This window comes from Diadema antillarum, unplaced genomic scaffold (genome assembly GCF_040938485.1).
Source record: "Diadema antillarum isolate AM-2024a unplaced genomic scaffold, OU_Dant_1.0 scf00000057, whole genome shotgun sequence".
Classification (NCBI taxonomy): Eukaryota; Metazoa; Echinodermata; class Echinoidea; order Diadematoida; family Diadematidae; genus Diadema; species Diadema antillarum.
The window spans coordinates 1,925,918-2,070,096 of record NW_027270946.1 but is presented as its reverse complement, the minus strand read 5'-3'; the positions used below and the strand labels follow the sequence as shown (position 1 = coordinate 2,070,096).

The 144,179-nt window shown below is 39.3% G+C and overlaps 3 protein-coding genes across 3 annotated transcripts in view; 2 read left to right on the top strand and 1 right to left on the bottom strand.

Moving 5' to 3' along the window:
• Window positions 1–3,666, top strand: part of LOC139715856 (gastric triacylglycerol lipase-like) — a 12,729-nt gene extending 9,063 nt beyond the window's left edge. The window contains exons 6-8 of the mRNA XM_071627390.1: window positions 1,116–1,187; window positions 1,880–1,948; window positions 3,157–3,666. Coding sequence (XP_071483491.1) covers window positions 1,116–1,187; window positions 1,880–1,948; window positions 3,157–3,405 — 390 coding nt within the window. The 3' untranslated portion in view covers window positions 3,406–3,666. The remainder of the gene's footprint in view (window positions 1–1,115; window positions 1,188–1,879; window positions 1,949–3,156) is intronic.
• Window positions 3,667–23,630: 19,964 nt separating this feature from the next.
• Window positions 23,631–30,380, top strand: LOC139715854 (uncharacterized). Its single transcript, XM_071627389.1, has 6 exons — window positions 23,631–23,984; window positions 25,502–25,777; window positions 26,835–26,917; window positions 27,478–27,502; window positions 29,517–29,620; window positions 30,202–30,380. The coding sequence occupies exons 2-6, from the start codon at window positions 25,530–25,532 to the stop codon at window positions 30,378–30,380; spliced, it is 639 nt and encodes a 212-aa protein (XP_071483490.1). The 5' UTR covers window positions 23,631–23,984; window positions 25,502–25,529.
• A 4,978-nt stretch (window positions 30,381–35,358) lies between these two features.
• On the bottom strand, window positions 35,359–143,455 carry LOC139715921 (43 kDa receptor-associated protein of the synapse-like). Its single transcript, XM_071627473.1, has 6 exons — window positions 142,606–143,455; window positions 55,235–55,333; window positions 38,948–39,070; window positions 38,317–38,370; window positions 36,805–37,004; window positions 35,359–35,443 (listed from the first exon to the last, which is right to left on the bottom strand). Exons 1-6 carry the CDS (start codon window positions 143,287–143,289, stop codon window positions 35,359–35,361), a joined length of 1,245 nt encoding a protein of 414 aa, XP_071483574.1. The 5' UTR covers window positions 143,290–143,455.
• Between the last annotated feature and the right edge of the window lie 724 nt (window positions 143,456–144,179).

The window sequence follows — 144,179 nt, the reverse complement described above, 5'->3', positions numbered from 1 at the left end:
GGTGAGGGGGAAAAAGAAAACAGCACCGACATGACAAATGCCTGTCAAACAACCTGTGGTATACTTCAAAAGCAAGACCACAAAGTGCTGAAAATAAATTGTGACTCCCCTTTGCTTGCTTTTATCCAGAATTTCAATAGAAACTTTTTTTTTTTGGTGGCATTTGTGCCACTTCCCCCCCCCCCCCCACGACATGCTTATGAATGAGTTGCAATACCAATATGCTGGATATTTATGGCATATATGGAATTGTAAAATTTCATAGCTGTCTGGTATTTTTGTCTACTGTGAATGAAATGTTGTCAGATGCAATGTTTGACTAAAATGATATTAAAAATCCAAGTTCCACTGAATAAGGATTAAAGTTGATTATTTCCCTTTAAGTGAGTTATGCACGAAAACGTGAATGAAGGAAAAGTAAGGGCAAGTGCAAATGTCTTTCCCTTTTCAAGCCCCTTGTATTCCCCCCTCCCCCCCCCCCCCCCCTTTCTAGCATACTATCTTTCTCCTCTTGCTGTCTGCTTATCATGTCTGCTAGTCAGCAGTGAAGTGATAACCAAAGTTGATGACCATTGATTATCAGAAACCACCACCACTACCATCACCTCTGGTTGCAGGGAGATTAAATCAGTAAATGGCTATCTCGCTCCCCTCCCCCAATCCCCCCCCCCCCCCAAAAAAAAAAAAAAAAAAAAAAAAATCTATTCATTTCATCATGTTCAGACCAAGCCGTATGCAGAAATATGCAGGTACTATCTGGTGTTGAGGTGTTTTTGGGGGTTCTTTTTTTTTGGTTTTTTTGTATCAGTAGTGAATTTATCATGGTCGGCTGATTTGACAAATTCATGATCAAATCAGATTTCAAGTTTATCTTCCTGAAAAACAAAACAAAACAAACAAGCAAGAAAAAAAATTACAACAACAACAACAACAACCCCGCATGACCTTCTTTGGCTGTCAGGAATTCATCAATTCTCAAGCAAACTCTTTGTGCATCCTGAGAATTTCCTTTGATGAATGAAAGAGCTCATTAAAGGAATAATATAGTTTTTGGTTGAGATGGGCAATCAAACTCTTATGTACAATATTTTTTTTTCTCACTCTCTTTCTGTTAGACACGTCTTCCAGTGTATTTCAGCCATGACCCAGATGGGACTTCTGTCATGGATGTTGTACATTATGCCCAGGTAAGCTCAGAAATAAATCATTTTATTAGTGTCAATGACTGAACAACATGAAGAAATTATCCACACATTAGTATTGTTGTTTTTTTCAGAGTCTTTGACCAGCAATCAGGAAACTATAAAGAAAGTTTGGATGACAGAAAAAAGAAAAATCAGACTAGATCCACAAACAAATAGATACATAAATCTGTTTTATAATTCTTTGAATTGTGGATCTCTCATTTTGTTGAAATGTATTTGTAGGGATCAACTTTATGGAGGGGAGACACATTTTGCTTCTCAAGAATGATTTCACCTCCACAATTTGAATTTATCTTGATTCATCTTTCTTTCCCAATGGAGAGAGATACTGTACATTCTGAAGGAAGAAAATCATGCCTGTCTATTAATGATGTTAGATTGCTGCAAATTTTAGAGGTGTAATTCTCTATTTTCACAGCATCACACACGAGCAAGTTAGAAATATTTTTTTTTGAATGTCTTGTGCACATGTGTACATTTATTTATTTTTTTCATTCAGCAAAATGCTAAAATCAGGACATAAATGGTTTCATATACTTTTGCTTCATCAAGTTTTTCCCAGAAACATGAAATTTAGGATAATTTGAAGATGCTGTCAATGATTCTGGATGAATCATTGTCTAGATAAACCAACATGTGTAAATTGATGCTTTGATTTTCATTTCTATTCGCAGATGGTTGAATCTGGCACTTTTCAGATGTACGACTATGGCTATGCAGGCAATATGAAGGTTTATAACCAGGTGAGGCATATTAACAATCTGATTACATCTGCCCTGTGGACTACGAAAACAATCAAGGGAATGCTTATGTTAGCTGTAGTCTTGCTTTCACCAACAGACACGTGAATGGAAGTTCATAAATATAGTTTGTGTGTATTCTGTAAGATTCATACCAGTTGTACATCAAATCCTGTCGAGGTACTGTAATTACGTGGTGTTAATTTGATGAGACCCTTAAATTCCATGTGATGTGTGTAGCCTTCTGTTTTCATTGTTGATGGTAGGCGTGATGAATATGTTGTCTATTCCTGCTCAAACATGCTGGTACAATTTAAGCCACACTAAAGAAAAAGTGTTGCATCGCATTGAGTCATTAAAGATGAAGACAACCAATATTGTAGTTTTAATCTGTGGAAGCCTCCCCACCCCCCCCCCCCCCCAAAAAAAAATAAGTAAATAGATAAATGGAAGTATACTGGAGGTGGCATCAAATTTCACTTTTGTGCAGTGTAGTTGACACTTCGTCAGGTTTTTCCAAGGTTTAGATGTGTGACAGGTTGATATAGTTAAAGATGGCTGTGTGAACTAATATGACTTTGTATCTAATTTTTTTCATACTGTCTGGAGCCTTTTATACCAGTAGTTATGTTTGAAATTGAATTCAAAAGTCACATTTTAGATACTGAGTGATACTCGGTTTAAAACAATCAGCTCATAAAAAGTTGGTGGAAATACAATCTTTCACACAATAGGATGTCCCTATTAGATTGAAATTCACTGGAAAAGGTAATCATAGTTCTATCTAATCTTCCTCCGTTATGAAACACACGCATTGAAGTTCAGAATTGCCAATAAAATGATAACAAGATGATTCTTACTTTGCCAAATTTCCTCTAGAACTCGATAGGTTAATTGCTGTCTAAACTTGATTTTTATACTAAAAAACACCATTTTGATAAGCTTGCCACGACCATCAATTTTGCCTCATTAAAACTGGTACCTTGTTTTAAACTTGCTAAAAGAGAGACCAGCTAAATAGGAATGGATAATCCGAACTACTGATTTCGCCTCATCAAAAGCAGTGATTTGATTTGATTTCGCCTCATCAAAAGCAAGCTTGTTACAGCTGAGTTTCCCTGTATCTGGCTTATAATCAGTATAGAGTGGCAATAAAAATGTACACATGGAAATTTCCTTTTCATTTGTATTTCTCTCTTTCTTTCCTTCAGTCCACCCCACCACTGTACCACCCCGAGGCAATGCGCACCCCTGTCTCCCTCTACTGGGGAGTTAATGACTGGCTAGCTGACCCCAAGGATGTGCACTGGCTGATTCCCTTACTGAACAAGACGCTGCAAGCTAATGTGATGCTCAGTGACTACGACCATCTAGACTTCATCTGGGGTATGGACGCTGCAACGAGGGTCTACCAACCGATTATCAGTGATTTAAGGAAGCGATCCAGTGTGATGCCTTAACATCGTAACTATCAAGCATGGTAATGCATGTACTTGCCCTTCATTGACCACACTTGTGCACCAAATATGTGTAGGTTGCATCTTTAATCTTGATCATGAGGTGAATCACGTTTTTCTTGCTGATGTGACTTTTGAGATCTTCTATGTTTTTTGCTACAGTAGCTGCAATTCAGCTGATTAGCAAATTTGTGCAAGGATTACTAGCACTGGTCACAGTTTGATTGTTGCCAGCTAAGTCCATTTAAGAGTAATCTGTGTAATTTTTAACTCTGGTTTCTTCAGATTAAGATGCTCCCATTCATAGTTTCAAAGCCCTGGTTATCACTGACATCGAGCACTCACTTATCACTTTTCCCCCATATTAAAAAAAAAAAACAAAAAACAAAAACACACACACACAAAGATAGTTCTGCATGTACCAGTACAAAATTGAAAAATAAAAGGCAGGTATATGTTCACAAACGGAGATATTCAAACAGTGTTATTTGGTCGTGGGGATAGAATGATACAAATGTACCTCTTAGTGCATGGAATATAAATATAGTGAATAAATGTATCCCATTTCTATAGATTTTACAAATCAGAAAGAGATGAATGAATATAAAAATGGTTGTGCATTTCTATGTGGAGTTCTTTCTATTGATGAATGGGTTTATAGAAACAATGAACTCTTTTCGAATGCTGTTTGAAGGGCTTCCAGTTATATTGCCATGTAGTGGTTTTTTATTGTGAAACTACACCTCCCTGCAATGATGCTTAAGAGTGTAAACATGAAGTATGGCAGATCAGATACTGAAAAGTACCAAAATCTAAAAACAAACAAACAACAAAACTAGTAAGTATTCGACTTGTCACTAGCATGCATGTATGACAGAGAGGTATGTGCTGCAATAATGAATTTAATCTATCATTCTTTCCTGCCATCCTCTCTTGATATCAAGCCAGTGTTAACTCAAAAATTGAGGTAGAATTCATCCTCTTATTGACTCAGATTCAGATTAGTCATAATGTGTATTCATGCCAAAAGTTTTATCATGTACATAAAATGTTCTTGTAATGATTGATTGATAAGAGTAATGTTACCGTTTTTTATGAGTAAATTGAATAGTGAAATCTTGAATGAAGACTGTATTTGACAAACCAAGTATCAATTGATGGTAACCTTTTTAACTTTTAAAAGAAAGTGTATTTTGTAGTTGTAAAACATAAAGCATTAATTTTTGGAGAACTGTCAAAATATATATATCACATACATTGTATACTGAATTTAACAGTGAACAATGTATTTTTACGAGAGTGCATGTGTATACAATCCTCTGATTGCCATATTCTGATTTTTATCACTAGCGTAATCTTTTATACAGTAGTTCTAATTCCTTCCCCTTTTGTCGTGACTCTGTAGAAGAGTGAAATTTGTGAGGACTTCAGTGATGTCTATGAATACATATTTATGGTGCATGGCACCATATCTTTGATATTGTGATGTTTTTGGAAAAAAAAAAATCATGATGAATCTGTGAACAGTAAGACCTCACGAAGTGGCTGCACAACACATGATGTGTTTTGGAAGGAAGAATTCCTTTCTGTTTCCCAATGTGTGCTGCAAGGATGCACAAAGTGCTAAAAATGGCAGAAGCAATCTCAGGCTGAATTCTGCTGTCTCTCTCCTCAAGGATTCCTGAATTCATTTCTCGTCAGCTGTGTGATACAAACCTACATCCCCATTTGCCTGGGGCAACTGAAAATTCACAGTTGGTCAAGAACAATCAGTGGATGCTAGCCTGTCAAAAGTATGATGCCATTGGCCTAAATATCCATTTGTGTCAAATGGAAAAAAAAAACAAACTTTTGTAGTGCCTAGTTGGCAGTCCATATTCTTTGCATTTAGCATTGTTTAAGCACAAAAACCACCCGGAGAAAATGTTATACAGATGTACACAGCGCTGGTTTTGATATTTGTCGATTTTTGTGTGTCTATGTGTGTCTGACATGTGGTTTTGAAGTTCTGTGTCATTTCATCGTCAATACTGTCAGTTTGTAGTATTGCTGTGTGGAGACCTGGTTTGGATAATTTACTTTCCTCAAATTACAATGTATCTCCACAAAGTCATCTACCCTGTAGCTGTGCACAAATCATGCTTTCTTAAGTCATTCTCCACAAAATGTGGACGGCTGACTTGCTTATTCAAGCTGAAGAAATGTAGACTATGACCTGTGTGTTCAAACTGAAGAAATGTAGACTATGACCTGTGTGTTCAAACTGAAGAAATTAAGACGATTTACTGTATGTATATACTTGTGTTTTGATTATCTTAACTGGTAATGCACATACACTGTACCTCAGAGATATATTTGAGTCAGGAAGATATCGCATAGGCATTGGAGTATGTCCAACAGCAATTACACTGATTGGAAAAGGTATGACTTCAGATTTGTAAATCACGTGTCTGATTCCTCCTCTTGATGAATTGCATACATGTATTATACTTCTTGTCTTTAAAAAAAGCACACTAAGTAATCGAACCATTTCATCAACCCCAAAGAAGGTCTGTGCCGACTCCACTTCACAAAGCACAGTGGGCCATTGCAATGTAGCATAAAGACCCACTTCAGTTTGACTTGGTGAATTTTTTTATTCATTGTTGTAAAGGAAAAACAATTGAAACCACATAAAGCACTATTACAGGCATGAACGGGAATTCAGAAGCCACTCTGCAGTCATCAAAAGAGAAGACTTAGGGTTATCATCTCAGTAGATTCTGAAAAGTGTGACTGCATGTCTAGTTTTGGTTTCAGAGTCTACCAGTTTGGTAATGGAAGAGGGATTTAATAGATATTCAATGCCTTTGTCTTTTTCTTCTTCTTTGGGGGAGGTAAATGCTGATTGCCATTTTGAGATGATTATTTTCTTTCTTATTCGACTCGGCTTGATGTAATCTCACAGCCGTTTCCACCAGTCAAGAATGTTTGTACCATTAGTCCATGTTTATGCTGCGGAGGAATACTCTAGTATTATGATTGATGATGATTGTGTGTGTGTGTGTGTGTGTGTGCGTGTGTGCGTGCACGCATGGAGATTTTTATGATTGGTATCTCATTCTCTCCCCTGTAAACAAATCTGCCTTGCTGCACATAATTGGTGAATATCTACTGATAAACTGTTAATGCGTGAATTTGTTTTTCAAGAAATTGTCAACATTTTCCATGATACTGTGTATATGCAGTTGTTACGTGTATAGTCTATTGAATAACTGTCTGTGTGTGGAATCAATGTTGATACTGACATTAACTTGAAGAGTTGAAAAACTTCGTGTCAAGTGATTGTATGTACTCGTAATTTTTTGCGTACATGTACCACCAAAGTGGTAATGTATTCATGCGGTGAGCGATATTATGTTGTCACCGAGTTTTACCATCACGTAGCAATGCAATTTACACTCAAGTTATGAACGATTGTAAATATTACTGAAGACTAATAAACTATATACATGTATACAGTAATCATTTTGCGTATTATTCTTTACCACTTTCTTGTATGTGTGTGTGTGTGTATGTGTGTATGTGTGTAATTGTAGATTAGATTTGACTTGAATTGCAGCCGCAGTAATCATCCCACCATAGTTCAAACTCTGCCTATGTCTTTACTAAATGTATGCTCATACACACACCCACAGATTCAGTACAACGAATTCACGCTACGCACATTCTGCACAACTGTGCATTGTACAAGCTTGTACGTCTTTAAAGGAACATCTCAATACTTATCAAAGTCATTTTGTTGCAGTCTTGAAAATAAATGGAAGATGAGCTGCATGTTGCACACTGAGTGGTAATGCAAGGTTTATATGAAGTTAATGAAAAAAGAAGAGAAGGGAAAACAAAAACAACGAGACATGAAAACTCGTCACATTGAGGACGAGTTAGGTGATACGCTTGTGGTCATCAGATGACAGTCATCTGTGATCGACAAAGAAAAGAATGTGATATAGGCACCTTGAAGTTATATTGAGCGTGCATGCGAAACCGTTTCTGTAACCACTCGGCCACGGGTCATCCACGGAAATGGTAAGACAGAAAAACAACAACAATGTATAGATATAACGGGGGGAAAGTCAATGCCCACTCAACTAACGCGGCCGTGTGAACATCTATTGCATTGCTAGACGGAAAAGCGGCCTTGTAACGACTGAGGTCGCTATACCATTTCTGGCAACTTGGGAAAAATACGTCCCGCAGACATAAAACCTATAATCGGCTGGTTTTGATACCTTGCCTTTAATCACAATTTTCAGTGTAATGACGTCATCAAATTACAAAACAATGACATGGTCTTGAAAGAAAATTGTTCAAAGTACAACACCTCAGTCGTCGTCATTACATACTATGATCGGTTTGACAAAGTCAACCTGCAAAATTTTGCTGCAGTCGAAGCAATGTGGTCTCCAACACACAAAAAAGAGGGATATGGCGTGTGTGTGTGTCTGTGTGTGTGTATAGGTGCGTTTATATACGAACGTGATTTCTACATGGACGAATATGTAATACAAAATTGAAGAAAAAAAAACAGTAAAGTAGCTAAGTATTTTGTTTCGTGATCTTGTGAGGTTCGAACCCGCAACCTCACGTCTCTGAGACGTCGCCTTTAACCACTCGGCGACACGTCTCGACGGGAAAATATGGGGAACGTTATGGACTTGAAAGACAGTTGTTCAATATATAACACATTCATCATACGTTGTCAGTTTGCTATTGACATGACGATCTATCACATGAATATGAGGGAGGCATTAGTACCTGTATGAAATTATTATAGGCATGGTTATCAAATTGCCCTAAAATATCCTTATAATTGCCTTATTTTTACACACAGTTACGCTATCCCTTTAAACTCGTCACAGTTTAATTAGAATCATTAACATCATACATTAGTACCATATTCAGTTCCATAGCTGATCACGTTTGCTAATCAATTAAGAGTAATTGTCTAGAATGTGTCATATGGCCAACCTGTATACACACGTATATACACACACACAATGCTAAATGTATGTATCAAACATCTGTAACACAGCTTTGAACTAACTATAGGAATTATCGCTGCACTTATCATCCATACTTTTTATCACTATCTGAAACTCCACAAAAACCACTAATTGACAAATAATCATCAATACAGAAGACTGAATACCTTTTTTACAATGTATAGCTTGTTACATGTATAAATCAGCACAAAGTAACCACGACTACATTGTGTTACTGAATTGATATGAACAAATTTCATTTTGTTACAGTATACTGTATCAGTTTGAAAAGCCCAACCTGCAAAACTATAATTTTGCAGCAGACGAAGTAATGCAGTCTCCAACGCAAAACAAAGGTATACTGTGTGAGTGTGTGCGTATAGGTGTGTTTACATGCAAACGTGATTTCTACATGGACGAAGGTGTAGTACTCCATTGAAGAAAAAAAGTTAAAAAAAAATTATTATTTTCTTTCGTGCTCTTGTGAGGATCGAACCCGTACGTGTGCAACCTCACGTTTCTAAGACGACGCCTCTAACCACTCGGCCATACGTCTCGACGAGAAAATTAGAGGAACGTAAGCTTATGTACGTGAAAGATGAATCACGAATCGTTTGGTCCGCATTCCATTCTCATTTTCAGTTTTAAATTGCAAAATTGTCAACCTCATGAGGAGATTTCAAAGAATAAAATGCATGATTACTGCAGCTTATTGTCACATCTACAACATAAATAAGTTTCAGAGGAAATGAAGCAAAATCAGCTGAGATAAAGGTGCTTAAACGTTGTCAAGTCAATGCATGGTTTCTAAAAAAATCACCTCCCATAGACAATACACGTAAACTTGTCCGATTTTGCGTCTTTACCTTTAAACACAATTTAAAGCATGATGACGTCATCAAATTTCAAAACCATGACATGGACTTGAAAGGCAAATGTTCAAAGTACAACATATCTGAATTTGGGATAATATTGAGCTTAAACAACAGAGATACGAGCAAATGAATGTCAGAAACAGTACCTCAAAAAAATTAATTCCACTTTTTTGATTTCAGATGACGATATGATGACGTCATAATGTAATTATGGAAATAATGATACTTGAAACGTCAAGTCCAATTTATATGCTTTTGTAATATGCAATAAAAACATAGGGTCACCTGACGTTTTAAAGAGCTATGGCGAAATAAACAAAGACATGTTTTTTCACTATATTTGCACATAGACGCGCAGGCGAAATTTGAACTTTGACGCAAGTGCATTGCTTTGTTATTTGTAGGAATCGATTAGAAATCAATGGATATTGTTGCTCAAAGTATCAGGAATCCAAATCTGTCAAAAAAAAGTGTATTTTCATGTTGCTGACGCGCTGTGCGCGCGAAAATGCGCGGACGGACGCGCACGCGCAAAATTGTTTGAAACGCATAAAATTGTCTGAAACTTCGAGATTTCCCATTGGAAAGTTGTTTTGAGCCTTTTAAAATTTTGACGCGCGCTTACGCGCACTTAATGATGTCCTAGGTAATTAGCATCAAAAGAAGTAAGATAGAACGTGACCTGAACTTTATGTCCACAAAAAATGATACAGAAATGACCTTTAGTTATGAAGTTATGATCGATCATGTAACATGGTCCAAAAATCACAAAATGGCGCCTAGACGACGTCATAGATATGTTACTGTCATGAAAACCTTATTGTGGCTAGATATTGTCATGAGACATGTTCCCTGAAAATGTCATGTTATTCCGTAATGTCATTCTTGAGATATTGATGACACAAAATTGTCCAGAAAGAAAGAAGAATAACGAGACATGAAAACTCGTCACATTGAGGACGAGTTAGGTGATACGCTTGTGGTCATCAGATGACAGTCATCTGTGATCGACAAAGAAAAGAATGTGATATAGGCACCTTGAAGTTATATTGAGCGTGCATGCGAAACCGTTTCTGTAACCACTCGGCCACGGGTCATCCACGGAAATGGTAAGACAAAAAAACAACAACAATGTATAGATATAACGGGGGGAAAGTCAATGCCCACTCAACTAACGTGGCCGTGTGAACATCTATTGCATTGCTAGACGGAAAAGCGGCCTTGTAACGACTGAGGTCGCTATGCCATTTCTGGCAACTTGGGAAAAATACGTCCCGCAGACATAAAACCTATAATCGGCTGGTTTTGATACCTTGCCTTTAATCACAATTTTCAGTGTAATGACGTCATCAAATTACAAAACAATGACATCGTCTTGAAAGAAAATTGTTCAAAGTACAACACCTCAGTCGTCGTCATTACATACTATGATCGGTTTGACAAAGTCAACCTGCAAAATGTTGCTGCAGTCGAAGCAATGTGGTCTCCAACACACAAAAAAGAGGGATATGGCGTGTGTGTGTGTCTGTGTGTGTGTATAGGTGCGTTTATATACGAACGTGATTTCTACATGGACGAATATGTAATACAAAATTGAAGAAAAAAAACAGTAAAGTAGCTAATTATTTTGTTTCGTGATCTTGTGGGGTTCAAACCCGCAACCTCACGTCTCTGAGACGTCGCCTTTAACCACTCGGCGACACGTCTCGACGGGAAAATATGGGGAACGTTATGGACTTGAAAGACAGTTGTTCAATATATAACACATTCATCGTACGTTGTCAGTTTGCTATTGACATGACGATCTATCACATGAATATGAGGCAGGCATTAGTACCTGTATGAAATTATTATAGGCATGGTTATCAAATTGCCCTAAAATATCCTTATAATTGCCTTATTTTTACACACAGTTACGCTATCCCTTTAAACTCGTCACAGTTTAATCAGAATCATTAACATCATACATTAGTACCATATCCAGTTCCATAGCTGATCACGTTTGCTAATCAATTAAGAGTAATTGTCTAGAATGTGTCATATGGCCAACCTGTATACACACGTATATACACACACACAATGCTAAATGTATGTATCAAACATCTGTAACACAGCTTTGAACTAACTATAGGAATTATCGCTGCACTTATCATCCATACTTTTTATCACTATCTGAAACTCCACAAAAACCACTAATTGACAAATAATCATCAATACAGAAGACTGAATACCTTTTTTACAATGTATAGCTTGTTACATGTATAAATCAGCACAAAGTAACCACGACTACATTGTGTTACTGAATTGATATGAACAAATTTCATTTTGTTACAGTATACTATATCAGTTTGAAAACCCCAACCTGCAAAACTATAATTTTGCAGCAGTCGAAGTAATGCAGTCTCCAACGCAAAACAAAGGTATACTGTGTGAGTGTGTGCGTATAGGTGTGTTTACATGCAAACGTGATTTCTACATGGACGAAGGTGTAGTACTCCATTGAAGAAAAAAAGTAAAAAAAAAAAATATTATTTTCTTTCGTGCTCTTGTGAGGATCGAACCCGTACGTGTGCAACCTCACGTTTCTAAGACGACGCCTCTAACCACTCGGCCATACGTCTCGACGAGAAAATTAGAGGAACGTAAGCTTATGTACGTGAAAGATGAATCAGGAATCGTTTGGTCCGCATTCCATTCTCATTTTCAGTTTTAAATTGCAAAATTGTCAACCTCATGAGGAGATTTCAAAGAATAAAATGCATGATTACTGCAGCTTATTGTCACAGCTACAACATAAATAAGTTTCAGAGGAAATGAAGCAAAATCAGCTGAGATAAAGGTGCTTAAACGTTGTCAAGTCAATGCATGGTTTCTAAAAAAATCACCTCCCATAGACATAACACGTAAACTTGTCCGATTTTGCGTCTTTACCTTTAAACACAATTTAAAGTATGATGACGTCATCAAATTTCAAAACCATGACATGGACTTGAAAGGCAAATGTTCAAAGTACAACATATCTGAATTTGGGATAATATTGAGCTTAAACAACAGAGATACGAGCAAATGAATGTCAGAAACAGTACCTCAAAAAAATTAATTCCACTTTTTTTATTTCAGATGACGATATGATGACGTCATAATGTAATTATGGAAATAATGATACTTGAAACGTCATGTCCAATTTATATGCTTTTGTAATATGCAATAAAAACATAGGGTCACCTGACGTTTTAAAGAGCTATGGCGAAATAAACAAAGACATGTTTTTTCACTATATTTGCACATAGACGCGCACGCGAAATTTGAACTTTGACGCAAGTGCATTGCTTTGTTATTTGTAGGAATCGATTAGAAATCAATGGATATTGTTGCTCAAAGTATCAGGAATCCAAATCTGTCAAAAAAAGTGTATTTTCATGTTGCTGACGCGCTGTGCGCGCGAAAATGCGCGGACGGACACGCACGCGCAAAATTGTTTGAAACGCATAAAATTGTCTGAAACTTCGAGATTTCCCATTGGAAAGTTGTTTTGAGCCTTTTAAAATTTTGACGCGCGCTTACGCGCACTTAATGATGTCCTAGGTAATTAGCATCAAAAGAAGTAAGATAGAACGTGACCTGAACTTTATGTCCACAAAAAATGATACAGAAATGACCTTTAGTTATGAAGTTATGATCGATCATGTAACATGGTCCAAAAATCACAAAATGGCGCCTAGACGACGTCATAGATATGTTACTGTCATGAAAACCTTATTGTGGCTAGATATTGTCATGAGACATGTTCCCTGAAAATGTCATGTTATTCCGTAATGTCATTCTTGAGATATTGATGACACAAAATTGTCCAGAAAGAAAGAAGAACGAGACATGAAAACTCGTCACATTGAGGACGAGTTAGGTGATACGCTTGTGGTCATCAGATGACAGTCATCTGTGATCGACAAAGAAAAGAATGTGATATAGGCACTTTGAAGTTATATTGAGCGTGCATGCGAAACCGTTTCTGTAACCACTCGGCCACGGGTCATCCACGGAAATGGTAAGACAGAAAAACAACAACAATGTATAGATATAACGGGGGGAAAGTCAATGCCCACTCAACTAACGCGGCCGTGTGAACATCTATTGCATTGCTAGACGGAAAAGCGGCCTTGTAACGACTGAGGTCGCTATACCATTTCTGGCAACTTGGGAAAAATACGTCCCGCAGACATAAAACCTATAATCGGCTGGTTTTGATACCTTGCCTTTAATCACAATTTTCAGTGTAATGACGTCATCAAATTACAAAACAATGACATGGTCTTGAAAGAAAATTGTTCAAAGTACAACACCTCAGTCGTCGTCATTACATACTATGATCGGTTTGACAAAGTCAACCTGCAAAATGTTGCTGCAGTCGAAGCAATGTGGTCTCCAACACACAAAAAAGAGGGATATGGCGTGTGTGTGTGTCTGTGTGTGTGTATAGGTGCGTTTATATACGAACGTGATTTCTACATGGACGAATATGTAATACAAAATTGAAGAAAAAAAACAGTAAAGTAGCTAAGTATTTTGTTTCGTGATCTTGTGAGGTTCGAACCCGCAACCTCACGTCTCTGAGACGTCGCCTTTAACCACTCGGCGACACGTCTCGACGGGAAAATATGGGGACGTTATGGACTTGAAAGACAGTTGTTCAATATATAACACATTCATCATACGTTGTCAGTTTGCTATTGACATGACGATCTATCACATGAATATGAGGGAGGCATTAGTACCTGTATGAAATTATTATAGGCATGGTTATCAAATTGCCCTAAAATATCCTTATAATTGCCTTATTTTTACACACAGTTACGCTATCCCTTTAAACTCGTCACAGTTTAATTAGAATCATTAACATCATACATTAGTACCATATTCAGTTCCATAGCTGATCACGTTTGCTAATCAATTAAGAGTAATTGTCTAGAATGTGTCATATGGCCAACCTGTATACACACGTATATACACACACACAATGCTAAATGTATGTATCAAACATCTGTAACACAGCTTTGAACTAACTATAGGAATTATCGCTGCACTTATCATCCATACTTTTTATCACTATCTGAAACTCCACAAAAACCACTAATTGACAAATAATCATCAATACAGAAGACTGAATACCTTTTTTACAATGTATAGCTTGTTACATGTATAAATCAGCACAAAGTAACCACGACTACATTGTGTTACTGAATTGATATGAACAAATTTCATTTTGTTACAGTATACTGTATCAGTTTGAAAAGCCCAACCTGCAAAACCATAATTTTGCAGCAGACGAAGTAATGCAGTCTCCAACGCAAAACAAAGGTATACTGTGTGAGTGTGTGCGTATAGGTGTGTTTACATGCAAACGTGATTTCTACATGGACGAAGGTGTAGTACTCCATTGAAGAAAAAAAGTTAAAAAAAAATTATTATTTTCTTTCGTGCTCTTGTGAGGATCGAACCCGTACGTGTGCAACCTCACGTTTCTAAGACGACGCCTCTAACCACTCGACCATACGTCTCGACGAGAAAATTAGAGGAACGTAAGCTTATGTACGTGAAAGATGAATCACGAATCGTTTGGTCCGCATTCCATTCTCATTTTCAGTTTTAAATTGCAAAATTGTCAACCTCATGAGGAGATTTCAAAGAATAAAATGCATGATTACTGCAGCTTATTGTCACATCTACAACATAAATAAGTTTCAGAGGAAATGAAGCAAAATCAGCTGAGATAAAGGTGCTTAAACGTTGTCAAGTCAATGCATGGTTTCTAAAAAAATCACCTCCCATAGACAATACACGTAAACTTGTCCGATTTTGCGTCTTTACCTTTAAACACAATTTAAAGCATGATGACGTCATCAAATTTCAAAACCATGACATGGACTTGAAAGGCAAATGTTCAAAGTACAACATATCTGAATTTGGGATAATATTGAGCTTAAACAACAGAGATACGAGCAAATGAATGTCAGAAACAGTACCTCAAAAAAATTAATTCCACTTTTTTGATTTCAGATGACGATATGATGACGTCATAATGTAATTATGGAAATAATGATACTTGAAACGTCAAGTCCAATTTATATGCTTTTGTAATATGCAATAAAAACATAGGGTCACCTGACGTTTTAAAGAGCTATGGCGAAATAAACAAAGACATGTTTTTTCACTATATTTGCACATAGACGCGCAGGCGAAATTTGAACTTTGACGCAAGTGCATTGCTTTGTTATTTGTAGGAATCGATTAGAAATCAATGGATATTGTTGCTCAAAGTATCAGGAATCCAAATCTGTCAAAAAAAGTGTATTTTCATGTTGCTGACGCGCTGTGCGCGCGAAAATGCGCGGACGGACGCGCACGCGCAAAATTGTTTGAAACGCATAAAATTGTCTGAAACTTCGAGATTTCCCATTGGAAAGTTGTTTTGAGCCTTTTAAAATTTTGACGCGCGCTTACGCGCACTTAATGATGTCCTAGGTAATTAGCATCAAAAGAAGTAAGATAGAACGTGACCTGAACTTTATGTCCACAAAAAATGATACAGAAATGACCTTTAGTTATGAAGTTATGATCGATCATGTAACATGGTCCAAAAATCACAAAATGGCGCCTAGACGACGTCATAGATATGTTACTGTCATGAAAACCTTATTGTGGCTAGATATTGTCATGAGACATGTTCCCTGAAAATGTCATGTTATTCCGTAATGTCATTCTTGAGATATTGATGACACAAAATTGTCCAGAAAGAAAGAAGAATAAAAAGAAACGAGACATGAAAACTCGTCACATTGAGGACGAGTTAGGTGATACGCTTGTCATCAGATGACAGTCATCTGTGATCGACAAAGAAAAGAATGTGATATAGGCACCATGAAGTTATATTGAGCGTGCATGCGAAACCGTTTTTGTAACCACTCGGCCACGGGTCATCCACGGAAATGGTAAGACAAAAAAAAAAACAATGTATAGATATAACAGGGGGAAAGTCAATGCCCACTCAACTAACGTGGCCGTGTGAACATCTATTGCATTGCTAGACGGAGAAGCGGCCTTGTAACGACTGAGGTCGCTATGCCATTTCTGGCAACTTGGGAAAAATACGTCCCGCAGACATAAAACCTATAATCGGCTGGTTTTGATACCTTGCCTTTAATCACAATTTTCAGTGTAATGACGTCATCAAATTACAAAACAATGACATCGTCTTGAAAGACAATTGTTCAAAGTACAACACCTCAGTCGTCGTCATTACGTACTATGATCGGTTTGACAAAGTCAACCTGCAAAATTTTGCTGCAGTCGAACCAATGTGGTCTCCAACACACAAAAAAGAGGGATATGGCGTGTGTGTGTGTCTGTGTGTGTGTGTAGGTGCGTTTATATACGAACGTGATTTCTACATGGACGAATATGTTATACAAAATTGAAGAAAAAAAAGTAAAATAGCTTAGTATTTTGTTTCGTGATCTTGTGGGGTTCGAACCCGCAACCTCACGTCTCTGAGACGTCGACTTTATCCACTCGGCCATACGTCTCGACGAGAAAATATGGGGAACGTAAACTTATGTATGTGAAAGATACATGAGGAATCGTTTTGTCCACATTCCATTTTCATTTTCAGTTTTAAACTGCAAAATTGTCAATCTGATGAGAAGATTTCAAAGAATAAAATGCATGATTACTGCAGCTTATTGTCTCAGCTACAACATGCTTAAGTTTCAGAGGAAATGAAGCAAAATCAGCTGAGATAAAGGTGCTTAAACGTTGTTAAGTCAATGCATGGTTTAAAAAAAAATCACCTCCCATAGACATAACACGTAAACTTGTCCGATTTTGCGTCTTTACCTTTAATCACAATTTAAGGTATGATGACGTCATCAAATATCAAAAGCATGACATGGACTTAAAAGGCAAATGTTCAAAGTACAACATATCTGAATTTCGAATAATATTGAGCTTAAACAACAGAGATACGAGCAAATCAATGTCAGAAACAGTACCTCAAAAAATTAATTCCACTTTTTTTGATTTCAGATGATGATATGATGACGTCATAATGTATTCAGGGAAATATTGATACTTGAAACGTTATTTTCAATTCATATGCTTTTGTAATATGCAATAAAAACATATTGTCACCTGACGTTTTAAAGAGCTATAGCGAAATAAACAAAGACATGTTTTTCGCTATATTTCCACATAGACGCGCACACGAAATTTCAACTTTGACGCCAGCGCATTCCTTTGTTATAGGTCGAAATTGATCGGAAATCAATGGATATTGTTACTTAATGTATCAGGAATCCAAATCTGTCAAAAGATGTGCATTTTCATGTTGCTTACGCGCACTGCGCGCGGAAATGCGCGGACGGACGCGAACGCGCGGAACGCTTAAAATTGTCTGAAACTTCGAGATTTCCCATTGGGAAGTCGTTTTAAGCATTTAAAAACTTTGACGCGCGCTAATGCGCGCGTAATGATGTCCTAGGTAATTAGCATTAAAAAGTAAGATAGAGCGTGACCTGAACTTTATGTCCAAGGAAAATGATACAGAAATGACCTTTAGTTATGAAGTTATGATCGATCATGTAACATGGTCCGAAAATCACAAAATGGCGCCTAGATGACGTCATAGATATGTTACTGTCATGAAAACCTTATTGTGGCTAGATATTGTCATGAGACATGTTGACTGAAAATGTCATGTTATTCCGTCATGTCAATGTTGAGATATTCACGACACAAAATGTGCCAGAAAGAAAGAAGAATAAAAAGAAAGAAAGGAAGATTTTGACAAACACAATAGGTGATACGCTAAAAGCGTATCACCTAATAAAAAGAAACGAGACATGAAAACTCGTCACATTGAGGACGAGTTAGGTGATACGCTTGTGGTCATCAGATGACAGTCATCTGTGATCGACAAAGAAAAGAATGTGATATAGGCACCTTGAAGTTATATTGAGCGTGCATGCGAAACCGTTTCTGTAACCACTCGGCCACGGGTCATCCACGGAAATGGTAAGACAAAAAAAAAAAAACAATGTATAGATATAACAGGGGGAAAGTCAATGCCCACTCAACTAACGTGGCCGTGTGAACATCTATTGCATTGCTAGACGGAAAAGCGGCCATGTAACGACTGAGGTCGCTATGCCATTTCTGGCAACTTGGGAAAAATACGTCCCGCAGACATAAAACCTATAATCGGCTGGTTTTGATACCTTGCCTTTAATCACAATTTTCAGTGTAATGACGTCATCAAATTACAAAACAATGACATCGTCTTGAAAGACAATTGTTCAAAGTACAACACCTCAGTCGTCGTCATTACATACTATGATCGGTTTGACAAAGTCAACCTGCAAAATGTTGCTGCAGTCGAAGCAATGTGGTCTCCAACACACAAAAAAGAGGGATATGGCGTGTGTGTGTGTCTGTGTGTGTGTATAGGTGCGTTTATATACGAACGTGATTTCTACATGGACGAATATATAATACAAATTGAAGAAAAAAAAGTAAAATAAAAAAAAATTGTTTCGTGATCTTGTGGGGTTCGAACCCGCAACCTCACGTCTCTGAGACGGCGCCTTTAACCACTCGGCCATACGTCTCGACGAGAAAATATGGGGAACGTAAACTTATGTATATGAAAGATACATGAGGAATCGTTTTGTCCACATTCCATTTTCATTTTCAGTTTTAAACTGCAAAATTGTCAATCTGATGAGGAGATTTCAAAGAATAAAATGCATGATTACTGCAGCTTATTGTCTCAGCTACAACATACTAAAGTTTCAGAGGAAATGAAGCAAAATCAGCTGAGATAAAGGTGCTTAAACGTTGTTAAGTCAATGCATGCTTTTAAAAAAAATCACCTCCCATAGACATAACACGTAAACTTGTCCGATTTTGCATCTTTACTTTTAATCACAATTTAAAGTATGATGACGTCATCAAATTTCAAAACCATGACATGGACTTGAAAGGCAAATGTTTAAAGGACAACATATGTGAATTTGGGATAATATTGAGCTTAAACAACAGAGATACGAGCAAATGAATGTCAGAAACAGTACCTCAAAAAAATCAATTCCACTTTTTTTATTCAAAATGACGATATGATCACTTCATCGCGTTTTCCTGGCAATATTGATACTAGGAATGTTATTTACAATTCATATGCTTTTGTAATATGCAATAGAAATATCGGGTCAACGGACGATTTAAAGAGCTATGGCGAAATAAACAAAGACATGTTTTTTCACTATATTTGCAGAAAGACGCGCGCGCGGAATTTCAACTTTGACGCCAGTGCATTCCTTTGTTATAGGTCAACATCGATCGGAAATCAGTGGATATTGTTACTCAAAGTATCAGGAATCCAAATCAGTCAAAAAAATTGCATTTTCATGTTGGTTACGCCCTCTGCGCGTGAAATTGCGCGGACGGACGCGCACGCGAGAAAATGTTTGAAACGCTTAAAATTGTCTGAAACTTCGAGATTTCCCATTGGGAAGTCGTTTTGAGCCTTTTAAAATTTTGACGCGCGCGTAGGCGCGCGTAATGAAGACCTGGGTAACTAGCGTTAAAAAGTAAGATAGAGCGTGACCTGAACTTTATGTCCACCGAAAATGATGCAGAAATGACATCTAGTTATGAAGTTATGATCGATCATGTGACAAGGTCCGAAAATCACAAAATGGCGCCTAGATGACGTCATAGATATGTTACTGTCATGAAAACCTTATTGTGGCTAGATATTGTTATGAGACATGTTGACTGAAAATTTCATGTCATTCCGTAATGTCATTGTTGAGATATTGACGACACAAAATTGTCCAGAAAGAAAGAAGAATAAAAAACGAGATATGAAACTCGTCACGCTGACGAGTTAGGTGATACGCTTGGGGTCATCAGGTGTCGGTCATCTGTGATCGACAAAGAAAAGAATGTGATATAGGCACCTTGAAGTTATATTGAGCGTGCATGCAAAACCGTTTCTCTAACCACTCGGCCACGGGACATCCCCGGAAATGATAAGGCAAAAAAGAAATGTATAGATATTACAGGGTGGAAAAGTCAATGCCCACTCAACAATCGTGGCCGCGTGAACATGTATTGCATTGCTAGACGGAAATGCGGCCTTGTAACGACTGATGTCGCTATGCCATTTCTTGCAACTTGGGAAAAATACGCGCCGTAGACATAAAGCCTATAATCGGCTGGTTTTGATACCTTGCCTTTAATCACAATTTTCAGTGTGATGACGTCATCAAAGTACAAAACAATGACATGGTCTTGAAAGACAATTGTTCAAAGTACAACACCTCCGTCGTCGTCATTACATACTATGATCGGTTAGACAAAGTGAGTCTGCAAAATTTTGCAGCAGTCGAAGCAATGTGGTCTCCAACACAAAAAAGAGGGATATGGCGTGTGTGTGTGTCTGTGTGTGTGTATAGGTGCGTTTATATACGAACGTGATTTCTACATGGACGAATATGTAATACAAAATTGAAGAAAAAAAAGTAAAATAGCTAAGTATTTTGTTTCGTGATCTTGTGGGGTTCGAACCCGCAACCTCACGTCTCTGAGACGTCGCCTTTAACCACTCGGCCATACGTCTCGGCGAGAAAATATGAGGAACGGAATTTATGTATGTGAAAGCTGAATCGGGAATCGTTTTGTCCACATTCCATTCTCATTTTCAGTTTTAAACTGCAAAATTTTCAACCTGATGATGAGATTTCAAAAAATAAAATGCATGATTACTGAAGCTTATTGTCTCAGCTACAACACACTTAAGTTTCAGAGGAAATGAAGCAAAATCAGCTGAGATAAAGGTGCTTAAACGTTGTCAAGTCAATGCATGGTTTAAAAAAAAAATCACCTCCCATAGACATAACACGTAAACTTGTCCGATTTTGCATCTTTACCTTTAATCACAATTTAAGGTATGATGACGTCATCAAATTTCAAAACCATGACTTGGACCTGAAAGGCAAATGTTCAAAGTACAACATATCTGAATTTGGGATAATATTGAGCTTAAACAACAGAGATACGAGCAAATGAATGTCAGAAACAGTACCTCAAAAAAATTAATTCCACTTTTTTGATTTCAGATGATGATATGATGACGTCATAATATATTTAGGGAAATATTGATACTTGAAACGTTATTTTCAATTCATATGCTTTTGTAATATGCAATAAAAACATAGGGTCACCTGACGTTTTAAAGAGCTATGGCGAAATAAACAAAGACATGTTTTTCGCTATATTTCCACATAGACGCGCACACGAAATTTCAACTTTGACGCCAGCGCATTCCTTTGCTATAGGTCGAAATTGATCGGAAATCAATGGATATTGTTACTTAATGTATCAGGAATCCAAATCTGTCAAAAAATGTGCATTTTCATGTTGCTTACGCGCACTGCGCGCGGAAATGCGCGGACGGACGCGAACGCGCCGAACGCTTAAAATTGTCTGAAACTTCGAGATTTCCCATTGGGAAGTCGTTTTAAGCATTTAAAAACTTTGACGCGCGCTAATGCGCGCGTAATGATGTCCTAAGTAATTAGCATTAAAAAGTAAGATAGAGCGTGACCTGAACTTTATGTCCATTGAAAATGATACAGAAATGACCTTTAGTTATGAAGTTATGATCGATCATGTAACATGGTCCAAAAATCACAAAATGGCGCCTAGATGACGTCATAGATATGTTACTGTCATGAAAACCTTATTGTGGCTAGATATTGTCATGAGACATGTTGACTGAAAATGTCATGTTATGCCGTCATGTCAATGTTGAGATATTCACGACACAAAATGTGCCAGAAAGAAAGAAGAATAAAAAGAAAGAAAGGAAGATTTTGACAAACACAATAGGTGATACGCTAAAAGCGTATCACCTAAAAATAAAGAGAGATTTTGACAATCACAATAGGTGATACGCTGATAGCGTATCACCTAATAAAGAGAGATTTTGACAATCACAATAGGTGATACGCTGATAGCGTATCACCTAAAAAGAAATAAAGAGAGATTTTGACAATCACAATAGGTGATACGCTGATAGCGTATCACCTAAAGAAGGTAAGTTTCGCCTATTATAGTGTAAAGAAAAGTATATTAGTACATTGCAGTCCGTGGATTGATTGATGATGATTCCCCCAAAGAAACTAGATCGTGATTCAATCTGTCAGCATTTTCACTTTTCACAAAGTTTACTTTGTATCACTCAAGAAGCACAACCCTTTCAAGATGAAGTTTAGAAGAGTGGCGATTGAAGCGTAAATCACAGGTGAATTTCAATTAGTACACCAATCAATTATCATAATCCCATTCTTCTTCAATTACCATACAGCACTTTTTCTTAAACTGGCATAGAGACCATGTAGATAGTATTTTGCAAAATCTCTCATTATCAGAGTGAAGAAATATGACCAAACATATTTCCGCTCCAGTGTCACGACAAAATTTATCCCCAAACTCCGCTATCTGGCTATGTGCCCCCATCTACTCCCTCTCTCTGGCTCAATTATTTTCAAACGGGTAAATACGGGATGGATTCAATCTCACCTGTTGAGAAAACATGTGTCTTTGATTACAATTCTGCACAAAGATGCAATCTTTTGCCCTTTGTTCTCGTGTGGAACGCACCATTACTTGCCAACAAAGGGGCCAACACAAACAAAACTCATGTTTCTATTTACTCAGTGGATCTTGAAACCACTCGAACACAAACTGTTCGCAAAGTTACCGGTATCGGTCTACTGCTATCGAGATGGTCGAACCCTCAGAATGAGTGAACGCGCGTGCACACAGAGTCATGCGTGTTTGGAGAAAAAAAAAAAACACGAAAAAGAACGAGAAATGTCACTGTAAAATTAAAAGGCGAGTAAAACTTGCAATCTTACGGTAACTCTCAACGTAACCAGGAGAGGAAGAAATAGATTCTTTTGGAGTCTGCAGCAGTATGAGCGTAAAGCTTTCAAAGAATTCTGCTTGGATCTAACAGACGGTCTAAGGTCATCTGACATCAGTTTTACCATTTTGCTCACATTTGATCACATTTTTCTATGACATGACGTAATAATCTTCACTGACACACCAAGGGTCTTAACTTGAGGAGCGAGAAGAGAACACTTCAAGCCGAATTCGCGAACAAATATTGTCTCTCCTTGTCTAAATAGACGGTTTCCCATGCAACAACACAGAGTCCACCACTGCACGTCTTGCATGTACACGTCGAGAGCCAGTAATAATTACGCCCGCGTTAATTACCGGTAGGCCTATGGACGGCTCATGGAATTCTCGTTTGCAGCTAATAGTACAAAAGGGCAGCATTGATTTTCTGTTGATATCATTTTGTTGCTGGGTGAGATAATACATTCATCAGACTTCACTGATTCAAACATAAGACAGCGGAGACATGCACGCTCGGCTGTACCAAATCTGGATGGATAAATTGTGATGTTGGCGAACGGTGGACAGCGTATTGTAACATCCTGTGTCGTCTGCCGATGCTACTGCTAATGTTGGACTTTGGATCTACACTCTCTGGCTGAAATGCTCCATTTCCAGCTGTATATTGTCAAAGTGTCGGGGTAACTTATTAAAATTGGTAAGTATGTTTCCAAATATCTATGGATTTTTGAAACGCATATTGGTCTATACTTGGGTGTCACTAGTCGTTCTTCTATCCTGATCAAACTTCATGGCTTCTGTTTCCGTGCGTTGTTGGGTTTTTTTTCCAAGTTTTCCATAGTCATTCACATGAAGAACATTGATATGCTTTGCATTGATTTAAGTCATTGAACTTAAAGGCATTGAATGACCATAAAAATACTGTAAAATAGAGATCGAAAGAATCTCCTGCTATAAGCAGCATCATAACGTAACACGAAGCATGTTTACTGTATGGTTTATAATGTTACCGTTCTTGACATTTAGCGAAATGGCTATTATTCGACTCACTCAACGAATTCGCTAGCTACAACGCCGTTCTTTTTAGTTCATCTGTGTTGATAATGTTGAAAGGTGGGGGCTGTGGACGAGCGCCAACAAAATCATGATCAGTAAAAATGACAGACTGGAAACGGATTCTCTACTAGAACAGGATTGAATTTGACTTTAACTTTACTCGAATTCGATGAATATTTTTGAAATCGAAGAACATGATGTAATAAAGTAAAATTACTTTTACTCTGGAATGACACACAAACTGGCGTTGGCACAAAAGATAAGACTGTCGGTACAGCAAACGTATTTCTTAATAAGCACACTCTTTCAAATTTACATTGATGGACAAAATTCGTTGTTATGGTATGGATAGGTATGACGATATAAAAGTTGGGTTTCTGACCCAATGTAAAGGTACAAAACTCTCAGAAACCAGGATGAATTTACCAAAATGTAGTCATCATAACATGATAATAAATGCAGAGATACGGTCAGACTATGCCATTTTGTGTAAAAAAAAGAGTGAAAACAGATTCTCTTCAAAAAAGAAATGAAAGGCAAATCAACACTTTAAATGCTGTTATTACTCCTCCAACCTTCAGTAAAGTGTTACATTTAACACTCAAAATGCTAAATTTTGCACTCAAAATGTTGAATGGCAAATCTAACATTTCGAATGTTAAATTTAACATTTTCCAAAAAGAATCGAGGAGTGAAATCATTAAAATGTTGATTTACCTTTTCATTTTTTCAGAGTGTAGGTGAATTGTGATAAATAATCCAGAAGTGTTCAATGAAATGTTATACCTCTGTTAACTGAACGATAAGATGAGACAATAAATTAAACTAGACAAAAAAGAACAATCATTCCTCAGTTAATGCGAGATTGAATATGGAAAGATGTTTTCGCACATAATGTGCTCGCATGTGCACAATACTATTTACTGAACATTACAACTACGTCTATGATGAAATTAAGAGTACAGTGGAGCCTGGTTGGTTCACGCAATATTAGCAGGCCTACTAAATTTGATAACCTTTTTAACTGCTTAAGTTTCTACTAGATTTGTATTAGAAAATTGACATCTCAAACGCTCTTATCCCGTGTTTATTGCTGTTTATTGCTGCTGATCTCTAACCTCAATCAAACGTGTTATTTCATTTCCTTGTTTTGTTTAGCTCTCTCGTACACACATTTCCAGCGAAAATGTCTACTAGAAATAAAGGTTATCTTAAGACCGGCGCCACGTCTTCGAGAAATGGCGCCACACCAGACGTGACGTCTGCATCACCTTCACGCCATGGTGATATGGGCGTGGCTACAAGTCACCTCTTCTCATTGGAGCACGGGGATCACGTGACAGACACGGACAGGGCACTGTTGGAGCAATTTACGGAGCAGGAGATCCGCGATCTGAAAGCCGTATTTAACGTGTTTGACAAAGAGCAAAGAGGGTAAGTTTGGCATCATAATTCTCAGTCGCTGTAAGCGCATGATGACATGTAAACACTAACGCTCATATCAAAGTAGAAAGAAAAATGTCAATGTCCAGGGGCCCGTTTCATAAAACTCGTCATCAGTGACAACTGCCACATTTCTATGACAAATATGCTCTCAGCCAATCAGATGCAAGGATTTCAGTAGCTTGTCACATCTATGACAACTTGTCACTGATGACAAGTTTTATGAAACGGGCCCCAGGAAGTACATTTCATGCACATCTATATATACTGTATCATTGTCAATACCAAATTCCACTTGTTATTTTCTCAGTATAATGATGCTTACATCTAAACAAGAATGCATCGAGAGAAAAAAAAATCCTAGAATATCTCTAATTCCAACCTTAGTGCTACACAGGTAAACATGAACAAAAAATATTAATATTGCCCCAGCCCTGGCTGTGTTTTTTTTTTTCATTGAGAGAACGAATACACTCGGCAAATTGTTCGGAACTTTTGAATTTCAGTTTAAAAACACCAAACGATATTTTCAGACGTCCGTAGATGGAATTGCAAAGTCTAACTCAATCGTAGGAATCACTTTTCAGTCTTGGGACTTAATGATTCGTATTGTCTTTTTTTTTTCTAGAAGACCTTTAAGCAGAATGACACTCTTTCAGTAACTGATAAAGGCCATGCACAACAATGAAGAATCCTATATCTAAGTAAGCTTGTAGTTAGTCTGTTCTACCCCTTCGACTATAACGAGTACATACATTTTTTTTTTCTTTTTGGTTGCCGAAATTTCTTTTCGTAGCCAAAGGTGTTGTCGTGCGTGTGTGCTGGACCGGGGGTTTGTGGGGGGGGGGAGGGGAGTCGGTGGGGGATTGCTAATTGCGAATTGATCGCCAAATAAAGACATTAGATACACTTGATATCTAAAGCGACCGACATGATAAACTTAGCAGAGAATGATGATATGCCGTCGATTAAAAGGAGATCATTATTTTTATCTGGCCTTGTGAGTGTTAAAATCGTTTTTCTTTATTTCACTAATTTCTCCTCCAAGCTACATTGACGCCTTTGAGCTGCGGAGAGCTCTTCGCGTGCTTGGCTTCAAGCTGTCACATCGGGAGACTGATGAAGCGATAGGTGAGTTATACCACGGTAACAGGTCATGCACAAAGCTAATTAGTAGTTACCTTATTGCTGCTACCATTATAAAGATATGCTATTTTCTTCTTTGCGCTTATTGTATATAGGGACAGTTAAAACGAAGCCCTGCAGTGCAGTGATACAATACATCATGACTTTTCAGGAATTAAATAATCTTCCATAATGGAATTTCCAGTGAAATCATAGAAGGGCTTACATAAGCTTTCTTCATTATCAACCAACTAACCAAGAAAGACAGGAAAGTTTTCTCCATTACAAGATGCCATCGGCTGACGCCGGCGCTTATAGTTTTTTTTTTCTTCAGTGAACTAAATAATAAAGAAATTATGTTTGATTTAGAGATAATATTAAATGATGAAGAAAATTGTGTTTAATTTAGAGATAATATCAAATGAAGAAGAAAATTGTTTTTGATTTAGAGATAACATCAAATGATGAAGAAATTTGTGTTTAATTTAGAGGTGATATTAGAATTGAAGCACTTCACCTTTAACTCCAATCAATCTTTTTTTTCATTGTCTTCTGAATCTCCGCAGTGGACCTCGGACGAGGGATAATCGGGTACGTACGTCCAGACGTCACAGTTTTGATTTTAGAAAGAAGAATGAAACCTAAATACACCGGACATGTAGATTATTATGTGGGTCGAGAGAAAGTAGCAATACAACAGTGAAGTTTGGGGAAAATCGGACAACCGTTGAAAAATTATGAATTCTTAAAGTTTCGGTGCCGCCATTGCCAGATGAGAAGAATACATTATTTTGTGAGAGAATTTAACTTATTTTCACTTTTCGAAAGCGTCATGAAAGAACACTTGACTTAACTCTCTCAGAAAGCAAGGGGAATGACAGTATAGGCCTACCCTTAACAAATGTCATTAACTAGTTGAGGGAATGTGTATACTTTTCATTTTAAAAAGAATGTATGATTTGAAAGTTTTTTTATATTTCGTTTTTATCGTTATCCATGCGTGACGTTTAGAACTTAAACAGTTTTTCCATCCAGCCATAACGGCACCCCGAAACTCATAACTTTGCAAAGGATCGTCCGATCGAGTGTATATTTGGGTTTCATTCTTCTTTAATGGAAAGACTGCAAAAATCTGTTCAGAACCCTACATCGGAGAAACTTCATCAATGTCGTAAGATAGGAAATACCACTCAGGTTAAATTTGTCGTCTGTGATTCGTGTATTCATTGAATGATGTATATATACGTATATGATAAGAGCTAATCTTGAAAGTAACGTCAAACTATCTACTCGGCAAAGACAATCCCATGTGAGGGAGAAAAGTAGCGGGTAGCGGGTAGTGGTTGCCCGTTGTTCCATGGTCACTAATAATTGATGTCGGGTCAACAAATTTCGGAAAAAGGCTATCTCCTGGTCGCTCGATCGGAGAATTTGTATTTCATTTTATTTCAGGCCAATACAATTTCTGATGTTAAAATTTTCTCAATTTCAAATATTGTGTCGAGCCCTATAGTGCTTAACCCTAACTTACCTGGGTTATTTAGCGAGCTTGAATTCCGGGGGGGGGGGGCATTATGGCCCCCCTTCAGATCTCGGCCGTTGATCGCGCGATCGCCGCAAAATTTTGCATGAACATAAAGCCGGATGTAATCTACAAGACTGTTAAGTTAAATTTTCAAAAAATTTGCATTTTTTATTTTGAATCAATTGATTATGCAAATATATGCAAAAACCTAATTTTCGTCTGTAATTGGTTCATAAAAGCTTATGGAAAGCTGATCTTTGGTGTAAATATTTCTAGTGACATTCCAAACATTTGTGCGTAAAAAAAATTTCAGTATCAAAATTATTTTTTTATGTTTTTTGTTTTATCAATTTTTTTATGCATTTCCTTGTTTTTTCGAACTTTTGTTTTTGTTGTTTTTCAGCAGAATTTGTCATACACATTTTTTGAAGCATAATTATACTCAAATAAATTGATTTCAGCCATTAAAATTTAAGATATGACTCTTTATATGAATTAATTGAAAAAACACAATTTGTATTGACTTAGTACACAAAATCACGTTTTTGAGCAATTTTGGGGTTGACGAAAAACTTTTGAAGGGGCGTGGCTTCGGAACGGTATGCCCGGGCGTGACAAATTTGGTCTCAAAAGTTGCGCGAGACTTGAAAGTAAAAAGTCAGTGAGCGGCGCGGTCAAAAATTTTTGCGCGCCAGAATGGTCGCGAAATTCGTCGGGGGGGGGGGATTTAAGGCCCCCCCCCCCCCCCCAAGTAAGTTAGGGTTAAGTTGTATTACGTTCTGGGCTTGTGAGACTCTAAGTACGCCATTCCGCCCATGCAGTTTTCAAGCACTCTTCCCATGTATTGATTGATTTAGCATTAGGGTGTATCTAGATTTACACCTCTCCCACAAATCTTTGAACATTCTATATATCCATGTAAATTCAGGGCTTTTCGGGCTCGGTAACCTACAAATTAAAGGAATTTTAAAAAGATCCATATTTTCCAGGTCTGAGGGGCTAATGTGCTATTTATCATATATTTGTGAAGCAACTTTGCTCCGCTTAATGTGGCCGCACTTTGTATGGTTTCTATGGCAGGGAAATCAATTTCAAGGATTTTTTGGATCTGGTAGCACACCGCCAAGGGGACAGTCGGGACATCTACGCCGAGATAAACCAGGGGTTCGATATGATGGACTATGGTGAGATTCACACTACTTCGTCGATCACTGTTATTCAATCCTGTGATTATCTAATCCCTGTTAACCGAAAAATAAATTTCTAGACGTATATTCCTGAACAAGGCTCTATGTATGGAAAGTTGTCCGGATATAGGATGCGATAGTCACTGACATTGACAATGATTCATGTCTTTGGGTGAATCAATGATGATTCTTTCAGTTATGGCTCATGAGTTAGGAAAATTTGGTATACAGTTCAGCCCATCAACCAATCTCTCCATTAATTGGCACGTTCAGCAACCACTCAAGTGATGCAGCAGCAAAAATATTTTTCGTCAACATCGTCTGCGTCAATTTCCTCTACTTTTTTTCTCCTCCTCCTCCTTTATATTCTTTTTTTCTTTCCTCTTTATCTCTTTGTTTTCGTCGAATGTTGTTGTTATTTTGATTTTATGGCGCGTGTCATTCAATTGTGAATATTTACGCCTGAAAATGTAAATATTCACGTTCTAGCTTTCGATGCCCTCGTCTCTCCATTACAATTTCTTTTTGTAATCATTACTCGCGTTCTCCCGAATCCTTCACCTCACTCCTCCTGACAGGTAAGAAGGGCTGCCTGACGGTCGAGGACCTGAAGCTGGTTGCTAAGGAAGTGGGGGTAAAGGTCAGCGACACCATGCTTCGGGAGATGGTGGAGGAGGCAGACACGACGGGGGACAACAAGATCAACCGAGACGAGTTCGTCGCCGTCATGCTGCAGACCAACATGTACAAAGAATGATCACCCCTTTGTATGACGACTAAACGGGGCAAACTTCAATTCAGAATCGCATAATGGGAATACTGTTGACATTTCCTTTGGAACATCGCAGAAAGACATTGTGTGCTGACATTCTGCGATATTCCCAATACAGGCGGTATTCAACTGATGCTATGTTGGTCAACATTGTTCTGCCTAGAAGTGGCCTTCCCAGGTGCGAGACCCCTGTATGATGCCTGCTAATGCTAACGGGGACATAAATTCACTATACAGGTAGAAAGAGAGGAAAATCGCGTGTCTTTTATTCCTCAGAAAATAGTATAGGCTATACAGAAAGTGGATTCTGCGGTGTAATCTTTGAAGTTCGGACACGCCAATCCGCGATTAAGATCCTTTTGTCATTAGGAATCTGAGAACAAAAGTGGTGTGTTTGACATACCTGCGCAGTTTCTCGCCAACTTTTTGCATGGTTCTGCCGGAGGCTCGGATCAGTCCACTTGGGACTATTATGTGAGACTTACGTTGCATTCAATTTAATCATTTTCATCACAACTGAACACTTGTGACTATTCTGTTTGCACAGCTACTTGGCCTGTCCACCGATAAGGAGTATACGCAGGTGCTAATGTGAAACTCTGGATTTACTGTATACTCATAATCTCTTGCTGTGTCCAAATAAAACTTTCGCGACCACTCTAATCTCAATTATCACAAAAAGCCCTAAGAGAAAGAATCTCCTCAGGAACACGAACAAAGAGAGAGAGAGAGAGAGAGATATGTGAAAGTGTCATAATAATGTCTAGTAGGTACTCCAGGTAGATCCACAGTTCCGTTGTAGTATTAAAGCAAGGTCGAGGAGAGAGTGTATGTCGACGATATACATACATGTATGCCCATCCCTTCAACTTTCCATGTAGGATAAGCTCCATCCCTTCCAAGTAGACCGGATTACTATAACACATTCAAATTTATGTGATGCTTCTTCCTTTCTGACGTAACGACCTATGCAACTAACTGTACTTTAAAACACACACACACACACACACACACACACACACACACACACACACACACACAAGTGCCATAATTGGAGTCCAGTTTGCATATACTGTATAAGTTGTTGCTGTGTCGGGCAAACTTCGGGTAAGGTTACAGATTGGCAAAAAGAAGGACACCAGAGAAGTGGTTTCATATAATTATGTTTTCATACCACTATTGTCTTCATTATGATTTAATTCACATATTGATCATGTTACATGAAAGAGCTTATTGAGCAACCAGAGACGAAATAAAGCGCAAAGGTAAACCATGTGATTTTATATTTTGAGTCAATCTTTTTAATCCTGTCAACATTTACCACCATGTAACAACACCGCTATCTCTTTTCCTGGGTACCTCAACAGAGTATAACATAAATACTAATACTATTGGAAATAAGACACAATACAATGCGTGAAATGAATCAATTATTAACTCAAATTGAGAAGTCAATTCATAACCCATACTTCAACATTCCTACACTATACGTATGCAGATTTCGCTGGTGAAGACACGGGCAAACTTCTTGGATACAATATTGTCAGCTCCGGTCGCGTGGGACCGGGGGTTGACAAAATCAATGATTACAATCTCGCTTCAGCAAGATAATCAATGACGCATTCATGACGTCATAATATCTGTCTGGTTCCCTGACAAACCAGCGGATGCATCATTGCTGTCACTTTAAAAACGACTCAATTTTGTGCGGTGACAATTTAGTGCTAGATAATGTCTAAGTGAGTGAATACTGATGGCGACAAGAGAGCGATTTAAGAAATCCGTCTTATTTCAAGGTGTATATTAGATGAACAAAGCTCATTGCAGTGCCATTAACAATTTACCTGTCATAATGTTCATTCTTCATCGTAATGAATTTAAACACACACGCTGAAATAGCTAAGTGTCGGTGTTGAAAATAATCAGTGCAGTAAATAATTATGACGTCAGAGAAAGGAGCAGGGGTGATCAAGGGGTACCTGGGGGTTAAGCTTTAATCGTATACGTGAGAGGTTTTATCGAAAGTTGTTGGTTGTTGTGTAACTGTTGAAAACATGATATTCTTAGGCCAAATTATATTAGACGCATCACGATTTAATTTGAAGGCAATTGCAAAGGAATAAATAAATCGAAATTCGCGTTTTCTTCTTTTGTCTAATTTGATCATCCAGCAACATAACATTGAACTGTCTACCACTACATAAGGAAAAGCTACAAAGCAACATACCCAATCGCCATCGTCTAAGTATTAAAGAAGACAAAACAAAGATTCAAATATGGCAAGATGTGACAAAGTTCGAAATTCCTTTTACCGCCTTGTGCAAATGCATTCAGAAAACAGATGTGACGACAGAGATAAAGTAATATTCGTATTCTTAAGGTCTTTTAGAACACCCTTCATATTCCTCTGGGTAAAACGGGTTAACTTTTGTGCTTTGAGTGTATCAAAATAAAGACAGGAGTTCGCATTTGTAGAATATCTCTCGAACTTGTCAATGGTTTACGATCATTGTTGCATAAAGTGGTGACATTATACGACAAAAACATCTTTAATATCAGTGTCATGATATTGAATGTTGCATTTCCGGGCTGTGTTCACCATTATACCATACAGTTTGAGCAACAGCAAGTGGCAATACGAGACTTCCAATGCACACGTGGTAGTTGAAATACCAATGATATACTGTAGATATCATACGAGATACAATATTTCAAGACCGGAACATGTTAAGCCGGAAAATTTAATACTGCAGTGTATAGCCCTCTTAAGATTCTTCCATTAATCTATTTCTTTTTCTCTTATCTATTTTTTAAAGACCAAAATCTTACGGTACAACTTTAGATGGGAAAATTGCGATATGAAGTCATTTTACTTTCTCTGAATGCTGAAAATCATCTTTCTATATAACAAACAAATACTAGAAGCTCTTTCAGATGACAGATTTTGCTCTTTCCTTGAATCGAACGTAATATCTCCATATCAAACTGCAGTTATGCTGAAATGAACACAATTCCAATTCAGAATCCTCCCAAATATAATTGGCTACTACCGTAAAATGCAACACGTAAAAACGTCAAAAACAGAGTTTTTGAACAATGTCACGTGGATATTGATGTCGTTTTTGAGGGCCCAAACTATGGCGGCAAAATAATCATGCAAGAGCCCACTGACAATAAATATTCTGCGTATACTATGCACGTGTTCATTAACCTTCACTGTATACTATAGTAACATTTGCAATCCCCTGCGTTAGTGTAAAATCTAACTAAATGCGATTTCATCGTCATACTAGCAACTTCCTACTACTAATACATCATTAATGCATGGTGCGATCTAATGCAATTCTATCCACTCGGGCATGTCGGGTAAATAATATTATGCATACAGTGTATTATGATACAGTTGTGTATAAAATATGTTCCTTTCAATTTACACTTTAGATACATTTCTTTGTACAATATCTTGCAATCGTAATGACATTCATCATAGGCGAAGCATGACATGAAAATGACCCATAGTTAGGAAATTTACATGATAATAACAATAATTAGAAACCCTTCACATATCATATGCTGTTGTGCACACTCACACATTAATTAGAGCTAAGTTTTGTGCCACTGAGTACACGCAATTCATACATATTCTATACATGCAATGAAATTCTATGAGCGACTTCGAAGTGCTATCGATGGAAAATCCAATAGAACGTCCCAAGAATTTATCGTGCAACGCCACAATAATAGTATCCTTATATCACAGCTGTGCAGAATTGCCTGTTTGACTATCAGAGAAGATCGAAATGGCGTTAACTCACTGTCATCCCGTTATACAGCTACCATTGTCGATCTAAAAAGCTGGGAGCTGTGTCAAACCATATGCGTGAAATCTAACTATGCCTTATGGTACGATGATACGTAATGTAGGGATACTCCAGTCGCGATTTCAGCACGTTGTGACTAGGAAGAGAGCCTTTGTTGGTATGTATAAACAGTTTGTGGCAGTTGCAACAAAACCTCTCATGTGATTCTTTTGCCACATTGCTCTTGTTCTTTGAAAATTATCACGCTAGTATACCGATTTCTATATTGCGTTGGGTTAATCATGGAAACATATAATACTGCGAATTATAACTTGGTTTTTGTGTTACGTTTGAAAGACTTCATGTGCACCACTGAGACCACAACAACTTTGGCATTGCAGTCTTGTCACTTTTTTAAGCTCATGCAGTCTATTGTCTACTGCGATTGTGTTGCTTTGTTTCTATATTGAAGATATAGGCATATATATATATATATACATATATATATATATATATCCTAATAGAATAAGGCTATTGTCTACTGTTAGAGTGTTACTTTGTTTCTCACTTGCTTTTATTTGCATGCAAAACACGATCTTGCTTTTATTTGAAGAGCGAAGGAAAAATTCTAAAAACAAAGTTTGCATTGAAAGTATGATACATATAGTTCTTGTTGTTTAAAGTCACTCAGTTAATATCATGTCAAGATGTTCAAATGGCAAGGAGAATAAAACGTGATGTTCTATTAGCGATTCACACGTCGTGATGTAAAACATACGAAGATTTTTATTCTTCAAGTATTATTCTTTCTCGCGCGCTTAAACACAAGAGATCTGGTGGCGACAATAACGGAGAAATGCTCCCCACACACAGAAGGCGTGTATATATCTTGTATATAGGGCAAACTAAAGTAGCACCAAGGTCTTTTGGGACAAGATGTTAGATCAGCTTAAGACACAAGTTGACACAAAGACATAGTTGCACCGCCTCCTTCTTCGTCAACTTACGATAATAACTGCGATCAGTACATTGGTTACTTGATAAACACTACAAGATCAATTTGGTCCTGTAGTATGTACTAGTACACGGATAAGGCTTGAATGCGTACGTGCGTGTGTGCGTGATTGTGTGCGTGCGTGCGTGCGATATGTGGCAAAGTTCGACTAGACGGAAACGGGAGTTGACAAATGAGCCGTTTTCTTGCAATTTGGGCAGCCTCGCGTCTTGAAGGTACTGTTCTCCACACACCTGTACAAGAAAAGAGAGAAGTGAAACCAAAGATTAATCGGGAAGGATATCCGTAAGTTAAAAACAGTTTGGCCTTGTAATGTCTGTTTCGCCGTTTTTAGTGAAACATGAAATACTGGGAGAAATTTCGTTACCCTGCTCAACATTCTGGTTAATTTCTTCCGTCTTTATGCATCTCAACTCATTCAACTTTCGACTGTAAATCACTATTGAAAATATAATGGTTTCAATTTCTTCTGAATTTTCCAACTGTCATGTCTCGTATCGTAATTGGATGCTGTCCAAAACCGTTTCCAAGAGCCAAATTACGAACGCAGGAAAGACAACAGAAAACAAAGAAATATCAACCAAGAGACAAGCCCTCATGACTAAACCATCCCTTCCCGAAAAAGAAGGTTACAAACAAACAAAAAGAAAGGAATATTCTGGTTACAATTATCACTGGTAAAAAAAGTCACTAACGAGGGTGACAGCTGTCTACTATCAAGAGCCAACCTTAGGGCCTGGTCACACATTATGCCGAGACCGGTCGCTGACCTCCAGCAACCAAACATTACAGGCGACCATCGACAACCAATCGGCGACCAAAGCCCTAAACTTTTGATTGGCGACTGGTTGCTGACAGGTTACCGACCGGTTTGCCAACCAGTTGCCGAACAACTTGCAAACCATTTGATGACCGGTTATAGAGCGCTTTGCGAACATTTCACGACGGCAACAACAACAACAACAACAACAACAACAAAAATGATGATGATGAGCAGGCGACTGCTTGCAGAAAGGTTTGCAAATGGTCGGCAAATTGAAGGCTACTTATGAAGACTACTAGAAATTGGCCGCCGATTGGTCGCTGATTTCCATGTGGGGCGCGGCAACAATTACCACAGGATTACAAATGTGTAAGTCCGTGGACGCAGACACTCTAGAAAAATGGTTTTTAGTAGTAATTGGTGTGCATGTCATCTGGTTAGCAACCACTTGGCAAAAAGTCGGCCATCGGCAACTGGTTGACGACCAAATCTTTTGCCAAGGGCCAGAAGTCACTGCAGACCAGTTCTAAAGAGGTTAGCAACCAGTCAGCGACCGGTTGCCGACCTTCTTACCACCAATTACAGGAAAAAAAATCAATAACAAATTTTTGCTGACAAGTTTGATCGGCAACAGGTTCTCGATGCAGCATCGAAAACCTCTACCCGACCCAAACCGGTCGCCGACCACTGACATCCATATGCCGACTTTAAAATAGAAAAAGAAAAAAACTTTTTACAACCTGTGATGACCAACTGCTGACCAGTGATTTCAGTGGATGTAGAATGGTTGTCGACCAGTATTCGCTTATGTGTGACCAGGGCCGTACTCACCTCGTGTGAAATATGTGGAAACAGGTCAGGCTCTGTATGCTGTTCTCACGGTTGCCCATGACTTCGTGACAGACGCCGCAGTATAGCGCCATCTCTTGGAGGTACTGGTCAAAGCGACAAGCGTGCTGCTGTGCTGTTGTCATGTCGCCAATCGCCCGGTAGAGCGTGTGCAGCGTCCAGTTCGCCCTCAGCATGCACATCTAGACGATGTCGAAGGTGAAAATTCAATTTAATGAATTAAGAAAATTCTTATAGATATCTACAGACATGAAAAGTGAAAGAGACTATATTTCGTTATTTTCATACACGCGAAGACGACTCCCAATATATTTAAGAAGTAATGGATCTTATTCTAATTGACTTAATTAACCTAATTGCATTGCCAAGGTTGGCAATGTAAACACACCAAAATTAGGGCGGTATTTTTTTTTTAACCAGTATCCAGGGAGATACTTGTCTGCTACGTGCATCTCAAAAGGCAACAACAACAACAACAACGACGACGACGACGACGACGACGACAACAACAACAACAACAACAAAATCTAACAACAACGACGACGACGACGACAACAACAACAACAACAACAACAAAATCTCCCCAAATCAAGGAGGCTTTTATCATTCTCATGTTGGGACATGCAGAGAGATATTCACATTTTAAATGAGTCTTGGCAACTCTGCATTGGATGTCCGCCCCTTTCCTTGAATGACCATATCAAATCCTCTTGCATTACTCATTAAATTTCTCCAAGCAAGTACCGTTTAGATTCAGGCTACCTGTAAAAATCATCGATTGCTACTTTCCATCACTTTCAGGACTCTAGGCAGTGCCGCCGGGTAGGGCATAAACATGCTTAAAGGACAAGTCCACCTTCATATACATAAGGATTTAGAGAATGCAGCAATATTAGTAGAATACATCAGTGAAAGTTTGAGGAAAATTGGACAATCCGTTCAATAGTTACGAATATTTTAAGTATCTGCGCAGTCACTGCTGTAAGAGAAGACTACTACAGTGTGTGACGTCACATGCGTACAACTATATAAGGAAAATAAAAAGAGAATTTCACAAAACCTTTCTTTTTGAATAAAGTGCACATTTCTTCGACTTGCTACTGACGTATGTTAAGGGTAATATTATTCCCCCTGCCTTCTGAAAGAGAGAAGTCGAGTGTTCTTTTGTTATGCGAGAAAAATGGAAATATGTTGAATTTTCTTTATTCTTTCTTTATATCGTTGTACTCATGTGACATCACAAGCTATAGTAGTCTTTTCATCCAGCCGTGACTGAGCAGAAACTTCAAAAATTCATAACTTTTTAACGGATTGTCTGATTTTGCTCAAACTCTCACTGATGTGTTCTACTAATATTGCTGCATTCACTCAACCCATGATGTCTATGAAGGTGAACTTGTCCTTTAAGATGATTTTGTGACATGAAGACATAATGCAGTCTTGACAAACAACTACAGTTCTACACCTGTGAAAGACACTGTAAAAATTCGTCACCTTATTGCCGATACTCGTTGCTACCTCCATCGCTTTGTTGCAGAAATCGATCGCCTGTTAAAATGCAAAAACAAATATCAGTGGCTCATGAGAAAAAAAAAACCCAAACAAACTAGGCATTGAACATTTTTACACAAACAGGTTAAGCAACGAGGTATCATACATCTCCTTGACTTTACTGTAGCTTCTTACACATCACATGCAATATGACACTTACATTAGTGTTATCTAGATATTATGATGATTTATAAGATAGTCATTGTTATGCTGATGATTTCCGACACAAAAGCGCGGAGTGTAATTTGCACAACGATATAGGACCAACAGTAAGAAAGGAAAATCTTACAAGTGTAAACTATTTTGTAAACTGGAGTAAGTGGTTTTCTTTAAACTGCATGAGAAGTTCTAACGGGAAGATTAGAGGACCAATTTTAGCAAATTTCAAGAAATACCTCTGAGACGGTGGAGTGCAGAACATTATTAAACTTTAACACGGTATTATACTTATGGCCAAAAACAGTCCGTGAGAAAAAGAGATGCAGAATGATAGCAATCATAATAGCAACAGCAACATCACCACCAACGACACTAAACGCTGACGGAATATGATGATGATTTAAAGAGAGCTTACTTTTTCCGGTTGCTTCATGTGGATAAGAGCTTTGGTCATTCCAGCCAGCACCAGGATCTGTCCGTAGCGGTCACCAATGTCCGACATCAAGTTCAACGCCGACTCGTACCGCGGAAACGCCCTCTGTAGACGACAAAATGACAGAACGCAAGAACGGAACAATGAAAAGGGAGGAGATATCACTTGAGTTGTGCCTGAAGCCTGGGTCTTTGGCTGACGTCCAAATGTTACATTCCAAGATCATCTGTGTTTACGTTATCAAAACGATCTGGCAAATTATGATCCCTTCAGGCATACGGGTCGGTAGAAAAATGGAATGGAGACCCAGCGGGCCTCAGCCTCGCCGTTCTGTCGGCATGATAGAACCTCGATCATCGCCGAAGGGGACATTTACCGCCAAGTGCACATCTTCGCCGCGAACCTGGATCATGGCGAGATGCATACTCAATCTTCCATGATACTTTGGATTCAGTGTCATCAGTGCTTGATGCACGAGTTGAGTCATTAATATCAAGTCGGATTTAAGGAAGATTAAGAACGTTACGAAAAAAGAAAAACTTAGGCAGCAAAGTTTCAGGGTCGCACCACTATAACCATCCCACCCTTCCCCCTCTCGCTTACTTTTCTCTCCCTCCGCCCCGGCTTCATATCACTCTGAAACAGAAAAAAAAAATATCTCCAACAATAGAGCAGAAAAGATAAAAGTGTCGTGGGTTGTATCAACGTTGACAGAATACACCAGAAGCTTATCTTGACGAGTGAGAGCTTTCAAATATAGTTCCCTGGTTGGTATTCTAAAGGGTGATATCAAGTGGTGATACTAGATTATCGCATCCATGCTGCATGTAAACAACACCGTTAATACTATATATAGATTTATGGCGTCCCTTAAAGGGTTCAACGACAAGGGGGTAATGCCTGTATCAATTTCCTGTCAACCCATTTCTTGCTCTTCCTAAGTGTGTTTCACTGGGGCGGATGCTGGTAGGGAACATAAAACTAATTGCTGGGCTTGGAGAGAGCCGGGTTCTACGTTTGCAAACCGCTGTCGTGTTGTTGGCGTCGTTTTCTTAATCGTGTCCGAGCAGTGGTTGAGGCGGGCGCTCAGCGGGCCAGCTCAGGCAAGAATTCGTCTAGGCGACACGGGTCTGCGCGTGGTGTAAAAAGGTTATCGCAGTTGGGGGCGCTTCGCGTCGATATTACGCATCAGCCCAGAATGACAATCACATTGGGGCGAAGAAAGGCTCACCTTCCTTTGCTCATACGTAACACCAGTTTTCTGCTTTCCCACCTCCATCTTATTCTCGTTTCAAGTTTGCTTTAACGTGCACATTTATGGGTTGATGTTTCCTCTTTGATCTCTGTGGAACGAACATGTCGCTGGACCGACATAAGACGTAATTGTTTAGATGAATCACGAAAGGCAAAATTTCTGTACGCCCACGCGACTGACGAATATTCCATGGTCAATGATTAGATAAAAAACTGCAGTGATATAATCTGTGCCGGGTATTACTGAAAGCAAAATTGTACTACTCAAATGGTTATTATTCTTAAAGAAGAACCCAAAACCCACACATACAGCGTCGCTCGATAAGCAAAAATGAGTGGCAACGAATAGATAATGTCGCGTTTAATATTATACTCTCCCTGGTCGTCACACAATTACGCCGCATCAAAACAACACAGCCAAATAATACCTGCTCATGTCACTGCATGAGCTAGAACATTTTGTAGGCAGGTGAATGTGATGTACAAACTAAGAATTCTCTCTATATGAAAACTTGTATGGACAACACCATATTAGCTTTGTGTGTAATTTCCCGCTTTTGATGACACGGGGCAAAAGTCGTAATATTCGGTTAGCAATAATTGGTAGGTTGACGGACCAGTGACGCAAGCTGCCGCCAGCATAGTACCCTAATCTAGGCGCGGACACCTCTGGGAAGACGGGGGAGGAGAATCAATCAATTTGTTGTAGGCCACGGGAAGCCATTCCCAGGAGTCGCAGGTACACCAATTCCCGAAGGGGATGCTTATCCTCTGCATCCCTGATAGCATTCCTAGCGGGTTGTCGGTATGACTTTTACAACGTAAACATTCCCGCTCTTATTTCCCTCCTAGGAGACGTCCTTATCGGTATTATGTGCTGAAATGTCACACGAATGTGAGTGCAGCTGCTGGTTTGATTTCTTAGGATATGTGCAAAACATTCGTGTCACCTTGACGTACAACAATGACCGTGTAAAAGCGCTTGTACATACGTCTAAAAAATAGGACTGGAACGTAACATTAACAAAGCTTCTTCGAAAACCGAATTCACAGGTATTTAGACTGCGTTTAATCCTATATCATGTCTGTGACAATCAGCAAGACACATCCGTTTACACTATTCTAACTTACACAAGCACAGTGCGAAGTTTTGATAAGTGCTGTTCGAGACTACTGCCAGAGATGTTTCGTTTGGCCTTAATGAAGGGAGGAGCCCTCTGTTTAGACTTCTCTCCAGCAGAGATTGACTCTCACTGTCTTAGAACAGCATCCTCATTGTATAACAAATAAAGTAACCTCGCACATTTTGACACCTATCCGGAAAAAACAAGTTTTGAATTTAGTGACTGATATATTCACATCTACCTCTGATCAGTCCAAACAAACCTATTTCTTTAAGCAGTTACTGTCCTTTGTTTAATGTTAACAGTTTAATGATCCTTTCTTGCCGGCATTCAACATGTTACATCAACACAATACGTAAACTATACACACAAAAATCTGACGTAAGCAAATATCAGTTTTATCTATTCTATATGGTAGCCTACATGATACAGAATAGGAAAGCAATCTCACGCCGCTTCCCTTCGCTCAAGTATAAACACAGATCAGCAGATTAAGACAAAATAAACATATCCGTATATACAAACACACACACACACACACACACACACACACACACACACACACACACACACGTCTACAAACAGACAGCTACTATATAAATGACACAGTCCGACAGCCTGCACACTTGAATCGGAATTATTTAAAAAAAAAGAAATTGATGCGCCTTTGTTGAAATGCTTTTATCGTCATGCAGCAAACGTCCCACGTCCTATTTCCTTTGCCGTTCTAGCGCGGAAGCGCTCTTATTGGTCATGAAGGCACGCTGTTACGACAGGATTTGTATGCATGAAATGTGTCCTCTCTGACAAGACCTTTCGCGATTGCGCACGGCGGGACTTTGATGTACGTGCAGCACGATTGTTTTCTCAGCGGCGGCGCCTTGAACACCTTACGAACATGTTTTACTGAGAAGCTAGCATCCCCCCTTCGCTCCGGTGAAGTACGTACATTCGTTTGACATTTGAGCTGGCACACGACACACTGTTTTAAGCATTCTTTGTCGCGTGATTGCGATCCCCAGTCGTGACATTGGGACAAGGTTGGCGTGCGCTGACAGCATACGGGGATCGGAACGCCATTAAGTGTATCGCGAGATGCGCACACTGGGGGTGATCGTATACATCGTCTGAAATGAGACGTGTAAACTTGGCATCGCAGCATCGCTACCCCATCAAAGGATCTTACTCCTCTTTGCAAAGTCTTTTTCATTTCCACAAACTCTACTCTGAAGACGATGAGTAATATTTGAGTTTGAATAACACATAATGACGTCAGACGAAACTGCTTCCTGATCTTAAACAACAACGAAAAAAAAAATATGTTTAATTCCGTACGCAATTTCATACAGATATAGCTTTTAAAATGATTCATAATACTAATTACACAGTCAATCGAGAAAAAAAAAATACTGGAGAATGCGATGATGCCAGATGACTTATTTTGTTTGAGGGCACAGTGAACAAAAATGTATTCCCGTTTATTGACATGGACTAGTGAATTTGATACATTTCTCCCTATAGTTTATCAGACGAACGAAAGAGAAACGAAAATACTCATCTGCGTTGTGTAAGTGTGTCCACAAGCATAAATCTACGTTGCTGTTTTTTTTTTCCTTTCAAAAGGCAACTGCCAAAAAGTTAAGTAAAACACGGCTTCAAGGATGCGATTGACAACATAAGGTTTGGAAAAACTTTAATGTAGCAGCTGTGTGTACCGCGCTGCTGTCCGTCGTGTGCTAGGCCTTCTGGCAATCAGAGCTCGTTGAGAATGGCCGAGGAGGGGGGGGGGGGGTGGACAGAAGCACAAACAATGTCGAAAAGAATAAAGAAATGAACTCACGAGATAGAAGATAAACAGCAAGGGAAAGAGAAAAGGAAAACGGGGAAAGAAAGAAAAAAAGCGAAGTACAGAAGAAAAAGATATGAAAGCGATGAGAACAGAATGAAAACAACAGTAAGAAAATTGTGGGGGAGATAGAGAGAGAGGGAGAGAGGAAGAAAAAGATAGCAAAACTTCATCAAGCACACATTTTCATGGCCCATTTATTGTTTAACCTCTCTCCCCAGAAGCCGCCGCGCATGAAATTCTTGTTAAAAGAAGCGAAGAGGAATGCGAACGCAAATCGTTGCGCACACAAAGCAGGACATAAATTTTCATCTTCGCGTTGAACGTATCTCCGATATATCACAGCGTCGCTCTATGAAGTTATCAGCGATAATCCGATATCTCGGCGCATGGCAACGATCGCATCGCCTACTTTCGTCACCTGGACACCACCTGAACTGTATGGGAGTAATCGTGCCTGACAGCAAACACGCGCAGCTGACCATCGCAAATTGCCAATTAATATCGCCGATATAGGTCGCTGCTCTCTCTTCGTGTCACTTCCCCCAAGGGTACGAGACAGGTCAGGGGGTCCGGAGACCAGATCATGACATCGCGGCTCATCGCAAACTGGACCTGGATCTTGACGACGTTGGGGCGTACCGATGTCATACCACGAGACGCCCCAGTGGAGCTCGATCAGATGATAATTCGGTAGATTTGCCTCACATAACGCATCAAGAGGGCAAGAAAATTCCTCATCAAAATGACACAATACTTTGGAGACAATACATTTCGAAGCACACATTACGCATCTGTTGGCAGATACGGGTATAAATCATATGAAGTATTTTATCTCTCCATCTATCTATCTATCTATCTATCTATCTATCTATCTATCTATCTATACCTATCGAGATATATATATCCATATATATATATATATATATATATATATATATATATATAAACATATTTATATATTTATATAACCCATATATATATATATATTACATTATATATTTATATATATATCATATATTTTGAATATACGTGTGTGTGTGTTTGTGCGTATGTATGATATGTATAAATGTCTGTACTGTTCTGCAAGTTACATGACGTATTTGACTTGATTGCTTTTTGTCTTACGGTGGATTCTCGTTTAAACGGGATTAGACATTTCTATATCACGCCTGTGACGTGCAAGTGAAGATAGTAAAGATTAGGTATTAAACTCTGACAATCTGAATAATCTCTTCGTCTTGCGGGTCTTCATTTACACACAGAAAAAACAACAAGAGCACTTCAATAGAATGGCATATTTACAAGAGTGATTAGGCGATAAAAGTCTCTGGAATATAGTATTGATAACATGCGATACGTATAGAGAGATATGATATTGTAGATAAAGGGCACAAGCTCGCAGGCTTACACTGCAAGATACAGTAATCACGTCTTTCAACGGGGTTTATTTACGGCGAAAAGTATTTTCGTCACTTCGCTCATGCACACACTTTTAGTACGACTTGCCATCTCAAAACGAGATCAAAGCATCGGATAAACATCGCCGACACATATCTGTTTTAAAGCTATCAGCACTGAGTGTGATAGGAGAATAAAAAGAGAAATAGAGACAAAAATAACTGAGAAAAGAGAGAATGGTGTTTTCCATAATATAGCACAAAGGTAGGAATACAGTCAACATGTACCGTGAAAGACATATCAGAGGCTTATACATGTATAGATATGTGTGTGTGTGTGTGTGTGTGTGTGTGTGTGTGTGTGTGTGTGTGTGTGTGTGTGTGTGTGTGTGTGTGTGTGTGTGTGTGTGTGTGTGTGTGTGTGTGTGTGTGTGTGTATGTGTGTGTGTATGTATGTGTGTGTGTGTGTGCTTGTGTGTGTGCACGCACTTTCAAACAACTAGATGGCTAGAGCATACTTTGGTAGATGCTAAGAACCGTATTGATAAACATTCGAAAGAAATGCTGAAAACGTTTTTTTTTCCCTAATTACTTCTCCCTTGTTATTTAACTTGAAAGAGAAGGTCTGAATACATACAGCTTAACGTCCTTAATACAGATAGAGATGATGTCATTCTGATTATTGAATAAAGAGGAAAATTCAGAGGCATTTGTGAACTACCCAGCTTCCCATGAAAGTAGAAACTAAATAGCGCCCTCTACTTTTTTTTGAGGCTTTATCGAAACCACGCAGGTGTAATTGCCCGAATTAGGTCAATAAGACATTAATCACATGGATTACTTTCACAAGTGCAGCAAATAGGGGCAATGGGTGTGGTTGAAAACAGTGAGTCGAAGATAGACGGCATTACCTGGAAATCTTGTAAGAAATGTTCAAACTTCTCGACAGAAAACTTACGAACTAGCCGCAGCATGAGTGTATTCTTTTTTTTTTTAATCTCTTCAGTCACCTTTAAAAGACGTATTTATACTCGTAAGGCCTAATCAATCGGCTCCACATTTGAAAACAAAATTATGACAAAATTATACTAAAAGCCCCTGGTCTCTCCATGGTCCTGAACAACCACACGCACGCCTCTTGCAAGCTACAATTCAGCCGCTGTAACGTGATCATGACGACTGTTATAACGTGTTGATAGGTCAGCATGTGAAGGCTACTGAATTGAAATCCAAATGGATCTTCACCTCGCCAAAAATTATGTTCAATCTCGATCATATTTATGCTAGAGCTGTTTTTCTCGTTTTCACTGCTTTCACTCAAAACATACCGCTAACAAGATCTCATCTACGTTTGAAACCTGTTGCGTGGTTTGTGGCGCCTAGAGGCCTGTATATGACTAGTAAACGCAGATTTTCGTCTCTTGACTTTGTATAGATGCACTTCACAACCATGTCAAGAAAATAAATATGGAAGCATTATTCCGCACATTGGTAGACTTAAGTTCGCCATACGTACGTGACAGCCTTGTTAAGTGTGAACGACTGATATGCACTTCTTGGCAAACTAGCCAGGCAAGCCTATTACTGCAGTGCAGGCAATGCCACGGAAGATGAAATTTAAGCGAAGTGAGACGAGGGCGAACCACGTCGGGCAATTCACGAAGGTTCGTCGCGCCATTTCATCTGGCTGCTATAGTGTCGTCTGCCTAGACGAACGAGTGGCTGATTCACGGCGTATACAGCATGTTACCTCACAAAAGAACATTACTCAAACTTTCACTACCATACTAAAAACACTAGAAACATCAAAATTGCCTGACTTCCAGAAGCGAACTATGGTAGTTACATGGATAGATTGATGAATAAACAGATAGGTACATGATATGGCAAGAAAAATAGAAATGAGGATCCGAAATTGCTGAAAGCAGACGAGGAGAAAATCAAATTCATTCACGGTTAATTTTGTGTTTCGAATGATGTTAAAATTGATATGCATACAGCGGAACTATGTATACAGTAATCTAGTGCTTTGTTGTTCACTTTATGCAATATGACATACATAGCCGAAACCAGGCGATGGGAAACCATTATTGTAATGGGGAATGGAGGAGAAAAAGGAGAAGACAGAGAAATTGATAACAAATAAATATTACATTATTATGAAGAGGAGAAAGACACATGAATTAAAAAAGAACAAGAACTAAAACTAAAGACAGATACACGCTTTGAAAGATAGATAGATACATATACACATACATACATACATAAATACATACATACATACATACACATATACATACATACATACATACAGCGAGAGAAAGAGAGGAGAGGAGAATATAAACACGCCACACACCCAATACAATTTATCACATAAAACATGTATATAAAAACTGAGGCTAGAACACATTATCCGGTCTAATTTGCGACCTGTTGTTGAATTTTCACTGTTCGTCATTTATTAGGTGATCCGAGTATCCTCTCGGATCACCTATTGTATCTGTACGGATTCTTTCTTCTTCTTCTTCTTCTTCTTTCTTTATTTCTCCCCAAAAGTTGTGCAGAGGTTAGCTCAGAAAGTGCTATGTCTATCAAGTTCAAACTTATACCATGTATGTATCGTGTCCCAAAGACGGCAATCGAACTAAAATCAAAGTGATCAGTCGACCGTGACGTCACTATGACGTCATTATATGAAAACACATTCTCAATCATATCTCATTAATGGAATGAAGTTTTTCAATGAAATTTACGTCACAGATATTTCAAGTTATGCGCATTTTACTCATATTCTCAAAATTCACATTTTCTCTTGATACGTGCGCGTACGCGCGCGTTGAAATATTTGTATGCTCAAATCGAGCTCAAATTTTTTTTGCACACGTTTCAGACCATTTGGAGCATTTTTTGAAAAATTGAAAAAATCGGACGGACGCGTACGCGCGCGCGCATATACGCACGCACAGCTCATATGCAATAGAAATTTTCAGTTTTTTCACACGGATCGGATGTCCAAAATGTCAAGGAATATTTCTATCAAGTTTCAAGTCGATCCGACTCAATATGACGTCATACGGGCCCGTCAAATTCAAAATTCCGCGCGTGCGTCAATGGGGATACACAGTGCAACTATGCCAAAAAACCGCCAATTTTAAATCGGATTTTACTCGTCAGGATGGACGGTGACCCCCCATTTTCTTGATATATTCTAAAAGCTGATGAGTTGTACATGTCATTTCATGGGTTGGCGATACTGAAAAAATGATTAAAACATATCACATTTCTTAATAAAGTAAACAAAGTAAATTTTCAAAATGACGTCATCAAATTTCAAATTCACTCGAGCGTATCTCACTTAAATTTCGCCAATTTTCACCCAGATTTCAGTATGTTGTAGCTTATGAAATCTTCTTTCATTAATGTACAAACAACATTATGATTGGATAACGTCATCACCTCGTAAAAATGGATTGAAAGTATCCTTGTAAAATTTGACCAGTTTACGTGTTATCTCTATGGGAGAGCAGTTTTTCTGGCAGTGAAAATTGACATGACTATCTTTTTCGAGCACTAGCTCACTTATGCTTCGGTGAATTTTTGCCAGATTTTAGTATGTTGTAGCTGAGACTTTGGGCTATCGTAAATGTGCCCTCCATTTTTTCATACGACGTCGGCATCACGTCGAAAAATTTGGTTGAAAATTGCATGTGGCTTCGATGCAGCGTCATTTTGCTTAATACACAGGGCCTATGGAGCATGAAATAGGTCATTGCATAGCGCATCCGACTCGTAATCCTAAGGTCCCTGGTTCGATGCTCACCCCTGCCAGTTGTTTTTAAATTTTTTAAACACTATTTTTTCTTCTTTTTCTTTAGTTAGTCTTAATCTCCTTTCCTAACTTTATCTTTTTCTGATTTTTTTCATGCTTCTCCTTCAAATTTCTATAAAAATAACATAATTTTTTCTTTATTTTTCTTTCTTTCTACTACTTTCTGTGCAATAGATGAACAACAACAATGGCTATTAATCCCATATTTTGCACATGTTTTGTTCATGTCACGTACATTATTTCATAAAATAACAATTACTTGATCGGACACCATCTTGGGTATGTAAATTAGGGTGAAAGGTCATAAATGTTTCATCCTGTATCTTGGTGAATACATGTCCTATCTCTCCCATATTTTGCACACGCAAAGACCATGTTACAAGAATCATTTCACAAAATAACCACTTTTTGCTCAGATGCCATCATGTCTGTGAAAAGTGCGGTCAAAGGTCATATATTCTTCTTTCTGTATCTTCATTATTGATTTTGAAATGCAGTATTGCAGTATTGGTTTTGAAATGCAGAAATAAAAACTGAACTGAACTGAACTGAATTATGACGTGTTATCTCTATGGGAGTGCAGTTTTTCTGCAAATGAAATTTGACATGACTATCTTTTTCGAGCAATAGCTCACTTATGCTTCGGTGAATTTCTCCCAGATCTTAATATGTTGTAGCTGAGACTTTGGGCTATCGTATTTTACCCTTCGTCTTTTTCATACGATGTCGGGATCACGTTAAAAAACGTGGTTGAATTTAAAGCTTATCTTCAATGTATTGAGATGTTTCTTTTCTTTCTGCAACTTTCTTTGCAATAACTCAAGAAAAACAGCGTCTATCACCCTCAAATTTTGCACATGTTTAGTTCATGTCACGTACATTATTTCATAAAATAACAACTTCTTGATCAGACACCATCTTGGGTATGTAAATTAGGGTCAAAGGTCATAAATGTTTCATTCTGTATCTTAGTGAATACATGTCCTATCTCTTCTATATTTTGCACACGCAAAGACCATGTTACAAGAATCATTTTACGAAATAACCACTTTTTGCTTAGATGCCATCCTGGCTGTGCAAAGTGGGGTCAATGGTCAAATATACTTCATTCTGTATCTTCGTTACAGTGTATACGGAATTTGGTACCAAAGATGGCAGGTCTGACTCGCTTTTCTAAATGAGATTCCAAATATCACACGGCGAATGTCCCTAAACACAGATGAAACCTGTATGGTCATGCCTAAATTATGCATTTGTTGCTGTATCTTCGTTATCTAGTGTATACAGAATTTGGTACCAAAGATGACAGATATGACTCCCTTTTCTAAATGAGAATCCAAACATCACACGGCCAATGTCTCTAAACACAGATGAAACCTGTATGGTCATGCCTATTGCGATCAGACCTCGAATCATTGATTAAAAAAAAATCGGATCACCTTAATTTGTCAGTAATGACAAATTACAATCTCTAGTTAATCTTTGTCATTAATTTCTTTCATTTCCGTTTCCATTATCAGAAAGTATCAGTGGATATTACTTAAGATTATTCAGACAGGACAAAATCAGACTGGACAAATAAAAAAAAAGAGCATTAGACATCTTGTGAAGCCAGAGAAGATTACAAGACGGGGATGAAGACCGTTACTGAGACAGAAAATGAAACAGACAGACGCCTTGCTGCAAACAAGAGAGCCGTCATCTATGCAAATGAAGCGTCTAAAGATCCGTGTGCATGCGTAACCATGGGACCTGCGACGCATCAAACCGAATCCCATCGGCACCGATGAACACCAAACATCATAGTAGGGAGAAAAAAGAAGGTCCACACTATTCTTGGAAGATTTTAGTGCGTATTTCCCCTAGGGGAAATGGTTCATTTCGGAGAAATGTTTTTAATCAGTTGGAGAACATTAAGTGTCGCATCAACTCCACTTTCTAAACACACACAGAGAGAAAGAAAGTGGGGTGGGGTGGGGTAGAGAATGTAAAGTAAGTTGAAAAAGCAGCGCAAGTTAATTTCCCAAGGCCCCGTGAGTCAGTTCTTTATACCCATCTGGCCCTTCTCTTAATGTTGGCACGTCCACGGAACGAGAGCATTTCCACTGCCGGAGGCACTCCGCTACCATTTTCCCGCCATTTCCCACTCCATTTATTGCCTTAGGAGCCAAAGGGCAATCTAGCTTTCCCTGTACATCCTGATGTGGGTACACTTGAAAGTGGATTAATGACTAATGGAGCATGTCAACGAATCAAAAGCAAGGAAAGTGAAAGGGGTGGGGTCATGCATGAGATGGAATGACGCATTATTTTTTGTTTTGTTTTGTTTTGTTTTGTTTTGTTTTATTTTATTTTTAAACTGCACTTTTCCCATCTCCGTCCTGGTGCTAAACCGACTTCTTCCTAGAAAAGTTATTGTCAAACGATGCTGCCAGTTGCAGGGGTTAGTAAATTGATCTCATGTCACAGACTATTGATGACAACAGGTAAAGATCAACCGGATCAACTTGATATCATCTTGAAGAAGCGCGAAAACGAAACGACGTCAGTCATAAAACGACATCCGTTACAAACGCCTGCCAGTTTCGAATCGCGCCATGTCCATTATAACCATTGTCAGCATCATACTCTAAACATGGCAGAAGTAATTTGACCTGATCAACAACTAATTACTGTACATATATGACGTTTTCAAATGCATAACACAGGTGTCCAAAGGGACACTATTCAATGTAATATTCAAATCTCAGTTTATGTACATTATCACCCGGGGTATTCTACCTCGAGGCATAATTTCGAAACGTTCGGTTTCACGGCCAACAGTCGGCGGGAAGTTCAAATTGAGCATGCGCGACAAGCTAGAGTTTAATGCACTTGTATTTCAGCCATGCAACATTAAGGGGAAAAGGCGGGAAAATAAAACAAAAAACATGTGGAAGTGTGTGGTGACCATGTTGAAAACTCTTCGGCTCCCTTTACAACGCCCTTTTTCTCCACGATTAGATGGATGCTCGCCGATAAATGCACCGTCGTCGGCAGATGCTGCATCAATTTTCCCCGCAGTTATCTCCCATTTTTCTTCAGAGCGCCGACCCCTAATCCGCCGCGCGATCACTGGCCCAAAATATATCGCAGATATGCGGACGATGAGTACTATTTCGTACATCCTCAAAAGATGAGAAAGGTCCGATCTGATCATACCCGTGGAAGATGTCATAGGAGGAGGATGGAGGAGGAGGGAACGCGGACACACTGATGATGTCAACAGCTGTCTTCCATAAAAGGACCGAGACAGATCAAAAACACAGGTACACTGCCTTCACCCTGCCTAAAGGTGGCGTCCCTTCTACCAAACATATAACAATTCCTTGACGTACAAGTGCACTTGAAAGGGATACAATATAATATAGGTACTCATATAGCGCTCATACAACGAGTATAGGGCCTAAAAAATGTGTCACAGAGCTTCACAAAATTATAATATCAAACTGAGTACAGATCCGTTCGTATGTACACATTAATCATTATTACCCATATGAGGTAGTTTTGCCGGGCAATTGTAGTTGTTATTTTGGTTGGCCGTTAAGTACAGCGGGCAATATTAGTGGATATTTTCCTTCTTCCGGGTTTGACCATTAACTTTACACGTAAACACTCCGGTCAATCACCAAGAGAAAATATCGAAAACGCTAGAATCCGGGCACTTGCATAGCTCATACAGAGGGACACTTCGTGCGGAGAGCCTTACACCACACAATTTTTGTTTCACTCTCAAAATCATAACGGACATGGGTTTGAAAATAGAAGAGAACAAACGACAAAGGTAAAACTATGACGACGTTCTTGATATCTATATTTTTGCCGAGCTAATCCATCGAAATCGTCACTTTCTTCATACACTAAACTCAATGATAGTAGAGTAGACATTTATTGTAGGCCAACTTACGGTTGTTGTGGTGGACGATATACAGTCTGATTGATTTAGACTGACGGCGCTATTGAATTAAGCAACACACTTTACCTGCCTGAAATTTTATGATGGTGAAGGGGATAGTGATGATAAAAACAGCATTTCTTCTGTTTATGACGATCATCATCATTTATCATCGTTACTATAACACAATTGCCATCATCTCCATAAATATCACTGTTCATCACCATTATCCCTTCATGGGAGATTAAAGTGTGTGGAATTTCTCTCATCTTCACAGCTTCAAAACATTTACCGGTATATTAAATTCACGTAAGTACCCTCGAAACTGATACGCGGGGATGTGCATGCTCTATCATAGCGTCAATGGATCACAAGTTTATGCGCCAGAATCGTTCGATGCTTGCCATTGCCGATTTTGAAAGCTGCGCGTTCAAGAGTTTCAGATATATAACACTTTTCAGAGCAAGTGAACACGGTTATCTCTAATTATCAAGTACCACACGGGCATTAATCATTTATAAAAATAGAACATCATTTCCAGTTTCATCGTTGATGGAAAATTACAAACTACTGAACAGAACCACAGCACTTCACAACGTATTCAACAATAATGTGCACACTTACACAGTATTGGTGAGGCAAAATGCTCATGCTTCTATGGTGGTTCGACTGTACTAGGCATTATATCCTGTTCAAAAAAAAAAATCAAATTTAATCAGGTGCTCTCCGTTGATAATTTTAAAAGTTATATATCATATCATAGTTCTTCAATGTAAAAAGAAAAAAAAATCAATGATATGGACGTGTAAAAATATCTCGCCAGTTGTCAGGCTGTGCTGAAAACATGGATATACTAGTGGGCGATTTATATTCAAGATGATCTATATTCAGTTGGAGACTGCGTTCAGAAATTGTTAAGACATGTAAAAAACTTCAAAGTCCCATCAAATTGTGATGAATCGTACTTTGATGCCTTTATGCGGTTAATTTGATTATTTATCGATCAGTACATTTTGGTTATTTCTGGCGTCATGTATGTTCACAGTGCTGTAGACAAGAAAAGAAGAGGACAAAAAATAATGAGACATTTATTCGCCACATGATACGTGTTATCAAGACCCTGTTTGAATGGAAGACGCTGCGGGTCAACTGAGGTCACGAGGAAGAGGTCAGAGGTTAAATCGTATAATCGCCGCAATGTGTGGTAACTGTCTCGGACGTACGTGATTGATGAGGCTTGTGCTCACACGCGGCAAACAACTTGGAAAGATACTCGACCATCGAAAGGGGTTCTGATTCACTAATTATCTCACGGCATCTTCATCGAATAGTTAAGAACTATCTCTTCACATTACTATACAGAGAAGAGTTGAGGACTTGCTTAAAGGGGCTGTACAGTACTGGTTGAGGTGGGGATTCATGTTTTTTACATTCCTAAGTGAGATAATGAGAAACCTCTTATGAAATATGAAAGAGCATGTAATTTTAAGAAGGATTCCATGTTTATTTGATGAAAATTGGTTTTCAAATGGCCGAGATATCCAAAAAAAGTGATAATAAAAGACTACAGGCCACGCCTTTTATTAGGATTTCTTTGTTTCACCTTGTTTTTGGATATCTCAGCCATTTCAAAAGCGATTTTCATCAAATAAACTTTTGATATATACCCCTTAGAATTGCATGCTCTTTGACATCTCATAGAGTGGTTTCTGAATATCTCGCAAAACGTTAAAAGCTAAATCCTCACCTCGACCAGAACTGTACACACCCTTTAAATTCCAAAGCTCAAGCTTTCGATACTCCCAGATAGTTTCGGGGGATAAGTTGTCATTCCGATTCCCTCACTCTTCAGTGCACTAAACATTTTCTTCAGTATGAACATTGATTTGATCTGTGACTCGAGCGTCGCAGATCTAGAAATTCATCCTCGTTCTATACTCGCGGTTTCAATGATTTTTTATTCAATTCACTCTGGACATCGGAAAGTACGCATCGTCATATCTCGCTAGCTTGCCTAGTCAACAGCTGGATATGAAGATTGCAACAATCCATGATGTCACAATGTGACAACGACATAATGGAATACAAGAGAATTCCACAAAATTTATTTATTTCATAATGAAAACATACACATTCCTTCCACTGGTTACCGGTATGTTTACAGGATGTTAAAGGTAATGTCATTCCCTGCTTACTGAAAGAGGTAAGCAAAGTGCTCTGTCATTATGCTGGAAAATACAAATATGCTGAATTCTCTTAATACCTTCTTTATTACTGTCCTACTATGGCATCACGAAATTTTGTAATCTTCTTATCCATGCAGCGTTGGCGGTACTGAACCTTTAGACATTTATACTTATCGAAAGGATTATCCGATTTTCCTCAAACTCCACTGATTTCTTCTCCTTCTATTTTTGCATGAACTCAGTCCATTACATAATTATTTGGGCTATATTTCCCTATAATCACATCCGTTGATTAGGCAAGCTTGCGTGCTACGACGACGTGTAATTTAAAACATTCCGAGTGAGTTGAGTGAAGATTCATTGAAAACTCGAGTAGAGTACTTATATTTCTGCAGCCACACAATCCACATAGGTATATTTCGGTTTCATTCCCCTTTAATACAGTCATGAACACATGCAACAGTGTACTCCATCAGGGCCCCATTTCATTAAAAAAAAAAGTTGATATGATAGCAAGTCTTGCTGGCATGGCAGTTGTCATGGTAACGACAAGATTCCAGCTGTCTGACTGGCTGTTGCTATGAGAAGTGGCCATTCCAGCTAGAGTTGCTATCCTATACATCTTTTATGAAATGGGTCCCTGCTGTTATCATTATACATGTATATTGAAAACGGGTAAACTACGTATTGTCTCACCTCGCAATCTCCCCTGTTTCTGTGTACATCTGCGAAGACACACATACACCTTGCCTGGGCCAGATGGTCGTGTTGCTGTAGCGACAGCTTCATGGCCTCCTGCAGACGACAGCAATAGCGGGAGAAAAAAAAAAAGCGGGAAAAAGTTGTATTAGTAAACATCAAAATAGCTATAGGCCTACATTGTGTGGCCTTTTCTGTATACGTCGAGGCAGGGAGTTCTCATCTCCCTGGCCGAGGCGCTCTTACAGTTTCTCTCAAAAGCTGCAACACCAACACACCACTTGCATGTAAGGGTTGCTGGTGTAGTTGCACCGCATACAACTGTATATAAGTCGCAGTTATTGCAAGTTACAGTGACAACGAGCCTATCGGCGATGCGGGTATGCGTGCAAAGTTGACTATGTGTATAACGTTGGTATTAGGCAGTTTCCCCTTCCTAAAAAGGTACTAATTGTGTCGACATGATTTGCATCGTCATACTGACGTAACAAATACACTCGATAAATATAGATTGTAAATATAGATGACCCCCCCCCCCCACACACACACACACATACACACAACTCTGCCATCATAATCATTCGATTCCATTTGACATTATTGCACCACCTCACAACAGGTATGCCACGAGATCTGTGTTGATCAGTGTAATCATGGTGGCCATAGTATAAGTACACAGTCTTGCAAAAATCGTAAGTGTTCCTGCGCTGTGTGTAAAGTTGGAATACGATTCGACTGATCTGGTTTGCTTGTTTTTTTCGTGAAACTTACTAGACGAATTAAAAAAAGGGGGGGTACAAAAAGAAGTCGAAGAAAACCCCACATCCTATAGCAGCCCGTTGGTGAGTTTGTTCGAGGGGTCATGGCAGGGTAAGAAATTCGGCATATACCTTAAAACACTTTCACTGCTCCACAGCAAAAACTGAGTCAATTCCATGGTTACATACATGCTTGTCTTCAAAGGGGTTGCTCAGGGCGTAACGGGCGTGGTTGTTAACCGGTGAAACCAAGGGGGTACAAGGTACTAGTATAACTCCTTGGCGAAACACAAAAGAAGTCAATTATTTTCTTGCTGGAAGAGGGCGTGACCCTCGAGTCAAACGTCTTGTCAAAATTCCCAGCAACAACACGACTGCATTGTTAGCAATCGTCAACATCAGTCTCCCCCTTCTCTCTTATTTCTCTCTTTTTCCTCTCAGCTCTTTTTTTCGGTTTCCTCACTTCTTCTTTTTTATTTCGAAAGGCACTGTGTATGCTTTAACAAGATGTTATGGCTCTGAGGAAAAGGCGGAAACAAACCAAAGCAAAATCGCTTTGTTCGCTGCTGTGTTTTGAAATGAAACGAAATGATTTGCGGATTAATCTGTGATGTGGTGGTGCCTTTTGAAAGGTGAAGGAGGCAAGGGTCAACCGATGTCACCAACCATCGCAAAATGTTAACCATAAGAATTAGTTGAGTGAATTCGACAGGGGCAAATTGTCATGTCTGCGTAAATGCGTAAGAATCCTAAAAGTCCAAATCTAAAGCCTTATGCCAGTCAAGTGTCAGGAACAGTCGTTAGATCCACTTGAAATGTCGTCACATGATAGCACGAACAATTTGCGCATGCGTTAGAATGTCAGTTTCCTCTCAGCACCTCAGCCTGGCCATCAACTTCACCCTGACCGCTGAGTGGGGTCATGCCCTCTGACATTGACCTTTGACCTGCGACCTACTGTTCTCACCCAGAAATATCCCGTAGGTTAGAGAAAACCATATGCAACCTAAAATGGCGTAAAAAAGTGAACAGAATGCGACAGGAGCGTTTGGAAATAAAAAGAAAGGCAGGAGAGGGTGGGAGGGGGAGCGTGATATATTTCGCAGCCATACGGAAGTTGTACAACATATCTACGAACAACAGTGCTATACCTATACGCTGCAATACTTCGAATTGAAACTGACGGTAGATGATCTTTCCCATAACAGACAGATCTATGCTAACATTCTTGTTCATGATCGCATACAACGATGACATTTTGATAGTATATTGGATGTGGTATACGGTGTCGTCCCAGGCCACTGTCTCATGAGATTACAAAGTGTCAAATTCACCGAATTCGTGCCAAGTTCGAGTAAACCGGGGTGGGAAACAGTAACCATACCAGAGCTCACTGTGTCAAACTATAGCAAGGACTGGTGCCACATCCCTGCTCAAACGTTTCTTGAATAAAACAGTTGCTGAACATATCGCACACAAGCATCATGTAATACATTATGCACACATACATGCGCACATAAACACAAACGCGCACACACATATACAAGATTACAATACACATGCAGGTACAATCACACACACAGGTAAATGGATCTCGAATCCTGGCCAAATCCCTTAGAAAAGTAGAAACCAAGCGAGATATCGTGAGTTGTTCTGGTGGACAAATGATGGAATGTCCGCGAGGGAGAAATTCGTTTCTTTTCTAGTTTTTTTTTTTCTTAATGATACGCTATCATCCTTCCTATTTTTCTCTCCCGAGACAATTCCAAAATCGACGCGATCGGGAATTCGGTTGAATGTAAAGCCATCAAAGCCGAGTGCTGACAGTATCATACCCAGTTCCAAGATCTAAAGACAGAAAAATAACAGGGGGAAAAACTACCACATGCACTGTATCAGAATATTTGTTCACTGTGTCAGAATTTTTCAAGGGAAGTTCACCCCAAAAGAGAAATTCGCTTCGTGTAACAGAAATAAAAGAGGAGTTATTTTGAAACAGCTAAAACACACAAGACCACATAATATTTGCAAGACTCATTACGAAAGATTCGACATTTGAAAAATTTTCGATTATAAACATTTAACTCGGTACGATTCCATACAGAAGCAAACGAGGACGCTTATATAGGCTAGGTACGTGACATAGAACGCACTTACATGACTTACGTAAAGCAAATCTAATCTGTGGTTACTGTAAGACACGAAATGCTATTGATGATCACTTGATCATAACTTGCTGAATGTAGGTTTCCTTTTTGTCAACTACCGTGTGGGTCTTTCTCATTATATTCTCATCGAAATTAACCCTTTGCTCGGAGTTCATTCCCGAAAACAAAAGTACACGTCAACCTCAATCAAGATTACGAAATAACAGCAATTCTGATACCTGTAATAATATAATTATCATATAATACATAGTACAAATGCAAACAATGTGCTGGTATACATGTGCCACAAGCACTTGACTATAGTATCGACAAATTCTACAAAAGGAAAGAAATATCGCTGGTGATAAAATGCGGTTGATGGGAATATCGCTATAACTACGCCTCTTCCTCGTGCACTGAGAGTGTGTAGTCAACAAAACACTTGCCCTATCGTTGACTTGCAAACGTGGGTCTGTCTTTGAACAAAGGCAATAATATTCAAGTACTCTTAGTATCAAGTATTTCGACTGGAAATACACTGGAATGGAATCTGTCATATTCATGCACCAACGTGCATAATCAAAGGACAACCCAAGTCTCACATGCAATACACAGGCAAACCGACTAGACTCTCTACGTAGAGACTCAAGAGAAACGATATAGCAGCAATAACAACAACAGTAAAGAGTAAAATGCCGAGGAATTCACAGTGTCGTCAAGACTCTCTAAAGGCTATCCCTCTAGACAACTAGCAAATATATTTATGGATTTCCGGCTTGCAGTGTTTTTCAACGTCTTCAGAAATTTGTCTCCACCAATAAATCAGGCACTTGGACTTATATGGGGAGGAATGAAAAGGGAGTAAAGTTCGAGACCGCCTGACAACAGTCAGACCAGATTTGAAGTCAGGAAATAATATATTCTCGTTGTCACACGTGATATCGTCAGGCAGGGGGTATGATTCTATGACGACATGACCAAAAAAAGAAAAAGAAAAAAAGATCTGTGCAGGGGGTTGGGACAGTATATCTTCCCACTATATGATCTGTGCAATAATTCCTGCAGTCGAGAAATGGAGTTCGAAGATAAATCCGTCTAGGCTTGGAAACAGGTATCCCATGGCTCGTCCCATCTTTTTAGTATCGAAAAAGTGAAAAAGTAATGACGTAACAAAGGGAGCACTGTGGTATAGTGGTGAAAGTTCTAAGCCCCTAGATCAGGAGGCCCTCAGTTCAAATCCTGACCGGAGCGGAATTTAGTATTTTACCTATACAATACCTCTCTCGACGCAGATGAAAATAAGGAGAAACCTGTCACTGGTTTTATCTCCCCCCTGGAAGAGCACTGCTTGCAATTTAGACGATACCATGGGTAAATTACATCATGTATATTCTTTACAAGATGATGTTAAGCAAACTGGCATCGATGATATCATTACAAATTGTAGCAGTATAATTATGATTCACAATAACATTACCATCATAATCATCATCATCATCACCATCATCATCATCATCATCACCATCATCTTCATCATCATCATCATCATCGTAATCTTCATCATCATCACCGTCATCTTCATCATCATCATTTTCATTTTCATCTTCATCATCATCATTATCACTATCACTATTTTTATTACTACATTGACCAAATACAATATTGACAAAAGGGGGACACCGATATGGGTTACAGTTCGTTATTCCGAAGGTTCTTTAGTCCGAAGGTTCGTTATTCTGAAGGTTCGTTAATCCGAAAATGTGATAAAGTTTGTTATTCCGAAAGTTCATCAATCCGAAAATGAAATAAGGTTCGTTATCCTTTGGAATAACGAACCCTATTTCATTTTCGTATTAACGAACCTTCGGAATAATGAACTCTATTTCATTTTCGGATAAACGAGCCTTCGGAATAGCGAACCCTATTTCATTTTCGGATTAACGAACCTTCGGAATAACGAACCTTCGGAATAACGCCACAAATGTTCGGATTATATAGCGAACCCTTTTTCATTTTCGGATTAACGAATCTCTAGGTATAGGGAATTTGTGTGTTTCGGATTAACGAACCTTCGGAATAACGAACCTTCGGAATAACGAACAGCACCCCCGATATGTATTGCATGATTGATATTGAAGACGCGTGCAATATTTGGTCTTTACGAGATCAACACGTGAACATGGATCTGACATTCAATACCTGGGTTCCTATGATGTTTCCATGATAATCTTGAGGGCACTTTTAAGAGGAAATTGGAGGAAATTCGAAGATATTTCTGCCTCCTACTGTAAAACTGAATTCCTGTTAAATTGGGGATTCGACACATGCTGCTATTTTGATATAAACCGCCATCATGATAGTTTAGATAAATTTTGCGGGAAGTGAAGACTGTTTGGCATCAGGTATAGCGAAAGAGAGAGCGAGAGAGTTACACCATCTGCGCCTTGATGTCTCGTCAAGTGAAAAGAGCAAATGGAGACAGAAACGGTGCCTTTTACAAACGGAAATATTAGATTTTCAGTGTAAATCAGTTGGAAGACGCCACAATCGTTGGAATGAAATCGATACAAATTAAAGGAAAGGATTGGTACGTCTCCGGCGACGAAACCAGGTGGCCATTTCACGAAAGTTTCACCTATGCCAAAAATGTCAAATGACATGAGAGATGAATGCCACAAAGTGATGTCAGTATATAATATGAACTCAGTGAATCCCAGGAGGCACTCGCCGGAGTATCTCCTTGACGCATCTGAAGAAAGCTAGAAAACACATCCTTATCCTAGCGTTTGGATGTGTCTTTTTTGATAGTCTCGTTAGTCTGGGCAATGACCTCGCCGTTTGGCAATCTATTTCTCCTTAAAATGTAACGGGTTGCATTGTAGGTGGTGTTGTGGTGATAAAGCAAGCCTCTGACGTGAGCGAAAAAAAAAGAGTTTGCAAAGGAAATAAATGTTCCGTTCCGGCAAGTGGTCGACCGTTCTCACGGGTATCCCTTGGGTCGGGGATGATTGAATCAGAGATCATGACCTTTTCGACCTTTGACCTACTCCCTAACAGCTGAATTGTTTGCAGGGAGGACACATGAGGCGCGTAAAAGCAAATTGGGGATGAGGGTTTGATAGGGGCGGGGGAAACCGGTAATGAAATTGGCCGTCCCCCAGTCCCTCGCCTCCGTTTACAAATTGCCGGGAACCGCAAACAAGCTTATTAAATGTCGATGGCGCTGAACTTCGTGAAAAGAGTGTGTTGCAGTCTTATTGATACCAGTTGCTCAAGCTGTCATCACAGGCCAAATTCGTTTCAACCTTGGCTTCACACTTCGATTCCATCTTGAGAAAATAACACGGCGAACTGGGACCTGTGTTTTTTCCCGGTAAAGCGCACACAGTATTTCACAGGAGAAAGTTGATATCATCAGGGAGAAGTGGAAGAATTTCCACCTCCCTGGTATCATTTCGTCTTGCGTTATCCTGCATGCATCGCAATACATCCGTCGGGCATTCCAGCAGTCTTCCTGCGGATTGGCTTATCAAAAGTCATGTGACTTTTGGGCAAATCATCCCCACCTTTGTCAGAACAAACTTCATCAATCAATACTGTATGTGGTTCATAATGGGATTCTTGCTGAATTGGATCTTTCGTTCGCTTGACCAGCTAAAATGAAGATATTAAGAATTTTGTGGCTAACCAAAACCCACGGTCATAATAATGATAATGATAACTAGAGATTGTAATTTGTCATCACTGACAAATTAAGGTGATCCGATTTTTTTTTTTAATCAATGATTCGAGTCCTGATCGTAATAGGCATGACAATACAAGTTTCATCTGTGTTTAGAGACATTGGCCGTGTGAGGTTTGGATTCTCATTTAGAAAAGGGAGTCATATCTGCCATCTTTGGTACCAATTCTGTATACACTGAATAACGAAGATACAGCAACGAATACATATGACCTTTGACCCACCTTTACACTCCCAAGATGGCATCTGAGGAAAAAGTGGTTATTTTGTGAAATGATTCTTGCGACATCGTCTATATTCGTGTGCAAAATATGGCAAAGATAGGACAGGTATTCACCAAGATGCAAAATGCAAAGTCTTAGGTACAACATAAAATCTGGGAGAAATTCACCGAAGGGTAAGTGAGAGCTAGTGCTCGATAAAGAAAAGCATGTCGATTTTCACATTAAAAAAAAATCCCTCCCATAGAGATAACACGTCATAACGAAAATACAGAAAGAAGTACATATGACCTTTGACCTCACTTTGCACACCCAAGATGGCGTCTGAGCAAAAAGTGGTTATTTTGTGAAATGATCCTTGTTACATGGTCTTTGTGTGTGCAAAATATGGGAAAGATAGGACATGTATTCACCAAGATACAGGATGAAACATTTATGACCTTTGACCCTAATTTACATACCCAAGATGGTGTCTGATCAAGTAGTTGTTATTTTATGAAATAATGTACGTGACATGAACTAAACATGTGCAAAATATGGGATTGATAGCCATTGTTGTTGTTCATCTATTGCACAGAAAGTAGTAGAAAGAAAGAAAAATAAAGAAAAAATATGTTATTTTATAGAAATTTGAAGGAGAAGCATAAAAAATCAGAAAAAGATAAAGTTAGGAAGGGAGATTAAGACTAACTAAAGAAAAAGAAGAAAAAAAGTGTTTAAAAAAATGAAAAAAAAATATTGGCAGGGGTGAGCCTCGAACCAGGGACCTTAGGATTACGAGTCGGATGCGCTATGCAATGACCTATTTCATGCTCCATAGGCCCTGTGTATTAAGCAAAATGACGCTGCATCGAAGCCACGTGCCATTTTCAACCAAGTTTTTCGACGTGATGCCGACGTCGTATGAAAAAATGAAGGGCACACTTACGATAGCCCAAAGTCTCAGCTACAACATACTAAAATCTGGGAAAAATTCACCGAAGCAAAAGTGAGCTAGTGCTCGAAAAAGAGAGTCATGTCAATTTTCACTGCCAGAAAAACTGCTCTCCCATAGAGATAACACGTAAACTGGTCAAATTCTACAAGGATACATTCAATCCATTTTTACGAGGCGATGACGTCATCCAATCAAAATGTTATATTTACATTAATGAAAGAACATTTCATAAGCTACAACATACTGAAATCTGGGTGAAAATTGGCGAAAGTAAAGTGAGATACGCTCGAGTGAATTTGAAATTTGATGACGTCATTTAGACAATTTACTTTTTTTACTTTATTAAGAAATTTGATATCTTTTAATCATTTTGTCAGCATAGCCAGCCCGTGAAATGACATGTACAACTCATCAGCTTTCAAAATATGTAAAGAAAATGGGGGGTCACCGTTCATCCTGACGAGTAAAATCGGATTTAAAATCATCGGGTTTTTGGCATAGTTGCACTGTATATCGCCATTGACGCGCGCGCGGAATTTCAACTTTGACGGGCCCGTATGACGTCATATTGAGTCGGATTGACTTGAAACTTGGTAGAAATACACCTTGACATTTCAGACATCCGATCCGTGTGAAAAAAATTGGAAATTTCTATTGCATATGAGCTTTGCGTGCGTATATGCGCGCGCGCGTACGCGTCCGTCCGATTTTTTCAATTTTTCAAAAAATGCTCCAAATGGTCTGAAACGTGTGCAAAAAATTTTGAGCTCGATTTGAGTATACAAATATTTCAACGCGCGCGTACGCGCACGTTTTAAAGTATAGATGAATTTTGAGAATATGAGCAGAATGCGTTTGATTTGAACTTTATGTGACGAAAATTTCATTGAAAAACTCCATTCTATTAATGAGATATGATTGAGAATGTGTTTTCATATAATGACGTCATAGTGACGTCACGGTCAACTGATCACTTTGATTTTAGTTCGATTGCCGTCTTTGGGACACGATACATACATGGTGTAAGTTTGAACTTGATAGGCATAGCACTTTCTGAGCTAACCTCTGCACAACTTTTGGGGAGAAATAAAGAAAGAAGAAGAAGAAAGAATCCGTACAGATACAGAAGGTGATCCGAGAGGATACTCGGATCACCTAATAAAGAAAAAATTATGTTATTTTATAGAAATTTGAAGGAGAAGCATAAAAAAATCAGAAAAAGATAAAGTTAGGAAGGGAGATTAAGACTAACTAAAGAAAAAGAAGAAAAAAAGTGTTTAAAAAAATGAAAAAAAAATATTGGCAGGGGTGAGCCTCGAACCAGGGACCTTAGGATTACGAGTCGGATGCGCTATGCAATGACCTATTTCATGCTCCATAGGCCCTGTGTATTAAGCAAAATGACGCTGCATCGAAGCCACGTGCCATTTTCAACGAAGTTTTTCGACGTGATGCCGACGTCGTATGAAAAAATGAAGGGCACAGTTGCGATAGCCCAAAGTCTCAGCTACAACATACTAAAATCTGGGAAAAATTCACCGAAGCAAAAGTGAGCTAGTGCTCGAAAAAGAGAGTCATGTCAATTTTCACTGCCAGAAAAACTGCTCTCCCATAGAGATAACACGTAAACTGGTCAAATTCTACAAGGATACATTCAATCCATTTTTACGAGGCGATGACGTCATCCAATCAAAATGTTGTTTTTACATTAATGAAAGAACATTTCATAAGCTACAACATACTGAAATATGGGAGAAAATTGGCAGAGGATAAGTGAGATACGCTCGAGTAAACTTGTAATTTGATGACGTCATTTTGAAAATTTACTTTTTTTTACTTTATTAAGAAATTTGATATCTTTTAATCATTTTGTCAGCATTGCCTACCCATGAAATGACATGTACAACTCATCAGCTTTCAATATATGTAAAGAAAATGGGGGGTCACCGTCCATCCTGACGAGTAAAATCGGATTTAAAATTGGCAGTTTTTTGGCATAGTTGCACTGTATATCGCCATTGACGCGCGCGCGGAATTTCAACTTTGACGGCCCCGTATGACGTCATATTGAGTCGGATTGACTTGAAACGTGGTATAAATATTCCTTGACATTTCAGACATGCGATCAAAGTGAAAAAACTGGAAATTTCCATTGCATATGAGCTGTGCGTGCGTATATGCGCGCGCGCGTACGCGTCCGTCCGATTTTTTCAATTTTTCAAAAAATGCTCCAAATGGTCTGAAACGTGTGCAAAAAAATTTTGAGCTCGATTGGAGCATACAAATATTTCAACGCGCGCGTACGCGCACGTTTTAAGAGAAAATATGAATTTTGAGAACATGAGTAGAATGCGCATAACTTTAAATATATGTGACGTAAATTTCATTGAAAAATTCTATTTCATTAATGAGATATGATTGAGAATGTGTTTTCATATAATGACGTCATAGTGACGTCACGGTCGACTGATCACAATGATACATTAGATTTGCCGTCTTTGGGACATGATGCATACATGATATAATTTTGAAATTGACAGGCAGCGGACTTTCTGAGCTAACCTCTGCACAACTTTTGAGGAGAAATAAAGAAGAAGAAGAAAAACTAGAGATTGTAATTTGTCATCACTGACAAATTAAGGTGATCCGATTTTTTTTTTATCAATGATTCGAGTCCTGATCGCAATAGGCATGACCATACAAGTTTCATCTGTGTTTAGAGACATTGGCCGTGTGATGTTTGCATTCTCATTTAGAAAAGGGAGTCATATCTGCCATCTTTGGTACCAAATTCTGTATACACTGAATAACGAAGATACAACAATGAATACATATGACCTTTGACCCACCTTTGCACTCCCAAGATTGCATCTGATGAAATAGTGGTTATTTTGTGAAATGATTCTCGCGACATCGTCTATACGTGTGGAAAATATGGGAAAGATAGGACAGGTATTCACTAAGATACAAGATGAAACATTTATGACCTTTGACCCTAATTTACATACCCAAGATGTTGTCTGATCTAGTAGTTGTTATTTTATGAAATAATGTACGAGACATGAACTAAACATGTGCAAAATATGGGGGTGATAAGGCGTGTTTTTCTTGAGTTATTGCAAAGAGAGTTGCAGAAAGAAAGAAATATCTCAATACATAGAAGATAAGCTTTAATTTCAACCAATTTTTTATCGTAATCCCGACATCGTATGAAAAAACAAATGAAATAAAACGATAGCGCAAAGTCTCAGCTACAACATATTAAAATCTGGGAGAAATTCACCGAAGGGTAAGTGAGCTAGTGCTCGATAAAGACAATCATGTCAATTTTCACATTAAAGAAAATTCCCTCCCATAGAGATAACACGTCATAACGAAGATACAAAAAGATGTACATATGACCTTTGACCTCAATTTGCAACGACAAGATGGCATCTGAGTAAAAAGTGATTATTTTGTGAAATGATCCTTGTAACATGGTCTTTGCGTGTGCAAAATATGGGAAAGATAGGACATGTATTCACTAAGATACAGGGTGAAACACTTATGACCTTTGACCCTACTTTACATACCCAAGATGGTGTCCGATCAAGTAGTTGTTATTTTATGAAATAATGTACGTGACATGAACTAAACATGTGCAAAATATGGAAGTGATAGAGGCCGTTTTTCTTGAGTTATTGCAAAGAAAGTTGCAGAAAGAAAGAAATATCTCAATACATCGAAGATAAGCCTGAATTTCAACCCAATTTTTTGACGTGATTCCGACATCGTATGAAAAAACAAAGGGCACACTTACGGTAGGGTAAAGTCTCAGCTACAACATATTAAAATCTGGGAGAAATTTACCGAAGCTTAAGTGAGCTAGTGCTCGATAAAGATAGTCATGTCAATTTTCATTTCCAGAAAAACTGCACTCCCATAGAGATAACACGTAAACTGGTCAAATTTGACAAGATTACTTTTAATCCATTTTTACGAGGTGATACCGTTATCCAATCAAAATATTGTAAATTTATGTTTGAAAGAACTTTAAATGAGCTACATCATACTGAAATCTGGGTGAAAATTGACAATGGACTAGTGAGATACGCTCGAATGAACTTGAAATTTGATGACGTCATTTTGAAAATTTACTTTTTTTACTTTATTAAGAAATTTGATATCTTTTAATCATTTTGTCAGCATTGCCACCCCATGAAATGACATGTACAACTCATCAGCTTTCAAAATATGTACAGAAAATGGAGGGTCACCGTCCATCCTGACGAGTAAAATCGGATTTAAAATTGGCAGTTTTTTGGCATAGTTGTACTGTATATCGCCATTGACGCGCGCGCGGAATTTCAACTTTGATGGGCCCGTATGACCTCATATTGAGTCGGATTGACTTTAAACTTGGTAGAAATATTCCTTGACATTTCAGGCAGCCGATAAGTGTGAAAAAACGGGAAATTTCTATTGCATGTGAGCTGTGCGTGCGTATATGAGCGCGCGCGTACGCGTCCGTCCAATTTTTTCAATTTTTCAAAAAATGCTCCAAATGGTCTGAAACGTGTGCAAAAAAAATTTTAGCTCGATTTGAGCATACAAATATTTCAACGCGCGCGTACGCGCCCGTTTTAAGATATAGATGAATTTTGAGAATGTGAGTAGAATGCGCTTGACTTGAACTATATGTGACGTAAATTTGATTGAAAAATTCAATTCCATTAATGAGATATGAATGAAAATGTGTTTTCATATAATGACGTCATAGTGACGTCACGGTTGACTGATCACAATGATTTTACAAGATTTGTCGTCTTTGGGTCACCATACATATATGGTATAAGTTTGACATTGATAGGCAATGCACTTTCTGAGCTAACCTCTGCACAACTTTTGGGGAGAAATAAAGAAAAACTAGAGATTGTAATTTGTCATCACTGACAAATTAAGGTGATCCGATTTTTTTTTATCAATGATTCGAGTCCTGATCGCAATAGGCATGACCATACAAGTTTCATCTGTGTTTAGAGACATTGGCCGTGTGATGTTTGCATTCTCATTTAGAAAAGGGAGTCATATCTGCCATCTTTGGTACCAAATTCTGTATACACTGAATAACGAAGATACAGCAATGAATACATATGACCTTTGACCCACCTTTGCACTCCCAAGATTGCATCTGATGAAATAGTGGTTATTTTGTGAAATGATTCTCGCGACATCGTCTATACGTGTGAAATATATGGGAAAGATAGGACAGGTATTCACTAAGATACAAGATGAAACATTTATGACCTTTGACCCTAATTTACATACCCAAGATGTTGTCCGATCTAGTAGTTGTTATTTTATGAAATAATGTACGAGACATGAACTAAACATGTGCAAAATATGGGGGTGATAGGGCGTGTTTTTCTTGAGTTATTGCAAAGAGAGTTGCAGAAAGAAAGAAATATCTCAATACATAGAAGATAAGCTTTAATTTCAACCAATTTTTTATCGTAATCCCGACATCGTATGAAAAAACAAAGGAAATAAAACGATAGCGAAAAGTCTCAGCTACAACATATTAAAATCTGGGAGAAATTCACCGAAGGGTAAGTGAGCTAGTGCTCGATAAAGACAATCATGTCAATTTTCACATTAAAGAAAATTCCCTCCCATAGAGATAACACGTCATAACGAAGATACAAAAAGAAGTACATATGACCTTTGACCTCAATTTGCAACGACAAGATGGCATCTGAGTAAAAAGTGATTATTTTGTGAAATGATCCTTGTAACATGGTCTTTGCGTGTGCAAAATATGGGAAAGATAGGACATGTATTCACTAAGATACAGGGTGAAACACTTATGACCTTTGACCCTACTTTACATACCCAAGATGGTGTCCGATCAAGTAGTTGTTATTTTATGAAATAATGTACGTGACATGAACTAAACATGTGCAAAATATAGAAGTGATAGAGGCCGTTTTTCTTGAGTTATTGCAAAGAAAGTTGCAGAAAGAAAGAAATATCTCAATACATCGAAGATAAGCCTGAATTTCAACCCAATTTTTTGACGTGATTCCGACATCGTATGAAAAAACAAAGGGCACACTTACGGTAGGGTAAAGTCTCAGCTACAACATATTAAAATCTGGGAGAAATTTACCGAAGCTTAAGTGAGCTAGTGCTCGATAAAGATAGTCATGTCAATTTTCATTTCCAGAAAAACTGCACTCCCATAGAGATAACACGTAAACTGGTCAAATTTGACAAGATTACATTTAATCCATTTTTACGAGGTGATACCGTTATCCAATCAAAATATTGTAATTTTATGTTTGAAAGAACATTAAATAAGCTACATCATACTGAAATCTGGGTGAAAATTGACAAAGGACTAGTGAGATACGCTCGAATGAACTTGAAATTTGATGACGTCATTTTGAAAATTTACTTTTTTTACTTTATTAAGAAATTTGATATCTTTTAATCATTTTGTCAGCATTGCCACCCCATGAAATGACATGTACAACTCATCAGCTTTCAAAATATGTACAGAAAATGGAGGGTCACCGTCCATCCTGACGAGTAAAATCGGATTTAAAATTGGCGGTTTTTTGGCACAGTTGCACTGTGTATCCCCATTGACGCACGCGCGGAATTTTGATTTTGACGGGCCCGTATGACGTCATATTGAGTCGGATCGACTTGAAACTTGGTAGAAATATTCCTTGACAATTTGGACATCCGATCCGTGTGAAAAAACTGAAAATTTCTATTGCATATGAGCTGTGCATGGGAATATGTGCGCGCGCGTACGCGTCCGTCCAATTTTTTTCAATTTTTCAAAAATGCTCCAAATGGTCTGAAACGTGTGCAAAAAAATTTTGAGGTCGATTTGAGCATACAAATATTTTAACGCGCGCGTGCGCGCGCGTTTTGAGATAAAAATGAATTTTGAGAATATGATTAGAATCCACTTAACTTGAAATATATGTGACGTAAATTTCATTCAAATATTCTATTCCATTAATGAGATATGAATGAAAATGTGTTTTCATATAATGACGTCATAGTGACGTCACGGTCGACTGATCACAATGATACATTAGATTTGTCGTCTTTAGGACATGATGGATACATGGTATAAGTTTGAACTTCATAGGCATAGCACTTTCTGAGCTAACCTCTGCACAAATTTTGGGGAGAAATAAAGAAAAACGAGTCCTGATCGCAATAAGCATGACCATACAAGTTTCATCTGTGTTTAGAGACATTGGCCGTGTGATGTTTGCATTCTCATTTAGAAAAGGGAGTCATATCTGCCATCTTTGGTACCAAATTCTGTATACACTGAATAACGAAGATACAGCAATGAATACATATGACCTTTGACCCACCTTTGCACTCCCAAGATTGCATCTGATGAAATAGTGGTTATTTTGTGAAATGATTCTCGCGACATCGTCTATACGTGTGGAAAATATGGGAAAGATAGGACAGGTATTCACTAAGATACAAGATGAAACATTTATGACCTTTGACCCTAATTTACATACCCAAGATGTTGTGCGATCTAGTAGTTGTTATTTTATGAAATAATGTACGAGACATGAACTAAACATGTGCAAAATATGGGGGTGATAGGGCATGTTTTTCTTGAGTTATTGCAAAGAAAGTTGCAGAAAGAAAGAAATATCTCAATACATAGAAGATAAGCTTTAATTTCAACCAATTTTTTATCGTAATTCCGACATCGTATGAAAAAACGAAGGAAATGAAACGATAGCGCAAAGTCTCAGCTACAATATATTAAAATCTGGGAGAAATTCACCGAAGGGTAAGTGAGCTAGTGCTCGATAAAGACAATCATGTCAATTTTCACATTAAAGAAAATTCCCTCCCATAGAGATAACACGTCATAACGAAGATACAAAAAGAAGTACATATGACCTTTGACCTCAATTTGCACAGACAAGATGGCATCTGAGTAAAAAGTGATTATTTTGTGAAATGATCCTTGTAACATGGTCTTTGCGTGTGCAAAATATGGGAAAGATAAGACATGTATTCACTAAGATACAGGGTGAAACACCTATGACCTTTGACCCTAATTTACATACCCAAGATGGTGTCCGATCAAGTAGCTGTTATTTTATGAAATAATTCACGTGACATGAACTAAACATGTGCAAAATATAGAAGTGATAGAGGCCGTTTTTCTTGAGTTATTGCAAAGAAAGTTGCAGAAAGAAAGAAATATCTCAATACATCGAAGATAAGCCTGAATTTCAACCCAATTTTTTGACGTGATTTTGACATCGTATGAAAAAACGAAGGGCACACTTACGGTAGCGTAAAGTCTCAGCTACAACATATTAAAATCTGGGAGAAATTTACCGAAGCTTAAGTGAGCTAGTGCTCGATAAAGATAGTCATGTCAATTTTCATTTCCAGAAAAACTGCACTCCCATAGAGATAACACGTAAACTGGTCAAATTTGACAAGATTACTTTTAATCCATTTTTACGAGGTGATACCGTTATCCAATCAAAATATTGTAATTCTATGTTTGAAAGAACATTAAATAAGCTACATCATACTGAAATCTGGGTGAAAATTGACTAAGGACTAGTGAGATATGCTCGAATGAACTTGAAATTTGATGACGTCATTTTGAAAATTTACTTTTTTTACTTTATTAAGAAATTTGATATCTTTTAATCATTTTGTCAGCATTGCCACCCCATGAAATGACATGTACAACTCATCAGCTTTCAAAATATGTACAGAAAATGGGGGGTCACCGTCCATCCTGACGAGTAAAATCGGATTTAAAATTGGCAGTTTTTTGGCATAGTTGCACTGTATATCGCCATTGACGCGCGCGCGGAATTTCAACTTTGACGGGCCCGTATGACGTCATATTGAGTCGGATTGATTTGAAACTTGGTATAAATATTCCTTAACATTTCAGACATCCGATCAAAGTGAAAAAACTGGAAATTTCAATTGCACATGAGCTGTGCGTGCGTATATGCGCGCGCGCGTACGCGTCCGTCCGATTTTTTCAATTTTTCAAAAAATGCTCCAAATGGTCTGAAACGTGTGCAAAAAAATTTTGAGCTCGATTGGAGCATACAAATATTTCAACGCGCGCGTACGCGCACGTTTTAAGAGAAAATATGAATTTTGAGAACATGAGTAGAATGCGCATAATTTGAAATATATGTGACGTAAATTTCATTGAAAAATTTCATTCCATTAATGAGATATGATTGAGAATGTGTTTTCATATAATGACGTCATAGTGACGTCACGGTCCACTGATCACAATGATACATTAGATTTGTCGTCTTTGGGACATGATGCATACATGGTATAATTTTGAAATTGATAGGCAGCGGACTTTCTGAGCTAACCTCTGCACAACTTTTGCGGAGAAATAAAGAAAGAAAGAAGAAGAAAGAATCCGTACAGATACAGAAGGTGATCCGAAGGATACTCGGATCACCTAACTAGAGATTGTAATTTGTCATTACTGACAAATTAAGGTGATCCGATTTTTTTTTTTCATCAATGATTCGAGTCCTGATCGCAATAGACATGACCATACAGGTTTCGTCTGTTGTTAAAAACGTTGGCAGTGTGATGTTTGAATTCTCGTTTAGAAAAGGGAGTCATATCTGCCATCTTTGGTACCAAATTCCGTATACACTAGATAACGAAGATACAACAACAAATACATACGACCTTTGACCCACCTTTACACTCCCAAGATGGCATCTGAGGAAAAAGTGGTTATTTTGTGAAATGATTCTTGCGACATCGTCTATACGTGTGCAAAATATGGGAAAGATAGGACAGGTATTCGCCAAGATACAAGATGAAACATTTGTGAACTTTGACCCTAATTTACATACCCAAGATGTTGTCCGATCAAGTAGTTGTTATTTCATGAAATAATGTACGTGACATGAACTAAACATGTGCAGAATATGGGGGTGATAGGGCGTGTTTTTCTTGAGTTATTGCAAAGAAAGTTGCAGAAAGAAAGAAAAATCTCAATACATAGAAGATAAGCTTTAATTTCAACCAAGTTTTTTATCGTGATCCCGACATCGTATGAAAAAACAAAATGAAATTTAACGATAGCGCAAAGTCTCAGCTACAACTTATTAAATTCTGGGAGAAATTCACCGAAGGGTAAGTGAGCTAGTGCTCGATAAAGACAATCATGTCAATTTTCACATTTAAAAAAATTCCCTCCCATAGAGATAACACGTCATAACGAAGATACAAAAAGAAGTACATATGACCTTTGACCTCAATTTGCACAGACAAGATGGCATCTGAGTAAAAAGTGGTTATTTTGTGAAATGATCCTTGTAACATGGTCTTTGCGTTTGCAAAATATGGGAAAGATAAGACATGTATTCACTAAGACACAGGATGAAACACTTATGACCTTTGACCCTAATTTACATACCCAAGATGGTGTCCGATCAAGTAGTTGTTATTTTATGAAATAATGTACGTGACATGAACTAAACATGTGCAAAATATAGAAGTGATAGGGCGTGTTTTTCTTGAGTTATTGCAAAGAAAGTTGCAGAAAGAAAGAAATATCTCAATACATCGAAGATAAGCCTGAATTTCAACCCAAATTTTTGACGTGATCCCGACATCGTATGAAAAAACGAAGGGCACACTTACGGTAGCGTAAAGTCTCAGCTACAACATATCAAATTCTGGGAGAAATTTACCGAAGGGTAAGTGAGCTAGTGCTCGATAAAGATAGTCATGTCAATTTTCATTTCCAGAAAAACTGCACTCCCATAGAGATAACACGTAAACTGGTCAAATTTGACAAGGTTACTTTCAATCCATTTTTACGAGGTGATACCGTTATTCAATCAAAATTTTGTAATTTTATGTTTGAAAGAACATTAAATAAGCTACAACATACTGAAATCTGGGTGAAAATTGACAAAGGACTAGTGAGATACGCTCAAATGAACTTGAAATTTGATGACGTCATTTTGAAAATTTACTTTTTTTACTTTATTAAGAAATTTGCTATCTTTTAATAATTTTGTCAGCATTGCCACCCCATGAAATGACATGTACAACTCATCAGGTTTTAAAATATGTAAAGAAAATGGGGGGTCATCGTCCATCCTGACGAGTAAAATCGAATTTAAAATTAGCAGTTTTTTGGCATAGTTGCACTGTATATCGCCATTGACGCGCGCGCAGAATTTCAACTTTGACGGGCCCGTATGACGTCATATTGAGTCGCATTGATTTGAAACTTGGTATAAATATTCCTTAACATTACAGACATCCGATCAAAGTGAAAAAAACTGGAAATTTCAATTGCACATGAGCTGTGCGTGCGTATATGCGCGCGCGCGTACGCGTCCGTCCGATTTTTTCAATTTTTCAAAAAATGCTCCAAATGGTCTGAAACGTGTGCAAAAAAATTTTGAGCTCGATTGGAGCATACAAATATTTCAACGCGCGCGTACGCGCACGTTTTAAGAGAAAATATGAATTTTGAGAACATGAGTAGAATGCGTATAATTTGAAATATATGTGACGTAAATTTCATTGAAAAATTTCATTCCATTAATGAGATATGATTGAGAATGTGTTTTCATATAATGACGTCATAGTGACGTCACGGTCGACTGATCACAATGATACATTAGATTTTTCGTCTTTGGGACATGATGCATACATGGTATAATTTTGAAATTGATAGGCAGCGGACTTTCTGAGCTAACCTCTGCACAACTTTTGCGGAGAAATAAAGAAACAAAGAAGAAGAAAGAATCCGTACAGATACAGAAGGTGATCCGAAGGATACTCGGATCACCTAACTAGAGATTGTAATTTGTCATCACTGACAAATTAAGGTGATCCGATTTTTTTTTATCAATGATTCGAGTCCTGATCGCAATAGGCATGACCATACAAGTTTCATCTGTGTTTAGAGACATTGGCCGTGTGATGTTTGCATTCTCATTTAGAAAAGGGAGTCATATCTGCCATCTTTGGTACCAAATTCTGTATACACTGAATAACGAAGATACAGCAATGAATACATATGACCTTTGACCCACCTTTGCACTCCCAAGATTGCATCTGATGAAATAGTGGTTATTTTGTGAAATGATTCTCGCGACATCGTCTATACGTGTGGAAAATATGGGAAAGATAGGACAGGTATTCACTAAGATAAAAGATGAAACATTTATGACATTTGACCCTAATTTACATACCCAAGATGTTGTCTGATCTAGTAGTTGTTATTTTATGAAATAATGTACGAGACATGAACTAAACATGTGCAAAATATGGGGGTGATAGGGGGTGTTTTTCTTGAGTTATTGCAAAGAGAGTTGCAGAAAGAAAGAAATATCTCAATACATCGAAGATAAGCTTTAATTTCAACCAAGTTTTTTAACATGATTCCGACATTGTATGAAGAAAGGAAGGCACACATTCGATAGCGCACAGTCTCAGCTACAACATATTAAAATCGAGGAGAAATTCACCGAAGGGTAAGTGAGCTAGTGCTCGATAAAGACAATCATGTCAATTTTCACATTAAAGAAAATTCCCTCCCATAGAGATAACACGTCATAACGAAGATACAAAAAGAAGTACATATGACCTTTGACCTCAATTTGCAACAACAAGATGGCATCTGAGTAAAAAGTGGTTATTTTGTGAAATGATCCTTGTAACATGGTCTTTGCGTGTGCAAAATATGGGAAAGATAGGACATGTATTTACTAAGATACAGGGTAAAACACTTATGACCTTTGACCCTACTTTACATACCCAAGATGGTGTCCGATCAAGTAGTTGTTATTTTATGAAATAATGTACGTGACATGAACTAAACATGTGCAAAATATAGAAGTGATAGAGGCCGTTTTTCTTGAGTTATTGCAAAGAAAGTTGCAGAAAGAAAGAAATATCTCAATACATCGAAGATAAGCCTGAATTTCAACCCAATTTTTTGACGTGATTCCGACATCGTATTAAAAAACAAAGGGCACACTTACGGTAGGGTAAAGTCTCAGCTACAACATATTAAAATCTGGGAGAAATTTACCGAAGCTTAAGTGAGCTAGTGCTCGATAAAGATAGTCATGTCAATTTTCATTTCCAGAAAAACTGCACTCCCATAGAGATAACACGTAAACTGGTCAAATTTGACAAGATTACTTTTAATCCATTTTTACGAGGTGATACCGTTATCCAATCAAAATATTGTAATTTTATGTTTGAAAGAACATTAAATAAGCTACATCATACTGAAATCTGGGTGAAAATTGACAAAGGACTAGTGAGATACGCTCGAATGAACTTGAAATTTGATGACGTCATTTTGAAAATTTACTTTTTTTACTTTATTAAGAAATTTGATATCTTTTAATCATTTTGTCAGCATTGCCACCCCATGAAATGACATGTACAACTCATCAGCCTTCAAAATATGTACAGAAAATGGAGGGTCACCGTCCATCCTGACGAGTAAAATCGGATTTAAAATTGACAGTTTTTTGGCATAGTTGTACTGTATATCGCCATTGACGCGCGCGCGGAATTTCAACTTTGACGGGCCCGTATGACCTCATATTGAGTCGGATTGACTTGAAACTTGGTAGAAATATTCCTTGACATTTCAGGCAGCCGATAAATATGAAAAAACGGGAAATTTCTATTGCATATGAGCTGTGCGTGCGTATATGAGCGCGCGCGTACGCGTCCGTCCAATTTTTTCAATTTTTCAAAAAATGCTCCAAATGGTCTGAAACGTGTGCAAAAAAATTTTGAGGTCGATTTGAGCATACAAATATTTTAACGCGCGCGTACGCGCGCGTTTTGCGATAAAAATGAATTTTGAGAATATGAGTTGAATCCACTTAACTTGAAATATATGTGACGTAAATTTCATTCAAATATTCTATTCCATTAATGAGATATGAATGAAAATGTGTTTTCATATAATGACGTCATAGTGACGTCACGGTCGACTGATCACAATGATACATTAGATTTGTCGTCTTTAGGACATGATGGATACATGGTATAAGTTTGAACTTCATAGGCATAGCACTTTCTGAGCTAACCTCTGCACAAATTTTGGGGAGAAATAAAGAAAAAAAAGAAGAACTAGAGATTGTAATTTGTCATCACTGACAAATTAAGGTGATCCGATCTTTTTTTTAATCAATGATTCGAGTCCTGATGCTGCAAAGTCTCAGCTACAACATATTAAAATCTGAGAGAAATTCACCGAAGCATAAGTAAGATAGTGCTCGATAAAGAGAGTCATGTCAATCTTCACATCTAAAAAATTCCCTCCCATAGAGATAACACGTCATAGCGAAGATAGAAAAAGAAGTACATATGACCTTTGACCCCACTTTGCACAGACAAAATGGCATCTGAGCAAAAAGTGGTTATTTTATGAAATGATCCCTGTAACATGGTCTTTACGTGTGCAAAATATGGGAAAGATAGGACATGTATTCACCAAGATACAGGATGAAACATTTATGACCTTTGACCCTAATTTACATACCCAAGATGGCGTCTGATCAAGTAGTTGTAATTTTATGAAATTATTTTCGTGACATGAACTAAACATGTGCAAAATATGAAGGTGATAGGGGCTGTTTTTCTTGAGTTATTGCAAAGAAAGTTGCAAAAAGAAAGAAATATTTCAATACATCAAAGATAAATTTTAATTTCAACCAAGTTTTTTCACGTGATCCCGACAACGTATGAAAAAACAAAGGGCACATTTACGATAGCCCTACATCTCAGCTACAACATATTAAAATCTTAGAGAAATTCACCGAAGCATAAGTGAGCTAGTGCTCGATAAAGATAGTCATGTCAATTTTCATTTCCATAAAAATTGCACTCCCATAGAGATTACACGTAAACTGGTCAAATTTGACAAGGTTACCTTCAATCCATTTTTTCAAGGTAATGTCGTCATCAAATCAAAATTGTTTAATTACATTAATGAAAGAGTATTTCATAAGCTATAACATATTGAAATTTGGGTGAAAATTGGCAAAGGATTAGTGAGATACGCTCGAGTAAACTTGAAATTTGATGACGTCATTTTGAAAATTTACTTTTTTTACTTTATTAAGAAATTTGATATCTTTTAGTCATTTTATCAGCATAGCCAGCCCATGAAATGACATGTACAACTCATCAGCTTTCAGAATATGTAAAGAAAATGGGGGGTCACCGTCCATCCTGACGAGTAAAATCCGATTTAAAATTGGCGTTTTTTTGGCATAGTTGCACTGTGTATCCCCATTGACGCACGCGCGGAATTTTGAATTTGACGGGCCCGTATGACGTCATATTGAGTCGGATCGACTTGAAACTTGGTAGAAATATTCCTTGACATTTCGGACATCCGATCCGTGTGAAAAAACTGAAAATTTCTATTTCATATTAGCTGTGCGTGCGTATATGTGCGCGCGCGTACGCGTCCGTCCAATTTTTTCAATTTTTCAAAAAATGCTCCAAATGGTCTGAAACGTGTGCAAAAAAAATTTGAGCTGGATTTGAGCATACAAATATTTCAACGCGCGCGTACGCGCGCGTTTTAAGAGAAAAATGAATTTTGAGAATATGAGTAAAATGCGCATAACTTGAAATATATGTGACGTAAATTTCATTGAAATATTTCATTCCATTAATGAGATATGCATGAAAATGTGTTTTCATATAATGACGTCATAGTGACGTCACGGTCGACTGATCACTATGATTTTACTTGCGCTGTCGTCTTTGGGACATGATACATATATGGTATGAGTTTGACATTGAGAGGCAATGCACTTTCTGAGCTAACCTCTGCACAACTTTTGAGGAGAAATAAAGAAGAAGAAGAAGAAGAAGAAGAACAAAGAATCAGTACAGATACAGAAGGTGATCCGAGAGGATACTCGGATCACCTAACTAGAGATTGTAATTTGTCATCACTGACAAATTAAGGTGATCCGATTTTTTGTTTTATCAATGATTCGAGTCCTGATCGCAATAGGCATGACCATACAAGTTTCATCTGTGTTTAGAGACATTGGCCGTGTGATGTTTGCATTCTCATTTAGAAAAGGGAGTCATATCTGCCATCTTTGGTACCAAATTCTGTATACACTGAATAACGAAGATACAGCAATGAATACATATGACCTTTGACCCACCTTTGCACTCCCAAGATTGCATCTGATGAAATAGTGGTTATTTTGTGAAATGATTCTCGCGACATCGTCTATACGTGTGGAAAATATGGGAAAGATAGGACAGGTATTCACTAAGATACAAGATGAAACATTTATGACCTTTGACCCTAATTTACATACCCAAGATGTTGTCTGATCTAGTAGTTGTTATTTTATGAAATAATGTACGAGACATGAACTAAACATGTGCAAAATGTGGGGGTGATAGGGCGTGTTTTTCTTGAGTTATTGCAAAGAGAGTTGCAGAAAGAAAGAAATATCTCAATACATAGAAGATAAGCTTTAATTTCAACCAATTTTTTATCGTAATCCCGACATCGTATGAAAAAACAAAGGAAATGAAACGATAGCGCAAAGTCTCAGCTACAACATATTAAAATCTGGGAGAAATTCACCAAAGGGTAAGTGAGCTAGTGCTCGATAAAGACAATCATGTCAATTTTCACATTAAAGAAAATTCTCTCCCATAGAGATAACACGTCATAACGAAGATACAAAAAGAAGTACAATTGACCTTTGACCTCAATTTGCAACGACAAGATGGCATCTGAGTAAAAAGTGGTTATTTTATGAAATGATCCTTGTATTATGGTCTTTGCGTGTGCAAAATATGGGAAAGATAGGACATGTATTCACTAAGATACAGGGTGAAACACTTATGACCTTTGACCCTACTTTACATACCCAAGATGGTGTCCGATCAAGTAGTTGTTATTTTATGAAATAATGTACGTGACATGAACTAAACATGTGCAAAATATAGAAGTGATAGAGGCCGTTTTTCTTGAGTTATTGCAAAGAAAGTTGCAGAAAGAAAGAAATATCTCAATACATCGAAGATAAGCCTGAATTTCAACCCAATTTTTTGACGTGATTCCGACATCGTATGAAAAAACGAAGGGCACACTTACGGTAGGGTAAAATCTCAGCTACAACATATTAAAATCTGGGAGAAATTCACCGAAGGGTAAGTGAGCTAGTGCTCGATAAAGATAGTCATGTCAATTTTCATTTCCAGAAAAACTGCACTCCCATAGAGATACCACGTAAACTGGTCAAATTTGACAAGATTACTTTTAATCCATTTTGACGAGGTGATACCGTTATCCAATCAAAATATTGTAATTTTATGTTTGAAAGAACATTAAATAAGCTACATCATACTGAAATCTGGGTGAAAATTGACAAAGGACTAGTGAGATACGCTCGAATGAACTTGAAATTTGATGACGTCATTTTGAAAATTTACTTTTTTTACTTTATTAAGAAATTTGATATCTTTTAATCATTTTGTCAGCATTGCCACCCCATGAAATGACATGTACAACTCATCAGCTTTCAAAATATGTACAGAAAATGGAGGGTCACCGTCCATCCTGACGAGTAAAATCGGATTTAAAATTGGCAGTTTTTTGGCATAATTGTACTGTATATCGCCATTGACGCGCGCGCGGAATTTCAACTTTGACGGGCCCGTATGACCTCATATTGAGTCGGATTGACTTGAAACTTGGTAGAAATATTCCTTGACATTTCAGGCAGCCGATAAGTGTGAAAAAACGGGAAATTTCTATTGCATATGAGCTGTGCGTGCGTATATGAGCGCGCGCGTACGCGTCCGTCCAATTTTTTCAATTTTTCAAAAAATGCTCCAAATGGTCTGAAACGTGTGCAAAAAAAATTTGAGCTCGATTTGAGCATACAAATATTTCAACGCGCGCGTACGCGCACGTTTTAAAATATAGATGAATTTTGAGAATGTTAGTTAATGCGCTTGACTTGAACTATATGTGACGTAAATTTGATTGAAAAATTCCATTCCATTAATGAGATATGAATGAAAATGTGTTTTCATATAATGACGTCATAGTGACGTCACGGTCGACTGATCACAATGATTTTACAAGATTTGTCGTCTTTGGGTCACCATACATTTATGGTATAAGTTTGACATTGATAGGCAATGCACTTTCTGAGCTAACCTCTGCACAACTTTTGGGGAGAAATAAAGAAAAACTAGAGATTGTAATTTGTCATTACTGACAAATTAAGGTGATCCGATTTTTTTTTCATCAATGATTCGAGACCTGATCGCAATAGGCATGACCATACAGGTTTCGTCTGTTGTTAAAAACGTTGGCCGTGTGATGTTTGAATTCTCGTTTAGAAAAGGGAGTCATATCTGCCATCTTTGGTACCAAATTCCGTATACACTAGATAACGAAGATACAACAACAAATACATACGACCTTTGACCCACCTTTACACTCCCAAGATGGCATCTGAGGAAAAAGTGGTTATTTTGTGAAATGATTCTTGCGACATCGTCTATACGTGTGCAAAATATGGGAAAGATAGGACAGGTATTCGCCAAGATACAAGATGAAACATTTATGACCTTTGACCCTAATTTACATACCCAAGATGTTGTCCGATCAAGTAGTTGTTATTTTATGAAATAATGTACGTGACATGAACTAAACATGTGCAGAATATGGGGGTGATAGGGCGTGTTTTTCTTGAGTTATTGCAAAGAAAGTTGCAGAAAGAAAGAAATATCTCAATACATAGAAGATAAGCTTTAATTTCAACCAAGTTTTTTATCGTGATCCCGACATCCTATGAAATAACAAAATGAAATAGCGCAAAGTCTCAGCTACAACATATTAAAATCTGGGAGAAATTTACCGAAGGGTATGTGAGCTAGTGCTCGATAAAGACAATCATGTCAATTTTCACATTTAAAAAAATTCCCTCCCATAGAGATAACACGTCATAACGAAGAAACAAAAAGAAGTACATATGACCTTTGACCTCAATTTGCACAGACAAGATGGCATCTGAGTAAAAAGTGGTTATTTTGTGAAATGATCCTTGTAACATGGTCTTTGCGTTTGCAAAATATGGGAAAGATAAGACATGTATTCACTAAGATATAGGATGAAACACTTATGACCTTTGACCCTAATTTACATACCCAAGATGGTGTCCGATCAAGTAGTTGTTATTTTATGAAATAATGTACGTGACATGAACTAAACATGTGCAAAATATAGAAGTGATAGGGCGTGTTTTTCTTGAGTTATTGCAAAGAAAGTTGCAGAAAGAAAGAAATATCTCAATACATCGAAGATAAGCCTGAATTTCAACCAAAATTTTTGACGTGATCCCGACATCGTATGAAAAAACGAAGGGCACACTTACGGTAGCGTAAAGTCTCAGCTACAACATATCGAAATCTGGGAGAAATTTACCGAAGGGTAAGTGAGCTAGTGCTCGATAAAGATAGTCATGTCAATTTTCATTTCCAGAAAAACTGCACTCCCATAGAGATAACACGTAAACTGGTCAAATTTAACAAGGTTACTTTCAATCCATTTTTACGAGGTGATACCGTTATTCAATCAAAATGTTGTAATTTTATGTTTGAAAGAACATTAAATAAGCTACAACATACTGAAATATGGGTGAAAATTGACAAAGGACTAGTGAGATACGCTCAAATAAACTTGAAATTTGATGACGTCATTTTGAAAATTTACTTTTTTTACTTTATTAAGAAATTTGATATCTTTTAATCATTTTGTCAACATTGCCACCCTATGAAATGACACGTACAACTCATCAGCTTTCAAAATATGTAAAGAAAATGGGGGGTCACCGTCCATCCTGACGAGTAAAATCGGATTTAAAATTGATGGTTTTTTGGCATAGTTGCACTGTACATCGCCATTGACGTGCGCGCGGAATTTCAACTTTGACGGGCCCGTATGACGTCATATTGAGTTGGATTGAGTTGAAACTTGGTAGAAATATTCCTTGACATTTCAGACATCCGATCAAAGTGAAAAAAACGGGAAATTTCAATTGCATATGAGCTGTGCGTGCGTATATGCGCGCGCACGTACGCGTCCGTCCGATTTTTTCAATTTTTCAAAAAATGCTCCAAATGGTCTGAAACGTGTGCAAAAAAAATTTGAGCTCGATTGGAGCATACAAATATTTTAACGCGCGCGTACGCGCACGTTTTAAGAGAAAATATGAATTTTGAGAACATGAGTAAAATGCGCATAACTTCAAATATATGTGACGTAAATTTCATTGAAAATTTTTATTCCATTAATGAGATATGATTGAGAATGTGTTTTCATATAATGACGTCATAGTGACGTCACGGTCAACTGATCACATTGATACATTAGATTTGTCGTCTTTGGGACATGATGCATACATGGTATGATTTTGAAATTGATAGGCAGCGGACTTTCTGAGCTAACCTCTGCACAACTTTTGCGGAGAAATAAAGAAAGAAAGAAGAAGAAAGAATCCGTACAGATACAGAAGGTGATCCGAAGGATACTCGGATCACCTAAAAAGAAGAAAGAATCCGTACAGATACAGAAGGTGATCCGAGAGGATACTCGGATCACCTAAAGAATCCGTACAGATACAGAAGGTGATCCGAGAGGATACTCGGATCACCTAACTAGAGATTGTAATTTGTCATCACTGACAAATTAAGGTGATCCGATTTTTTTTAATCAATGATTCGAGTCCTGATCGCAATATGCATGACCATACAAGTTTCATCTGTGTTTAGAGACATTGGCCGTGTGATGTTTGCATTCTCATTTAGAAAAGGGAGTCATATCTGCCATCTTTGGTACCAAATTCTGTATACACTGAATAACGAAGATACAGCAATGAATACATATGACCTTTGACCCACCTTTGCACTCCCAAGATTGCATCTGATGAAATAGTGGTTATTTTGTGAAATGATTCTCGCGACATCGTCTATACGTGTGAAAAATATGGGAAAAATAGGACAGGTATTCACTAAGATACAAGATGAAACATTTATGACCTTTGACCCTAATTTACATACCCAAGATGTTGTCCGATCTAGTAGTTGTTATTTTATGAAATAATGTACGAGACATGAACTAAACATGTGCAAAATATGGGGGTGATAGGGCGTGTTTTTCTTGAGTTATTGCAAAGAAAGTTGCAGAAAGAAAGAAATAGCTCAATACATAGAAGATAAGCTTTAATTTCAACCAATTTTTTATCGTAATCCCGACATCGTATGAAAAAACAAAGGAAACAAAACGATAGCGCAAAGTCTCAGCTACAACATATTAAAATCTGGGAGAAATTCACCGAAGGGTAAGTGAGCTAGTGCTCGATAAAGACAATCATGTCAATTTTCACATTAAAGAAAATTCCCTCCCATGGAGATAACACGTCATAACGAAGATACAAAAAGAAGTACATATGACATTTGACCTCAATTTGTACAGACAAGATGGCATCTGAGTAAAAAGTGATTATTTTGTGAAATGATCCTTGTAACATGGTCTTTGCGTGTGCAAAATATGGGAAAGATAAGACATATATTCACTAAGATACAGGATGAAACACTTATGACCTTTGACCCTAATTTACATACCCAAGATGGTGTCCGATCAAGTAGTTGTTATTTTATGAAATAATTTACGTGACATGAACTAAACATGTGCAAAATATAGAAGTGATAGAGGCCGTTTTTCTTGAGTTATTGCAAAGAAAGTTGCAGAAAGAAAGAAATATCTCAATACATCGAAGATAAGCCTGAATTTCAACCCAATTTTTTGACGTGATTCTGACATCGTATGAAAAAACAAAGGGCACACTTACGGTAGTGTAAAGTCTCAGCTACAACATATTAAAATCTGGGAGAAATTTACCGAAGCTTAAGTGAGCTAGTGCTCGATAAAGATAGTCATGTCAATTTTCATTTCCAGAAAAACTGCACTCCCATAGAGATAACACGTAAACTGGTCAAATTTGACAAGATTACATTCAATCAATTTTTACGAGGTGATACCGTTATCCAATCAAAATTTTGTTATTTTATGTTTGAAAGAACATTAGATGAGCTTCATCATACTGAAATATGGGTGAAAATTGACGAAGGACTAGTGAGATACGCTCGAATGAACTTGAAATTTGATGACGTCATTTTGAAAATTTACTTTTTTTACTTTATTAAGAAATTTGATATCTTTTAATCATTTTGTCAGCATTGCCACCCCATGAAATGACATGTACAACTCTTCAGCTTTCAAAATATGTACAGAAAATGGGGGGTCACCGTCCATCCTGACGAGTAAAATCGGATTTAAAATTGGCAGTTTTTTGGCATAGTTGTACTGTATATCGCCATTGACGCGCGCGCGGAATTTCAACTTTGACGGGCCCGTATGACGTCATATTGAGTCGGATTGACTTGAAACTTGGTAGAAATATTCCTTGACATTTCAGGCAGCCGATAAGTGTGAAAAAACGGGAAATTTCTATTGCATATGAGCTGTGCGTGCGTATATGCGCGCGCGCGTACGCGTCCGTCGATTTTTTCTGAAATACTCCAAATGACCTGAAACGTGTGCAAAACAATTTTGAGCTCGATTGGAACATATTAAAATTTCAACGCGCCCGTACGCGCTCGTTTACCAGGGTCGTGATGAAATTTTATTAAATATATCGATAGAACTTGACTTGAACTATATTATATGTAAATGTCGTTGAGAAATTCCATTTCATTAATGAGATACGAATGTGAACGTGATTTCAGATAATGACGTCATAGTGACGTCATGGTTGACTGATCACAAAGATACATTAGATCTGTCGTTCTTATGACGTGATACATATAGTCATATACAAGTCATAGGTGAATGACTTTTTGAGTTAATCGCTGCACAACATTTGAGGAGAAAGAAATAAAGAAGAAAGATTCAGTACAGATACAATAGGTGATCCGAGAGGATACTCGGATCACCTAACAAAGAATCCGTACAGATACAGAAGGTGATCCGAGAGGATACTCGGATCACCTAATGATGATGATGATGATGATGATAATGATTAATAACAATAATGATATCATGAAATTACATTATTATTATCATTATCATACTTATACTTGACCAGCTAAAATGAAGATACGAAGAATTTTGTGGCTAACCAAAACCCACGGTCATAATAATGATAATGATAATGATAACTAGAGATTGTAATTTGTCATCACTGACAAATTAAGGTGATCCGATTTTTTTTATCAATGATTCGAGTCCTGATACTGCAAAGTCTCAGCTACAACATATCAAAATCTGAGAGAAATTCACCGAAGCATAAGTAAGATAGTGCTCGATAAAGAGAGTCATGTCAATTTTCACATCTAAAAAATTCCCTCCCATAGAGATAACACGTCATAGCGAACATAGAAAAAGAAGTACATATGACCTTTGACCCCACTTTGCACAGACAAGATGGCATCTGAGCAAAAAGTGGTTATTTTATGAAATGATCCCTGTAACATGGATTTTACGTGTGCAAAATATGGGAAAGATAGGTCATGTATTCACCAAGATACAGGATGAAACATTTATGACCTTTGACCCTAATTTACATACCCAAGATGGCGTCTGATCAAGTAGTTGTTATTTTATGAAATAATGTTCGTGACATGAACTAAACATGTGCAAAATATGGTGGTGATAGGGTATGTTTTTCTTGAGTTATTGCACATAAAGTTGCAAAAAGAAAGGAATATCTCAATACATCGAAGATAAACTTTAATTTCAACCAAGTTTTTTCACGTGATCCCGACAACGTATGAAAAAACAAAGGGCACACTTACGATAGCCCTACGTCTCAGCTACAACATATTAAAACCTTAGAGAAATTCACTAAAGCATAAGTGAGCTAGTGCTCGATAAAGATAGTCATGTCAATTTTCATTTCCATAAAAATTGCACTCCCATAGAGATTACACGTAAACTGGTCAAATTTGACAAGGTTACCTTCAATCCATTTTTTCGAGGTGATGTCGTCATCTAATGAAAATTGTGTATTTAATTTATGAAAGAGCATTTCATAAGCTACAACATATTGAAATTTGGGTGAAAATTGGCAAAGGATAAGTGAGATACGCTCGAGTAAACTTGAAATTTGATGACGTCATTTTGAAAATTTACTTTTTTTACTTTATTAAGAAATTTGATATCTTTTAATCATTTTTTCAGCATCGCCAACCCATGAAATGACATATACAACTCATCAGCTTTCAGAATATGTAAAGGAAATGGGGGGTCACCGTCCATCCTGACGAGTAAAATCGGATTTAAGATTTGCGGTTTTTTGGCATAGTTGCACTGTCTATCGCCATTGACGCGCGCGCGGAATTTCAACTTTGACGGGCCCGTATGACGTCATATTGAGTCGGATTGACTTGAAACTTGGTAGAAATATTCCTTCACATTTCAGACATCTGATCACAGTGAAAAAAATGGGAAATTTCGATTGCATATGAGCTGTGCGTGCGTATATGCGCGCGCGCGTACGCGTCCGTCCGATTTTTTCATTTTTTCAAAAAATGCTCTAAATGGTCTGAAACGTGTGCAAAAAAATTTTGGGCTTGATTGGAGCATACAAATATTTCAACGCGCGCGTACGCGCACGTTTTAAGAGAAAATATAAATTTTGACAATATGAATAGAATTCGCTTGACTTGAAATATATGTGACGTAAATTTCATTTAAAAATTCCATCCCATTAATGAGATATGATTGAGAATGTGTTTTCATATAATGACGTCATAGTGACGTCACGGTCAACTGATCACAATGATTTTACTTGATCTGTCGTCTTTGGGACACGATACATACATGGTATAAGTTTGAACTTGATAGGCATAGCACTTTCTGAGCTAACCTCTGCACAACTTTTGAGGAGAAATAAAGAAAGAAACAAAGAAAGAAGAACTAGAGATTGTAATTTGTCATCACTGACAAATTAAGGTGATCCGATTTTTTTTTATCAATGATTCGAGTCCTGATCGCAATAGGCATGACCATACAAGTTTCATCTGTGTTTAGAGACATTGGCCGTGTGATGTTTGCATTCTCATTTAGAAAAGGGAGTCATATCTGTCATCTTTGGTACCAAATTCTGTATACACTGAATAACGAAGATACAGCAATGAATACATATGACCTTTGACCCACCTTTGCACTCCCAAGATTACATCTGATGAAATAGTGGTTATTTTGTGAAATGATTCTCGCGACATCGTCTATACGTGTGAAAAATATGGGAAAGATAGGACAGGTATTCACTAAGATACAAGATGAAACATTTATGACCTTTGACCCTAATTTACATACCCAAGATGTTGTCCGATCTAGTAGTTGTTATTTTATGAAATAATGTACGAGACATGAACTAAACATGTGCAAAATATGGGGGTGATAGGGCGTGTTTTTCTTGAGTTATTGCAAAGAAAGTTGCAGAAAGAAAGAAATATCTCAATACATAGAAGATAAGCTTTAATTTCAACCAATTTTTTATCGTAATTCCGACATCGTATGAAAAAACGAATTAAATAAAACGATAGCGCAAAGTCTCAGCTACAATATATTAAAATCTGGGAGAAATTCACCGAAGGGTAAGTGAGCTAGTGCTCGATAGAGACAATCATGTCAATTTTCACATTAAAGAAAATTCCCTCCCATAGAGATAACACGTCATAACGAAGATACAGAAAGAAGTACATATGACCTTTGACCTCAATTTGCACAGACAAGATGGCATCTGAGTAAATAGTGATTATTTTGTGAAATGATCCTTGTAACATGGTCTTTGCGTGTGCAAAATATGGGAAAGATAAGACATGTATTCACTAAGATACAGGGTGAAACACCTATGACCTTTGACCCTAATTTACATACCCAAGATGGTGTCCGATCAAGTAGCTGTTATTTTATGAAATAATTCACGTGACATGAACTAAACATGAGCAAAATATAGAAGTGATAGAGGCCGTTTTTCTTGAGTTATTGCAAAGAAAGTTGCAGAAAGAAAGAAATATCTCAATACATCGAAGATAAGCCTGAATTTCAACCCAATTTTTTGACGTGATTTTGACATCGTATGAAAAAACAAAGGGCACACTTACGGTAGCGTAAAGTCTCAGCTACAACATATTAAAATCTGGGAGAAATTTACCGAAGCTTAAGTGAGCTAGTGCTCGATAAAGATAGTCATGTCAATTTTCATTTCCAGAAAAACTGCACTCCCATAGAGATAACACGTAAACTGGTCAAATTTGACAAGATTACTTTTAATCCATTTTTACGAGGTGATACTGTTATCCAATCAGAACACTGTAATTTTATGTTTGAAAGAACATTAAATAAGCTACATCATACTGAAATCTGGGTGAAAATTGACAAAGGACTAGTGAGATACGCTCGAATGAACTTGAAATTTGATGACGTCATTTTGAAAATTTACTTTTTTTACTTTATTAAGAAATTTGATATCTTTTAATCATTTTGTCAGCGTTGCCAACCCATGAAATGACATGTACAACTCATCAGTTTTCAAAATATGTATAGAAAATGGGGGGTCACCGTCCATCCTAACGAGTAAAATCGGATTCAAAATTGGCAGTTTTTTGGCATAGTTGTACTGTATATCGCCATTGACGCGCGCGCGGAATTTCAACTTTGACGGGCCCGTATGACGTCATATTGAGTCGGATTGACTTGAAACTTGGTAGAAATATTCCTTGACATTTCAGGCAGCCGATACGTGTGAAAAAACGGGAAATTTCTATTGCATATAAGCTGTGCGTGCGTATATGCGCGCGCGCGTACGCGTCCGTCCGATTTTTTCAATTTTTCAAAAAATGCTCCAAATGGTCTGAAACGTGTGCAAAAAAAATTTGAGCTCGATTTGAGCATACAAATATTTCAACGCGCGCGTACGCGCACGTACTAAGAGAAAATGTAAATTTTGAGAATATGAGTAGAATGTGCATAACTTGAAATATATGTGACGTGAATTTCATTGAAAAACTTCATTCCATTAATGAGATATGACTGAAAATGTGTTTTCATATAATGACGTCATAGTGACGTCACGGTCGACTGATCACTTTGATTTTAGTTCGATTGCCGTCTTTGGGACACGATACATACATGGTATAAGTTTGAAATTGATAGGCAGAGTACTTTCTGAGCTAACCTCTGCACAACTTTTGGGGAGAAATAAAGAAAGAAAGAAGAAGAAAGAATCCGTACAGATACAATAGGTGATCCGAGAGGATACTCGGATCACCTAATAAAGAATCAGTACAGATACAGAAGGTGATCCGAGAGGATACTCGGATCACCTAATGATGATGATGATAATGACTAATAACAATAATGATATCATGAAATTACATTATTATTATTATTATTATTATTATTATTATTATTATTATTATTATTATTATTATTATTATCATTAGACGCAAGTCTTCAAATGTAATGTCAAAGCATTTTTTCATGCGCTCTTAATGTAGTTGTGTGGAACCAACGTTCTCGAGATTGGAAGATCTGGTGGAATATTGACAGAAATGGAACTAAAACATTATTTTTACAGAATTTGTGATTATTTGGCGATAAGATGTTAACTTTCTAATCTTTGTGCAAGGGTAAGCCAACTCAACCAAATGCGCATGATTGAAATGAATCATTCACAGCAAGGAAAAGAAGCGACCGTTATGAGACACAACATTATAGCACATACTGCTCATCGGCCTAACATCGGACAAAGCATTCTAGTTCTGTTCCGATCCAGGCTACCTACTCAGGCAAACTTGTGACGCGAAGTTATCTAGATTAGATCTGAATTAGCCTAAAGCGTGAAGGCAGCAAAACGAAGGGGGGGGGGGGTGCAACAAATGTGAAATACGTCCATTTAAGATGCAATTTCAGCGACCCTCCTGTCTCTTTGTCTTTAAAAAAAAGGACAAGAAAAGAAGAAAAAGAATTTCACAAAATCTGGTACATCGTAATCAACTCATAATGTTGACATTGTCCTCAGTCAACTCTTGTCATTTGATAAAACGCCTCTCTTCTGCATCTCTGTCTGCGTGTTACTGACTCATACTTAATATTATTTCATACACACACACACACACACACACACACACACACACACGCACACACACACATAAACAAACACTGTCTAAAGGTTCCGGGGAAAACGTTCATCCACTGCTCACTGTAAGGAAGAGTGAGTGCATGAAAAGGCGTGCGCTTTTGCCTGCTCAGAAATCGTTGCAAAGGAAGCCATCCTGCACGGGAAAAAAGCGCAGCCGGATGGAAAGAAGACCCATAAAATAACGCAATAGGAAGCATTTGTTTGAGGCTAGCAGGCTGACGACTTCCAAAGCGAATGTTTGATGACGATCCTTTCTTTCCGCAACAGTTCATTTGAGCTGTCTACACGAATTGAACTTGATGGATGGGAAAATGAAGACCCGAGAATTCTGTTTGTCATGACAGTGCAATGCTGCGTCCCAAGGCGCTGGGCAAAGTTATAGATCGAAGGGTGCATGATTACCAACAAAAAAAAAAAGAGAAAAGAAGAAATCACTTACTCCAGAAATGGAGTTGAAAACTACTGGTCTATGGACAATTTGAAGCACATACATGTAGTCAATTTTCTATAATCACTAAGTGACGATGAAATGTCTTTGCGTCACGCTCTGAGTAGCGTAAATATATACGATAGGGTCCTAGTGCTGATGATGCTATGGGATGTCTATACGACGCTGTGCTTCGATTGTACTGCTGCGTGGTGCAGCGGTTACATTAGCTTTGGAGACAAGCGCTAATACACGCTGTGCAGTTGGCCAATCTATCGAAATCAGCACACTGTCTTGGCGCCATTCAGATCCCCTGTGGGAACATAGCCTGTTTGCTTCAAGGTTCAAGTTTACAATCATCAAAGAGGAATTCTACCTTCTTGCAATCATCTAGCCACCAAAAACTTGCCAGAGTATCCTCGACTCATATTTTTACTTCTTGGTGAAAGGTGCTCGTTGATGGTGGTGTACAATGCTGGACCGGAGGACTGAATTTGCAGGTTTTCTTTCACTCAGATATACTCGTGTTAGGGACGGCATCCTCCTAGACAAATATCGTATGGACCATTTGCAGCAAACTGTGAGTAAAAAAAAGGCGCAGAGAGAAATGAAGGAACTCGAAAATGGACGTGCCTTTGTGAAGACTAATAATATCGCATTCATATCATAAACAGGGGAGCAGGAACGTCTAAATACTTCTAAAGCCCAGCGTGTCTAGTTACCCACTCAATGCAAGCAATCAAAAAGTTCGTCATGCGAAATCGAGCGTGACCTCAACACGATGACAGCTTATTATAGGATCCCGAAGCGACCTGGAAGGAAGGGGCGGTGTGGGGGTCGGCAGTATATCTGTTTATTTCTGTAATTGTGATGAGGTGAAAGAGAAGAATCAACGCCATAACTCTGTATTGTCATAAACAAGATTTCTGCACGACTCATCAATTTTCTCTCTCCCCCACTCTCTCTTCTATCTATCTATCTGTCTATCTATCTATCTATCCATCCATCTAGAACTATTGTATCTTTTGATCTATCTTATCTATCTATCTCTCCATCCATCAACCCCTTCCCTATCTTATGTATACAAATGTGAATATTTTACCGCTTCATTTCTAAAATTTTACTGTGGCTGGACTCGTTTTCATTTCATAGCTGTATACGAGTATTCAGATACTGATAATGATTCGAAATGTTACCAGAAACACACACACGTTCAATTTTGAGGTTAGGTTTATCCCTTGACCAGAGGATTTTTTTTTCTTAGTGCCTTGTTCTTGTGGAAACACAATGATTGGTTGCGCCCTCAATCGCCTGGTTACTTTTTCATTCGGTTCGGAAAATGAATAGATTGAAAATGACAGACTTTGCGGTTGTTTTTATTCAGTTGCTGAAATCGCATTATCTAAAAAACGGACGCAGAAATCACCGAAATGCGATGACCACCTGACCGCTTCATTATAAATATTCTCTGGAGACATTATTTTCTCGCCTTGGCAAGCCTTGTCCTCTCATCGTCAATTCCCATTACTGCCCATCATTGGCTCATCCACACCTTTTTTCATATATATCTCACCTGTCCACTCCGGGGACAGTAATACAGATCAAGCGTCAATCCCTCTCTTTGCGCAGACAACCGTGACAGCGAATGGTAGCCTCGTATTCAGACAATGGTGGAATAATCTCCGAGATAGAGTATAATATATAATCAAAACGGCCACAAGGCGCTGCCAGACAAGGTAAGTAGGCCTGAATGTTAGATTGCTTTAATCACAATATTCTTTAGCCAACATTGAAACTTCCCGAATGCAAATATGATATAATCAGCGCGATATAAAAAAAAGCTAATTTTAGCCCCTGAAGACGTACGCCTGTCAGTTTGTGTTTCAATCATGAGATCATTAAAATCTACATTATTTCTGTTATTTTTCTGTATTTCCCAGGCCAAAATTTCTTGATAAAATGCATTTGCCCATGTACATACTTTGAAAAGGGGGATCTGTTGTATGTAAGATACGAGAACTCGGGCAAAATATCTTTATCAGTATAATTGTTGACACTGTGGCATCATCATCATTATGGTTGTAAATACACACCAAAAGCATGTGTTTATCAAATCTATTCAAGCATATTCTACTGGGGATGACCTTACAAAGGTATGGGAGAAATTTGGAAATGTTGTAATTCCAAGAAGACTTGTGAACAATAACAGGTGGGAAGTAGGGCCTATAGAACGCAAGAAGCAGAATTAAATGGATCTAATCAACGTAAGAAATTAAACGACACACAAAATTCTTGTTTTCTTTTTTTCGTCCCTTCACAATGATTTGATAGTGACCATCTTTCGTTGGGTCACACAAGTTATGTATTTTTCACGCAATCATATCTACGTATCAAGTCGCGAAGTGAATGTCAGGACCACTAGCCTAGGTTGGAAAAGAAAGAAAGAAAGAAAGAAAAAACAAAACAGCGTACAGACTGATGTCCTCGGGGAGCGGCCAGGAGGTCAGAGGTCACGTTCATAATCTCGCCATGTCCTTCCGTCAAAGCGAGAATTCTAAGGAGAAAGAGCATTCCAAGTGGATGACACATCATGTTCACAAAATGGGTGCTCAGCGAGGTGCAGGCCCAGAGCGAGGCGGGATTTGCCGTCATACAAACAAACTTGGAAGATTTGGGCAGAATGGAGGCAGCAACAGGCATCGATACCAATGTAACCATGGCAACAAGTGATTTGATGCGTTCCGGGTTTGCGAGATTTGAACAAGTGAAAAAGTTACCAGGTGTTGTTGAGATTGGTGAAATTGGAGACAAAATGGAAATGAGACAACAAATGAAAGAAGATATGAATAGAAGGACAGAAGAAGAATTGCTGCCAACGAGACAAACTGAAAGCAGAAGACCGTTCTGGCACACACATTAAACACACACAGACACAAATGTTCTGAATGGATTTTTCGTTGAAGATGAAGTTCCTCGTACCACTTGCATAAAGGGAATATCAATCAAACAATTTATACAGTATAGAGTGGGATGAGAAACGGCTGAACGCTGAAGAGTGATGAAGAGATGGAAAAAGGAGGAAGAAACGGAACGTGGCGATGTTGACGAAGAAAACGCAGAAGGAAGAGTAGACGAAGACGAAGAAAGGAAGAAGAGTAAGAGAAGGACTGATTAGTGGAGAAAAGGAAGAACACGAAAGAAACAGGCCATCGGACAAGATGGCAATGTGATAAGATATAAAAGAAAAAAAAAGAATAAGGAAGAATTAGCATTAACCAGAGAATGAGACGGAAAAGTTTATTGCTATTGATGATAATGGCGATAACGAGGAAAAATATTATTGATGATTTGTTTGTGATGAAAGAAAACTGGGCCAATGGCAACGAAGCAGAATTGTAAAGATGATTTTGAACAGGCCACCAACTCTGGGCGTGGGGTATAGATGCTAATCGCTCTCCCGCCATGCTTGCCTTTGCTTTCAGTTTTAGGAGCTATGTATTAGGTAAAGGAGGGCTCCTTCAGAATTACCTCGGGTAACAAATTGCTCAATTGATGAAATTAAGTGGTGCGGCGGGACGTTAATATGATAACTCTTAATACGCGAATCTCGTTTACAAAACCTAAAAGATAAGACGTGGAGAACGCGGCATTCAGTGCAGAATCGACGACACACATAAAGACTGAATGGCTTTGTGCCGGGTAAGCACGTGCACAAGTTTTATTGTGTTATTTGTACATAGCAGCAAATGCAGTGGGACCACAAGTTATGCGGTGATACTACAAATTGCCAAGGGAGACTATTTGTCGAGGTCTCTTTTCCACATATCAAAGAACCTCGCCGATAAGAAGAGAAATATACTTATATTTCTTTACATCAAAACGCACCTAATTTCCCCTATTGGATTATAAAATAGATATTTCTCTGTTGAATGAGTAAGTTTATGACACGCCTACGGCAGATTTTGACAAAAACTCCGAGAGAATTTAACTGCTCTATCATTGATTCCTTTTTTTTCCGATTGAGGGGTGGGTGGTCGATATTTTAATTCTAAAAATGAGGGCTTAACGAGTCCTTTAAAGTGCAATTCCACATCATGACCAAGTTGACTTTGATAATACGAGAAGACTGAAGCAGCAGGGTGTAAAAGTTCCGCTCGAAGTCAGAATTTCGGTAAGAAAGTTGTGGAATTTATCATCCATATTAATGAGATATGCTCTATCAAAGACATTTTACGCGAAAATCTTAAAGAACATAACTCGAGAGCCCAGTGAATTTTATTAACAAAGTCAGGGAAACCGCTCGCGACATCAGCAAAAGTGTATTTCGTGTGTGTGTGTGTCCTTTTTTGGCAATTAAAAGCTTTTCGATAATTATGTAAGCGTCATCCTGAATGCAAGCTATGATTATAATACGTCTGCCAACACATGATTATTTTTCGTTTCGTTTACTCATTGCGATAAAAGATCAGAGGTTACATAAACAATCAATCAATATGAAATCAATCGCGTAAATCAAGCAAAACAAAATATCGGAGTTTACATATTTGCCATATAAAGCAGTACAGGGAAATGAAAAAGACAACTAGAGAAAAGCCTACAAAATGGTGCGATATTTGTTTTACGTCAATCATTTCAAGATCATAATCAGACATATGATAAAGTGTGCACTACATATTTGTGTGCATACGTGTCGTGGTAACAGACATATTATACACTGACATTTGTTCCTTTAAATGATGACAGAAAAGGATTAAATGTCTCTCTCGTATTGCGTTTGGAACTGCGATACCTAGACGCCAGGCTGAAATCTGCCGACACGGCCCATCTACGCGAGCGCCACGCTGGGTGTCAAATTATGCTGCGTGGACCGTGAAACAAACTGTACCTGCTATTCAGAACGCGGGAGAACACGCGTTCGTCAGCAACCAAGACACAACATCTATAGATCCCCAGTACTCTGTGCTTGAGTACAGGTGAGAGGAGAGAGCAGAAAAAAGTGCAATTTAACTCGCGATGTAGCATCCCTCCCTCACTCAGAGATCTGTCTAATCCGAGGAACATTCTGGCGATGTTGGGTAGACATCATTGACTGGATGAGTCATACCTAGTTGATACGGAGCTAGAGCCCAAATGCAGCAGCAATAATGAAAGAATTGTAAACTGAAATCCACTTGACATTTATACGAACATTTATTTGCGGTGATTGCTGACGTGTTTGTTTTTTTTTATTGGAAGCGCGTAACAAAGTCGAGCTGACGTAATCACGGTCCAGACTGGACACCCCGTGACGTCCTCAGAGCTACCTGGCTCTATTGCTCCCAGTGTCGCAACATTAAAGGCTACCAGGAATTATGAACACTAGGCAAGTAAGCAGAAAGGGTTTGATGCAATCATGGAGCTACAATGTGTTACAGCTCCATTATTACGATACTCCCGATACGAAGGGTGTGGTCACTTGAGGCATGTATAGGAGGCATAGAGAAGCACAACCACTGGGAGACATATGATGGATTTAACCCTTCACCTTTCATCCCTGAATATATCTTTCGCAGAGTCGTAAAATTAAAAGGCTACCCGGGGTTTTGAACAGTATGCGAGTAAGCAGAACGGGTTTGATACGATCATGGAGCTACAATGTGTGGCAGCCTCATGTTACGATCTACTCCCGATACGGAGGGTGTGGTCATTTCAGGTAAAGAAGCACAACCACTGGAAGGAAGACATACGGTGGATTTGACCCTTCACCTTTCTCTCATCCCTGAAGATACCCTGTCGCAGAGTCGCAAAATTAAAAGGCTAGCCGGGGTTTTGAACAATATATGAGTAAGCAGAACGGGTTTGATACGATCATGGAGCTACAATGTGTGGCAGCTCCATGTTACGATCTACTCCAGATACGGAGGGTGTGGTCACTTGAGATAGAGAGGCACAACCACTGGAAGACATATGGCAAAGTCGACCCTTCACCTTTCATCCCTGAAGATATCTTTCGCAGAGTCGTAAAATTAAAAGGCTACCCGGGGTTTTGAACAGTATGCGAGTAAGCAGAACGGGTTTGATACGATCATGGAGCTACAATGTGTTGCAGCCTCATGTTACGATCTACTACCGATACGGAGGGTGTGGTCATTTCAGGTAGAGAAGCACAACCACTGGAAGGAAGACATACGTTGGATTTGACCCTTCACCTTTCTCTCATCCCTGAAGATACCTTTCGCAGAATCGCAAAATTAAAAGGCTACCCGGGGTTTTGAACAGTATGCGAGTAAGCAGAACGGGTTTGATATGATCATGGAGCTACAATGTGTGGCAGCTCCATGTTACGATCTACTCCCGATACGGAGGGTGTGGTCACTTGAGAAGCACAACCAATGGAAGACATACGGTGGATTTAACCCTTCATCTCTCTTTCTCATCTCTGAAGATATCTTTCGCAGAGTCACAAAGAAGTTCTTCCGTGAATTATATCAATAACACTATCTGTCGTCAGTGACGGCAAGTTTGGATTCCAGTCTCAATCTCTGGGCCACTGACAAAAAAACAAAAAAACAAAAAAAGAAAAACACCCGATGATTCCGTTAATACCGATCAGTGTTCATACAGGACAAGCTGGCATCTCCCTCGCTGAAAGTTCAAATGGTAGAATATATTATAATTTGTAAAGAATCATTGGATGAGAGGAGGGGGAGAAGGAGGAGCGGAGTCTAGTTGCGGATGAAAATCATCACCGGAAATTACTAATATTTTGCGACTTTAAACTTAGTAAGAAAACGAAAGAATCGAAACATCAACATAAACAAAATACAGGTTCGCGAACCGCTGAGAAGTATTGGGCCCATAAATTCGCTTTCATGCCACATTGTAATTATGAAAAGAGCAAGAAATAGCAAGCAGACTGGACATGATGCCACGACAAAACCAAAATCATGACAATCCTACACTGACGTGAATGTGCCACCGGACTATGAACACCAAACTACGATCGCACTTGTAATTAGTACATCCGCATATCAATATCATGTTGTTGGTAGCCTACTAAGAAGACGTTGCTATTTTTTATTATCGGAGATCGTATATAGCTAGTCTACATGATACAAACTGATATGATCTACTCATCGGAATCATATTTAGCTAAGTTTATCTCTGCGAGGGCTTGTGGTTTAGTGATAAAGGCAGTAAACCCTCAAACGGGAGATCCAAGCTTCGAATCCTATCCTCCACATTCATGTGATCACGGACAAGAAGTTTATCGATGACGATATACGTCCTTACCTAAGCAACGATGGGGTTCACTATAATGACAGGGCCCTTTGGAATATAATAATTATCTTCCAAGGCAGTTTCAGCGTTAGTAATTACTAGTATACCACTGAAAAGGCTGCCTTGAGTAAATAATACCTTCGGTCTATGACCCTTTCAGCATTAACATTAAACTGGAGAAATACGCTCACAAAGACAAGCAACAGAAAAATATTGGGAAATTGATACACTAGATAGTTCATTTCATACTAACTGTCAGCTTGGTACGAGATCTGATGATAAAATGAAATCACTTGCATATTGTGAGAGATTCTACCTGTAGCTAACACAGTTTAGAATGAAATATTCAGGCTCATTTTCCGAATGATCAAGGGGGAATTCTTCAGCACGAACGCACGCACATATTGTGTCGTGTGGATGAGTATGGATGGTATCCTCTAAGGGGAAAAATAGGGAAGCATCTGCGTAAGTCCTCCAAGGCCACGCAAAATGGTGATTAATGTGCTTTCTGGCTCTTACGACAGGATTTTCTTACGCGACAGAATCTCCCTTAAATGCCACGCGAATCCATTTTCATTACGCGTAATTGGCGTTGGCTTACCGTAATAGCGTAGCGGCATTACTTACACAAAATTTAATATGCAGGACCACGTAACGCACTATCTAACCATTTTCGTGCATCGTGAAAAAATTCATAATTTTCCATAAAACAAACCACGGAAGAGCATGGTACGCTCGTGGATAGCATCAAATATGGTATAACTTTGTCATGATCATTATCATCATGGCGGGAGGGAGAGGAGAAGATATTGATTCTGTCTTATCATTATCACAACTTTTTGCATAATACAATAGTATGTATGGAGCAAGTTATCTTTGTTGATTGTATTGACCGTCTATTTTCTATTCGGTTGATCGATCAGTCCCCGTTCCAAAGTCGTACCATATAATGTAGGCGAAACACAGTATCTTCGTTTGAATTACACCTCTTACACAAATCCAAAATACATATGCCCCGTTAAAGTTTTTGTCATAATCCCATCAATATCGGATACTCTTCATCGGACTTTGAAAGATGGTGCACACACTTGATTACCTTGTCTACAAAGTTCTATCGACCAAAATGTCCTTTTGATTTCGCGCACGAAAGTCCGACCCTTGATCGGAGCACGGATCTACAACACGTACCTCCATGATCTCTTCCCACCTCCCTGATCAGATCACGGAGGTAAAATTTCGCCTACTGTAATGTTCCTCCTTGCTAAGAGCATGGATCTACTCCATGATTTATAAATTTGAACTTCGAACTTTCCATGATCAAAGAGACTTCAACACGACTATGAGAAATCGGGGAGTGTTCATTATATTATATGCTATTGGTGCATTGCTGCTTTGAATAGCTTGTAGGTGTGGCCATATTTTGGGCACCTTGTTTCACAGTTGATATATCATTCTCTGAAAGAGACGTTGGCTCTGACACATGCACATCCCCCAAAAACACACACACATACACACACACACACACAAACACACACACACGACACTATTTGCCTTGATAAGATGAACATTCCGCAATTATGTAGCACAAAGTTATGTCCCGGAAAATAAAGAAGAATAAAAAGCAGCAACCATCTTGAATTGATCAGAAAGTCAGCCAGGGACTAACGCCCACCCACCAAAAACTCAAAGACACCATGTGGCGCCACTCGCGTGCCACCGACACGATCCCAAAACCGCAACTATGGCAACGGATCGTGAATTCTTTGAGCCAAGTATAACTACATCATGTCCTGATACTCACGCATGTGCCTCAAAGAATACACAAATCAAAAAGAAATTAGATACAGAAAAGTAGAAAAGAAGATCCAAAAGGTCGAAGTTCCCGATTCTCAGTTCTCTAAATACATCAATGTACACGTCATGGTTAAAACAAAACGAGTGAATGTGAAATTATCCTTATTGAAAATGTAATTGCAAGAAACCAACAAAGGCGTACGAATTTCCGAAAACGTGCGGGTCAAGGGAGTGCCGGGAAACCGTATAGGTATCACGGGGACTCACATTATGCCCCCATCACTCTGCTCCATGCTTACAAGGTAAAGACAATACAATCTGCTGGGGGAAAAAAGAATATTGTCAATAATAAGAATGTAAGGGGGACGAAATACTTTGTACAGAATGCCGAAATATTTAAAAAGACTGTGACAGAACAGACGAAAGAGAAAACGACGGTGAGCGCATGCGATGACGTGTACATTGGAAAAGGATCAGAGCTCGGGAAATTAAACGCAATCAGACAGTTGGGGCAAACTTTCCCGCGTAAACACAGGACGGGCGGGAAATTGGAGAATCGATCAGGACTCATCGGCAGGGATGCCCGGTGATTCAGAGTGTCAGCTTAATCAGGCGAGTAAGAAGGCAAATGGGGTAGATGAATCGTCCCGTAATTACTCGGCCCATCGAAATCCCATCGCCGACATGCAGACGATATTTCGGCGTGCTGAGAAGCTTGTCATCTCGTATAATGGCGACGGGCCACACAATGACACAAAACCAACAAGCAAGAAGAAAGGGATAAAACAAAGAGGATAATTCGCCAAAATATGACGTCACTGTGATCACTTATTCAATTTCGCTGAGGGCATTTCAACCGGACAAACCGAAAACACGAAATATTCACTGTACTCACTTGACGGCAGGATAATCACATGGCAACTGTCTGCCTACGTATAATCATGGCTTTCATAATTATACAGTATCTCCTATATCTCACTCTACCACCATCTAAATATCAGATCATGCCTTATAAGTAGTACGACACCATTGTAAATCAACGTTGCCAAGAAAAATGCAGAGTTTGTGATTATGGTGACGAGGAAAAGCAAGATGAGTTATGAAAGCTAATTCTGTCTAACAGAATTTGTTTTTGAGATGTTTATTCTTTATTCACTTCTGCTATACAGCTATATGCATTGGTCTGGGATCTGAAGCAAACTATTTAAAAGAGGTTCTCTTGGAGTGTGTCGTGAGAGTCTTATTAACAAAATGGACAAGATAAAGTTAGATGACGGTGAATTTTGATGAAAAAAAAAAATGTTACGATGTACAGAGATGATCTGTTTGTGTAATTATCAGAAAATGATAGGAAATTAAATCATAAAATGACATGCCAAATATTTCGCACGGAAGTTAAAGTAATCTGTCGGTGATTTACTGTTCTTCAGCTCATACACTGTGTATAGTGTTAGGATTTGTTCACAATTTGTTCACAACTAAATTGGGTATGAGGTGCTGCATGTATGGAGGGGACGGATTACATGATTTGGGTTAACGTTTAGGGTTAAGCAAGGAGGTACAAGCCTAGTACCTCCTTGGGTTAAGTAAATAACGTCTGCCAGCAAGCGCGAGTCTTGCGAGGAACCTTCTTCAGTAGCTACTATCGATTTTGCCGTTGCTAAGCAGTCGGTAGAAAAAAGAGAGAGAGAGAGCAAGAAGCCCCATCCCACCGGATCCAATCCCACCCCCCCCCCCCCCACCCACCACTGGATAAAAAGAACAATTAATGAAACATGCAGTTATCTTGCGGACGTTAAGCAAACATGAATGCAATCTCTTCGTCGCCGGTTCTCCACTGATCATCGCACGCCTCTCTTGGTCCTCCTCAAACTTTACCCCGCAACACTGATGAATGGCGCGCTGATCTCACTGTCCACACATCCCTGTCTCACAGCGTTGCCATGGTCACCGCACGTGGGACAGCATCTTCTTTATGTGCCTGGCACTGAACTCTTCCAGTTATTCTGGCCTAGATATCATAGCGCAATAGTGCCATGGGGATTTTGTACATTGAGCAGTGCATAATCCAGGGTGGTTTAAAAACAAATACAAAACATACGATCACCTTGACATGCTCATAGCAAAGTTTTAACAGATTTGCATATTCTCGGAATGATTGGCCTTGTCGTGTGACTGCTGGGGATGAAAGGCTAAGCATGCACGGTATGGAAAATGGCTATTGACGGCTTCTTTTCGCAATAAAAGATAAGCGCAGCGCATAACCGTGAGCGGCTCGACATCAGACCTAGAATTTACGGTGATGCATGGCGCAATTTGTTTTGTTTGTCGTCCTAAAATAAAGCGCTACCGCACGAGGAGAAACGAGTCTCAAGACAGCGTTGTTTGCTCGCTTCATCATCCTCACCAGGCGCCCAATCGTGCCGGGAGCTTCGAGCTGCGAGAGAGCGGGAAGTCGACACACTTCACGGAGATGAGAGATCTAAATGGGACCAACACATACTAAAGGTTGGGGGGGGGGGGGTGGATTAATGTGTACATGATTCGGACGAGTTTTCTAACCTCAGCACGTAGTCCAGTTTTGTCTTGAGACGGTATGAGACGATAAGCATTCGAAAACTCTCAGCCGTGGTATACTGAGCAAGAACACGCGTGCAGCACAGAACCCCGAGCGATATCAATTTCACAATATCTACCGAATATGACACTTATAGTTTAAAGCAACAGTTACACTGGAGCTTCTTGAGAATGGAAGGTTTATTACGGTTACTTGACTTCCTTGTTATAAAGCTAAAAAATCTTATCAAGTTCAAATATGACGTTCTGCCAACCAGTATCTTCACAGATCTTGAAAATTTCCTAAAATCTGCCATGATATAATTCTTATGGGCACTGGTTATGGGGTTATGTGGATCTTTGCAAAGATTAACGCTCACTCAGAAGGGTGATAAGAATTTTTTAACATGTACGGTACTATAGTAATACAAATAACTGGAACTGCTAGGGTCTAATTTCTAATCATGAGCTCCCCCACCGAGCTGAACTAAACGTAGCTGTTTAAAGTGATACTGTACGCGAAACAACAACTTCGTCGTCGTGTGTTGCTATTGGCTATTTATATGAGGGAAGAATGAATGCCTCAGACTCAGATAAGAGTACACAACATATGGGTGGCACATCTCATAAAATTATACAAACATCTCTCCCACTTCCAGCTCAGCCACATCACAACGATAACCCTTTCCTCCAGCTAAATCACTGATATTTTTTAGTGTATTGTTGCTCTTAGCAAACGTTCGCCGTTCGGGGGATCTAACGTGTTGCTACCGACGAAATAATCCCAAACGACCAATATTTGTTTTCGGCTATTTTCTTCACCCGTTCCCAATCTTCCCGGTTGACCTGGTTGACCCCATGTGACACGTGATATCGCTGAGGTCAGCTCAGGTCAAAGCTACACAAGACGCTAATGCAGGGTCTTCCAAGCATCTCCGCGCAGAGCGGATGATGCGTTCCTCATGTAGTACTTTCCTTGCCAAGTTTCGAATCGAATTTCTCCGAGTGTGGGATTGCGTTATGTCAAGGAAAAGATAGATCAAGGTTCAGGTACAACCATGCGATGTAAAGACTCAACTCTTCAAGTTCGGTGCGGGTCTGCATGCATGTTTGTTTGTTCCCCCCTTTTCTTTATGTTACAGGACATCTGATAACGACTATCTTGGGGCTGATTCATCCCCCTCACTGCTTAAACACCAACTTGACGTCTATACTCTGACGCAGTATATCAAAGTTGACAAAAATGCGTCGAACTGCCAACGCTTATTACTCTTATCGAGGTTCCGACAAAGTAGGCTTATGTAAGATAAACTGTCGCCCTCACATCTTGGCACGAGGAAAGATATTGACTTGCATGTGTGTTAAAATCTCACTGTACATTGTTTTTCATATATTCAGCTCCACATATTGGGAGCTTCTCCCATCATCAAGGGGAGTACTGTGTCGTGTTAGACCAAGGAGGTACCTAGTACCTCCTTGGTTAGACATCCCGCGCAACGAGGAAACCTCCGGAAACCTCTGCCAAACAAAGCCACTGTTAGTAATCTGCACGACTTGAAACACAAAACTACCCCTCGATGGCCCATCACGCAACGCTTTGTTACGGGTCATGGGGATATCACGGTCGTCGCAGAATGAGCCTAGAAGATGATAAATTCCAAATACGTGTTTAGCTACCCCATTGTTTTGATCGCGCAGTTGTGCTTTACAGATAATACAAATATTCTTTTAGAGAGTCTTTACAGCAGGATTTGAATACAGTTAGATTTCTCATGGCTCAATCCTCCCCCCCCCCCAAAAAAAAAGATACTCGTGAATAGAAAACAGAATAAACAATCCCTGGTTATGATGAAGGTATCACTTATTACATAAGACATCTTTATCTACACACCGATTGCAAGACACCAATAAACATCAAAGGAAAGCAGCGAAACGCAAAGAGAACTTGTATTCCTCAAATCTTAACATCTATGGAGTTTTATCTTCATATTTCAGGCGTGCTATTTTTAGAGTAAACATCCTCCTCAGTCAAGACTGTCGGGGGGGGGGGTGAAAAACATAAAAAAAGAAAAAAAACCAAACACGTTGCAAGCATCCGAGCAGACGCTCATGAAACCAAGGAGCTACTTAGCTCCATGGTGAAATTTGGAATAGTTCGTCAAAGACGGGGAATGCCTTGAGTAAATCAATAGGAAAAAAAATGTTCTGTACGGTACGATCAAAGAACAGGTGCGTGCATTATGACATCACAGCATCTCTCTCGCATGAATGACGTAAGGCCACTGCACCCCAATGCAGTTGCGGAGATGGCTTATTTCCCTTACTACTCCCTGATGTCTCACTTTGCCCGATGTGGGAAAACTGGATGAGCAGAATCAATAATGAAAGGTGATGCCGTCGACAAACACCTTTCGCTGACTGGTGTGGACGATGGTGTTGGTGTCGGTGTTGGTGGTGGCTGGGGGTGTGGGGAAAGGGGTGGGGTGGGGTAAATACCTGTTTGAAGACCTGAACGAATAAGCACAGTTGTCCCGACTCACATTAATCATGCAGAGAAATATTCAACAGTGTCTGGACCCCGTGATAAATAATCATCTTCTTCACGTTTTTCCTGAAAACGTATGCAAGCGCACTTCCAACGAAAGACGTTTGAAAGAACATCTATAATGGGAGTCAATCCTGAACGTTCGGAATGAATCACCGAGGAGGTTCTAGTAACACATCACGAAGAAGCGGTGATGATGAATGTACCACTCTTCCTCCGCGCAACCAAAAAGAAAAGCACATATAGCATTGCTTAACAGTGGCTCGAATGCATCGCGGCAGATCATTCCCTACCAGCCAGGAATGCATGGACGCAGTGTGCTTCACAAAAAGTACTATACCACGGCCGTCATCTACTATATATACCTATATACCAGCAACTGAATGTAGGTTGTTTTTTTCTAAGGGAGATGGTCTCTCCTGCACCTCCCTTCTCCCTGGTTCTTCCTTGCCCCTCTGCGACTTAATATTTATTCCTATAGTACACTCTCAAACGCCAACCTCAATCCCTTGTGGTGGGTAACACCACCACCCTCAATCCCTTGTGGTGGGTAACACCACCACCCTCAATCCCTGTTGGTGGGTAACACCACTACACCCTCTTGCTTCTTCCCCTCCTTCTTTTCATCACCCCTCCAAACCCTTCTTTCCCTATGAAAATTATGCACACCACTTACACGAAAAGACCACCACTTCTCGATACTTCTCCATATCCCTTCCTCACCGTGGTCTCCATCATAGCACCTACCACCCGCATCACCATATCCCTACCACCACTTCCTCCTCCACCACTACCATCACCATAATCAGCATCAGCAACTCTCCTTTCTCCAAATAATCCTCCTCTTTCTGCCATTGTCCCTTTTAATGATTATGTTGTAGTCGTATAGTTTTGGTTGAGACCTAACTTCAGGTTTATAACATTTTGGTGAGATATTGAGAAACCTCCTATGAAATATGAAAGAGCATGTAATTCTAAGAGGGGTTCAACATTTATTTGATGAAAATTGTCTTTGAAATGGCGCTGAGATATCCAAAACACAGCAATCCTAATATGAGCTGGGACCCACCTTTAATTATAGGATCGCTTTGTGTTACTTTGTTTTTGGATGTCTCAGCAATTCCAAAACCGATTTTCATCTAATAAACTTTGAATTCCTCTTAGAATGGAACGTTCTGTATTATTTCATAAGTGGTTTCTTGGTATCTCGCAGAAAGTTAAAAGCTCAATTCTCATCTCCACTAATACTATACCACCCCTTTAATCCTAGTTTTCTCCTTATCTTTGTTGTCATCGTCATCACTATTGGTTGCTATTAAATCAATATCACCAATCTTCTAGGATGGATAAATGCAACAACCAAACAAACAAACAAATGGTTGCGCTCATCATGATGATCGTTTTCTATGTATTTCAACACACCTGCTTCAGCCATTTCACAATGCGGCAGTCGTTTCTTCGCCACTGATCAAAACAAAATTTAATCTATGCGTGAGACTGACTGCGCAGAACCGAATCACCTCATTTTCAGTTGGCTGCAATCAAAATCGTATTTCCTTTCCAGTATCACAAAGTCTTATAGGGTAACAAAGTCAATTATCTAAATCACTTCATACATCTGGGAGAGAAGCAGAGAGAGAGAGAGAGAGAGAGAGAGAGGGGGGGTGGAGAGGTGGGAGGGAGAGAGCGAGAACAAACAGGACTTCATATCTATACATATTGTTGCAGATTATACGCGCAATTTCTATCGAATCGAAACTCGCTCCAAACGTGATTTTCAATTTTCCGGCGAGATTACCAATCTGAGCAAAATAACAGTGGGTGAAAAAGAAGAAGAAAAAAAAACCGCATAAAAAATGCATACCAATTTCCGTTGTAAAACATTTCTAGGCCATGTGACTCGATTTTGTCGTTGGGCCATTGCTCTTTGGCACATATAGGGGGCAGCAGTCTCGAAGAGCTCGTAAAAAAGAACAGACAAGGTATGATAACAAAATAAGGTGACACATGGTTAGTGTAGTATGTTTCAGGAGATCACCTTCCTCCTTCTCAACTAAGGCAGACCGTGTTGCTAAGGTAGCGGTGCAACCATATCAAGTTGGAACAATCACCTCTTTAAAAGAGAGAGAATAAAAAATCACATTAAAGTTACCTACGTAACCTGATGACGTGTCTCGGCAAAGGTCAATGTTAAAGTGAAAATTCCTCGAAGAGTGATAATAATAGTAGTAGAAGTAGTAGTAGTAGTAGTAGTAGTAGTAGTAGTAGTAGTAGTAATGATAATAATGGTAATAATAATGATGATGATGATGATGATAATAATAATAATAATAATAATAATAATAATAATAATAATAATAGTGTCTTCTTTATCCAGGGTAGCCTCTTCAGTGTTGCCACTGCTCTACCAGAGGGTCCTGCGATTATTATTAACCATGCGTTGCCAGGTACCCATTTAGACACCTGGGCCCCGTCTTATAAAGCCTTCAAATCAATCACAAGTCCCCAAATCAATCGCAACTTGCATTGGAGCACACACAAAACTTGTGATTGATTTCTATCGCAAGTCTTTATAAGACCGGCCCCTGGGTCGAGAGGGACATGGTGGGTAAAAACATCTTGTCCAAGATCGTAAGCACTGGACAGGAATCGAACTCAGCTCTTCCGAGCAGGAGTCGGTAGTCTTATCCACTGTGCCACAGCGCCCCCATGACGGGCACACTTCTGCCTCAGACTGGGACAGAACAGCCAGTCGGGCCTTCTGATCCGATCAGCTATTCAGCAACATTTTCGATTATAGGCGTCTAGTAGAAATAAATAGCATCATCACCACTGTTTGATGCCGCGTGTACGGAATAGAAAACGCCCAGACTGTTTGAATTTACATTGAAAACAAGTGGATACTACACTACATTTACCGACACATTTCATGGTGAACGCAAACACACAAGGAGACAGTTTTAGCAGGGAGCTTCCACCTCCCTGGTTTTAGCAAGGAGCTTCTCTTGAAGCTCCTTGGTTTTAGCGTGCGTGAATTTCAGGACTCTCTGTCCTCTGTGACGTCATGCAAAGAAGTAGCACACTTTTTCCCGTGGCTCTTCACAGATTGGCCGTCGAGTATCGTCTTCTGCTTCATCGGCGTTTGCCTTCACGCACGAACAGACGAAGAGACGAAAACGAGGAATCAGTGTCGGTGAGAGATGGAAGCGCGACGGGTGGAGTGGCATTTATTTTGCGCGAATGTGGTCCATGCAAGGTGTTCCGTGAATACTACTTATCCGTGTAGCCGTGTCACCGCACGCTCTCGCCCCATTTTCATGTCGCATTACCGTCTAAGCACCTGTCAATCATCTCGGAAAACTCCCCGTATGCCGCCGCCTCAGCCGTCAAACCAACCATAAAAACCGCAAGTATGAAGCCCTTCGCGTATAACGACGTCATAATTTCCTCGCTTGTTTCTCTCACCAGGCAGGAGGAGTGTAACTTGAAAAGGGCAGTCTCCTGATGGATTCGACCTTTTCCATTCCGCGAAATGCGTGAAGACGTTAGATTTATTATCAATTTATTGAGATGCGACGCTTCTATCATTGCTTTGGTGGATATTAGCAATTACATGGGACGATAAAGGGAGCTGAAGAACTTATTCCTATTTAGACTTCAGACACGACAATACCACAAAAGTTCTATTCCATCGTTCTTCTCTCAGCAGGCCTACATCAGAATATTAAAAAAAAAGGAATATCTAATAAGCCTAATTACAATAGGTATTTACTATAAAATAACTTAACAATGTCTAGAGGATCACAAAAAGACAAAAATAAAAATAAAGCATCGCTTTCATATTTTATACAATTATGACTCGTTCCGAGAGAAGATGTTAATAAAATGTATCTTACGCGTGTTTATGAACTGCCCTGTTTATCTGTTTGTTTTCGTGTTTGTTTGTTTGCTTGCTTGCTTGCTTGCATGCTACAGTAGTTTTTAAGGTCAGAAAATGACACAAATATTAATAGATACAGCTGTCTCGGGCAATGGAACACTGAAGATAACAGTGGTGTTTATAAACCAGCAGACTCAGCAGTTGTTCTCAACAGCTGAAATGACACATTATAGAGAGATTTGTGTATAGAGCTTGAGAATGGCTATCATTGCCAATAGCTTCACTATTTTAGCCGGGTCTAGGGCAATTACCCCTGGGCAATTACCCCGGACCCTTCCCCTGGCCCTAATCCTAATCCTAATCCTGAACCTAATCCTAACCCTAACCCAAACTCCTAACCCTAAACCTAACCCTAACCCTAATCTTTACTCTAGCCTTACCACTAACCAGTATTTAGCCGGGGGGTAATTGCCCTCTGGGGGTAATTGCCAGGATACGATTTTAGCCGACTGCTACCTTCCACATGTTGCTCCACATATAGGCATAAATAGGTAGAATGCCGAAAGAAGCTCTTGAACGTGCGTTCATTACGACAGCGACTCCACGATCATAATTCTGTGATATTCAGTCCCCGCAAGACATGACAAAGTTAAAGAATGAACTATATGACCTTGAGCCACCGCTGAAGAGAGAAATTCCCCTTCCATATGTCAAAAACATCATCACTAGCTTGACTACTAATATTGTTTTAATTTGAGAAAGACACAACCCCTTCTACCCTATTCCCAACCCCCCCCCCAAAAAAAAGAGAGAACAAGGCATGGTCGATATGTCCAATATTTTACGCGTATGGTCATATTTGGTCCCATTATTATAGGGTATCTTCAACCATACCTATGAGGAAGCAAATTTAACAATTTAAGTGCTGTTATGTGGATATTAAACCTCCCACGTAACAGAGTATCTCTTTCATGCTATTGAATTAGCATGCAATATAACAATTCCATGAGAATTAGGATGCGCTCACCCCTTTAAGGTAGTGTGGTAAGCAAAACACACAAAGACGAAGTGGGTCTTGCAAACAGCTCAAGCAGTCAGGCACAGGCGCAGAAAACTGCGCCTGTCGAAAAGCGCCGATTTCTGCTATCATGAATATTATAATGACAATACCCATCATGCCACGCGATGCTCGTAGTGTAAAAGGCATGGAGAAAATTTAGGTGATGAAGACACCTAATCGATATTAATTTCGTACGAAAATTCTAACCTTGACACTTTTCTGATATTTCCTCTGTAGTAAGCCAAATACCTAATCTTGCATAATAATCATTTCTAGGGGAATAAAACCTTGACATCTGGCGTAATTCTGGTCGGAATACATAATTAGGTAAATGTTTTTTGAATGACCACCGGTTTGCCCTCTTTTTAGCCTTGTGCAACAGGTGTTGGCTAGTGTAACAGAAATGTACTCCTTCCTATCAGACCTTCCTCTCTCCCTTCTCCTCTCTCATCCCCTCTCGTGGCTTCTTTCCCTTTCTCTCCCCCAGCACAGCCACCTTCCATCTCTCAACGCATCATCTCTTTCCCCCTCTCTCTTCTCTGTGGTACTCTCCCCGGCAGGTTGGGTTCTTATCTCTGTTGAGTAAACATAGGGCAGCAATTTAAAACAAGGAAAGTGTTGTGAAAGTGCGGCCAGGCTCTCTGTGGGGCCTACCTCGTACCTCCCTGGTCTTGAACTGACCATGGGCAAAGCACAGAGGCAGGGGCTATGCGATAGGTATTGCAGTTTTAGATTAGATTCCAGAGAGACAGAGTTATACAAGAGAGCACATAATAAACATGAGTTATCAGAGTTAATTGCAGATGATTCTGCAAAGGAAGCAGAACAGCGTAACATCGTAACAGCAAGGTAATCCCAATGACTCCTACTTCATTCTCAATCTCACTAGCCTATTTCTTGATTTATAAATGAGCTATGGTCAGTGTGGAGAGACCTATATAGCGCATGGTGTTTGTTGGTGAGAGCGTATGGCTCTGGATGTGCCTGATGCATGCTGTATTTCGATATAATTATGGTGATACAGTGCAGTATACACATACATACTATCGTGTTTTGGCAATTTGTCTTGCATACAGTACTTAGTGCACTGCAAATCAGTAAAAAGCAGTAACGGGCGCCTGGTACACAGACGATATCAATGGAACCGACTGTTCGCGAAAACTACGAGAATCGATTGTAGCGGGCACACTTGCTCGGCGCTCGGGCGGATAACCCCGAAGTAGCAGTTTTCTGCGCCTGGCGGGAGGCGCAGTTTTCTGCGCCTGTGCCTGACTGTCAAGGGGAAATGTTTTACAATGTGTGCTTTACGTTAATCATGTCACACCTGCCTATAGCCTATAAGCTTTCGACCACCGAAAAGTGCAGAAACAAGAAGACTTGCGAAATTAAGCTCTGAATCTGATCATGCAACAACCTTATGTCTACAGGAATGTGCTGTAAGTATTATAGGAAGGAAACACACGGAATGCAAAATTTCGCAATACAAAATAACGATATGAGGAAAATAGGCCTACATTCTAGAAAATATGTGATACCATGACTTCTTATTGATTATCCTCCCTAGCATCTTAAGATCCATCTTGGATTAAGTTGAGATGGCGCGACGCTTTAACGCTCACAGCGAACATAAAGAACGCGTAAGAGGTAATACAAATGGGCGACCTGAACGGGAGGGTTAATACCTTTAACACTTAACGATGCGGGAAACACACATTAAAATGATATAAGCGACAACATTTGCTATACAAAAGCAGCTGCCTGCGCTGTGCGGGCCCTCTCACATCGACGTCGACATTGACCGAGACCGTGCAAAATGACTGATGAGTTTTGAAGCTGGTCTCCACCAAACCGGAAACTCTACCACGGCCCATCGGGTACTTCCCGGACTGACCTTATTTGGATATACGGCTCTCCTCCTGCTACACCCATCTCTCCCATCAACCACGTCTTCAAGACACCATCAAGGAGTGGAAATTGTCATCCCAGAACTGCACAATTGAGAACTGTGTAAAAACAGCACCCTGTCTATATGATGAAATCTTGTATCGGTATATACAGCTTGGTGTACAATCCATATTGCACACACACAGACACACGCATATATTGGTGGGAGATTAACAATATCATATAATATTATGCAATAGCCGAATGGATATAAAATGTATCACTAGGATTTTGAGCTACTCTTTTTTTTTCTTTTTCTTTTTTGGTTGGAAAAACAATGGATGGGGTTGAGAGGCAAACGGACCAGTTCATTTGAGGCTGACAATCAAAGTGTATTATCTGTACTTGAAATATTGATTAAAAAAGATTAAAATCAATATTGTTACAGCAAAACTCTGCAGTACTTTGTTTTACGTTATTATCAAGGACGTAATAATCTTTCATATAAATGATGGAAGCTAAAATGATTTCCGGGAAAATATTTTATAGGCCTTGCTATAGACCTCTTTTTCGTAGGCCTATCGAGGAGTAATAACCTAATTGCATAATGGTTCATCATTATGGAAATCGGTTCTTCATAAGCGGATTCTTACTGAACTATCACATCAGATTACTACCTGTCAGTGATAACAATATTTGCTTAATTTTGCCTAGAATCCAAATGCACTACAGCAGTTTAGTTATCACATCATATTTTACAACAGTCTTTTTCCTAATCCTCTGTACTTTTGCGATTACTTCCCCACAGTCAGTCAGGCACAGGCGCAGAAAACTGCGCCTGTCGAAAAGCGCCGATTTCTGCTATCATGAATATTATAATGACAATACCCATCATGCCACGCGATGCTCGGAGTGTAAAAGGCATGGAGAAAATTTAGGTGATGAAGACACCTAATCGATATTAATTTCGTACGAAAATTCTAACCTTGACACTTTTCTGATATTTCCTCTGTAGTAAGCCAAATACCTAATCTTGCATAATAATCATTTCTAGGGGAATAAAACCTTGACATCTGGCGTAATTCTGGTCGGAATACATAATTAGGTAAATGTTTTTTGAATGACCACCGGTTTGCCCTCTTTTTAGCCTTGTGCAACAGGTGTTGGCTAGTGTAACAGAAATGTACTCCTTCCTATCAGACCTTCCTCTCTCCCTTCTCCTCTCTCATCTCCTCTCGTGGCTTCTTTCCCTTTCTCTCCCCCAGCACAGCCACCTTCCATCTCTCAACGCATCATCTCTTTCCCCCTCTCTCTTCTCTGTGGTACTCTCCCCGGCAGGTTGGGTTCTTATCTCTGTTGAGTAAACATATAAGGGCAACAGTTTAAAACAAGGAAAGTGTTGTGAAAGTGCGGCCAGGCTCTCTGTGGGGCCTACCTCGTACCTCCCTGGTCTTGAACTGACCATGGGCAAAGCACAGAGGCAGGGGCTATGCGATAGGTATTGCAGTTTTAGATTAGATTCCAGAGAGACAGAGTTATACAAGAGAGCACATATAGTTAAACATGAGTTATCAGAGTTAATTGCAGATGATTCTGCAAAGGAAGCAGAACAGCGTAACATCGTAACAGCAAGGTAATCCCAATGACTCCTACTTCGTTCTCAATCTCACTAGCCTATTTCTTGATTTATAAATGAGCTATGGTCAGTGTGGAGAGACCTATACAGCGCATGGTGTTTGTTGGTGAGAGCGTGTGGCTCTGGATGTGCCTGATGCATGCTGTATTTCGATATAATTATGGTGATACAGTGCAGTATACACATACATACTATCGTGTTTTGGCAATTTGTCTTGCATACAGTACTTAGTGCACTGCAAATCATTAAAAAGCAGTAACGGGCGCCTGGTACACAGACGATATCAATGGAACCGACTGTTCGCGGAAACTACGAGAATCGATTGTAGCGGGCACACTTGCTCGGCGCTCGGGCGGATAACCCCAAAGTAGCAGTTTTCTGCGCCTGGCGGGAGGCGCAATTTTCTGCGCCTGTGCCTGACTGACAGTCGCTATCATTTAACCAGTAAGTATAGCATCATTAAAAAGTTTCATCCCTATAGTGGACTTCTTATTGCTATTATCATGATTATTATCCCACGGTGATCGTCGTCCCTTTAAGCAAGACCTTACGATGTCGAATGTTTTGCGTGAACGTCAGGGTAAGGGGGGGGGGGGGAGTTAGCTAGAGAGGGATAGCATTACACCTTGTTTGCGGCACCTGTGCCCAAAGGAAAGCCCCTAAAGACAGGTCCGTCACTGATCGGCGCCTTAAGCACGGTCATGTTCGAATGGTTGGGTCTGGAGGAGAGAGACGATGTCCCCCTTTTAGGAGGGAATGTTCTGCGCTCCGGGGTAATGTCTCTTTTCACATTACTCTGGTAGAAGTGTTTGGGTACCGTCTGTCTATTATGTCTGTCTTTTCATATGTCTGTCTATTCAAATGCCTGGCCATCAATCTTTCCTCTCTCAGCTCTCCCTCTCCATCTCTCTCTCTCTTATGTTTACGCCTTTGTTTTGTTTGTTTGTGTGCAATCTTGTCTGAGTGGATTTATTTTCTCCGTATACACAAAAACGGGTAGCAAAACACCTTAAGGGAAAAGAGACTTATGCAGAACAAAACAAGGGGGAAAAGGGGGGGGGGGTTCTTTACCACTTTTTCCCTGACAGAGCATTCAAGTAAGAGACCAATTTGTTTTCCTGACACTTCTTGTCTGATGAGGTGCTGAATGTTGTTCGTTCAGCACAGTCAAACTGCCATATAATTTAGGACGGCCCCTGAAAAAGATTTCGCCTGGAAGTGGTAGCTAGATAGCAAAGCAGAATAAACACATATAAATGTACAAACAACATGACATCTCGCTGACGGAATGACTCTTTTGGAGCAAAAATATAAACTAACTCTTAATGTGGGTGGTTCTAGAGTGGTCTGTGAATGAGACTACATCTTGGCATGCTGGATACAATACTGGTTTATTTTCAGGATTTCGCCCCATGCAACAACGACGAAAAAAAAACTAAAAAAAGAAGGAAAGAGAGGGAGAAGTTGACTGAACTCAATACAGTGTTAGCTTGTAGGAACGTGACAGTTCGCTCACCAGGAAGATTACGCGACGAATCGGAGTAATACGGACTTGAACATTTTGACTGCTTTCCCCCGCCCACTATACTTTCTTGCTGTGTTTTTTCCCCCCACAACATTTCAGCGTCCTTCGGTACATCCTCTCACAAGTAATAGTTACGTTTAAAATTTGACACTAACTTTCAAATCATGCAGGTACTCAAACGTGCAAATGTAGCATTCTCTGGTATTTTCTCCAAATCATCTACAAGCCACTCACAGGAAATTGTGGAACTCACGATGATATTTGATGCTGACTAAAGTCTCCGAGCATATGGGGAGGTTCACCGAGACCAGCACAGATTCCCTTCGAGGAGAAGAAGGAGAAGGAGCAGGAGGAGCAGGAGGAGCAGGAGGAGGAGGAGGAGGAGCAGGAGGGAGATGGATGAGGAGGAGGAGGAGGAAGAAGAAGATGGAGGAGGAGGAGGAAAAGAAAGAGGAGCAGGAGGAGCAAGAAGAAGAGAAAAAACTCTTCTTCGAAAATGCAAAAAAAAAAAGTTACAAACGCCAAAAAACAAACAAATGAAGGCATCGTCTACTTTCTTGTACCAGCGGGATCTACAGTATATACTCCATTTTTTCATTGCATAATTCGTAATAAATTTGCTGACAAGACAGACATTTACATGCAAATAACAATCACAGACTTACAGTTTGCACTATATGTTATAAACAACAACAAATAATATGTGACTATTCAGAGTATAATAGTGTAGAGTGAGGAGGTAAGAGCAAACTCATTTTACCATTCTACATGATTGTACCGATGACAATGATAAAGCCGTTGACTGCAACTACCTGAGAGCAAAACCATGAGTCATGAGCAATATTTTTATGATGGTGAAAATATTAATAGTAGTGACAGTATGTTATGATGAAAATGCTTATGATATTGATGACTATGACAACAATAACGATTACATGAATGATTATGCTTAAATGTTACCGGATGTCTTCAATACTTTGAAAAGACGAATATACTGACGCAGAGAGGTGGAGGCGCACGTCATAGGAAAAATTCAATATAACTTCACCTCTGTGAACGCGATCTGTTACTGGTATAGATATGATATGTATAGGCTGCATTTTGGCAGTGGCCGTGCGTGTGACATGCAGTAACCTCTGGTCTTCGTGGTTTTACGTGATTGTGAGGGTTTTTTCAGACGTTCATGTGAACTCGTTGCATGCATGGGAATATCGTTTGCACCAGGGTACACTGTTTCCACTTACGGGGAGGGAGACCTTACTTACCTGTATGAACACTGCGTTTTGACACTAAACGCGTTGAAAATGCCTTTGAGAAACGAGATCATAAACGAGTTCTTCTGCGAACTTGAAACCATTCTGGATAGTCTCTTTGTTGAAACTGAGATCACGGTTCAGCGAGCAGCATCATTGCTCACTGCTATTGAATAGCCCGTCATGACACGGCCTGATAACGCCCAAAGAATTATCGTCTCTCTAGTGGTCCTGTGGGGACGCGAGTGCAGCCATCCAGTTGGAGCTTTTACACTTCCATGGTTTCTCTCGGGAAACCAATTGTATCCATGTGACCGATTCTCAGGGTTTGAGGACCTCAAAAGGGCTGACGTACAACCCTTGGAAAACTAACCCATGCCACATTCTGTCTCATAAAAAAAACAAAAACCTTACTGTCTGCAGGGCAATGGTACCAACATTCTCACGTAACAATCATACTTCTGGGTCTTACTCCATACACTGTAAAGGCAGAGACGTAATGTTCCTGGCAGTCACTGAGTGCAGAACATTCTGCGTAGGGATGATATATTGTTTTGGTTGCGGCTGGGATTCAGGTTTCCAACTATTTTGTGAAATAATGAGACACCACTTATGAAATACTTAAAGAGCATACAATTTTGAGAGGAATTCAAAGTTTATTTGATGAAAATTGGTTTTGCAATGGCTGAAATATCCAAGAACAAAGAGGCCTTTAAAAGGTGGGACACATTTCAGTTTAGGAACACTTTGTTTCTCAACCGAAACTATACCATCCCTGCATCTTTCCCTTGGCAGACAGTTGTTTTTTTTTCAGTGGAGTGAGACCCATGTCAGGTCACCACTCTACACCACTGATGAATAACGGTACCATTACTAATACTGCCATCACTACTGCTACTTCTACTACTACTGCTACGACAACGACTAGGACGAGGACGACGAGGACAACGAGGACGAAGATGACTTCTACTATTTCTAAGACGACGACGACGACGACGACGACGACGTTGACTGTACAAAAATTTTGATCCTTTCAAGCCAACCACGATGTGTAAAACCTTCCCCTTTATACCTCTTATGGATGAATACAGTATTGCGTTGTTGTTTTTTTATTCGTTACCCCCTTGAGAAAATTGCCAGCTTTCGCGCTACTGAGTTTCTGAGTGTTCGTCAACTAGCGGGAAATTGGATGTCGTAATTGCACCCATGCCGTAAATACAAAGGGGGCATCACTTCCCCCTTTCGCAATGCATTGCGATAAAATATGTTCTAGACGGGAAACACTGCATTTTTTTTCTTTCTCATGGAAACTCTTGATTGAACTTGACAGATCAAGCTAATGAGTTGCTATCAATCAGGAAGAGCGCTAAATCGAATAAACCAATAAACCCCTCCCCCTCGACACCCATGTATCTCTCCCCCCCCCCCCCCCCCTCCTCGTCCCCTTTTCGTGGATGTGTGCGGCCATGTCGATGAATATTTTCCGTATTCAATCACGCTGTAAGTGACAGGTAATTAGAGCAGGGCGAACGCAGTCTCTATCCCGTCTCCCTGGTCAGGATTTACAGACGTGCCTACTGTAAACGAGCTGCTATCGACGAGTGTACAGCTTGTAAGTTGTAAGGAGATACATAGCAGTGAAATGTAGATCTCATTAACCATGAACTTCAACATCATCCAATCGTTTAGTGATCATTCGTCCTGCAAAGTGTCAGTCCAAGCGATGACCATTGTTAGTCTAACATCGTCAGACCCGGTCCACAAAATATTACAGACTACAGGATTTTGTGACAATACCGATCGATGCACATTACTGTTTAGCACGCCAAGTTCTTGAATCTATTAAATGATTTGTAGGACTACAGGTGGAAAAGATCGTGAACCGTAATTCCTACCGCATAATGTTATTACCTACTGAATACTATCGCAGTCATACGATTACGAAGATGAGTGAAGTTGCGTTAGCTCGATTATAATGACGCTGTATACTCCTCGTCCCACTTCCCTGGTTCTTCACAGGTTCGCGTATTCGCATACGTAAACTGCTCTTCACAGGAATAGTTATCCCGATCATTTAACAGTTCGAAAATTTTACAGCAAGCGAATTTGTTGTAGAGATTCCTCCGCTTCCTTTCTCAAGCAGTAAACTTCTGACGTCACGTCACGTGACTAAAGAATAACAATTTCTCTTGGTAAGGGAGGCTACCAATTATCTCCTTATGCGATGGAAGATGATTGACTTATTGAGTAATTGATATAACCTAAATTTATTGATCCAATAATATATCACATCGATATAGGAGACTATTCTGATCAAAAATTTACACAGGAACGACAAAAGGATAAGAGAGAGAAGAGATATATAATTATTACTGTTTTGATGCTCTATTTCTCATGATCATTGGGAAGAAAACTAATCACTCAGGTACTGGGTTGCTAAATGAATTCAGCGGGATCTAAACTACATCTATATCCAATCAGAGCAGCCTTGATAGCACAAACATTTCAATTTCAAAATAAGGCCAATAAATTACTACCGTCGGTTGTTCGCTTCGGGAGGGGGAGGGGGGAGGAGAGAAAATTAATTGATGCGACGATGAAATGGTTCGTATTTGTAAAGATCCAGCCAGGACAACAAGGGGTGAACACTCCTCATGACTGGATATTCTTTTTCTCTTATCTGACACTGTTTGTTCTCGAAATTATTTCTTTGGTTGAACATGTCTTCTGGATTACGGACGGGCTCGTGTTTTTCCCTTTCGTTCTACTTGTGTGATATCTCTCATGCAGCAAATTGATTTCCAAATCCAACCTGCCGAGTTATCGGTTAAAAAGGCATAATTTACCATTTGCAGATGAGACAAAAACCCAGCTTTAGTGCTTCAAAATAGTTCTAGAATGTGAGTTAGGATAGAAACAACCAATGTAAACATTTGAATCAGTATGATTAATGTTAAGTATTGTTAAATACACATAATACGAATAACAGTTATGATAAAAAAATGTCTCTATAAACCGTCTACAGTTATGGTTTATTGAGAAAAATAGTGATATCTCCTTATATTTTATATTTTAGGATTTATTGTGAAATTGCTAAAACTACGACTGCAACTATATTGCAACACTACATGTACGATACATCCTACTATGATACTACTATGAAAACTGTAAAAGATTGAAACGTGTGGAGTTCACAGTGTGGAGTGAAACAGTGGGGGAAGAGTGCTCCTAAAACTGACCAGGCAATGCCATCCACCCCCTCCCCCAACATCCTAGCATCATGAGAAAGTGGAAAATGAGGTGACGGACAGAGCAACAAGCATACAGTCTGTTTCCTTTTACCATTACTATTTGCAATCTACAGCCCAGGGTAATTAAATAATGATTTTAAGTATCGTAATTCATCGATGCAGTTTTTAATTCGTGAAAGAACGACAACAGAAAAAACAACAACATTAAATCACTCAGACATGACACCACACGAGAGGTCACATTTGTGAGAAATTTACTTTTTTTTGTTTCCATCCCGATGTGACGTCATTACATCAAATTAATAGCCTTGATAATCCAAGGAAGGGAAAATATGATGTTTTAGGATTTTTATTTAGTGTAACATTACAAATTATGAAGAGCTTTCTCATTTGACGTGAGAAATATCACTTGTAGTTATATACCGTGATATTCTAATTTGGGATGAGAGCTGACTGCGGCCTTTAAGGTCTCCATGTTCATGGCGGGATGACACTGTTTGCTGTTCTACTCGCAGTTCATGATTGATATTTCAGCTCTCTCTGCATCAAGAATCAGAAACCTCCCCAAAAGGAGGTTTATTCATCTTCGCTCATCACTACAACCTGATTGCTATATTTATTCAGACTTCAAGGCTGGCTTCTGTATCACCCCCTATCGAATTTTCTTATTTTCCAATGCGCAAGATAGAACGGGAATGACGCATATTCTAAACGAGTTTCTGTCAAAAGGGAAAAGGTAAGAAACTACAATAATTACATCTGGAAGACATAGTGAAGCGTACATCAGTACGTAGATAGAGAAGTATTTATGCTTTGGAAGCAAATCTATAGAAGACAATTTTTCTAGTCTGAATCATTTTTTTTCCCCTGCCATATCGTCCCGACCAAGTATTCTTTTATTTCATTTTCACCACAGTATTTCTTTGAAGGGTATATCGGCTCCGTGACAATCGCAAACGAAGATGCAACTTGAATCATTATAACACAGAACAAAACGCGGGTCTGTAGTAAGTGCATGTTTGAGTGTGTGCATGGTTGTGTGTGCGTGTGAGTGTGTGTGTATGTGTGCGCGCGCGAGTGTGTGCGTCCTTTAGGCCAATATTTGTCTATTTCGTTCGATCAAGCAGATTTTCAGTTCGATCACGTTGATCAAGGTGAATGTTTGTACTTGTGAAAACGATTATGAAAACGATATGAGAACAATGTGAAAACATTGTAGAAAAGATGGTGACATCAAACGGAATTCGAATAAGAATATCATTTTAAAAGAAGTTTTATATGTGTGTATTTGAAGACGGGTGTTTGTGCCTGCGTGTGAAAACGTACTTCCAGTGAAAGAAATTAGGCCCTATAGTTTTATTATTTTCGAAAGGGGGGATGCGGAGTGCTAACAGTGTCCAGATGACATCCTGGCGGGCAAGACAGGGCGGGGTCACGGCCAAGATACCATTCGGCGGAAGTCATGCTGAGCGAACTAACCCTTCGTCTTTCGATCTGAAAACTTTGTTTAACAATATCAAATCTCGTTGAATTTGCAAACAGAAGAAAAACCAAATGTGTCAGGCCGTATTACCTTTGCAGCATTTGATCGTGGCAGTGACTCGAGGACCGCTGACTGTATTATGCAAAAAAAAAATGCAGCCTTTCCCTTGCTGAATATCCGCATCTATTCTTTTTCTTTCTGATTGATCTTTCAAAAGAAAATGGGGTTAAAACAACTGCTTTTATGCAACAAAGTTCCCGCAGGGGAGATGGGAATCTTTCTGGTACAAACAGGCAACAGTCTTACTGTGTGTAGACATTTCCCGGTTCCCGTAACTATATCATTTCAGCGTTCATGGAAGTTCATTTATTCTCCCATCCTCTGCAATCCATTCATTAATCCTCCTAAACGGGTAAAGGTGCACAAAAATTACCCATTTACATATGTGGTATAAGGACGTAAGGAAAAGAAGGAAGGAAAGAAGAAGAAGAAGGCCTATAGTAGAAGAAGAAGAAAAGAGGGTGCAAGGAATAGAAGGAAGGAAAGAAAAAAGAAAAAGAAAGAGGGAGGATGCAAAGACTGGAAGGAAAGAAAGAAGAAGAAAGAATGCATGGAATAGAATGAAGGAAGGGAAAGAAGAAGAAGAAGAAGAAGAAGAGAGTAGGAGGGAGAGGGATAAGAAGAAGAAGAAGAAGAAGAAGAAGAAGAAGAGAGTGGGAGGGAGAGGGATAGGAAGAGAAGAGGAAGATATCGGAGAGGAAAGGAAGATGAAGAGAGAGATAGAGACAGAGAAAGAGAGAGAGAGAGAGAAAAAAAAATATATATAGAGAGAAAGGGGGGGGGGGGGCAGAAGAACCAACCTACACCAAAAAGCACGAGAGGGACACTCCTATGCGTAGGCGTGCAAACAGAAAACACCAATACAAAATACTTCGGCCATTAACAAATTGGCGTGAAATCGGTGTTATATACGTCATGACTTCGCAATCACTTGTTTGTATTCCTGCAGAACAATCAAAGCAAAGAGCGAGCAAGCTCACGGACAACAGGCCCTTCCCTTTCTGAAAGGCGATTCATCGTTGTTGATTGATAGATTTACGTTTTTAACTCGATATGAACTTCACAAATAATGACAAACATTTCGATATTGAAAGAAGGTGAAGACCGGTTAGGTAATATAATATGTTTCGAAGGGTAGCTGGAGATTCCGTCTTACGTCTAGATATCAGACTAGTCTTTACAAGAAGCAATGTGGTGCAGAGAATGGGGCCCTGTGCTCTTCAAACGGTGAGTCTTGGGTTCGAACATCCTTGAACAAGCTGTTTTGTCTACCACGTCCATTTGAATGACCCCGTAGCATTGATGGGTACTGGATGCCGATCATAATAATGGCAGCCGTTTGGGGGAGAACGATGTTTTTATTAAAGATGAAGATCACATTAAACTGACGACGCATCATCTTATAGAATTTGCCCCCCCCCCCCCCACATTAGAATGATACCAGCAACAACAACAACACTAAAAACGACAACAATACGAAATTTACGTCAACAACACCATCTACTCCATAATGTACAGGTTTGAGTTCACTCTGTCATGGCTCGGGGCATGACGGTCGATCGGGGGCCCCCGAGCTCATTCCGTACATTTTGCTTGACACGGAGAGTGCTCTTACAATGACAGTCGTTATCTCTTGATAAACAGCCCAATTACCCCCACAGATAAAGGCTAATCCAGATGGCATAATGAAGATTGGATTGCCGAGCAAATATTACCATCACAAGCAATCGAACAAACCGCGATCTGCAACAGTAACTGATACCTTTGTCTGCTCATGGAGCTGAAATGGTCTGCTTACCCCTGACACTATAGAGTCATTTTTATCCTATAATAACCCCTCAAAAATTGAGAAGCCCTGTAAAATTATCGCGAGTCTTTATCTGATGTAAATGTGACTCTAATGGGTGTTTTTGTTTTTGTTGTTTTTTTAAAAGGAGAATAGAGATAAAGGCTACATACACGAACAAACAGCATAATTATCCGATGTAAGTTATATGCGGGTTAATGATGAGTTTATAAGAACAACTGTCAGTCTTTTGAACAAATTTCGTATTATTGAACCCAATTTTCCTCGCGGTTCATACAATTCATTCCTTCAGGAAAAAAAAAAAATCTTTTTCCCCTCTCCATCCTCCATTCTTTTCTCTCTTTCATTCTCCCCCTCCCATCCCCCCCCCCCCCGCTCTCGATCTCTCCCTCGATCTCATCTCGATCTCTTTGCAAACGCACTATTTCTTCGATCTAGAATTTGTTACTCGTGTAAACCTTTGTCACGTGTAAAATTTCACGGGACTCAAAGTGGAAATTGTCATCATCTCTGAGCGTATGGAGAAGAAAAAATGATTAATGCAACGACAGATAAATGTTCGTAAAACGTCAATGAAACGGAGGCCTCCGTACTGTATGTCGCCTCTCCACTCAAGGAGCCTGTGGGATTATGATTTTATGACATTTAACTACTGACTCGTCGAGCTGCGCCGATTTGCCAGACAATGCTTTGATTTAATATTCGTGGATTGTTTCACCAACAAATACGTATATTACACGAAAACGCAGCTGGCGACCGTAAACATTGAGTTTTATTCGATTTCGCTTGGCACAAATCATCCTGCCGTCTAAGGATCACTGACAGGGAAATCATGTAATATCGAAATATATATGTTTAGAAGGCAAATGCACAATTTCTATCATAATGAAATATATCCTACAGCCTGGAATCGGCTGGAATACTCTAACGTCATATAGTTGCCAACATGTTTGTTTACATTAAAAAGAAGATTTCAGAGTACACATAAGCTTGGAGTATTAACAAATAACACATTATGCAGTTCGACGGCGCTTGTTTGCTGAGTAAAGTGCAAAAACAGAAGTAGGGCACTCGACAAAAAAAAAAAAAAAAAATGTCGGGAGGCTTGCATCATGGAGCTACTAGCATAGTAGTTCCATGCTTGCATTGAGCTCAATGTTCACATTGTGCAACGGTCTTGGCAAGAGTCTATACCTTCAGTTTTCAATTCGTGACATTAACATTCCTGGAATATAAAATCCCTAATTTGATTTCATGCCGTCATGGAAGGGAATTTATTGGCGAGGCATTCCATACACGATCGGGCTGAATGTGCAGTATTGTGCGCTTGGGGCACCGTCTTAAGCCGGACCGTGTGGCAAACCGGGTTGGTGGTCACGGAAACGAGCTGTAAAGGGTTAATCACGGTGACACAGTAAGATAGAAGCACGTCTCTATAATATACATCTTTTTCTTCAATGAGAAAGCGAATACAATTTGCCCCCCTATACTCCTTATGTATGCCATGCCAGTCATGGGGTTATGGCAATTACGTGCTTTGCGACCGTTCAAGTTATGAATGACTGCAGCGTAAGAGCCTTGCCCGTGAAAGTGAATGTAAATGGACGGAAGACATCAAGAAATGTATTTGTACAAGCCCCTGTACTTTATAAAGTAGGCCTAGTTACATTTTCTTTACGACAGTTTTGCTAGACGATGACAATTACTCGCGCTCTCGTGTACATACCTTCGCAGCAATGGCATAAATCAAACGGAAATCTCAGCAACTCAGGATTCAGAATTTGTATACGTGCCAAATTACGCCACGCGTAACTGCACGCGATGGTCACAGTGCTCTAGATACCATTAGGAAGTGGTGACCAGGCCTCTACTGTATGATTACTAAAATGGGTGAGGTTCTCCTTGATTTCTACGAATAAGCTAAGAGTTTTCTATCTTTTCTTCAATGTACAGTTATTATGATCGGGTGTTGAATGTATAACGATACGATTTTGCTTGTAGAATTGCGTTAATTCTTTTCCATCGCCGCATCCATGGCAAAATGTTCGAATTCATCTTTCTCATAGTTTCCAAGGTATATGTTGTTGTTTTTCATATTTACCCTTCTGTCGCAGAAGATAGAGAGAACAGGACGAAATGATGGATTTTTTTTTTTTTTTTTGGGTTCTCTCATCCTTCTGGTCGGACATGGTTCGACTTGCAGAAAACAGGGAGATATGAGGAACTTATCGATTTCTACATCAATTTCACTATGGGGGACCTTGGAGCCCACCGATACCTCCATAGCAACGTCGGACAACACTAGAGTGGTGCAAGCAGCCACCAAAGTTGTCGATCAGCAAACGTAACACTTTAGATATTTATTATTGCATGTGGTACGACTGGTTTTTTTTTCTTCTCAATGATTTATATACAGGAAATTGTGTAGATTTATGGATTTTAGGAGGATGAATGGACGACATAAAAAATAAAATAAAGTAAATTCACAGCTTCAAGACTCTGGGTTTGAAATGAACGTGCGCGCTCCTAATCAGACACGCAAAGATACAAACATTACATACGCATATTAATTCTATGTATATCATAAACATAAATATATCATGAGATAGACAGATAAATAGATAGATAAATAGAAAGAGAGTAGGGGAGGGGAGAGTTGTAGATATAGGCTAATACTTATAATCATATGTATTAGTATCAAGGCAGGGAGGTGACGTCTCACCTCCATATAGGTAAGGTAGAAAGAAAAATTGAAGACTGATTTTGATGGTAGGGACGTTCGTGGAAGGAGAACTTGAGGAGGAATGAGGGTGGGGGAATATCATTTAACCTCTCGAGGATGTAAAACACATGCCTGAGTAAAGATTACTGGCGTAATATGCTCGTTGATTATGCCTTTACCCGCGGCTGGTCTCTGCTACACCGCCTGTAATATTCGCTTTAGAGAAAAAAATGCCTGGAATAACCCTATTAACCTCCTTTCATGCACTGATAATGCGCCTAATTGCGCGGGCTACGATATTGATAATCTTAAAGGGAATGATCAGCAGATCTCGTATAGGTCCAAGGTATGGGGGTATGAGAGATGGATGTGTCGAGGTGAGAGGGGAGGGAGAGATGGGAGAAGTGACATTTCAAATGATTGGGTTGCTGTGTTTGCTCTTGTTTTCATATCAAGCTAAAACTCGAGAGAACGACAGAAAATAATGATAATGGTAAAGATAATGATAACAGCAACACGAATTATAACTTTATTGATATTGATCAATAATAACATACGAACAATAATAATAATAATAATAATAATAATTAACAATACTATGATATGCGAACAGTGATGATTGAAAAAGTAGTAATCATAATGACAACAAGAAGAAGAAGAAGAAGTAGAAGATGTTGATGATGATGAAATTAAAATGATAGATGACGCACATGATAGATCCTGCGTTTTATGGGGCTGGAAGGCACCTTGAAAAAAACAGATGGCAACATTAGCGGCATCCCGGGTAGAGGTAGAGTTACATTTCAGACCCCGACTCCCCCCCCCCCCCCCCCCCAAAAAAAGAAAAAAAAAAGAAAAAAAAAGAGTACAACAAATAAGACAACATAAACAACGGCACGCGGAGAATTTGACGCAAGAAACCAACCGAGAATTAAAGAATGTGTATAAATAGGGCACTATTATAATCATCATTTACAATAAATTAAGAGATACAGACATTCCACATGAGCGGACAGTATACCGACCCTTGTACCCCGTCGCCGGACTTGACCCCGAACTTGTGCTCTGATTAAGGTCAGACACCATAAGCACGATGAAGATAAGAGCTCGTCACACACAGATACCTCCCTGCCAGTGACAGGCCAGATTTATAAGATTAGTGCTCATTGGTATAAATTTATAGCGTGGACGGTTTCGATAAGACGCGAGCGGTGTTCTTGAGTTTACCTAGATATCGAGTTAAAGTGTATCACTGTCATATTCTACTATAACATAACATGATATGATATAATATAATATAATATAATATAATATAATATAATATAATATAATATGATAAGATATGATATAATATAACATAATATAATATAATATGATATGATATAACATAATACAATATATTAATAATATGATATAATATAGTATAATAAATTAATATAATATAATATAATATAATATAATATAATATGATATAATATGATATAATATAATATAATATAATATAATATAATATGATATAATATAATATAATATAATATAACACAAAATGCGATGAAGACTAAAACGTCTTCTACAACTCTACAGCATCAGAAGCCATAATGAGCTAAATTGACAAAAACATGTCACTTTGACGTCACCCACCTCCCTGTTCTAAGCCAATGAAAATTGAAAGGAATAGTGTTCTTCAGTATTGACAAATTTCTATACATTCTCTCTCTCTCACACACACACACACACACGCACACACACACACACACACACGCACACACACACACACACACACGCACACACATATATAGACAGACAGAGAGAGAGAAAAAAAAGAGATTTCAGGAGGAGGTTGTCTGGAATCATGTAGAAAAAGGAGTTATAGGCACATACCGTCAGAAGAGGCACAGAGAGAAGAAAAAACGAACAAGTGACCTTTCATGTATAAAACATGAAAGGGGTATTTTGTTAGCAACTCCATCAACGCGTAAAGACGGATGTTTTGTTTTCATGTCTTTTTTTCTTTTGCATTTTAAGAGGCCCGTAGGTCGACATGTCCCTTTATCTTCTGACATCAGTCACATACGACATTCTTCTCTTTCTTCTTTGAAGGCTCGCTGGCGTCGACATTCATCATGAGCGTTTCCACTCGCCCTACGTTGACACTTGGGTTCATTGCTCCAAACAATATTCAAACTATCCGAAGTGATCTTCTCTATGGGGAGATATACTGTGTGTGCGTGTGTTGTGTGTGTGTGTGTGTGTGTGTGTGTGTGTGTGTGTGTGTGTGTGTGTCTGTGTGTGTGTTAGAAGAAAAACGTGCGTGTGATTGTGGGAGTGTATGTTCTGTGTGTGTGTATTAAGAAACGTGCCTGTTGCGAGAAACTTGTCTCTGTGTACCCGTGCTTATGAAACTACCTGTACTCCTAAACTTCTACCAGCCAGACGAAATTTTTATTGTTAATCTTAGATGACACGTGCGTTGATGGACTTGCCCTTTTATTTCAAATAGCTATCTACCCATCAACAGTTTGTTTTGAGGTTTTGTTTTTGTTTTTTGTTTTTGATGATGATGATCGGTCGCTTGTTCGTACAACACGATAAGGATGTTTGGCAACGACTTGCCTGTGTCTGATTACGATGCATGAGCGAAAGTCAGCAATTAGTTTTCAGTTTCGAGTCCCCTTCAGAGAGTTTTTACGTGCGAACTCGCATGAAGCGTAAACACCTAAGTAGCTAGGCAAGAAACTCTCTATTTTAAAAGTGTAAAGACCATTCCAAATGTTATGTCATCTTCCTTTATCTGTCGCGAAGCCGTGCGACGCTAAAGATTTCGCTCTCTCTGGAATACCACAAAGTATCGGAAATGGATTAGCCGCTTCTGGGATTATCATGATTATCCAATTGAACGAAACAGAAATAACGGCATCTGAAAAGGCTCAATCAAACTCGTTTGTCCAGACGCTTGTCTCTGACTGCCTACGTCACTCTCTTTCTCTATTTCCTTAGGAGGTTTTTCTTTGCACACTTACGGTTACGGAAACTATAACACACAGACAGAAAACTTTCTCGTTCTGACTGTCTCCATTCGCCTCCCATTCCACAGCTTCGTATGGGACGACGTGATATACAGCTTTTATTTGTACCTATACAAGAGTCGCGCGTTTGTGTTCGCTCTTCATTGCCTTCATACCTATGTTTTGCTTTGGTTTGTCAAACATGTCAAATGTAACCATCATGGAGCTAACACATGATCTTCAGCTGCATGGATATACTATAATTATAGTCTGACGTTTTAGTATGAAATAATTCATCAATATCGTATGAGATTGAGAAGCATCAAATATTTACTCCAAGGCATGACTAATGACTTCAATATTGTTGCCGAAACATGCCTTTCAGAACTGACGTAAATAGGACGATATGTATAATGCATTCTTATTTCATTTAACTAGAACGTTTATTAATCTAGAATTCCATACTCGACATCCTACAGTCCTAAGGCCGAATAGGTCAGCTGCATTCAAAATTCGGTGAAAATTGAGGGAGATATGCACGGTATGATATCAAGCCACGTTTGGCTTATTGATTTGATTACGTTGGAGGCACTCTGATTTCGTGACGAACCCTGGGTCATTTTGGCCAAAATAGAAGACTAATGTTTATATGAACGAGTTTATTACAGTCCTCGCTGTCTCGTTCATATCCCGTAAGTTCATGATAGACATACATAAGAGCCACTCCTATTATTTCGTTTCGGTTGTTAAAGACCCAACCAAAAATAGACACTAGTCTGTTCATGGATAGGTTAAACATTAAAATCCTCAATCATTCGTCACAAACTGAAACTTGCATTTGTACAGACAGCAAGCAGATTATCTAGACCACATAACGCTTATAGATTTCATGAAGTTAAGTCCTACTTCCAAATTACTGGGAATATCAAAAGAAATATGTTTTGGCTTGCAGCCAATTTTAAACATTCATTGAATATGACGATAGTGTTTCCTTTCTATCTGCTTGGCTGAACTTTGGAAACTGGAAATCAATATCTTCACAGCTTTATGTAATTCACAATCGCATGACGGTGACACATTTGCTCCTGCGACAGATACTCCGGTCTCACCATGGACTTAGGATTAGGTTCAGAGTTGTGATAGAGTTTTAGATTCAGTTTGATATGAGGATCAGGATTAGGCCTATAGGGTTATGTTTGTGGGTATAATTTATGTTTGGCTTGGCATGCAGATATTTCATTGGAGCAATTGTCGCAAGAGCAAATATCGGGAACCAGAAGTCACTTGACTTCAAGATGATTAATCGGTTACAGTTTTTTAATCCGAAAGTTCGTTATTCTGAAGGTTCGTTAATCCGAAAATGAAAAGACGGTGCGTGCTAAGGAACCTTCGGAATAACGAACCTTATTTCATTTTCGGATGAACAAACCTTCGGAATACCGAACCATATTTCATTTTCGGATTCACAAATCTTCGTAATAAGGAACCTTATATCTTTTTCGGATTAACGAACCTTCACAATAACGAACTTTCGAAATAACAAACTATAACCGACTTATTTTATCCTAAAGTGGAAACAAGGGAATTTTAGGACATACTTCAATCTAACATAGTCATTTCGAGAGGCTGAGTAAAAAATTAAGACATTACGCGACGGTACCCCCCCCCCCCCCACAACCTTCATTGTGGAAAGGGGCTGGGATCATGTTTGAAAAATGTTGTGGATACCCTGGCTCAACTTCACTCACATAGGTTGTAAAGCGAGAGTATGAGTAATGATTTGTTAGCTTTGGTAAAGGTAACATGAAAAGAAAGAGAGTTATGTAGTCGATAGATGATAAGAAAACGAGGTCAAGAGTTGCAGGAGGTGACTCAACTTATCAGTTATCGGTTGGGGGGGGGATCTAACAGACATGTTGTCACTTTCTTGATTTTCTTTCGAGACGGTGACAAAGCTGTTGTGTTGGCGAATGAAACGTCGCGCCGACTTTGGCAGACGAATTCATTGAAATGACATTAGTAACTCGCCGTCAAAATCACAGATATTTCGCTCGATACCATTTTTAGCCCATCAAAAGATAAAGTGACATCAATTTCATACTTTTCTCTTTCTTGCCTTTCCTCGCTTCCTCTTCTCTAACAATTACGTAGGGTGAGAAGGAGAAAGAGAGGCCTAAGAGCTTATATTCCAAGCTAGGCAAATGAATAGGTGATGTCGGTTGCGCTGCGCTAACAGCATCACTTTGCACTCACGGGTTTTTTTTTCTTCTTTCATCAAAGGAAAAATATTTCGGCGGAAGAAGACACGAGCAAAAGAGCGAAACAATCAGATGAAATATTCGGGGAAAATCATACGAATGATGAGGCTGTCAAGACTGTTTAAAAGCTACCTAATGATTCCAACAAGGCGCACGGCAGGCAGCCAAAAACTGTCTGTGATTGTGTTCATGACTCTGGGTCATGTGATTTGATGTCTCTATATCAAAGCCCCCCCCCCACCTTCGCCTCATTGAAAAACAACAATAGAAACAAACTTTCTTGAAACTTTCCCGAACGATCACGAGAACAAAGAATGACGTCCTCGACGTAGGATGGCATGTGAGAACATAATTATACATTTGGAGGATACCGCGTGAGTGCGTATTTTTCCAATTTGATTTCTGGCGACTTTTTAAAAAAGGCTTACAAAATAAATAGCCTCTCGGGAGCGACTTTAAGGTAACGCTACCAGAACAACTCTTTTGCCATTTGCCGCCTCTTTGAGACGCGATCTACGATGACTCATCATGGCTGCCATGGCCATGGCAACCTTGTTCATAATTGTCTGACTGCGTTAAAACTTTCTGTCGGTCGTCTGGTTTTGCTTCTCTGCTCTGTTTACCAGTCTTTCGTGGTGTACAGACCGTCTTGAAAACATCACCTTCGCCTATATTCTCCATCGTTTTGTTTTGTCTGTTTGTTTTTGGTTTCTTGTTTCGAAAAGTTTTAAGAAATGCAGTTGTACAAAGACTACCTTCTTCTCTCATGTGGTGCATAGTATCGACGTAAAGACAAATCAAGACAAAACTTGCTGAATTAATTATGTGGATGACAATAGGGACCGGGGTGTAATAGATTGCATGCACGGCACGTCCACCAGACCACTCTCCATTGCTCCTAAGTGCAGTGAAGTTATGAACTTGATGGACGGGTTCGAAACAGACAAAGAGATGCATCTTAGAATGAAATGACATGTGTACGTCCTACACAATCGACATGTGTACTACTGTGATAAAAAGATAGAAATAATGATGATAATAAAAATAGTAATAATAACAATGATAATAACAATAACAAGAATAGTGATACTATTACTGCTATTACTACTACTATAGTACCAATGATAGTAGTATTAATCATGATGATTATGATGATATGATGATGATGATGATGATAATTATAATAATAACAATAATAATGATAATAACAATAACAGTAATGATAATAATAACACTGACGTTATCATCATCATAATCATCATCATCACTATTACTATCATTATTGTTGTATAGGCCCTAAAGGACCTAATGCACGCTACGTTAGATGACCGTAGGCCTTCCTAATCCAAATTGTCATAATTACTGAAAAAAAATATCTTCATAGAATTCGTCTCATTTCGATAACTATGTCACTGAACTATCCTCTTTCTTTCACTTCATGACCCCCCCCCCCCACAAAAAAAGGAAAAAAGAAAACGAGTTTCTGCTCATTGGTTCCACTTCATTGCAGTACCCAGTTGAGAAATCTTGAGTATTGTGTAGTTGAGTAAACATCGAGTGTCTATAGATTCCCCTTCTTACTAAATCTCTCCCATACAATTTAAAAATAAGTGGCTGAAGTCGATTGAAAACATGCAACAATGTATGATTCTATTTTGTCAAATCCATTTGTTTCTTTGCATGATGTGTTTCAATGCCACTAACACACACATTGCACAGCGACCGTTCTATTGCAAACCCTGCATGTAAAGAAAAAGAAAGAAAAGAAAAGAAAAGAAAAGAAAACGTACAGGCTGAGTGAAAAAAAAAACACCCGTGGATTGCAAGTAGCGGCGGAGAACTGGACCAATGTAACTACCCCCCCCCCCCCTTCATTATAGTGCTTTGATGGGTGAAAAAGGCATATTCAACTGTTTATCCATTTCTTCATTCTCTTCAGACAGCGGGGGAAAAACAGCAGCCGCAAGGACGAAGACGTAATTTGGGTGGCTATTTATGAATGAAAAGTCGTTCTTTTAGACCTGCCGACAGTGCAGTTTCGTGCGTGGCTCTCAGCATGCAATTTCAGGGTAACTGCCCCAAATTTCTCTCTTTTTCGGGGACGCGGTCTCCCCTTTCTTTTAATCTTTTTCTTCTTTTTTTTTTTCCCTAACATGTCACACATTTGCGATGTATTTACTCTGATGCGTCATCGAGTGGAAACGGCAGCAAAATGAGAGGAGGGAACTAAACAAAAATGGGTGCAGGACATTCATGCGATGCATACGGACTGGACCATTCGTGAAAATGGGGGGGGGGGGGGGGGGGGAGATCATGTAACTCTCATAGCGGTGTTCAGTATATCTCAATACTATGGGAAAGTCACAAGAAGAACAAATAGCACTGTCAAGTTTATGATTCGTGAATAAATTCTACCAAGAGTTGAATACACTTTCTTTAAACGTCAATTATCTATCTGTATCATTTCACAGTTTGATATTCTGATACTTCGTAACGCGTTACATTGTCTCTCTTCTGTAACACAAATTTCGAAATCTCGTCTCGTGGACATCTTGATCGCATAATTTGCGAATTTAACGAGAAAAAAACGATTTGTCTTCCGAGGGTCATATCAAGTATTTCAAAATCCATCTCCAGAGTCTATCGTATTCATCGATATTCAATGATCTCAGTTTCTTCTGGGTTTTCCCCTAAACGGGTGGAGAGCTTGAAAAACTCGCGACGTCACACTACGACTGCAGATTCACAAATTATGATTATTCTCTTGTTCCGAACGAATATACGTGGGCAGTGCTCTCACCAGCAGTTTGGCCGCATTAATGGAGGGGGGGGGGGGGTGGTAAAGAAGTGTTAGTAGGGTGTGACTAGAAACAAGGGTCGCGAGACTGTGGCTTGGACCGCGTATAATCAGATAACACACGAGAACGCAGAGTTGCCAAAAAAAAAAATGAGTAAGGAGTGATGGTGATATGAAAATCGGCAAATATGCAGAGATATTTAATACCTGCAGTGCAATGTAAAAAAAAAAACATTTATTTTTCCCGTGTTAGCTGCAGCAGTGGAGTGGTTGAATCAGATATCGGACGGCAACGGCGGATTTGGAGAAACGCTCGCTGAATTGGGGAGTGGCAGCATGAATGGCTGACTTCGCACCACAGCGATGAGAGAGGCGGGCAGTACTCCATAGTAGATGGTAGATTCTTTGATTTATGATATTTATGTTACATTACATCCTCTACTTCTAAAAAAAAAAGTAATGGGAATTGAAGTGGATTTCCCTTTATACGGAAATACATGTAACAACAATAGCAAGAAGAGCAAAAAAATCAACTGAGAGGTAGATCAAATCATGCCTGATGCAGTCCAGACAGCAATGTTAAAACTGCATTCCGCATATTTTTTAACGACTCATAATTTTTCATGATTTACATGAAGGAAAAGGGGACTGCGCTGTTTACCTTCCTGATGAATGCTAGTAACTTTTCTTCAGTTAGTTAATGGTTGGACACCAGTGAAATGTATATGACTATGGAGCCACCTGCTCCATGGTATGACAATATATAGTTACTACTATAATAGTGAGTGCTTTACAGTCTACGGATGTGGGCAAGATTTCTTCATCATGTTCATGGAGCGGTAGCTGCGTGATCTCTCAAACACATCATCCTTCAAAAGCTAGGACGGTGTCCCACTGTGTATCGCCCCTACTTCATCGCCACCTATAGGAGTAAAATATATAGACTCTCGCTGCGCCACAATGTCTCTCCCTCTGGACAAGCAACCCTTCATCTTTAGCGGCGACATTTTGCTCATCTTTTCTTTTATATACAAACGATGTAGGTAGATGATAACTCAGCGAATTTGTCTTCATGCAATTTCGGATGATAATTGATCATTAGCGATAAGGAATTTCATAAAACGGCAACGCTTTCTTTCCAACGCCAGGAAATGATGCCACTTACGCAGACGAGTCTTGGCACTTTGGACAGAGCGCTGAGTGATGTGATTTGTGGATAGCAATATGCAAGAAAATATGCGATACAAGATATATTTCTTCATGGTTCCTTTTGTTTCTGAATATTGTGTGTACAGAAAGAACGAAGACAGACAGGCAGACAACTAGATAGGCCTAGATGTATGGACAGACGGACTGGCAGACAGACATACTAATGGAAAAGAGGATGACGGATAAAAAATTATGATAAGATAGAAGAGAGTGCGGGTGAAAAGGGTTGCGCCATTCTCTGTTTCATATTCCACGACGCCACACCGCGTAATGATATAAACGCAAACAAATTTTGAAAGATAAATAACGAATCGCAAGTGTAGAAATACGTCTGCATAACGTTCATTACCTCACTTAGGGAGCCGTCGGCACGGAAAATGACTTCAAACTCATCCGTCGCTGCGACAAATGAACTACACATTATCAGGATATTTCTCTAATTCCATCTTCTGCCATTCACTAACCACAAACAAATTCCGACGGTGTCGTCCCATCAATGGCCTGAGTCATTCACATCTAAAGCTGGACCACTGAGAGGTTCTGAAAGGCTCACATCGGGAAAATGCTAACACTATATCCAACATAAAAAGAAAAGAGTCTTTTTGAACTCCCCAAACGGCATATAGACGTATGTGCCCCCGCTATCATAGAGCGAAAAGAGTCTACTTGTTGTGCTATTCGACCATCAATAATTCACCATGATTGTTTCTGTTCTCCTGTTAGTTTGATGTCTGCCTCATAAAGGCACTTCTGGAGTAATTAACAACAACAACAACAACAACAACAGCAACAGCAACAACAACATCAACATCAACAACTCTCTTCTATGTTTTCATATGAAAATATGAAAACAAGGACACCTTGTTCATCAAGTCCACGTTACAATTCCAATTTCAAAGGAACCGGATGTGTGCATCGCTCCACGGAACATCACACCACCGAAGTACATGTCTATAGCAATGGATGCAATTTCCCATTTGTTGTTTTTCCCTTTCCTTCCATGGCTTCAAGGGAGGAAGTTGCTGTTAGCATTGATCATTATATGATATTTTTCCGCAATTCCCCAGGTGCAAACTTGCCAAGTGGCGTAGAAAACCAATTTCCCTTTCAGCTGTCTAATGGCATATATAAATGTGTCCTCAGGAGAAGAGGAAAAAAAAGGAAACTGGTGTCCCTGACCCAAATAGCACCGATCAAAATATTCGACCCAGAGTTGTTATGGGTCATCTGGGGATAATGCAGTTGGAAACACGCTCATGGGACCCCTACAGCATCACCTCAAGGAAATGCCTTACTCATTCCTGGTAATTAAGCTATCAGTCATGAATTAAAAGTGGTGTTGTGAAATGTATGTTCGACATAACCAACATAGCGTGTGGATAATGTCTTCATACAGACTTGGTTGACACGCTTGAGAAAAGGAGACGTACAGTTACTAATATCATATGAAGTTGTAATCTCGAAACTTACGAGACTTTCTCGAGACTTACTGCATTCGAACACCACGCAAGCAACATCTCGGATGCCGAATACGAATGACAGGTGGACCCAGACTTCTGCAAGTTACAGCGTCTTTGCCTACCTACAAATGACACCACACACATCATCAATACTATAAGGGAGAATCTTCATAATAATGAGCCACCACTGACTGTATGCAAGCTTCTTTCTTCACACAACATAAATACGAAAAACAAACTGCAATTTGTCCCGTGGAAAGAGTTCTTGAAGGTTGTTGCAAAGTCACGGATCGGGCTAGTTTCGCTTTTTTTTTTTTTGTTTTGTAAATATCTTGAAAGTGAAAACCACCTCTGTTTTCACTGCATGCTATACATGTAATAACAACAGCAGCATTACTGCTCTTGCTTTTATTCACTCCAGTATACTCAGCCTACATATTGTTTTCATATTTGCAATTACATAACGACGGCGCAACAATTTCATTTACCAAAAATCCAAACAGCGCCTTAGAGTGATATCCTTTACTCGGTCCCTTCGTGATCCTCTAAATCGGGTGCCGCCAATCTGGATTGAAATGGAATTTCCATCGTCAACGTCGTCCATAACGGAAATTCGACGCAATCTCGTCTGTCACTGGCCGAGGGATTTAGCGCGATTGCCAGGATCACGGGCTTGGACATGGTAAACGGCGATTCCGTATATACACTGCCGAATCTAATTTCCTCATCCGTAGAAGAAGAAAATCGATGGCCCTGTTGGTGGAAAGCCATGGGTAAATGAATCTTCATGAATCTCCCACTAGAAGACATACTGAATAACTTTCTTCCTTACCGAACATATCTTTCGATGTACAGCTACATATGTATATGAAAGCTAAGTAATTACGTCGCTCGGAGACCAACATTTTGAAAACGATGCTCAAGTAATAACAATCAATACTGTATTAGGCACTATCAGCGTCAGGAGGGAGGAGTGGTGTATAGAGCGCGTGACTTGAGATGGAGAAAGGCGCGTCTTTGAAAGGGTTGCAGTTTGTGTCCCGATGTAGAGTCTCTTTACGCACATGAAGTGCGCAAGTAAGGTGCGTCGATGGCACATCGATGGAGATGTGACATGTAGGGTGGGTCAATGGAAAAGTGTTACGGTGCGTCAATGAGATGTGGTACATTGGTAGGGTGTGTCAACGGAGATGTGGTAGGGCATGTCTATGAGATAAAGTAGGGTGCGTCGATGGAGATGTGGTAGGGCGTATCAATGAAATTATGTGGTAGGGTGCGTCGATGAGATGTGGTAGACTGCGTCAATGGAGATGTGGTACGATGTGTCGATGAAGATGTGGTAGGGTGTGTCAATGGAGATGTGGTAGGGCGTGTCAATGAGATGTAGGACGCACCAGTAGATATGTGGTAGGGTGCGTCAATGAATGGTGGCAAGGTGCGTCGATAGAGATGTGGTAAGGAACGTCGATGGAGATGTGACAGGTAGGGTGCGTCAATGGAAATGTTGTAGGGCGCGTCGAAGGTGATGTGGTAGGTAGGGTACGTCAATACAGCTGAGATGGATGGATGCTTCGACGGAAATGTGGAGTCGCGTGTCAATGAGATGTGATAGGGTGTGTCAGTAGAGATGTACTAGGGCGTGTCAATAAGTGGTGGTAAGGCCACGGTGCATCAGTGAGATATGGTACGGTGCGTCAATTAGTTGTGGTAGGGTGCGGCACTGGAGAGCAGGTGCGTCAATGAGATATGAAAGGGTGCGTCGATGGAGATGTGGTACGGTGCGTTCCATCGAAAAGATGACTCCCGAAAAGGAAGAATGAAAAGAGAAGTTAAAAGGCTGACTCGGGCAGGAAAACAAACAAACAAACAAACATGATGCCATACAGTGTATCTTTCAGGCAATTTTCATATTCAGCCGTCTTCATCTCTCTCCCTCTGTCTGTCTGTCTCTGTCTCTGTCTGTCTCTATCTATCTGTCCATCTATTTATCTATAATTATATCTATATACCTATATCTCTATAATCTAGGCCTATATATCCATGGCTCTATCTCTCGGGAGGGGGGAGGGAGGGAGGGGCAGTAAGGCACTGGACGTCTGAGTAGTTTCTCATGATTGTGATACACATGTTGGTATACTGCCCACCGCCTGGAAGCTAGGCCAGCTAAAAATGCTTTATCGTCACCTGTCAGTACCACATCATATTGTTCACCGTTCGTCGGTCGGCCCAGGCATCCGAACAATGCGTCCGGAGAACACGACACCCCATCTGCATCGAACAGGTCCCAAAGACGAGAATTATCACGATCGTAACTACAGATGTCGTTACGAGTAGGCCGACGAATATGTCACCACTCGTCAACGCATGCACAGAACAAAACATCAAAAAGGACATCGCCGACCCCTTTTTATACTGCCCATAGTTTTAGGACTTTCCGTGACGAACGACGAACTTCAGGAGCAAGTGATATAATGACGTTACCGAAGAACGACGTCGAATAGCAGCGATGACAAGCAATTAGAGGCTGACAGCGCTATTTCTAGCCCCATCAATCAGGGTCATTACATTGACGAGCGGGCTCGACGAGTTGGAAAGCCATTTCGTCGCTTGCCTGCGAAGACCTTACCTAGCACTCTGAGCAAGAAGATGGGAGTCCACCTCCCGAGATCAAGCATGTCTTTGTACAAGACTACATCGTGTTTGTGTGTATGTGTGTTTCTTACCTATCTGTCAGTCCGTCTGTCCGTTTGTCTTTCTCACTCTCTGTCTGTCTCTCGCTCTCTCCCTGTCTTGTTAACTAGAAATCAAAATCTTATTGCCAGCTTCATGTGCCACATGGTCGATCTATGTTGGTAAGGATAACTGTAAATTTTTGAGAGCCTCTCTAAGTATTGGACTTTCCGTATTAAACTAACAACAGCTAATACAATGGCGTTACCGGAGGTGCCCACAAAGTCCAGTCCTTAATACATCTCATCGACACTCATCAACTCCACGTCAGATCCAGTAAATTGCAATGTCCAAACCTCTCACCTCTACCATCCACTATAACACCGATGATGCCTCGCCGAAGAAGGTGACGAATACACACCTGGTCACGCCCCCACTCTCCTTTTCCCCTTCCCCTACCCTCTTTACACCCTCAATGCACTGTCGCAAAAAGCGTCAAAGCACACAACTTGTAATACGAGGGACGGAAATTGGGAAGCGCATGTCAACATTGCACATTTATCTACACAGGGAGGTGGGAGGGGCCTGCTCCCCTGCCCTTGTCTACACACGCGTGATATGGTGAAATGACACCAGGTGATCTATCGCGATCGATTACAGTAGACCTCAAATAAAAATGCAGAGATACAGCTTTCTAATATTTCCTCTCTATATCATAATTACATCAATCACACGCCTAGCATTTTCTTTATTACACGTTCAGTTCCTTGTGATAAAGATGTTGTCCTCGCTGTATATTCATATCTTGATTTCGATTCGACATCTTCAGTTTACCCCCCGCCCCAGAAAACACACACATACTATACACAGCATACACAACTCCAACACAAACAAGCAATCAAACACACGCACGCACTCCCCCCCCCCCCCATTGCATACGGATACATCAGCTATCATAATAGAATTATGTATATATTTGTATCAACAAAAGAACGAAAACACGCATTAACGCTAAGGTGATTCGGGAGCAAGTAAATCCCCTCTCATTCACTGGTGCAATGTACTATTCAACCAACATGAAAACATATCATTGCCATGATATCCATTTTCAACAGTGCAAATCGTTCGCTCGTTCTACACAATACACGATATAAAATCTGTTGCATTACGAATTGATCAATGTAGGACTAAGCAGAGTAAGAAAAGGTGGGAGGGGGTAGAGAGAATCACTGCACTTTATGTCAGAGTCGAATAGTTTAATTTTTTTCCTCAGCTACACTAAAATAATTAGAAAATGCGCATTTCATGAGCTCCTTTGTGACCAGGTTGTTGCTTTACACAACAAGGACTAAAACGCTGAGCCTGCACCAGTCTCCTGGGAAGTAGCTCTATTTTCCTCTTATAATTTGTGAAAATCTCGAAGCGTAAGTCCAATACATTTAGTTTACGTCATCAATAGAAAAAAAGAAATAGAATAAAATCATCTTCAATTTGGTTCAGTTTGGATGAACGTCACGACTATTATGATGGAATCTTTGCATAATCTATAGTATAATGTGCCAGTAATATAGGTGGTTCGATTTAGACTAGAAGCTTTCTTTATGCGCGTTGACGCAAACACATTTCTGCATTTCAGTCTCAGTCAGAGCCAGAAGTTGCGATATAATGAGATTCCATAAAGTCCAATTGTCAACATTACTTCTATAGTATACCAAATTACCGCAGAAATTTCATCTAGTGCGGGTATAACGTCACTACGCGGCTAGCGACAGCTTATGATGACAGTGGTTTCGCTCGCAGCCCTTCTCCACGCCCTCCTCGGTTGGCGGTGGGAGGTGGTACCTAGCGATGACGAATCCCCACCGAACGAGGGAGCGAGCAAGTCACGGCATCACACCCTCCAGCTATTTTCGGATTTTAAGACACACACACACACACACACACACACACCCTCTCTCATACACACCTGAGACACAACACTAGTAATCTCTCAACAGATATAATAGGGGAAAAAACTGTGGTAATTCATTGCATCATGGCGAAACAGGGTTGAAGTTTCAAGATTCTTGTTTTCTGAATTTATCGTGTACAGAAAATAATACTGTATATAGAAAATAAAAATGTAAAAGCAGTTAAGTAATAAAGTAAGATATTATCGTTTTTACCTGCTATGTACATACAATACACACACGCATATATATGTCATATATATATATATATATATATATATATATATATATATATATAAATGATATTTACATATATCTTTATTGAAAACAATAATTGCTCGAGTCTTTGCTTGTGGAGAAATAAGAGAAGTTGTAGGTACGTTTATAGAGAGCAGAAAATAAGAATCAGTATGAAAACAGTGTCTCTATGTGGCGATAGAATTAATGTTTTTGAATATACTAACACATATACGGTCCAATTTGAGTAGTGTTGAATACAAGGGCGCTCCTTCTTTTTCTTTTTTTCTTTTTTTTTGACAAACTTTAGTTGCAAGAATAGAATTACCCATTTGCATTCGTCATTATCCTTAAGGGCCTTGGTAACTACAAACCAGCGAGGATTGGCTTCTTTTCAAGAAAAATAAAGGTATATGGAGGTGAGAGAGATAGAACTCCTGGAGGAGAACTGGAAGCCAAGAGAGTATTAAAGATTGCAAGAAAATCACAGGATTGAATTGATATTGTCAATGAACTTACCTCCCCGCAATCCATTGCCATGTCCAACTTCCTCATGCTTCTGTACACAGTGGCCATGTTAAGGTAGGCGTGAGTCCTCATCCTTGGGGGCCATTCCTGCCCCTTACACCTGATCAGCTCTCGAGCTCTCACGTAGAACTTGAGTGCCCTATCGTAGTCCTTTAGCACCTTGTAGGTGGTGCCTAGCCAGCCGTAGACCTCACACTCCAGCATCTCGTCCGCCGTATCGATGGCAACCTTCACTGCCTTCTCCAGGTTCTCCAGGGCTTCACGGAAAGCGCTGAAGCCCAGGTTGGAAGCAGCAAGAGCGAGGTGGATGTACCCCAACCGCGGGGAGTCTTGTCCAGCGGTGGCCAGACTGTGGCGCGCATACGACAGCGACTTGTGGTACTCGCACAGCCGCTCGTTCGACTTGGCCAAGTTCAAGTACGACTCCGACTTCAGTTCGTCGCTCTCGAGTTCGGAGGCGATGTCCATCTGCTGGACAGCGTAGTGCATCATCTCCCTGGCGAACCCCCATTCGCCGTACACCTGTCCGAGATGCCCCAGCACAGTGAAGCGTAGCTCTGGGTCCTTCACTTTGGACAACACCCGCTTCCATTCGTGCACTGCTTGCTCAGATTTCCGTGCCTGGTACAGCTTGAGTCCCCGCTCAATTTTTTGTCTTGTCTGCCGCTGACCCATGGTCCAATTCGCCTTCACAAGTGACAGCTTTTCAGCTTGATCTCATCCTTGAAGTAGAGTATATATCCCTTATTTCCGTCAGGTGTCACCGCCTCGTTATGCAATCTTCCACGGGCGCAAGATCACGTTCAACTCCGTAGTTCGCACAGACATGCCACGGTGCGCACGTAAGATGCTTGGCCGACTCGCCAGAGCGAGGCTACTCACCACAATAATAAACTCGTGAAACGGGACAGTGCAACGTTCAGCGAGGAGTGTTCGTTCCGTGTAGCACACGTGCGTCGCCGTTCGCTCGGAGCGGCCGCCAATTTGTGTTTACATACCCCGATCAATGGAACGAGCATATTATTATGTGCGCATGGAATGCTTTGCAGACCTTTTAAATTCGCGGCTCTTTGAATAGGCTTCGGCTCAGCCGCTCTCCGTCACCCGATAGACTAGATTATGTAACTCTTATTTTCTGTTGTCGTACAACGATGATTAAACTATTGAAACACGCAGAACAAACGACTCTGTGAGAATATGATGCTCGTTGTTAGTACCAAGGAGGTACCTCCTTGTTAGAACTATCTACGCGTGGAAGACGTGTTTGACTATAGAGACTCCCTACCGCAATGGAGCTGCTGTGATCATCTTATGCTACTTCTAGGACACTGAGAAGTGCCTTAATTATTGGTTCAGACTCTGAATTATGCGCCTTGTAGGAAGATTAATTCAAACACCTTTTGAGAGGGTTGAGGCGTCGTTGCCAAGGGCAATGAGGCGATCACACGAAGGAGGAAAATGACAGGAAGTCGTGGTGAAATCTATGAATTCGATATGACAATTTGATCGCACGAGAGAGCGCGCGGAGTGAAAAATGACGCATTTTCTTCATTCACTGCAAAATT

Excerpts from the sequence above, each read along its gene's own strand:
- LOC139715854 (XM_071627389.1), top strand. The coding sequence starts at position 25,530 with ATGTCTACTAGAAATAAAGGTTATCTTAAGACCGGCGCCACGTCTTCG. Across the intron at positions 25,778-26,834 it reads TTTGACAAAGAGCAAAGAGG|CTACATTGACGCCTTTGAGC; the intron begins GTAAGTTTGGCA and ends TTCTCCTCCAAG. Across the intron at positions 27,503-29,516 it reads CTCGGACGAGGGATAATCGG|GGAAATCAATTTCAAGGATT; the intron begins GTACGTACGTCC and ends TTTCTATGGCAG.
- LOC139715921 (XM_071627473.1), bottom strand. The coding sequence starts at position 143,289 with ATGGGTCAGCGGCAGACAAGACAAAAAATTGAGCGGGGACTCAAGCTG. Across the intron at positions 55,334-142,605 it reads TGGCAATGGATTGCGGGGAG|GAGGCCATGAAGCTGTCGCT; the intron begins GTAAGTTCATTG and ends TGTCGTCTGCAG. Across the intron at positions 37,005-38,316 it reads CAACGAGTATCGGCAATAAG|ATGTGCATGCTGAGGGCGAA; the intron begins GTGACGAATTTT and ends GACATCGTCTAG.